The sequence below is a fragment of the Thunnus thynnus genome, chromosome 9 (assembly GCF_963924715.1).
Source record: "Thunnus thynnus chromosome 9, fThuThy2.1, whole genome shotgun sequence".
NCBI classification, from domain to species: domain Eukaryota; kingdom Metazoa; phylum Chordata; class Actinopteri; order Scombriformes; family Scombridae; genus Thunnus; species Thunnus thynnus.
This window is the reverse complement of record NC_089525.1, coordinates 3,910,234-4,054,412: the sequence shown is the minus strand read 5'-3', so window position 1 is coordinate 4,054,412 and position 144,179 is coordinate 3,910,234. Positions and strand designations below refer to the sequence as shown.

The following is a 144,179-nucleotide window of genomic DNA, read 5'->3' as shown; positions in this document are numbered from 1 at the left end:
TAATCTTTCTGCCAAGATTGTGGTATGATTTTAAGTTCATGTCAAGCAGATCTGGGAGCTGTCAATATTTTTTGACTCCATTTTAAAGTTTATTACTACTAATTTGCAACATCAGACAGATTTTGAAAGACATAGAATGTTGTCCGGATTCCATTTTTTATTAACATAATGAGAAATCCTTTTTAACGTATCCTATCCACAAAATCGCAAAGTGTTCATAGAGAATGTATCATAATGTGCAAAATCACTGACAACATATTTAATTGGTCTTCCAACCAAGGCTTTGGTTGCATTGGAGCCAGTTTGAAGCCTGGAGTTGTTGCTTATGGTCAGTGCCATCTTTTCTGTTTGGAGCCAGGACCTTCCAAATAAGAGTGCAGGTGTTGCCTTTCACACTGTGGAAACGCACCCCGTTACCTGGGACCAAAGTGAATGCTAGCTTACTAGCCTACTGGGAACTCTACATCTCTACTGGGAAAATCTTTTTAACGGAGCAATTATTTCCAAAATTATCACCAGCACACTTATTAGAAGGCCCAAGTTTATCCATTTAAGACCATGATGACTCATTGAAAATAATTATTGATTTAGTATTTGAGATTTTTTTAATGGGAGTCAATTGGATTACCTTGCAGCCGTCAGTGGCATTTTACTTTAAGGTACTTGCACATTGGCTTCACTCTCAAGTCATGGTAGTTGCTGCTTGGTTTACCTACCTCTCAAATTCTGAAATAGCATTTATGTAGCGCCCCCCAAGCACTTACTCATTCTCTCACTTTACACATGTGCACTCAGACTGGCTTTGATACCACAGTTTCACAGTCATCTTTGATTTTATTTATATCTATACTGCCCTGATGTAACTTTAAATGTTTTGCACAGTATATCATGTGCAAAATATACTTTTATCAGGGTCACACAAACAAACACACACAAAGAGACAGATGATTATGAATCATGAGCTAACATACTACTACTTATAGACTAATGAGGCAAAATAAAACACCCACACACATATACAAACATATACACACACATAAAGTTTCTATACCTTTAACTACATATACATGAATAATTAAGCTATAAACTGCAATGGGCATAAAGAAACACACACATGCGCACACACACCTTCACATCCAGTAATAAACTCTGAACGAAGTAAATTACTGGTTTGGTACTGATGTTGTTTAACAGGGTAAGTTTCAACTTTGGTCAAAAGCTCATTATCCCTGTCTGTCTAACCTTAGGACGTTTTCAACACTGGATACACACCAAGACACACTTTGTGTCTAAACTGAATCTGGTAAGTTTTTGTCAGATGTTGAGAAAACCTGGTTTATTGAAATGGCAAGTGCTTGGAGGTCCTGAAACATTTCTCTGCACACTAAGGAGACATAAAAGATTTCAGGCTTCTGCAGGATGATGGTATTAATATTTGCTTCCTGAGCATTTTCTGCCTTCGATTTCCCTCCTGTCGGATGTATAGATTGTGTGCTCGGCAGATGCCCAAGGTGGTCTTAATGTCACAAAGTGTGATGGAAAACCCCAATTCAGCTTCTCACTGATAAATCATCACCATCTCAACTGTATTTTGTTTCATTTTGCTCTCTTTTTCTTTCCTGATGAATTTCTCCTGCACTTTTACCCCAATTTCTTTCTCTTTCTGCTGCTACTTTATCGCTTCCGGTTTCTCCAATATTTCTTCCTCTCTTTCACTCCTTCTATCTATCATTTTTATTTCTTTTATTCTCATTTGGATGTTCAGCGATTGGTTTCATCCGCTTCTCGCCTCTGATTTTAAAGGCTGTCTGCGAGGATGGAGATGTTCGTCAAGGAGATTCATATCTGCCCTGTGGTACCTGTTGGACATACGCCAAGACACCGCTCTCTTTCTACCATTCCTTCCTCCAAACCATTAGCCTGTTCTCTCTATGCTTCTCATTTGTGCTTTATTGTTCCAAACTTTAATCTCACGTCCAACACTCTCTGTTTTCTTGTTTTCATCTCACTGATCTCCCCCGTCTCTGTTTCCTTCTTGCAGCTCACTTCTGTTCTTTGTTGTATTCATATTACATCAAATACAGAGACAAACATCATGAAACATTAACTCAGAATGTCAACACAGAAACACAACAAAAATCACATTCTGGGACATGTTTTGACATGTTGTTTCCCATTGTCTCAATTTCTCTCCTGTTATTCACATTCATCACCTTTCTTCTCACATCTGCTCGTGCTATCGCTTTCCTTTCACCTCTATCAAGAACAAATCATCCTCCAACCAGAATTTTACGGAGCTATTTGTGGCCTATTGGTGCACTTTGTCTCCCTCAAGTGGCAATAAGAGAGTACATTATCAGTTTTAGGGAATTTAAAGGACTTTATTACCCAGAAATCCTGTATGCACTTGGCCTCCTTTGGATGGAATGGGTGTTGTTTGCTGTATAGAAAGCAATTTTGATTTGAGGTAAATTGGATGAAATGCAGTGTGTTGAAACAGCTCCAGTTCTTTCATTTTGGCCAACAAAAGGCTGCATTTTTGTGTATAGATGTTTCCTTAAGGTGGTATCAATAGATTTTTTTTTGGCAACTTGGGGGCAGCAAACAAGCTGTAATCACAACATTCACATATTATCAACTAACAAAGTTGCGAACATGTTATCAAACAGTCACCTATTTACTTATTCAGCAGACATGGAGGAACTTAATCATTCATTTGAAAAATGGTTTCTTTTCATTTTAACATATGTAAGTTACTCATTCAATTTTTGTGTCCATCAACTCCTGAGATAATTCTGAGGTACTTGTACTTTACTTGAGTATTTCCATGTGATGCTACCTTATACTTTCTACTCCACTACATTCATTTGACAGCTTTAGTTACTTTTCAGATGAAGATTTGACACAATGGATAATATAACAAGCTCTTAGAATACAACACATTGTTAAAGATGAAACCAGTGGTTTCCAACCTTTTTGTCTTTTGACGTCTTACAAAAAGCAGTGTGTAGTCGGGGTCACATTTCACATGTCTATGAGTTGTTAACAGCTCCACCAAATAGTGATTTTTCCCTCTAAACTTCTCACATGGTTTAATTTCAGTAAATGTTCAAATGATCCAATATTTCACCAAAAATCAAAGATTAGAGAACAAGTCCAAAAACTGAAAACAGATTTGTGTACTTTGTTTTTTCTTCTTTCCTCTCCCATTAATCATCTCACGACCCCTCAGATTTATCTGTAGTTTTACTTTTACTGTAGTAGGATTTTTCATGCAGGACTTTTACTTGTAAGGGAGTATTTTTTACATTGCTGTATAAAACAGCCAGTCACTGACTGTGTCTGTCTGCTGGGAAAAGCAGGACAAACACAATATGGTCAATACTATTAGACCCCTTTAGCAGCTTAAGAGCCAGATATTTTTTCTCTGAAGTTGATGGAAAACAGTTCCACAACGGAGGTAATAGGAGAGTGAATTGTTGACTCGTTGGGTGGCCAGATACACGACTTCAAATGAATGTTAATGTTCCTGTGTTTGCTAGATGTGTTAGACAGCTAATATGTTGGAAAAATAATTCCATGTTTTCTTAGATTGGATGAGATGTTGCCAAGTATAATTTGACTTAAATGCAGAACATATAAAGTACTGCTCTTTACCTTCGTATTTATCTTCTACCTTTGTTCACTCTTATCACTCTTAGAGTATCTTTTCTATCTTGCATTTACTGTTTCCCTGCACTTTTGCAATATGGATTTATCACACAAATTAACAGCCAATTTAGGTTATTTTAATGATTTATTGATAATAAAATGATCAATACAATCAATTACCAATACAATATTAATCTATTACTGTTTGAATAATGGGCCTCTTAATGCTAAACAAATCTGTTATTTTATGTTCTGCCCAGTTTTCATGAGTGGTGGAACAGACAGCAGATTTTATATGCAATACCAGCGGCCATATTGGAGGAGAGACAAACACACATACACTCTGTCCAAGGCCTCTACTGGATCAGACCTCAGCCCAGTGTGTGTCTACCTGGACTGAATCTTCAACAAGCCGGAAAAATACTGATTCAGAGGAGATGCTTCATTTAATTAGATCACAATTAAATTGAACAAGCTTCGGTCTATTTAGGCAAAAGCACCTCAGTCAACTGTGATTCAGATACAAATGCTTAGATTGTAATTATTTCTGGACTGAATGTCATGTGAGAGTCTAGTTTTGGGTTCACACACTCCTAGCCAAAAGAGACATTTATATTTTCATGGCCTTGGGCAAAGGCGCCCTATCAACTTTGGTAGCTACTGCAGGTGAGCTTATTTAGCATGGACAGATGCACAATTTTATGATGATGTGCCCTGAGGCATCACTCCCATTGCCAGGTTTGCTGAGGCATCAAAGTGGCTATAACAGGCAGATTTTCCAGGTCAGGGTGCCCAGAGGAAATGTCCGAGGGAAAACGAACACGCTGCTCTCTGACATTTGTGTGAAATCACCTAAAGGGAAGAAACTGGAAGGCCTCCGATTGCAGACAATTACTGTGACTGGCACAGGTTCAATACAATAATTAGGGAGAAGTTGATTGAGCATCATATTTTTTCCTGTGTCTCCATCTTTATAGTCCAAATGCCCAGCATAGCTGCAGTCTTGCATTTGGACATGTGAACAGCAGCTTCCACTACCAGTTCCCCTGAATTAAATGACTGCATGTGTGACGGAAGGGGGCACAACGAACAAGTGTATCCAAAGAAATTATGATGGACTACAACAGCAGACTGAGCCTGCAGCCAAATGCACTGATTACCTACACACTTCAATCCCCCTTCTGTTGGCTGCTGGGTACTTTGAAAATTTCAAAACATGAATGGATTCCACACTGTCCCAAAGCTTTTATGTCTTTAACTTGCAAAAGCACATTAGGAAGACAAACAGAGTTTCTCTGGCAGTTGTGCAGTATAGTAAAATGAGAATCTTTCTCTCTAAATCACAAGAGGCATCCTGTACCAAACAAAATGAAATAATAAAAAAATAGACACAATACTGTATCTCATTTATGTAAAATAGGGAGGAAGGATGTGCTGAAGGAAATGACAATGTGAAAATGGCTGCTTAGGTACCCCTGCAAATGGTGGGACCTGAGGATGTTCAAGTGGTGGACACAGACTAGTTATAGCAAGGTATTTTCATTCATATTTTAATTTCACTCTGCTGGTTTGGTGCCTTTGGGAGGGAAAACCAGGAACAACTCACCTTGAACCATAGATGTGCTCTTGAGACCAAGGGCCCTATTTTTCTGCAGGTGCAAGGCCTGCAATGGTCCAAACGCAGTCTTAACGCAATTTTCCGACGCAAGTCTACTTTTTGTGCATCTGTGCCTGTTTAGTCACTTCCGGGCATCAAAGGAGCACACTTGCTGAGGCTGTGTTTATGCAGATTAGGTGGCACAGTGCAATTTTGGTGTTCATTTTGGCAGGAAATCGCGTTTGTGATAAAACCTGTTCAGACCACCTCTTATCACAGATGCAGAGCAATTTTCGTGGCTTCCAAAATCACAAAACACCTTTCATTTATGTTAAGTTTTGCCACTTCCAGTTTGCTACATGTTTTTTCATCTACTGCAGATTGACATGAGAATCAAAACACAATTTTATTTTTAAGGAAAATTCTTACCAATGATATCATCCACAAGAGCGTAATCCAGTGATCCACAGTTCAGAAATAAATTCTGTCGGATTCCGTTTCCCACAACAACTTGTACAATGTCATATCTTTTCCATGTTTATTAAACAGCTGTAGTCATCACACAGCAGCAGGAATGATGATTTTCATCTACGGTCTCTGATTTGAGAGAGGGGCTGTGCATCAGTTTACGCACTGATGGCACTCCAGAGGAAATTTCATTATTTTAGTTCTTCCTACGTGGCGACAGGATTGGTCAGAATCTACGGTAATTAATGTTCTGCATTTTCTAAACATCTGATTGGAAAGCTGTTACTCACAGATACCAAGTTTAACAATAAAATAATCTGAAGTAACACAGTTGTCCTCAGAATGCGTCTTGAGCTCCATCAAATCTGTCTAGAACATTTTTATTAAATAAAAGTTTGAATTCAGGTGGGACAATCAAAATATTTTTCTGTCATTTCATGAGGATCATTACAGTGAGTTTTCAGTTATGCCACTTACATTCAAATCCCAAATTATTAGCAGTCATCAGTTCTGCACATGGACGTGTATCCTTAAAATCAGAGTGTAAAATAGCCTCTGACTACCAGAGGTCTTGTGCTGTGTGCGCTCCTTCCTAAACAGAGTAGGCATACATCAACATCCTATATAACGTGAACAAATAAAACATGTTCATGAAAACATTTTAAAACAGGTTTAAACACAGTCCTGCTTACTTTACACACAGCTGGCACAGTGTGGATAACTTCATTCATCATTTAAATATTTTGACCAAACAGTATTTAGGATATTTAAGGATATTGTATGTACTTAAAAGCATAAATGAGGACTTTCAAATATGCAGAGGAGGAATGGAACTACAGAGTTTAAATGCATGAATTATTCTATGTTCATTGTTTGCACAAAATAAGTAGCAGCATCGGGATGCCAGCAGCTGCAGCGCACATGAGAACACATCAGCTTTACTTTCATTCTATCATTGTCAGCATATTTGGACTGATGTAATATTTAGGGTGTCCTGAATGTATATTTTGGAACTTCATGTTCTTCACAGAGGTGAACTCTTTACTCTCTCCATCAGCCTCTCCCCCTGCTTCACCTGTTGCTGCATTTACAGGGAATGAGAGGAGCTCATGTGATTATTGAAGCCCACCTCAACTCCACCTGTGCATAATGCATTCCTCCCACTAATAATGTATTCAGTCTCTCCTCCACGTTGTGCCTGGCTGAGCCCAAAGTGCGCCAGTGCTGATGGTCAGGAAAATTGCAAAAATGTGTTTGTCACATCCACATGCACCACATATCAGATATTAAGCCTTGGATATGTGCCGATGCCCTATTTCAGAAAAATAGAGCCCAGAGTGTCCTAACCACAGTGACCATGGCACAATGAAACAAACACGATGAAATCTAAAGTGTTAACACCACTAAACCTGTTTGCAAACAGCTGATTTTAGTACATACTTACCTTGGTTTCTGATTTCCACCCACCGAGGCAAAAACTCTTCAGCCCAGTGCTACACAAATTACTGTAACCACACAAAAAGCTGCATCTCCTCGAACACAAGTGCATATTTCCTGCTTTTTGATAGAAAGGAATAACATGCACAGTACAGCACCCTTCAAAACCAATGATATTAGCTGTGACAGCATCATCATTCACAAAGTTGGAACCATATCCAATTGTGATAAACAGCATACTTACAAATACAATGTACCAAAAATGACACAAGCACTAAAAGTTACAAAGTTAGATATTTGTTTCCACAAATGGAATAATGGAACTTCCCCATGAAACAAGTGAAGAATATTGGAAGTAAAAGCAGTGTCCATGACATGGTTTATAGTTTCGTTACATTATGTTGTTTAGGTTGAAACTGTAGTGGAAAAGAGACAGTCAGGAGTCTGTTTGAAATTTTCTCTCAAGCTCTCAACTTTAATTTAACAACTACTTCATTTTTGTGTGCGTGTATATGTGAGTACACCACCATGTATGCCTTTGAGTAGAGATTGCCTTTAGTCTGCAGCAGTAGACAAGACTCTAACGCTTGGACAATCTCAGACCTGATGACATTTCCTTAAGACATAGCCTTAAAACTCAGACTCACTTGGACAGGTCAGAGGTCAGGCAAGCAGCTCTCAACTGGTCAACATAATGTGGACCAGCAACGGTTCAATGTAAATGACTGTGTTGTTAAGATAGCAGCAGAAAAAGCAGATAGTTCTATCAATACCTGATCCATTACCCATTTGGATGTGGCTGAAGCTCCGAGCAATCCAGCACGGCAACTTGAAAGAGCCCCCAAGGAGTGCGATCTTATGCTGTTGGCTTAGAGGCACTTGCCAATAAACATTGCAAAGGTCAGTTGGGTTACTGATGGAATGGAAATCAATACAAAATCCTAGAGTTCCAGCCATCTTTGGAACCAGTAAGATTATGTAAGATGTACTGTACTGATCATATTCCCCAGAGATGGCAGGAAATTGTGTTTCCTTCGTCATAGAGTCAGTTGTTTTTTAAATGGAAGTGCACTTTTGAGACCATAGTTGTCTCACTTGGATGCTCTTGAAGTACAGATGAATCACAAAGCTCTTTCCTGTCAGTTTGGTGATCCTTACACAGATTATAAAGTCATGTCTTGCAGTATCACCAGTACCTTGTGGCCAATTACGGGCCACAACAAGTCAAACAGCTGACAGGCTGAGCCAAACTGCTGGTTTTACTAGCTGGCAGTTTTTCTTGATGAGATGTTTCAAAGTTAGAGCCTGATTTCAGCTAAAAGGCTAGATTTCTGTTATAAAATGTACGATATTTAAACAGCAGGCTGTACTATATTAACTATAAAAGCAAGAAACAAGTTTCACATGCATTTCAGCCCCCTTTGAACACTTCATGGCAGTGTTCTAATTCACTCTTCACTTCTTTCTAGCACACTGTTTTTCACTCTTCACCACTTGACTTAAGTGTTTGAATTACAAGAGATTTTATGTACTGTCATGCCCTCAATAATCCCCACAATGGAATGACAAACTTAGCAGAAAGCATGCATACTGCTTTTTGCTAAAAATCCCAAAGCTTCACCTCTGCTCCTGAGATCATAGACACGTAAATAACAGTTCTGCATCTGTTCATGAAAATGATGACAATTAATATATTTCAATTCATTCTCACTAGTTTGCTATTGAGTGTTTATCATGGGGGGAATATTGACTGAGTGAGTGAATGAGTCAGACACTTGCTGACCCCTCAGGCCATAATGTCATATTAGCACACAATCTGCGACTGCAACATTCATTCATGGCAATCTGTTTAATGTAATTGGCAGATTTGTTTTGATCTGTTTGCAACTGATATCAATGCCAGGGAAGATTTTATGGAAAGGCGCACAAACAAGACTACTGTAACCAGCTCAATTTACAGATAAAATGAAAAGAAATCAAATCTGATTATTTAAAAAAGCGCTTTGTTTCTTTTCAGTGAGCAATAAGCAACTGATGAAAGCAAATGAGGTAGGCGAAGACTCTGCATAGTGTAATTTCCTCCGAATCGGTGTTATAGTTCTAAAAGGCAAACAGTCAAAGTAATCATTATTACGCTAGATTCAACAAAACGGCAAAGCTGATACTAAATGAGTCACATTTGTTACCCATCACCGTGACAGCGAGTGGACTTTTAAACTGAAATGAGGAGTGGATGCTGTTTCAATCAGTGTGTCAATATGTGTCACGGCCAGACAGGGGAGAAGGCTAATAATGTTACATTAAGTAAGACACAAAGTTTTGCTTTGACAACTTGTAAATTAACGTTGACTCGTTAATAGCAATCAGCTGTGAAATTGGTGCAGATCAGGTCTGTGTCTCCTGGCTGGGTTCAGGTTCGACATTTTTCAGTTCTGCATTGGTCCAGGACTAGCTTTCAAATATTAGACGGGGTCTGGTTCAATTCCTGGCAGTACATTTCCATTTTTCTAACAGGAATGCTGGATGTGCTTGAGCTCATTTAGAAACAGTGTCCCTTTTACACAGTTTGTCCACTAGAGGGCACTGACAAGACTCCTGTGCAGAGTGTCTCAAGGTCACAGTTTTTTAATAAACAAGGAGGGCTCCTTATTAATAATCATTATTTATGTTCAAAAATGAATATCAGCCCATATGTATAATTAACTGTTTTTTTAAGTCACAAATAACATATTGTTATCAGCCTCAAAAACCCAGTGTGTGTATCATTTTATCGCTGCTCAATAAAAAATGTGAACACAAAAACATTTCCCATGTTCCCTCCCTGTTACCTTCTCTATTAAGATGGCAGCCAGCTGGCTACATGGATGGAGTTGCAACTTGGGGAAACAAGTTAAAAATATTTTTCATTGTGCAGTGAACAGAATATTTTTTTATCCTGATGGTTAGAGGATTCTTTGAGGATTCTGGAAATATCTTCTGAACACCTGTGAACAGTGTTCTTATACAACCCTCTGGATTTATCAAACATCACAGTTTTATCTTCTAAAGAAATGGATGGTTAGCACTGTGAATTGAAATAATACCACACTGTTTAAACCACACTGTAGCCATCAGTCATCCACTGTTTCAAATTAACTGAGTCACCATTCATCATCAAATAAAAACTGGAGTTCAAATAACGGCAGAGTCTCTGCAGGGATGTGTACAGTTATCATTCAGTAATCATTCTGCTTCCACTTTGCCTTCTTTTAAAAATTGTGTTATAAAGTCGCCGTCATTAAAACTGATTTGAAAGATCTGTGCAGAAAACGTCAGGTTTCACCGACAGTAGCTTAACAGTGATCCAAAAAATAGCAAAGTGGAAGTAATAAAGTGAAAGTGGAAGAGTGAAAACAGTATTTCTGTTAGAGAAGTGAAACTCGGAGCAGCAAAGTGATGAGTCTGCTGTGGAAATATACTGAATTTCTCCAGACGCCAGGTAAACATGGAGGAAGTGTTGAGTGTTTGTGCTGATCAGGGAACATGGGAAATTAGACGTAAAGGCCTGCCTCTAATATGAGCCTGTTCCAATAGCCTGGGTCTGTATGACATTGAGGTAAATAAAAAAATCGGTATTTTTAAGTGAGTGATAGTATAGCATGAACCATAATTATTGTTATGGTTACCTGTAATTCAATATTATCTTATCCTTGTCCTATAATAATACCAGCATAGCATTTTGCATTGCCAAATGGCACACATGTTCAGTCTGCAGGGATGAGAATAAAGCAGACACAGCCGGTGGATAAAGAACACCTGCTGAGGTGTGACCTGTGTGTGTGAGAGAAGGATCTCTTTACACTAAGTCATGCATTGTTTCCTACTTTACGACTGAGAAACAGGAACCAATTTTTCTAAGTGGAGCTGCAGTAATGCTGATGGTGGAAGTTTCTCCTCAGCTCTTCATCTCAGTGCTCAATGTTGCCTGTTTATTCCTTTATATCATCCACTGGGACCCCATTAACAATGACTAATACACACACACACACACACACACACACACACACACGCACACACAGTGGATGCAAACAAATGAGTGCACATGCATGCTAACACATACACTGAATCTCAGTCTATATACAGTATAGACACATACACACACACACACACACACACAAAAAGGCCCAATTAAAAATGAATAACACACACACGCAGTAAGTACATGGATACACACACACACATATATAAAAAGAAAACAGAAAAGTATGCATGCATTCTCAAACAAAACACACACACACTGTGCCAAGAAATACATACACACTTGATCAGGAGGTGTATAGATATGCCACACACACACACAGGAGTACCACATACAACACACAGCACAGAACACTAATGAATCCTATCAACCATACACTCATCCAGGTTTACAATCACACTAATAAAAACACATACACACACACACACACTCCCACACACCGAGTAAATCCCCAGCGTATTCGGTTCCACTTCATATAAAGTATGCGAGGATGTCCTTCATAAATTGTAATTGGCTTCCCGTCACAGCTGGGATCATCTGTTTGTCCTGCAAGCTTCCAAGTGTTTATCATTCATCATCTTTTTTTTTATCATCATCATCATAGTTAAAGCTGGATAATGACTTTAATATCACATAATAAAAATACACGAACAGTAATACAACTCTATGAGAGGGTCATTCAGAGAGACACTGACAGCAAGACAACGGAATAGATGCAGGCAGATGTTGGAAATATGAGAGATAAAAGAGGAGAGAACATCGGTTTTATTTTATTTTTTTTGCCATTTTTCAATCAGAGAGGTTTAAGAGAGAAGTACGACTGACTACTAGCTGCAGGCACAGTGGCAATTTCCCATCCAGGGACTGATTGAAAGGGATAGAACACTTTTTGTAAAGGTATTGTCAAACCTGGCATTATGCTCTGCACAAATCCAGCCCTCAGAGAAGCAGTGTAGTGCTGGTGCTGTACAGCAGCACATCGTTCAGTACCTGGATTCACTCACATGTTCACTAAAATACAGTTGCTGCTTTTTGTTTAATTCTCATCTACGGTAGAACGATAGGTCAAACAGGTAAACTTCTGAGTAATTGATATTAATAATAGATATTATTGGCAGCTGGAGGAGACTGTTTTACTAATCAGGAGCTACAAAATAGAAGCATTACAACCTTAAACTGTGTAAAAAACGTCTGTCCTATGTGGCGATGTTTAGTTGCTCTAAGCAGTGCAGGTAGTGACTGACTGACACTTGTTTGTCCCTCAGGCATTACCGTAGCTGTATGCACTCATCTCGCTGCTGTGCTGAGACTGTTCGGTACTAAAAACCTGTAAACTCGACTTGACTCACTGCTTATTGATAGCAGCTATCGTACAGACTCAACACATTCTATACATGCTGATCTGCTGCCTGTATTTACTACTACTTGATACACACACGTCTGTTTTCTTATTTAGTTTGAGTCTCCTTTTTGTCATGAAAAAAACATTGTCAATACATATTTTTCATCATAGTTTTCAGTGATGATATGAACACAATCATAGCCAATCACATTCACTACTTTCATCCCCTGTAAACACATGGCTTTCAAGTGGAGAGCAAATATGAATACAGCTGCTCAGTATACCATCAAGAGAAGATAATGTCTCTTTTAAAGTTAAATTCATTTTTCTGGACATGTTGAAGATTCATCAGTCATCATGTTCCTGTGTGTGATAGTCTGCGGTTTTATTTGGCATCATAATGATCAATACCATAAATACCATCTTAGTGCATTGAATAAAATAAGTGCACTGTGTTCCTTGCTGTGTGTTTGCACCAAAATAGAGCCACACAAAGAAGAAAAGTTTAAAAGTGTCCATCTTTGCATTTATTTTTCCTGCTCAAACAACCAGTGAGAGGAGGTGTAAATGTCTAGTCTGTACTACAAGGCCTTGGACTGGTTTTACTTATGAACTATAGCTCTGTTATGTATGATGTGATGGAAGAAAAGATGCCTTCCAAACAAAAATAACTTTCAACTGATCATCAGTATGGTGTGTGTCAAACTGTGGAAAACCAGATGTGCCATGCTGACCTCAGAGGGAGAACTTTGGATAGGCGTCAAAAAAGGGGTTTAAAAAAAAAGAAAAGGGGTAAAAGTGAATTTTGCACTTTGGCACTGTTGCATTTTATATATGTGTAATTTTTTTAAATAAAGATCTTTAAAAAAAACAAAAGTGCTGCTGTTCTCTTGCTGTCTGAGGTGTGATGTGTGGCTCAGTGCAGTCTCACAGCTGCTGGATGAGAGCTTAATTCTCCTCTTGTGGCTTCCAATTCCTCTATCAGTAAACGTTCTGCCATCTCACAGTAGGCCCGGTCTGAGAGAGGTGTCGGCCTAGCCATCTTACTTAAGCTGTTAATTGTTAATTGATCCAATTTAGTGAGGAAGCGGGGGGCAAGTCCATGTGAAGTGACTTTACTCATCTGTTTCTAAAAATCAGTGTGTTTTGGCATTTCAGGCCAGTATTAAACATTTCTAAACCAGAATTTGACTAGTGAAAGGATGGAGAAGCTTCTGAAACAGTAAGGAGATATAATACTGTTATATATACCATCAATGAATTGAATGCATTACACTTGTGTATATTTAAATGTAGACCTGTGGGGGAGCATTTAATTTATTAACTTTATTAACAGAGCGTTTAAAATGTAAAAACACTTTGATTTTCCCTCCGCTCAGTTTGTAGTTTCTCTGCTTGTCACAGTGAGCTTGTCTACACTGACAGTGGAAGTTCCCTTAGGAACACAGTTTTCATTTCATTACCCGTTCATGTAAATACACTGTCTCTAGTGGGAAAAATGCACAGGTCCCAAAACACTCCTGGCTAATTAATTACAAAAGGTACTTAAAAAACAAGGCCAAAGATCGCTGCTGTAGCTGCATGTTTGTGATGAAAGCACAGCAACATCCCACAGAGGCCGTCACAGCGGGAGCTGAACAAAACACACTGACTAACCCTCATTGTTATAAACCCAAACATCATGTTTTATACTTCTATTAGATCAATTATGACTTGACTCTCCCTAAAGGTTTCTCATGCAGACGTGATATGGGCATCAAAACAAAGAGGTAAATATAACCATCTGAAGGTGATAACATTCAGACCAGCAGTAGAAACCTTTCATAGCTTTGGCTTGATTTTAAAAAAAAAAGTTTTTCATATGTTCACAAAGTTAGGAAACCTCTTCACCATGGTTACAATAAAAAACACTTGATTTAAGGTTTGGGGACAATTATAGTCATGGCTTTTAGAAAATAATGACTTAGGAATGGGAAGAGAATAGCGATCTGATGTCTGATGTTTTGTTGATTCATCCATCCAGCCCGACCTCATGCCTGCTAGGGATGTGCAAAGATCCCAGTATTTGTATTTGTATCTGTATTTGTTGAGGCACCCATAACACAGAGACAGCACACCGTGTAACATGTAGGGAGGAACTTCAAAGGCGATTATTACTTTTGCACTTTTCATTTATTGCCTATTTTTTACAACCTAACTTTGTGGAAAGGAGAAGGGGAACAACAGTTCATGGAGAGGCTTTAAGAGCACTTTGCTTGTGTCAGTAGTTCAGCTTTATCTCTGGGGAACACCCTCAACAAATAATTTTTAAAATATTTGTATGAAACAAATATTCGTATAAAACCAACTATTTGTGCTTTGCCGAATAATGTATTGTATATAATAATGCCTACATAGATGTTGTTGCTTTATAATAACGTCAAATGCATTCCTCTTTTGCTCCTGTCACAATTACTACAGCAACTAGATGGTCATTTGAACGTAAACACATGTTGTTTTGGGGCACTGTCATTTTTCTTGGGAGGACAGTCTATACTGCTGTAAAGCTTCTAATAGAGGAGGTCATAGATGGTTGAGTGCACAGAGCTTGGGATCTTAATACAGCATGTGATGCTGCCATATACTGAAGCTGCTCACTTCCTTTTGAGTGCCAAACACAATATTCAGTGTCTGTCATTATGAATTCGCATGAAAAAAATGTTAAAATGGTAAAGAGATGTTTAATGAATTCGGTGAACAGATTCAGTGTAGGAGGTAGTAATAATTGAATAAATTTAAAACAAGAATGGATGGTGTGGGATTTTAGAAGTGTAGGGTCTCCACAAAGCTGCCACACAGGTTATTCTTTGGCAGTTATTTTGCAGCCCGGCCTGCAAAATAACTGTTATTGTTGTGCTGTTTCTTGTCACCATGGTGTAGCAGCACCGCTGAGCCCTCTGCTCATCCCCTGAATGTGATTCACAAGTAACCAGCACACCTGGTTCACAGACCTGCGCTCCGTTCTTCAGACTGTTGACGATTTGACACGAGTCTGGATTTTTTGGCTCTTTCAAGCTGCTTAAAATTCATCTGGAACTGTTGTCATAGCAACAAGTCCTCAAACCCAAACCTGCTAATGTGCAAGCTTATTGACAGCTGGATGGTGACATGATGTTTTAGGGTGGATCACATATGTATAATCATTTTCAGATACAAATGTCTCAAATGTTTCTCATATTTATAATGATTGAATGTTGATATAATTATGATTTAGATGAGAACATGCAGGTTATTGATAAATCATTATGATCTATTGGTGTAATTATCTCAATTTAATCATTAAGAGTTACCTATACTTATACATGATGAAATATAGGCTACAACTAAATGAAAGTTTGTACATAAAAATGAATCAATTCAATTTTTTTGAGATAGTTTGAGCAAAAAGACAACTAAAAGATTTGGAATGTTAAAAGACCAATGGAGCATATGACATTTAATATGATATTTCAATGGGAACTTGTCATTTGAACACTAAAACTTCTTGATAAATGATTAAATGAGTAACTGCAGAACTCACTTTGCTGAAACATGTTTGTGCACTTAAAGCTGCTTTTAGAGATTTCATGTTTTAAGAGGGTTTCATTTCCATTGCAACATCACTGACCACATTCACTGCTAACATCTAGTTGTTCATCAGTGATGAACGTGGGGAAACAGCAGGAACAATGTTTAGCACAATGAAGAACAGAATAACAGCAGTAACAATGCAGGAACACACAAAAATGAGACTAATGTACATTATTGCTCCAGTGCATGCTGGGAGAATTCCCAACACACCTACATCATTTAACAGCAATCACATGAACAGCACTCAATCAATTATACAAATGCTGATCTTGGCTCTCTACTCATTTTACCTTTGATATTCAAGATGCCTCCAGGATTAACAAATCAATCCTCTAACTGCCTTCAAGGAAGCAAATTAGCTGGATGAGAATTAAGAGAATTATTTTAGTCTGATAACAGCATGTTAGACTGAATTAGTTAAGCCACGTTTGAAGAATAAGGTCCAAAGACGAACATAATATCCTTTAAAGTCTTTATGATTTTAATGAGGCTGAGAAATTCCACCCTGGTTCCAGACTTCAAAATCCCTGTCTGATTCTTGCAGCAATTCAGCACTTTAACATAAACATATGCTGTTTTGGGGCAGTTGCTGAAACAGCTGACAGTGTAACATCACCTACTGTAGGCTATAATATTCTCTCCTCTAATATCTCTGTGACTGTCACATGACTGCCTCTCATATTAGTCATGGAGTGCTTTGCTTGAGAAAAAATGTTTTTCAGCATCTAACTTGACTTCAAAGTATTCCCTCATTATTTCTGTCACAGTACAGCGCTGCTCTGATGAAACGTTGTTGGCAGCTGGATTCAAATTTCTTAATTGTTTTGGGTCCTCTACTACTGACACTGATAAATGTGTTTTCGTCTGCTGATTCCTGACAGCAGGATTTGAGGCTCTGTGGTGTGAAATTCTTATTTTTAATCTTTGGGAACATTTTTTGTGAATGAAACTTGCCCACACACGGAGCGCAACATGTAGCCTGATATGGACATTTTAGGGGGGGTCAATTATGCTAATGATCAAATGTCACAGATGTTCACCTCCTCATGAACAGGTGACATTTATCACACAAACAACAGAATGGGAAAGAAGCCAGAAAAAAGCCCACAAACATGATACTGATCAGCTATACATGTTGCTGTAAGTTGATGAATGAACCTTTTAAATTGGCGTTTTTCTTACTTTTTTACCATGTTGTCAACTTGAATATTGTTTATTTCTGTTTTTCTAGTATTGGAAGAGGTGGGTTAAATATTCATGTCTGATTTATTTCCTCAAAGTTCATTTCTATGTAATTTAGTGTTTTTTATCTCACTGGTTTGGGTCCTATAAATCAAACTGGAATAACAGCGATTGATATTTACTGCGTAGTCAGGCTCACCTTCCACAATACCCTTTGTTTTAAATGAAAAATAACCATTGTAGTGCATTTACTTTTCAGAGCATATTCTCTTAATTTTTCTTGGCTTCAGTGTTTCACACATAAAACAGCCCCATAAACTCATCAAAAAGACATTAGCCCACTGCCCCGAACCCCGCAGTTCTCTGTGCATTGCTATTCATGTTCCATCTTCTCCTCTCTGAAAAGAATTGGTCCTCATTTAAAGCCAACTGTCCGCCTGTGATGCATGACTGCTGGAATCGCTGTAGCACAAGGAACTTCTTCACCACTTAAAGTCATTTGTTACTGTGAGGAGCACATTAGTTTGTATCTGCCCCCCATTCCTTTTAACACTTATAAGGGCACTGATTCAAATTTCAGATTATAACATATCTACCGAGGAAGGCTAACTGTTAAAAAGCAGTAATATCCCTGAATAATGGCTGACCTTGAGCTTTGAAAGGGAAAAAGGAGGGTGAGATTCTGTATAGTAGGTGACAGGTGGAAGGGAGAAATATGGTTCCTAAGTGGGAAAACTGGTGATCTTGCATTTCAAATTGTCACCTTTGAACCACAATGAACTCATAACTTTGAGAAATGTTCAACTTGATTTAAAGAACACATGCTAATGTAAGGTTTTAAGAGCTAAGAAACATAAAATGCATCATCATCACCATTCATATAGAGAGAAACTGGGCAGGTTTTCTTGAAAAACTGACATTTCAGAGAGCTTTTCACCCTTCAGTGGTGACTGAGTTGAAAATAGGATGGAGAGGAAGAATTTGGAGAAGGCATCAGGGAGAGCAAGCAAGGCAGAGGGTGTACTGTTAATGGGAAACAAACTGTACTGAAGCAGAAATATTTTGGAGTAACAAGCGACCTTGAAGTGTGAAACAACAAATTTGACTTTGGGGGAAGGAAGAAGGCAGAGCAAGAGACTTTTTTTAATGTGTGTGTGTGTGTGTGAGAGAGAGAGAGAGAGAGAGAGAGGAGGGAGATGGAAAGAGATGTGATGCAGGGAGAAAAGGACAAGAATGATAAAGCTCCACTGAGAATTTGGTAAGAGGTTCTCTTTCCACTCATGTACTTTAGTGCCGCAGACAAACCTGTTATCCTCATGTGTCGAGTGACTGAGAGGAGGGAGCAGAGGGAGATGGAGAAGTTTTAGGATGAGAGCAAAGACAAAGACAGATGATAAAGTTTAGAGATGGCCAGAGTGAAGGAGGAAGAGTTAAGCAGCAACACCACATGTAAGAAGTGTATGCATGACAGTGTTTGTCATTAAAATACAAAATAATCAGTCGAATGTACAGGACGTTTTTCATTCTGTTAAAAATTCAAATATATGATGCTAGGATCATTTGAAACATGTTGTATGAGAAGTTGTGATTGAAAGAAAATCCCTGTCCCCTAAAAATGATTTTCATGTACAATTTATTCATACTGGCAAATATGTTTTGCAACGCCGCCTGGACTGTGCTTCTATTATGAACATTACAAGGACACCTTTGAATACATCTGAGAAAAGTTCACTTTCAAACATTTTTCATTTTGTGTTCTTACAATAGACACTTCTGGACATTAAAGCACAATTCATGTTTTTATGGTTTTTATTTCAAGGCAACTCAAAGCTCTTAAAATGTATTTTATAAAGTACAAATTTTCAAACTTTTTGTGAAGTGGACTACACATGAGGCTCATAATGCCATAAGAACAGATTAAATCTCCAACTTTAGAGAGACATTCACACACAAAATTCACTTTGTCAATACAAGAAGTCCAAGTCACACAAAAGTCAGTTTATAGAGTTAAACAAGGTCATTGTCACCCAGCTGTAGGTGTGCCTACAAAAGTGGAAGCTATTGCAATGTCATATAAACATATTTGTTGTAGTAATCCTGGATATTAACATTAACATGTCATGGTAGCATTTACAAGACCTACACAGTATATAAGCTGTACTAGCAGCTCTGTGAGGCTGAATGTTCAAAAAGCATTTAATAATGAGCACTGAACACAAAGCACAGCTGAGGCTGATGGGAATGACATGCATTCTGCAGATATTTGGACAGAAACCAAAATTTGATCAGATGATGGCACTAGATCAAAAGTCGGGGGATCAAAATGATTACAATCCATCATCTTTCAACCATGAATGTGTGAACCATCCAACAGTTGTGTAGATATTCCAATAAAGAACTACAAAGTCAACTTCATGGTGGTGCCAGAGGAAAAGTGAGAGGATCACCAGAGTCATTAGAATACATCCTCGGGGGACCCTGTATATATGTTGTAAATTTCATAGCAATCCATCCGATAATTGTTGATATATTTCACTCTGAAGCAAAGTGGTGAACTGACGGACAGACATTGCCATCCCTAGAGCCATGCCACTAGCTTGGTTTGAAATAACCTCTGTTACATGCTAATAGAGCACATATCCACCACCATGAAGCATATTGGTAAAAATGGACAAATGTGTCACCTCTATGCTTTTTTTTTTTTTTTTTTTACTTAACTGACAAATTCCAGGTGCTTATTTCTGTAAGAAGGGTTGATAACAAAGCATGTGGTTGAAAGGGAAAACATGACTTTTTAGGACCCATTGAGAACAGGTATTTAAAGAAACTGTAGAGGAAAATCAGCAGCGGGTGGCGTGCCAGTATGCAAGAAGGTAAGTAAGCTCAGAGGCAATTTGATTAAATCTCACTGCATTATTCATCAACAGGCCCTGAGCTCAAAATGCATCATGTCATGACCACTGTCATCAAGATGGTAAACTGCATCTGTGTAAAAGCATTTCATCAGCGACATCTCTGCAAAGTCTTGTTGAACCTGGGACTACAAAATGGAGATGTGTTTTATCACAATCATGCTGGTGGCTCAGCCATTACTGTGCTCCTTTTTTTCTCCCTGAGAGCAGAGATAGAGTGGTTCCTGTCAGTAAAGGGACAGCCACAGGGAGAGCTGGCTGACCCTGCCTGGCTGGCAGTCATTTGACCAAATTACTCTGCAGTTAAATGAAGTCAACACAAGTCTTCAGGGGAAAGAGGAAAAGGTATCACTGTACTTGTGCACCAAAGCTTCCATTAAATAACTGATCAACAAGCACCTGACACAAAGTGAAGGAACCAACATTCAAGGTTGATGTGCACTTTCAGGATTTGACTGCTTTTGAGAAAGACTTTTTTTTTTTTTTTTTGATGGACACCTGAACACCTGGAGCTCACACAGATGCAGTGTGATGAGGCCTCTATAGCTCTCTCTGCCTGACAACATCTGGAAAAAGGGAGATTCCACCACACAACAGAATGCTGAGCTAGCACAATCACAGGTGAGCAGTATTTCCCAAAATGAACAGGAATAAATGCTGATTAAAGCCCTATTCACACTGGATTTATGTCTCTGGAGGACGTGGGGTGAATTTAACATTACCTGCCGTGGTCAGTAATTTTAACCCAGTCCAGAGTGTTTATGTGGGCAATTTTTCACCCCCACCCATAATAATTACAGCTGCAATAACCTTATGTTTCAAGGCTAACTCACTGGTCCTCTTGTAATTTAAACCCCATTCAGAGCAAGGTCCTTGTATTTTAAAGTGGATTTCTAAGAGCTCCTTCTACTTCTTAAGCTCAGTGTGAAATTTGACTTTTGTCTGAAAATTGAATCTTCTGACAGACAGAAATATGTTAACATCTATGTATAGGAGTATTTAACCCCCATAGGCCATAGATTGTAATGTCAATGACAGGTAGGGCTGCTATTCTCTTTTTAACCGATATTTGTTTACATTTTGGCAAATTAAAGGAATGCTGAATTAGCTATTAGCAGTTCCTGCTTGCAATGCACCCACAGATGTAAGAGAGTAACTTTACTTGTATAACATCTGTACAGACAAGTGTCTCTGGGTTACTTTGATACTGAAGAAAACTTGAAAATGTGATGATTCTCAGGCAAGTTGATCAATATGTGTTTCATGTCTGTGTGTTAAGATTTGGCTGAGTTATCACTCTGAGAAGGAGGATGACCTTTGACTCTTCTTCACCTCATGCAGTATCTGTGCCTCACCTTCAACCTCCATCCTGGGGAGGCTTTAGGCTTTGTCCTGCTGAATGTTCATGTCTGTTACAGACCAGATCCTGTCATTTCCTGATGGTTAATTAGAATGACCCCGAATGATGAGTTAAATTACACAGTGAATAGGAGCACAGTGAATATATTACTCCCCACCTCCCCCTGTAATGTTAATTTTGTCAGAATGGGACTTAAAAGTGAACTTGTATCAGCTCCCAAAATTCATTTATCCTGTAAATTTGTATGAAATTTATCAATAAACAATCAAGCTCCATTAATTGATATCTTATTGGTTTGGTCTCACTGTTTCCAGCAGCAACTAGCAGCTGCTGGTTTGTTAACATGTTAGTCACAACAGTTGTCATACAGTTGCCATATATCAGGGCTGTGTGCCTCTATGATAAGATCAATTGTTATTTATTGATCACCTTTTGTTGTGGGTGTGAAAGAGGGGAAATGTCATTATTCAGAGTCCCAACTTTCTCAAAACGCACCAGACAACTTCTCACATCAGTCTGCGCAACATACTGAGATACCAACACTTCAAACAACAAAAAAACACACATAAAATCTCAGTATGTGGCCTTAGTTTTGGCAAACAAGCCATCATACAGATCACTATAAGAGTGGTATAATCCTCCTCCTTCTACAGAGGATAAGCAGTCCTCACCAGGCGTGTGGGAGAAGCACTAACTTCTGTTACCACGATTAAAAATCATATACAATAGACGGTTTTCATCAAAATAACACAAACATTGCACCATGACATCAAACTCCAGTCTGAAAGAACTACATGTAATTGAATAAATAATTTAGTGTATGTATGGCAGCCTGGGGAAAACCCTTATAGAAATGATAAAATAGATTTGAATGAAAAATGATCATCTAATCTCAAAGGTCTCACTGTATTCATACGGTCAAATCAAACCCATTACTCTCTGGGTCAAAAGTTCTGGTAAGTTGCTACCTCTTGGGGACTCGGACTTCCTGATTTCTTTTTATTTTAAAAGCCTACTTATAAAGGGAAGAATGGAAGACTTATGGAGGAAGTGTTGAGTTTCATCGTTTAACATCATTCATAGCACCGTTTTTGGTCGCAGCAGGTAGCTGTTTTCAGAAAAAGAGCTCTAAAAACCCACTGTACACTACCTGCTCAGAACCAAAAGACAAACAGACACAAATAGAGACCAGCTGGTGAACACAGTGGAGCATTTAGCAGAGACTGAATATTGCTCTTACATTCACCATGTTCACAGTATCAAGCAATCAGGAAAGTGACAAGAAAACTTTCTTTTGATAACTCATTACTGTGCTTACTCAACTTTAGTGTCACTGACAGCAGCAACTTTTAGTTACTATTTTTGTTCATTCTGTGAACTTGTGTAAAAACTTCCATTTAAAAAGGCCATCCTGGTGCTTTGTATTACCACCTTTTAACAGTTTATTACAGCATCATCTTCAAGTGGTTCTACTTTGATCCTTTGTGATGTTGTAAAGAAACATTTATAATGTATGAAATATTCCACACCAGCACTTCCCCTTTTACAAGCAGCCACCAGCTGTGTTCTAATTTGTGTTTTTTTTTTTTTTGTCTTCCAAAAATCACTGAATATATTTCGACAAAAGTACCTTATTTGGTAAATCCAGCTTTTTCTTAGTGTGCGTGTGTGTACTTGCATCTGTCCTTTGAGTGTGTGTGAACAGAGTGTACTCATATCTGTGCGCTTGTGTGTGCCAGTTTATGAATGCCAGCTCCTTTGTCAGCTAAAAACAAAAATCCATTAGTTTGCGTGGAGGCAGGCTGCCATAGCTCTTTGAAGCCTTTGTGTCCGAGCATACGTGAAGGAATGTAATTCCTTTGAGCTCTGAGCACCGTCTATTTCTGTCCACATATGTCTAATTGAAATGTTGCTACAAAAACAATAAAGCGTGGCAGAGGGGGAAATCCAATTTAAAAAGTTGATGAGGATGGGATTTTCTGGCTGGAATGATTCCCAGCACTTCAAGGGTTCAGGTTAAATTTCAGTAGCATTTTGCCGACTTTCTGATGTGTGTGCACACAAACACACGCACATGCAAACAGACTCACATGTGAGCACACAAACAACTGCATATACCAGAACTCGTGTCGTATAATATTATCATGTACTTGGAGACATATGAAAACACACTTTCATGCACATTAAGCAAGATTAATGTGTATCCTGCTCAGGAACAGAGAGACATTGTTTCACTCATTTGACAGTTTGTATTACACTCTCGCTTGCCTATAAAGATAATTCTTATTGAAATCCTGTCTTGTTCATATATACAGGAATGCATGCAAGATATGAGTAAGATTTATCAATACAGGAAGCTGACAAATCCTGCATCCATGCTAGTGGCTCTTTGGCGCACTTGGCGCACTTGAGCTAAATGCTAAGGTCAACATGCTAACTTGCTCAGCTCACAAAAACAATGCTAACACGCTGATGTTTAGCAGGTATGATTGTTTACCATGTCAACCATCTTAGTTTAGCATGTTAACACATGGTAAAATGTGCCAAAACACATACTGAATTTTTCAAGTATTTAGTCATAGCCAAAGCACTGGACAAATTCACATTTGGACCTGATGTTGGTATTAGATGAAACATTCAGGGATCACCAAAGTGATTACAATTCTTCCTGTGGGGGTACAGGAATGTGTGAAACAAATATAATGGCAGTCCACCCAATAGTTGTGACATTTCACTCAAAATCACAAATTTTACGCTTTACTTGTCCTTTTCTATATTTTTTCAATGTGAGGTGAATATTGCCTTAGAGGCTCATCCAGTAATAATAACAATCAATGCACAGAGTTTCTTTTTGGCTAGTGACTCGTTCAATTTTCACGGCATGGCTCTAGGAATCATTGTCTGTCTGTTGTTGGGTCATTTCACCATATTGGTCCAGACTGAAATATCTCAACTACTGAATGAATTGCAATGAAATGTTGTATACACATGTATGGTCCCCAGAGGATGAAGCCTACTGACTTTGGTGACTGACTTCTTATCTAGTGCTACCAGCAGGTCTTTCCCAGTCAAATATCTCAACTTCTACTGGATGAATGACACAAAATCTTCATGGTTCCCAGATAATGTACCCAGCTACCCCCATCAGCCTCAGTTGTACTTTGTGTTTAGTGCTAATTAGCAAATAATAGCATGTTAACTCACTACAATGTCATACCTGCTAAACCTCAGCATGTTAGCATTGTCACTGTGTGTAACTGACCTTCAGGACCCTGAGGCAAGCAGGAAAAAAAACCTCAAGTCACAAGAACAGTTTCTTCCCGTCTGCAGCCAGCCTCATCAACAAGGCCTGGGACCCCCACTGACATGCACTCTATCCTGCCCATGGATGTTACACATTATATTAACATAAAACCCCATAATCTTATGTTTGCACATCTGTGATCTTTGATCTAACATGGTGTGTTACATTAACGCAACTTGTATTATTATTATTATTACTACCACTATTATTAATTGCACACTGCATGTACTGTTTACTCCTGGTCAGTATTTTGTGCATTTTATCTCATTCTCTTAAATTTTAAATTTAAACCTGTAGCAGCTCTTCTCACTTAGAATATATTTGACATATTTTTATTGAAAAATTCTTTCTTTCTTTTTTATAGTATTTATGATTAATTGTGTGTATATTTTGACTTGTATGCACCACAACACCAAGGCAAATTCCTTGTATGTGCAAACCAATTTGGCAATAAACCTGGTTCTGATTCTGAATCTGATCAGAGTACTCAAATGTGATTTCTGTACTCTGTTCTTTTGGCACTAAGGCTCAGAACGTCCCTGGATTGAACACAAAAAAAATCAAAACTTCTATTTACACTTGTAGGGTTTTTTTTCCCAGAAAAAGAATGGCATTTCTGAACAGCTTAACTCAGAAATTAAAAACAAGCAAAAACACCCTGGTATTCAACAACTCCAAAGCCCTCAAACCCCACTCCTCATTTTCTGTATTTAACGTGTAGAAATAGGAGATATACTGTGGTTTAACAAGCAAGCAGACAGCCTAGGTTTTGGTGGTATTTATTGAAAGGCGGTATATATATATACACATGAGACGAAATTGATATCATCCTCTCAACCATTGGAAAGGCAGCACACAATCAAATCCACCAAAATGTGTGCTTGGACTTGTAACTATAATGTAATGCCTGAATTTCAAATTGTAATATCTTACACTACTCATTACACACTACTATATTCAGTCATATGTAACTGCCCAACACTAAACACGGGAAGGAAGAGACAAACTAATTGGGGCTAGCATTCAGTGTCCATTTATTTCAACAAAGCACAGCTGCCTCATCAAACTTAGCCAGTAAATGTTGCCTATTTTTCTTTAACAAACTGTCCTCAAACACCTCAAGAATGGAGCAGTAAGGAGGGAAGGTGGCAGGCTGTATAACATTTGAACAAACGTGTTGTCAGAGAAGCTTCAGCAGGATTGTCATGCGATAAAGAGAGCACTGACACAGCTTTGTAATTTGGAACTTGGTCACTTGGAAAACAGCAGCACAGTGGGCCACCAAGCTAGTGGTCCAAAGCTGGATACAGTTTCCATGTTGGCGATGCTACCATTAAGTAAGCCACTAATTCCCAGTCAGTGCTCTTCAGAGCTGGCATGATTTGGTGTCATAATGGGAGTTCTGGCTGGAGGCTCACTGCAGAGGCAACATGTAAGTGTTTAACTGTTTGGTTTACAGAGGCTATTAAACATCTTGGAGGGGTTTTCTGTTAAATTCAGTTTGCCTGTCCATGTGAGAACATATAACTGAGGGTGTTCAGAGGGACGATCCTTGGTACATTTTCAAACTAGCTGATGGTCATGCAGCATGTTTGTTTACTCCTGAGCAAAGGGCTTTTCTGTGCCACTTACTGACCACTGATGGAAGCAATGGTTCCCACATGCATTACTTTTTGATCAGCTGTGGCTCACTTGAAGTGACAGCTGCAATCAAATGCAGTGAGCCAAAGGATACATGCAGTAACAACTTGTCACATGATTTAGAACATATGTAGCATTGTAAGTGCCCACAACATAGGGTCTTCTTATAGTACAGTATATGGTAGTATTACAGTAACATTACTACTACACAGTAATAATTACTTAGTATTCTATTCTTCACAGCTGCAGATGAGAGGTCTTCACAGGTCCACTCGGTTCTGAGAAACCGACATGGGACCCGAGACCAGACTTGGGACCCGAGTCAGACCAGGTCCATATTCTCCTCTGTCTAATCAGTTTGGGTCTCCTTTTACTGCTGTAAATAGGTTAGAACATTGTCTTTTGTCTGTCTGTCATCCAGTTGGCTACAGAATGTTTTATTGTTGTTACAGGGGTGGAACAGGATTTTCAGTTTTTATATATTATTATATTATATGTTATACATTTGTATTTGAAGCACATAAACAAATTATTTTCATTTCTATGACTTTACTCTGGTTCTTAGGGCATTATTATTATAATACAGCTGCTCTTTCCCACCGCAGGTGTTTGTTAATTGATCGAATTAATTGATAATGCATCAGGCTGCTGCCGGTGTTTGTGTTCTCTCTGTTTGGATATATTTTGGATCAGGTCTGTTAAGTTCGGGTCTATTCGGATCAGGTCTGGCTGTGCTTGGGTTCCCTTTGGGTCGGGTTTCTCTTTTTTTTGAAGATGTAATCATGCACATTGGGTTCGGGTAGGTTTTCCATAGGTCCATTTTGAGATGGATCCTATTTGGGTCTGTAAAGACCTGTACTGCAGATGCCCAGGTAACTGTAATATTGTTACATGGCCTTGATACATTAGGAATAAATATTCTGTAATGTTTAACAGATTCTGCACCTCACTTTCATTTTATGTTACCGCTTTTTTCCTCTGTCTGCTCACACTGCTCTTTGGGATTCAACCTTTGCTGAGCGATAAGTGACCCATGACAGAAACAGAATAGCCAATAGCTGACAGAGCAAACTCAGGTAAATACACTGTGCTGCAGAGCTGGATACTGTGTGTGTCTGTCTGTGTGGGTGTGTGTGTGTGTGTGTGTGTGTGTGTGTGTTGGTGACCCCAGTAGGCAGCTATTAGAGAACAGACACAGTCATGGAGTGACTTCAGTTAAGAACGTAGAGACTTTCTCTTGCTTTCTCTCTCTGCTTCTCTGCCTCACACACACACTCACACATATGCAGGAACAAAGAGACACTAAAACACACTGATGTGTTTACGGCTCCTTCTAAATGGTCAAAGTTACAAGACTCTAGAGAGACGCACATAAAGAGACCGAAATGATAAACAGGAAGCAAGAGAGAAAAAAAGGTGCATTTGGTGCGTCATCAAACTAATGACTCAAAGACTCAAAGTCTGAGTATGCTGAGCACAGTTGATCTGTAAATGTAATATGTACAGTTCAATTGTTTGAATCAAATATGAAGTATTATGTTTCAGAAATAGCTCCAAATGGAGTACGATTATTTTAAACTGCATTAAATTAACTATGAAATTATACAGTAAATCATCAGTAGAGCTAAAATAAATGGATGCAATCTGTGATACAATTGCCAATGTGTTTCAAATGCATTTTATACCTCAACAGAACATGTTTTATTAGTGTTTAAGTTGCTATTTCCCATCAAACTTAAAGATCCCCACCAAACATATTTTAAGATATATAAAAACACTTTGAATAATACAATGTGTCATATGGTTTTCACATCAAATAATTAAAATCCAGAATCTATGAATATGTAATTATTGTTCATTGCAAAAATTAAACTGCTGGACACAAGATGCCTCCTACTTAAAGTCTATGACTATTTTGCAAGTCTTGCTTTAGCTGGCAGGAAGAGGCGGGGCTAGATGAACTTTCAACTTAGTGTTTACTATTTATTTTCTTATGAATGTGGTCACGCTGTACAGATTGTATTTACACCTGGCTGAAATCCAATGACAATGTGAGCAGCTCTGCAGTTCCCTTCTGTGCTACAGAGCGTTTTAGTGTCTTTGAGCTCATTGTTTTGGTTTTTCAGCTCACAACTTTACTGTTTTGGTTCAGTTTACTGCTCTGATCAACCTCATTTCCAGCAGCAGCAGGCAGCTATTTTCAGCACCAAACAGCAGACAGAGTTAGCAGCTAGCTGGTGAACATATTGGAGCATTTAGCAGAAAGAGCCTGATATTTTTTCTCAGTAGTTGGTCAGAGACTGAAATAGAGCTAAAAGGAGAGTGAATATTAGACTTACATTCACCAGGTGGACTGAAACACAACTCCAAATAAATGCTTATGTTGCTCTGTTTCTGCTGGATGTGTGAATAGTCAACTGTTTGCCAAAATATTCACCATAATAACAACTATATACTCTATATACTACCATGTCAGTGTTGCTAACTGTTCTGCAGCCCCCAAGTGGACAAAAATGTAATTAATGCTACATTAAACTATCTTAATATATATTCCTGCCAGACTTTGGTTGCTGTGATGATACTTTGTCCATAGACTTTTCTAAAAGCTTCCTTCACGCAAGCCTACATGAATGCTTATAGCAACCAATATAGTCTTTATGAAATGAAGATACTGCAGCCAGTGGGGTTTTTCCATTGGCATTTCTGGCCGCCTCGAGTCAAACCATGCTGCGTTTCCATTACCAGTTGTACCGCGCCGAGTTGCATCCAAGATGGACCTTTTCCAACAAAAGCGCACCCGATCTCCCTCCAACGGGGTTGTGGTGACGTCTCGCCGACCGCAGCCAACCCATGACAACCCCCCTTCTCCTGCTTCTCCCACTCTTGTTGTGAGACTCAACTATGTCTGTGTTAGAGACCTGAGAGGAAGCTGTTTTTAAAAGTCTCTCTGTGTTCAGCTCTCAGTGCTTTTGTAGATTCTAACTGAATCTCTGTGGTTTCAAGTTTAGTTTCACCTGCATCCCTGTTTGTACTTTCAGATATCTGCTTTATTTTACTGTTTCCTCGCTTTCAGACTGCAGATGAAAATATTTCCTGCTGCTTCATAGTAAAAGCTGTTAAATAACAGGGGACTTTTATTGTGAAGAATAAACAGGAAATGAAATGTGTTTATCCACTACTTTACAGCCACGATTTTGACCACTAGTCACAGCCATGATGTATACAGCCCACTGCTTTTCGACTCAAGACAAGCGAATCATCAGTTAAAGACACACGTTCAAGCATGTAGCCCTGTTATAATGAAGATGCAAATCCCTGCCGCACTGTGCTGACATGCTGAGTCAAACCGCGTCAAGCCAAGCAGGCACATGTGTATGGAAAAGGCCTACAGGTGTCCTGCCTGATGTTCATTTGTAGGCATTCAGCATGCCTGCTAGACTCTATGCATACAGAAGATTAAATAAATTCAAATGAAATGTGACATGCCTGACAACAGTAGTGCCAGTGCCAGTTAATTATAATATGTTCACTTTATATAAAAGACACTGCAGCTGCATATAGAATCTCAGATAATCATTTGAATCTAATAACTAATAAGAGGTACTGGCACATGGAGACACTATAAGACTTTCTTTACTTTGCAGATGTTTCAACCAAAGCTGGTCTTACTATCAGCAGATGAATCCTGGCAAAATATCATGTTAGGTTCTTCAGCCAGCAGTAATCACATCTCAGTGAACCTTCACAGACCATGATATTGCCTTTGCAAAGCCACAAGGCAGCTTCTTGGCTGTTGTGGGAGTGTCAGTGAGAGATTCATAACTCTCCAGCAAGGATGGAGCTGAGAGAGACAGTTCTGCCCCCCATTAAATCTTTACAGATTTAGCAAGGAGGGAAATACTGGAAGCTGCTGACAGCAAATGAATGCTTTCTAACACTTTTTTAATGTATTTTTTATTTTCCAAAACTCATCAAATGGAATGAAATTTGACATAAAACTCCCTTGATGTCTTTAAGATTGTCAATAAACATGCATTGAGAAAAAGGTGAGGAAACACCCTGGAGAGGCTGCAAGTTCATTACAGAGTGAACACAGACAAATACATGTAGGTCATTTGGAGTAGTCATGCTGAGCCATGTCAGAATGTCTTGCCAGTGTTTTTCCACTGGCAAGATAAAAGAAGTTGTTTACTTGTTGGAGGTGTGCTGGTTTGAAGAAAATGCAGTAAGAGTCTGTTGTCTGCAGCTCTTTATCTAACATCTAACTGTGGCTGTTTCTGCTTGCACTATTCCTCCCTGCAGTATTCTGCTGACCAAATAGCTCCAAATATCTCCATATGTTGTTGTGTCGACCTGTTTTTTATTGAAGGATAGCATCACTAATAAAGCTCTGCTAATTCAGTGATAAACACATTTCATTTCCTCTAAGTACTTCACAATAAAAGCGTCTTGTTAATTTGTCAATGGGAAGCTTTTAATATGAAGCAGCAGCAGTAGGAAATGTTGGGTTTTCATCAGCAGGCTCTGAAAGGCCTGAAACAATAGTGAAACAGTAAAATAAGGCAGATATCTGAAACTCCAAACAGGAACGCAGGAGATAAACTAAACGTCAAACCACAGAGATTCACTTAGAAGCAACAAAAGTACTGAGAGCTGAACACAGAGAGACTTAAAAACATAGCTTTCTGTCTGGTCTCCATCACTGATATGACTTGAGTCTCACACCACACCGCTTGTTTGGTAAGCAGCCAAGATGAGGCGCAGCAAGCACATTTGATCACAGGTCGACATGTTTAAGCAGACTGACTCGGGCAAATGGAAAGTTATGCATTTTCTAATGCAGCTGTTGATTTTTTGAAATTATGATTTAAAAGTGAGAGTTTCATGTTGATCTAAGCTGTAAAAGTGCTCAAACTGTGAGTCACGTATAGAGCTGCCGCAGTATTGATTTTTTCCTTACCACACAAATTAGCTAAGCCATTCAAACCATTGTGGTAACCGCCATTAAAAAAAACCCTCAGACATTTTAACATAATTGGTTCCTATATATTATACTATGTAAATGCTTTGATATGTGGTTTTTTCTGCTGAACTATGTCTGTCATGTGACTTCACCTGTCTACATTAATCATGTGACTACTACCTGTCCATACTGATCATGTGATTACTTGCCAACATATATAAGAAGCAGCCTAAAGGCAACTATCTTGTACTTGCCCTGATGAAGGCCTTAATGGCTGAAACGCATAGGCATGTTTTAACAATGACTAAGTAGCCATGAAATATTAAAAGCTTTTTAAATTTATGACCTTCTCTTGGGGCTGCCTCAGATCTTTTCAATATCTCTAACCCATGAGGTTGTTTAGGTGTAGGAGTTGGTTTTTACAGCAGTACTTTACATACAGCAGTCTTACATTTGGACTTACATGGTAAACTTTTTGAATCATTTATTCCTGTAGTCTATTCTTTATAAGCTCCATGGTCTAAATGTCTCTCTAGTGTTGTCATTAAGAGGCCGACTGCAGCAGGAATATTGGCGGGATTCAGCAGGCACATCATTCTTTACGTCAAGCTTGAGAGCATAACTAATGTCCCATCATTTGAGTCACTCACTCAGCGGTGATCGGCTTGACTCTGCGGTGGGCATGACATGATTGCGATACCACGGTAACCGCAGCAGCTCTGGTCATGTGATGTTGTCTATGGGAAAAATGGATTATTCACTTCCAGAAGCAAGGGCGGCCGAAATAGCTCCTAACACTTTGCAACTCTGTTATTTCTGGCTGTGACTCTGGGTTGCAGTTAGAATCTATTGTAACTAATATGAATCCAGTGCTGCCCTTCTCTACCACAGAGAGATCCTGCTCGACATTCCTGCATTCTGTGTGTGTGTGTGTGTGTGTGTATGTGTGATATTTACTCCGTCACCTCTCATTACACACTGAAGCAAGCATGGATTACTGTCACATACTTGAATGGGAAATGAAAATACTGCACACTTTTTCATGGTCGATGAAATCAAAACATCAAAATCAAAAAAGAGGCAGACAGAGAGAAGAGGAGAGAGAGAGAGAGAGAGAGAGAGAGAGAGAGAGAGATAGAATGAAAGCACACACACAAACGTGACCTGAAATTCTAAAAAGCCAAATTACATATTTCAGTTGAGCAGGGGATTTTGTCGCCTCATCCAACTGCTGTCCTATGTTTGTATTTATTCTATTTCTCCAACTAATGAGTCTGTCCTCTTCATTCATCTGTCTCTCCTAATTTTGTCAATTTAGTGACCTCCATCGTAAACATAATGATTGTCATTGATGGAATATTGTTTATAACAGACACTACCTCAAATCAGCTGCTTTGTGGTCCTCTGTGAATGAATAGATGAACCGCTGGTCTCCTTTACATTGTTTATTCATGCCAACAGATGGCATAATGATGAGCCACAGGCTTAGTTTTGAATTTAAATGCCTATCACTAAAAATTCATTTGATAAATGTTCCACCTTCACATTGTGAGGGTCTGCTAAAGATAAACTGTTGGCTACAGGGAGCTGCTTCAGTCAGAAGAGGAGAGCAGTAAGTACAGTAACTCTACTGTATTTGTACTCTTTACCCTGCTGTCATTGTGACAAAAGATTAAAAAATCCTGCCTCTGGCTATTATAAACAGTCGTGCAGTGTTTTGACATCTGATAAGCCTTCAAATTCACAAATCTGTTGCTCAAACTGGACTTCTTGGATTGTATTTCATGTCTCACAGGTACCTGAAGCAACACGTCTCCACCGGTGCAGCTCCCTTTATTGTTTATTTTATTTGGTCCACTTAGGAATCACCCTCCTGACCATATACTGAACGTTTCTGTTACTAAGCTGTTTGGTTAGTAAGAAACTGCCAAGAGGAAGGTGGATTTTTAAAGACAAAGGATTACAGTAAAATATAAGTTAATTATTAAAAAGTTGTTCAAGAAATGACACCAATACCAAAGAAATGCCCTGTTCTATCCAGTTTGTTTCCTCAACAGAACCACTTTTACAATATGTGGAGTGTTGTAGTCAGTCCCTTCAGATGTAGACCTCCCTCTAGCAAGAAATATAGATAATCAGCATCCCAAGGCCTTTATCAGTGAAGCTATACAATCACATTGGATGACCACCAAGGTAGTAGCTGGAGGCTGGAGGCCAAATTCTGAAATAGCGCTCATGCATTCTTTCACATCATGTTGAATTGTGCATCACTTTACATCTGCTAGTGTGTTTGGACTGTTCTCCCTACCGCAGTTTCATCTGCAAATTATAGGTTTGCTTGCTTTGTTCCCTGCTTGAATCCTCATACCCTCATATCAGCACCATTGTATCCTGTTAACACAGAGCGACCGTCCACTCACCAACCAGTCGAGCAACGCGGGAGTTACAACACACAGGCTGTAAACACTGCAGGAGCCACTTTCACAGAGCAAACGACTGAGCCAGAGGTCAGAGGAGACATATGACATTATGTGAAACATGCTGCATCACAGTCTATCAAACAAAAGACTGTGGAGTGAGTGGCTGTTTAGGTGCCCTTTTTAACGTCCAGTTTAGCAGCTTGTTGTTGCTTTTATGTCGCTTGTTAGTTCAATACATTACACATTATTATGCTAATTGCTGTAATTAACATGATGCAAAGAAATTTTTGAAAGTGAGACTTTACATTGGCAGAGAATGAAGGAGTGAGAAGAGAGGAGACATAACTGAAGGAGGAACTCACAAATGCAAAAATTGAAGACAGAAACATGAACGAGTGTACAGACGGTGCGACTGATTCAAGATTTAAAGGATGAAAAGAGACAAAGACCAATTCAGAACCAGCCCAGTGATCAGCTGATAGAGAGACATGTTTAAATGCTCAAATTGTAATGGTCTAATTTATAGTTTTTCATGACATAACTTACATTCAACAAACATCTACAAAAAGTCTTAATTTGCTATAAAATGATGAGATATTTCCATACAAGGGTCAATACTGTGGGATGTGTGCACAGCAGTAAATTGGTCAGATAGTTTCAGTTATGATTTACATATATGAAACACACAAAATGCTGACTTCTCATTCAGTAAAGCTCTTCATTTATGAATGTGATGCAGCTTTGAGCTCAAATTAATCCCCTGTCAGTTTTATGTTGTATTCCAAACATTGATATACATTAATACACATAGAAAACAAATCTTGACTAAGGGATAATAATTCGCTGACACAGAGGGAATACTGTGAGTGCAGCATTTTCTGTCTCATCATATACCACACCACCACACACCCAGACCTCCTCACACTCCCACTCCCCCCATTGCTTTCACCCTTCCCCTCTCAATCCCCCCTGCTGAGCTCCTTGGACCCAAACCCTCACCTTTGAAGTGCCTTTCCTCTGCTGAGATGACAAGCACCCTCCCCTGTGACTGTGTCTACTGGCCAGGTTGGGAGACAGCTGGAGAGACTCGAAGGCAAGGCTGCAGGCCCTGACGGTATCAGCCCCAGGGTTCTGAGGACCTGTGCCAACCAGCTATCTGCTATTCTGCAACACCTCTTCAACCTGAGCCTGAAGCAGGAGAAGATACTGGTGCTGTGGAAGACAGCCTGCCTGGTTCCTGTTCCCTGTTCCCAAGAAGACGACTCCATTTGGCCGCAACGGCTATCAACCAGTTGCCATCATCTCATGTGATGAAGGTGCTGGAAAGGCTGCTCTTGGCCCACCTTAGACCGCAGCTGAAATCATCACTGGATCTTCTGCAGTTTGCCTACCAACCTCATCTGGGAGTGGACGATGCAATATTCTACCTGCTGCAGCCAGTTCACTTGCATCTGGATGAAAGAGGTTGCACTGAGAGAAGCACATTCTTTTGATTTCTCCAGTGCATTCAACCCCATCCAGCCTCTGCTACAGAGAGAGAAGTTGCAAGCAATGAGGGTAGATATTTCCACCATTTCCTGGATTACCGTCTGATAGAGAGACCGCAGCTTGTTTGAAATCTTTTACCAGTCTGTTGTGGCCAGTGCACTCTACTTCGCTGTAGTCTGCTGGGGGAGCAGCATTGGAGCCGATGACACCACCAGACTTAATAAACTGATAAGAAGGCTGGCTCTGTAACCGGCTGCAAAAAAGACACCTTTGAAGTTATGGAAAATCCTGACCACCCTCTCCACCACCTACCGGACAGACAGCGGAGCACTCTCTCTACCAGACTGGTTCAGCTTTACTATCACAAGGACCAACACAGGAAATATTTCCTGTCCAAAGCTTTGCACTTTGTATACTCATCTAATGTATATAATATGTTATCCTATGGTTCTATTTTATATTTTATTATATGTTTAATGTATTCTAGTATATTATTTATATTGTGTTTATGTTGTATATTTGTTGTGTTTATTTCTCTATAAATATACATTTATTTATTTTCCCTTGATGATATGTATATTCACTCAATCTATCTATCTATCTATCTATCTATCTATCTATCTATCTATCTATCTATCTATTTATCTATCTATCTAAATGGCTGTCTGGTTTTTCCTCTAGTGTTGATTCCACCTTCATGACTTGTCCTCCTCACCCTGCTCCATGCTACCTTTCAATCTGACTTACAACACTAGCAAAGCATGGAGTTAAACTTTATAAAGCTTAACTCCAACATGTTGATGCAGTGGATAGGGCTGACTTGACTGACCACTATGACCAATATGTTTTTGTTTTTCACTAAGCCCTCCCCTGCTTCAGACAATACTGCCATTTCACACTGCCACAAAAAATCCTCCCATGTATCATCAGCTTTATGAGGGATAGGAGACAAGCCATCTTGCCATTGAGACGTGCACAAAGCTGCTGCGATGCTCATATCTTGTATGAGTAGGTGGATATTCGTACAGAAAATATCTTGTGGGAAAAGACTGAGAGAGGAAGGGAGTGTGTGTGTGAGGGGGACTGAGTGTGAATCAGAGATAATGTTGGAGTGGAGATGTGGAAGGTAGATTACAGAACAACAGGTAGAAGGAGTGCAGGGTTTAGCTTCCCTGTTCACTTCAGTGAGAGAGAGGTGGCAGAGGGAGGGGAGGCAGATTAAGATTTAGACAGCTATTGCAAACAGGGGAGCGAGAGCAAGAGAGAATGATTGGCAGACCTTCAAAGGGATTATGGTTAGGAGGCATGTGGGGGATTGTGGGATAGATAGATTGAGTGGTAAACTGAAACAAAATGAAATAAAAAGCTTAAGTGGACTCCCTCCTCTGTGAGTCTTTTTTTTCAGCAAATAATCCCTTTGATCTGCAAAAAAAGGAAGAGTTGCTAACTTCTGAGCTCAGTGTACAGTATGTTTTGCACCATTGTACAACCATGCACGTAGACACAGAAAAAACTTCTAATGGTAAAAAGGAGAAGAATCCACAGTCCACCCAAATTAATTTTTTTTGTGGTGTTTTTTTTTTTTCTTTAGTTTTCCTGTGGCTAAGAATATTGGGGGTAGGGGGTGATTTACACCTCAGAAGATTGCAATGCAGTATTTTTCATTTTGAGCAAATGTTGCATTTAAAAGCCCATACATCTGTTATGTAGCAACAAGTTCACAAACCTGCTCCTAGCATTCTGGGAACCCCTCAAGAAGTCAACACATTTTGTTTGGTGACAAACTGGATGAAACATAATACAAAGTGTTCATTAGGTTTGTACATGACTGAAATTCTATGTTGCATCTCGTCTGTAGTGACCTCATGTCTGTGTCTTCAAAACCCGTTACACATTACACATTAATAGCCTATGCTTTATGTTTTGACAACGCAATTCCCTGGTTAGGTTTATGCACAAAAACCACTTGGTTAGCTTTAGGAAAAGATCATAGTTTAGGTTAATGTAAGTACTTTGTTAAGGTTTAGGGAAACATGGTATTTTGAGGAAAGCAATGTTGCACTTTGAGTGTAAGATTGGGGCTATTTTGAACTCAAAAAGGTCTCAGTAAACAACAGTTGTTTGTTCATTTTTGGCCAGCACTTCCCTTTAAGAGCTTAGTGAGCAACAATTTACACTCAATAGTCATATTTAGCCAGAGTGCAATGAAAACATTCATGATCTCCTCTGCACAATGTGTGATGGCTTATCAAGTTGTATATAATTGTAAGTAAGCAAACATTCTTTATTATTAAAACCTATGATAACTTTCCTTTTGGCCACTTTGGGGCAACAAAAACAAGCTGCAAACACAACATGACATCACCTTTAAGTGATTAAGCTGATAAGGTGAATGTTTTATCAAACAGTTGCTTATTTAGCAATCATTTGGAGTTGTGTTTCTGGCCACCTGATGAATATAAGTTCAGTGTTCAGCCTCCATTAGCTCTGCTTTTGGTCTCAAAACTTCTGAGGGAAATATCTGGCTGTGTAGCTGCTAAATGTTCCTTTATGTTCACAGCTAGTCATCAACTGTGTCTGTCTGTTGTGATTATTCTTTTGTTACTCCAAGTGACAGTGGTGTCATGCAGTCCATTTCTTGTGGGGGAAGTTTCACATTGCATGTGTTAATCTTCACACCATACCAAGTAGCCTAGCAGTCTCCTTATTATCTGCTTTGGCTTCTATGTTTATGATCAAACTGTCCTCTTATCAGTAGCTATCTACAACTATTGTTTTAAGTAATTTAGTAACACTATATTGCATTTAACAGCAATATTGAACAAGAAAATATGTCCATCCCCTGTTCATAGGACACATTTCAGTGCTGCAAATTTGTTTTGACAAATACAATAATTTAGCTACAGATAATAGTAAAAGACTTGTGGGTTATAGTTAAAACTGCTGATAAAAGTCACTTTTAAGAGTCACTAAGTCACTTTTATAAGAGTGACTTAGAGTGACTTAGACTTAGAGTTAGAGTTTTTTTTTTTTGTTCTACACAACTTCAACAGCTGCCACTGAGCTCTACAAGCTCCACTGATACTACGTAGAGCTTTCTAGCTGGAAAGAACAAAGTAGCCTAAATGGAGAGAAGGGGTCTGTGTGTAGCAGGCAGAGTTAAATACAAATAAAAACATGCAGAAAAGCAACTTTTCCTTATATATAGATTTCTCTATGGTGGGAGATTTTCTGAACTATATTTTTTTCAGCATCTCTACAAATGTGTCTTGGCAAAATAAGTTAAGAATCTGAGAATAAGAATCTGATTTCAATATGACATACGATGCACTGGAACTGAGCTAATGATTAGATACAGGCTGAATAAATGCAGACAGTGTACCATCACACATTGTTGCTTGTAATTTTTTATTTTATTGAAAGCATATAATTACAGAAACACATGCACAGTATATACATCCACAGACATACATTGTTCATTTTCATGTGTTGATGCTAACTTCTACAGACAAACAAACATACCATGAAGAATGACGTTATATTATGCCAGCTTGGTAATACTGTTTCTGTTGTTCCAACACTCGCACTCTTCAATCAGCATATAATGAGCTCATTCTTTTCACAGTTGGTGACATTTTAAACACGCATGCATATGTATTAGATGAATAATAGTGGACAGACTGGACTGATGGGAACAGAGGAGGAGATGATGTAAAATGATCTTGGTCAGACTTTGGATGCTGCAACTACATGGCAGTATATAACAGATGAAACATCAAAGTCCTACTCACTTGTCATCTGTTGCCACACACACATGCATAAAGAAAGAGTTCGTAGCAAGGTCAGAGACTTTGTTTGAATGAAGGCACTGTCACGCTATGGGGATTTTTAAAGCTGTTGTTCTTTGTGTGTATGCGTGAGATGTATATTTCTGTTCTCTGTAGTTCATGATGGTGAAGAACTCTGGGTCTATGGATAAAACAGTGCAGTCAAACCTGGGTCAGTTAAAGGTCCATGTTGTATAAAAAATGTTTTTTTCTGTCCTATTCTCTTAAACCAGAGAAATCCTGCTAATTAATAATAATCAGTTCCACCTTAAAGGTTTTCATTATAGCATTTTGAAACATCAATATATTATCAGTGTATAACAAAGGTGCTAAAAGAAAAAGTGCACAAACAGAAACAGTTTTAGTAAAGAAACCATCATTAGTCCTGTAGACACAATATCAGGCTATAACAAGCCTTCACTTACCAACAACCAGTCAATCATTCAATGGGAGTGAAAATACCAGGAGACTTCCTGGTATGGTAATACCTTATCTCTTCACTCACATTGGAACATTGCTTTTTGCTGGAGTACCAGTCAAGACGGGCTAGTTTAAAGGCTTGGTTGTCACACCAGACATTTGTGCTAGTTAGTGAACTATTGTAACCAGCAAGCTAACTCACCGTGCTAGCCAGCAGAGAAAATGTCAGTCACAATTGCTCTCCAAGCTAGCTAGCTCAGTTGTTAACAGGACAATACAGTAAGTTCCCATAGTTAACTGTGTTATCAGTTATATTTTTATCCACCGGTCCCCAGAACAACACAGTTTAATTGAATAAACATTTTTTGAGACACTTTACTTAATACTGATGTTAGCTCATTTACAATATATTGCATGTTACTTGTGTTTGGATTAAATCCAGATGCAATTTAATACACTTTCGGTTACACCTAGCCACATATACAGTACGTGTCTCTCTTGGTCAGATCACAAATCAGATTGCATTCCATCTTGGTTTTCCCGACTACATACAATACGGGTCAGGCCTGCTCCAGTCCAGAGGGCGGAGGTAATGCACCTGAAGCTGTTGTTAACTGCCATACACAAGGGAAGAAGAATACCCTTTGCTCTTTTTTTGGCAAAGTTACAATAAATGGTTAGCAATAACAGCTAGCTAGCTAACAACTATCCATAAACTAATACAAACACATTGATCAGTCGTATTTATGAAGGCAAGACTTTTATTGTCTTCACAGGTTTTCACTCACAGTGCTTCCTCATCCATACAGAACATTCAATAGACAAACGGATCAGGGCTCAGATAACAACAGCTCAGTGAGACTTCTGTATGTACTGAAATCAATGGAGGCATTTTTTCCTTTTGGCTAATTTTATTGTAACTTTTGTGTAACTAGCTCTTGAGTGCTTCTTGGATGCATTTACACTTAGCTTTTTTAAGATCGGATAGCTATCTGATCTGCCCAAAACACATGAAGACAGTAGACATGTAAATGGGGTCATAATCTTGTGGAAAGCCCTCCCAGAAGAGTGGAGGCTGTTATAGCAGCAGGTTAACAATCACATATGGCTGTAATGTGCGGGTGTCCACATACTTTTGGCCATGTGTGATATGTAAACTTCACTGAGTAGTATATATTTTGTTGCTGCTTTAGACTTGGGCAGACTGCCTGTCTCTTGCTCTGTCTGGTCAATAGATTTGGTGCATATAACATAAAACTGGTTCATTTTCTTGCATACTCCTTGTGAACTGTTTTGTTTGCTTTGTATTTTCATCTGCTCCTCCAGACTGTTTATATTCTTAAAACTCCTCTGACTCAGTTATACCACCACACACTGTAGAGAAGATTCCCCAAAACACCAGACACTGATGATCATCGTATCTGCTTGATTACTCATAATCAGAGCATTCTCCAGAACCTTTTGACTTGACAACGTGCTGGAGGATGAAAGAAACAGGGTTCAAAATCAGAGTAGTTCTTGTATCCAGCAGACAGTGAATCTCCATAATCGCCACACATTTCCAATAAAACTGAGACACAAGTGATTGTAAATCCACTACTGATTGTACCACATTATTTCATGTGTTTTTTTAACCACTAAATGTCAGTGTTTTTCATCCTGATGCTGCTTCTTCATAATAGCTTACTTTTGACTCCTTCAATTAGCTGTAATTGTTGGCTGACATGAGGGACAGAGTTTGTCTGCTAGCGATGGATGAGTTACAAAGATATTTATTAAAACTGGACATTGGGGTAGTAATTTTAATTTTCTCACTGGAAGATTCTTAAATCGAATTGTTTTCACACCTTCTACTGGTGTAAGATACATAACCATTAAGAAATCTCATGATACCTTCTGTTTTCCATTAAGTTCCCATGGATCAGTTGTCTTATGGTTCACCCCAGTTTGCTTTTGACAAGGGGTGTAATGGTACACAAAATTCAGGGTTCGGTATGATTTCAGTGCAGCAGAGAAAAAAAGAAAGATAGAAAATAAAATTTTGGTCTTTTATTTTAAAAAAGGTAAACATCCAACAATGGCTCATTGGCGAAAATTATTACTGAAACAGTTGCTGCAATGGAAAAGGAAAACAACCTTTCTGTTTATATATCAATCAGAGGGACCAAACCACTACTTTTACTGCAATACTTTTTAACTACGTCTTTCTCTCTCAGAACTGGTTCTTACAACATATTTTCTGACCACATCAGAAATCAAATGTCTTTATAGTTTACAGCTTCATTCAAAGGCGGAGTGAAAAGCCAACTGTCACAGGGAAGGGAGGGGGACAAGGAGATGCGGTACTGTTTCACTACGGAGCTAATGGAGGATATCTTAATAACAGTGTTGTACTTGGTCAGTGTTATAGGTCTCTTGTTTGTCATTCTGATGGCAGCAACACTGCACAGTAACCAGGGTAACCAGGCTACCTTACACCCATGAGCTAGCATACACTTATGAGCATGCTACAGCTAAGTGGTGCACTGCCAAAATGTTCCAGGTGAAACTTGCACGCTAGAATTATTGTTCAGCACATCAGAGTAAGTGAATTATTAAACTATTTTGACAGTAATAGTTTAGGTCACGGAACATACCGAACTGAAGAAAGTCATGTACCGAACCAGACATCCTGTACTGAATGGTTTGGGATGAATACACCTACCGTTACACCCCTACTTTTGACAGCAACAGAGAAACTGAACAATTAAGAGCAGATGTTCTGGAGAGCATGCATCTCTCAGTGAATGTGCACATCTGTATCAGCATTAAGATCATGTTTGGAGCACAGATTCTGGCTTTGTGGAACACTGTGTACTGCAGTAGACTTAGAATTTGTTTGGCTTGTTTGGATAGTTAGTTGGCATTGGAGAAGGAAGGCCAGGATCAATTAGGCCTTTTTTTTCTGAGGACAGGACCTCTGGGGTGACCCTCTGGCAGACTAGCCCATTTTACTCTTCCACTAGTTCTTTTTTCTTTGACACAAAGTTATGAATGCATTTAAATGTGTTAGGGGAAAAGATGCTGTGAAATTGAACAACCAACCAACAAGCACACGTGTTAAAGTAACAAGACTGCAGCAACTAGAGCACCAGTGCAAAGGTTTGTGAAACTGAAGTTTTGATTCCAGTCTCCAAAAACTGAGTTACACACTACAGGAATATGATTAAAAATAACAATAATAAATATTTTAAACAAGGAGCTGGAAAAGGTGCGTGATTGAGTATGTAAAAATAACCTTATACAAACCCACACCTATTGTTTTTGGATCTGGAGCCAAACTAGTTTGCAGTTTGCAATTATGCCATTATCATTGTTTTATGTCCAATTAACTGGTTAGAGAAGCCAGGTTAACAGCCAAAATGAAGGTTAAAAAAAATTGCAGTTAGTTTATAACAGACCTGCTAACTAACCCTGTACTGTCCATATCACACTGTCATTGCTATTATGCTTTCCAAATGATTCTGGCTACCTGTAAAACCACATTTCATGTTAGTATCCTGTTTTTATTGATCAGGAGAACTATCTTCTCAAGTAAATCTGAATTCACTTGTCAGACACTAGCCAGAAACAAGAGCATCTTACTAGGAAGGCTAAGAAGGGTAAATTATGTCTTTCCAATACAATTATTGTTAAGTCACAATTCTATACCTGTCACATCTTGAATGGACTTTTTGTGTTCTTCAGAGTTTCCTGTGTTTCACTTCTGTTGTCAGTCCTTCTGGTCATATGGTTTTGCTTATGATTTGGGTGGTGGGTTTAGAGGACTGCATTATTAGTTAGTTTATGGTGTTGTGTGCTTAAGTTTATGTAATTCTGGGATGGTTTGATTTATGCTGGGTTGTGATTTAGAGTATTGTATTTTCTGGGTTTTGGTTTTCTGTTGCTCTGTGTTTCCCTTGTGTGTTCATGTACTCCTCCACACTTGCCCTGCATTTGGGCTCATTAGCCCTGCCCTGCCCTGTTTTCCCTACACCTGCCCTGTGTTAGCCTCATCAGCAGCTCCCTGTCTGTTCCCTCCCCTCTCCTGAGTTCTCCACTCATCTCCCCACCTGCACCTCATCTCCGCGTTAGTTCAGTTACTTTTTAAGCCCTGATTTTCTGTTTAGTCTTTGTTGGATCATTTGTTTTGGTCTACTATTTCTGTTCAGTTCTGTTTGCCTTCTTCTGTTATTGACCATTTCAAGATGAAGAGATTTTTCTCAACTCTGCATTCCAGCCTCTGCATTTGGGTCCATTCCCGCTACCCCAACTTGACAATACCCCCTTAACATCCACCCTTTTTTTGGAATTTTCGCCTATTTGGCATACCCAAATTGAAATGAGTATGATGGAAGAACTGTAAGTCCAAAATGCATGTATGAGGCTTCATTTGAAAGGTAACATCTTCTAGTTTCTGAAGAAACAGTTTTAGCCAAGCATGGGCTTAAATACAACCTCAACTGCATCAGTTCAAACATGGCTCAAAAAAGTTTTTTGGTCCTTGTCTTTAATAAGTCATTTTTGAATAACAATAATTAGGACATGTTTTATGCCAGAACTATGCAAATCACCACATTACTTCCACATTTTGTCAACCACACCTGTATAAAATTATAGACCTATAGGCTTGAGTTCTGACTTTTCATACTGTGAACATCACATTATTAACTAACATTTAGAAAATCAATTTTTGACATTTGTGAATCGATGCAGAATCTTCCACGTCCGCAGTGGGATGCATCTTAGAATCGATTTTTTTTTTTCCTCCACCCCTAATGCCACCACTGTTTTGCTGCGTGGGGAGCATGAGGAGAGCCTGATGTGCTGGGTGTCCTGCCTCTACCACGAACACCTCTGGCAGCACGGGACCCTTACAGACTAAAGGAATATTAATAATTGAGGGATGGACACATTCAGACTTTATGACCACTCCAAAGGTAGGGCACTGTGCAAAATACCCCAGAATCCAGAGATGGTTTTGTTCGGATATTTCGAACTATAACCCATGTATGATGAAATCTGTGTTAGATACTCTCCGACCACAGCATTGTAAGATCATATCTGGAGCATAACTTATCTGGCGAAAGTGTTATACGTGCGGGATCCATGGCAGGAAACATTGAGATATGAGATTCCCACTGGCTCCTGAGTGTGTCAGTGAAGAACATCTGGTTTTTACAACATCAAAGTCCACAAATGAGATAGAGGATGAATGGGAAGTTACCTCTCTCTCTCTCTCTCAACAACTCCCCATCACCACATCTTTTTTTCCTCGGATCTACTCTGATTTCATAAATGGTCTCTATGGGTTCTGACAGAAATCTATCGTAACGACGGAGAACTTTAATCCCTACCTTCTGTCGGATAATTATAGATATGATTCAAATCTGATCAAAGTGACTGTGGATATTCACCATTTATGACTTATTTCTGGATCATATTGGGATTGGGACCACTTTGATGCTATCAGAATATGGAGTTAAGATATTTTTCTGATACGACTGGTGCTGTATTTTGAATGCCACACACATCACATTTCTGGCATGAGCATATCACATGATACTACCAAAATGTCTCACCCCATATATGTTAATATCTGGAAAGCATTATACGTGTGGTATCCATGGCAGGAAACTTTGAGATATGACTAATAGCTGTGTTTTGGATATTCCAGGATATGATTCAAATCTGATCAAAATTACTATATTCCCTGGTTTTAACTGACGTTTGGATTATATCTCCGGGCTAGAAGCACTTTGATACTGTTAAAATGTGGAGTTAATGTACTGTTTGAATGGCTTGCAGTCCTATTATGAGCCACACATAGCATTTCTTTTGTAAATATACTTCATATTAGGTCAGTCTTAATGTTCATAACCAGAAAGTATCATACAGAAGGAAACTTTATGACTAACAGATATATGTAGGATTCTCAAAAATATAATTACAACCTGATGAAAATTACTGAGGTTGCTCACTGTGTATGACTCATATCCTAATCAATAGCTATTTGAAGCACACAAAAAACGAATTTCTTGTAAATTACTTACATATCTTGATTCATATATGTAAATGTCTATTGAGAAGAGGATGCTTTCATATATGACTAATAACCTTGTAGTGAATATTCCATGATATGATTAAATGCTTTCATTCCCTGCTATCAGTCTGGATTGAGACCACTTTTAGAATCTAAAGCCTATTTACTCCTGAACTGTATGATAGTAACAGTAAGATTTACATTTTGTGTCAGTTACAAGGAGACTTGACAGATTATGATCATGTGTCTGATATAAAATGTTCAATTATTAAAATCCTTTAAATTACACCTATTCATTCTCCCTCATTGAAAAATACATAATCTATGAATATGCAATTTTTTTCAATTTCAAAAGTTTAAAAAATACTTAGAATAATGGCAGAACAGTAGAAGAACAATAATAAGTAAAAAACTGAGAATAAAAGCAGAACAATAACAATAATAACAAGCTGTAAAACTTCAGCTGCAACCATCCTGTCTTCCTCGCTCTCTGGAACACAGTATTCGTCCTTATTCCTGCATGGATGCAGAAGCTATTCTTTTAGAATACCGTCCTGGCGTAACATGGTGACGGATGGAGCGGAGATTCAGTCCTTCCCATCCAGCACCTTCTGGCAGGACATTACAATCCTTATCAGCCATGGTGCCCACCATTTCGGTGAACATTCGTACAGAGCTTTGTCCCCATCACTCTCATCACTCATGAGACTGGCATCTGCTCCCTTCATGTCGTCACATCCAAGAAGCTTTTCCCCCACCTATTCAAAGACAGAAAGAAAAAAAGAGTTGTGAGCTGGTAGCAGTGGTCAAATGATTATTTCATACTGGCTTTGAAATGTTAACTCCCCAGCATTAGCCAAAAGACAATATGGGGGACATGATCCACAGTTCTTGTCCCATGCACAACTTAGTTCAGCCATACCTAATGTGATGGAGTTGCAAGTGCAAAAAGTGAATTTATAGGAAAAATATTCAACTTTGAAAAAATTGCTAATTTAATTTTCAAACTGTATTGAATGTGCTGATGCACCACATAATCTTTTTTGGCTGAACTGAGTGACCCAAACACTCAGGCTTGTAAGGAGTTTTGGCCTCTGAATGACCTCCTTATTGCCCTCAGAGTCTATCCTTGACTGGTTCTTGATATTCTCATATGCCCTGTTGCAGGCTTCTGGAAATAGATAATAAAACAAATGGAACAAATTATCAGTAATAGTAGAGTGTTTTCATCAAATCAGTGAGAATTGAACTCCTAAGGCTTGGTACCAACGAAATAACAGTGAGAACAGTCCTGTCAGCCTGGGCAGAAAGAGAGAGAGTGAGAGAGGGGAACAGAGTGAGAGAGCAAGAGAGGGAGAAAAAAGAGTGAGAGGGAGATCAGAGAGAAGACAGCACAGAGAGAGAGAGAGAGGAAGCAAAGGGAGAGAGATTCCCTCAACAACTTAAAATTGGCTCTGTTCACACAATATAAATTTATTAGTGATCTTGCCAGTACAAGATCTGCATTTCTTTCTCTCTCTGTGGACAGCAGATTGTAGGGTTATAATAATAATAATAATAATTATAACTTTATTTATATAGCAAACAGAACACTCGCTAATTAGCTGAAAGCCATAAAAAATAAGCACATTATAAAAACACAAATAAAGTAAAATGATGCTATAAAATATAATAAGATCATTGACAAGCAACTTTAAACAAGTGGGTTTTTAACAGTGATTTAAAAGTTGAGACAGAGTTGGCAGCCCTGATCTCCTCAGGCAGGTCATTCCAAAGTTTAGGAGCCCTGACTGCAAAGGCTCTGTCCCCTTTGTGTATCAATCTGGACCTTGGAACAAGAAGCGATGCCTCCGATGATCTCAGGGAGCGGGAAGGGACATAAGGCAATAAGAGATCTGATAGATAGCTTTGGGTGAGGCCTCTCAGGGCTTTGTAAGTAATCAATAAAACCTTTTAAAATCTATTCCAAAAAGCAACAGATAGCCAGTGAAGGGAAGCCAGGATTGGTGAAATGATCGAGTTAAAATTCTGGCAGCAGAGTTTTGGATGAGCTGGAAGCAAGAGAGAGATTTTTTTGCTGATGCCAGAGAGCAGGGAATTACAGTAGTCCAATTGAGTGGTTATAAAAGCGTGAATGACAGTTTCCAGATCTTTGGCAGAAAGAAATGGTCTAATCCTCGAATTCTTTCTGATAAAAGAAGGATTGAACCATTGAATTAACATGTTTATCTAGGGTGAGGTTTTGATCAAAAATGACACCGAGGTTTCTGCAATGCTGAGTTATTGAATGGGATAGTGAACCAAGACTGTTACAAAGTTGGTTGTTTGCACTATATGATTAATATCTCTGTCTTATCAGCGTTTAACTGCAGAAAGTTTTGAGACATCCACACATGGATGTCATTCAGACAATTAAGCAGGTTGGCATTCGTCTGATAGTTGTTTTCAGGGTCACAATTTAGATAGATCTGAGTATTGTCTGCATAAAAATGAAAACTGATATTATGTCTGTATATGAGGTATCCTAGAGGGAGCATATAAATGGATTGGACCTAGCACTGAGTCTTGGGGCACCCCTCAGTGAAAACCTGTTGTAGCTGACCTAGAATCAGCGATACCAATGCAGAAGTGTCTGTCCTTTAGGTAGGACCTGAACCATTTCAGAGGAGTGCCACTGGTAACAACCCAGTTTTGAAGACAGTCCAAGAGAATATCATGGTCAGTGGTATTGAATGCTGCACTTAGGTCCAGGAGAATAAGAATGGGTTTATGGCCAGCAACAGCTAACAGCAATAAGTCATTAACGACTTTGAGAAGAGTGGTTTCAGCACCATGTTTTTTTCTAAAACCAGATTGGTATTTCTCAAAACTACTATTTTAAAGAAGAAGAAAAAGAATAAAAGAATAAAAGCAAGCAGTTGATCTGTTATAATCTTTTCTAAAACCTTAGCTAAAAATGAGAACTTAGAAATAGGCCTCAAACTGTTAAGATCAGAAGGACAAAATGTTTCCCCAAGGCCCCACACCCCCGCTCATAACGCTTACTTCTCATGAGCTGCATACCATTGCCCTGATGACAGTTTTCCTTACTTCCTCATTATGCAGTGTCCAGAACCTGGAAGCATAAGCATTTGTAATATTGGTAATAAATCAGATCACTCCATTAATATAACTGAAAATCATTTAATCAAATATATTAATTTTTATACCACAATGCAAAGGTTTTATCAAAAATATTGCTTATGTGCTGACAGGAAATCACAGTGACATACTGTGGGATAAAATAGACTATCAAATAGAAAGTTGAAAATTTAACTAAAAGAAACACAGTGTGTGCCATAACAAATGTATGTGATAATCTATTATAGATTATGTGGATTTTCCACTGAAGCTGTTCCCCCAGGCTTCTGTGAATTTGACAGACCAGAGTCTGCAAAGGGCATTCATTCAGTGAAACATTTAACATTTAATAATAAAAGAGAATTTAGTTTGGAACTCCTAAACTAAAATATTATTATTATCATTATTAATAGTAAGTATAAATGATATCAAAATTTGCAAAATTAACTACACATTCTTAATTCCTTGTCACATCTATTCCACAATTTAACCCCTTTGATAGATATACACCTATTGTTTTATATTTGTCCTTACCCTTGTTTCCAGTAATAATGGCAGTGGTTGTAACAAGAGGAAGATGATACAGAAAAACAACACACATAAAACAATGAGGTTAAAAATCAACAACAAAAATGGATGGTGTAAATATGTAGTGAAATGTGCATTACTAAAACATGGCTGTACAATTACTGAAAGAGAGGAAGTAAACCAAAACAGTCAAAAATAGCGCCAACTACTGCCCCAAAAACATTTTAAAAATTGAGTGTGATTTGAGATTCAGCTGGTGAAAAAAGTGGAACATTTACAAAGAGGCTAATAGGATACCAAACCAGATAACAAAAGAGTTAATTTTGGACATTATCTTCACCATGTGGTCACAAAAGCCACTCCAAATCAGTGATAATGATAATGAATTAATTAGGAGTAATCCAGAACTAAACTGACATTTAGGCAATATGTTTAGTTATTCACTTCCTTATTTTTAAGATGACTGATGTGTGTTTTACTTCAGATTTCTGTATAAGAACCAGCTAGACTTATTACAGTGAGGATATTACACTTGCCTTGTGAGGGACAAGCTTTCAGTGTCTTATGGCAACAAAACTTCAGACACAAATATGATTATCAGTTGATCATACAGACTCATACTGGCCAAACTTACCAACAGCTCAAAGGGAATCTTTGTGATGCCTGTGCTGCTGCTTCCACCACATGCATCAACCTTCTCAATTACCTCTTCGACCTTTTTGTTGATTGATTTCATTGATGATTGATTGATTCAATTGATCCACTTTCTGAGTAAGAAGATGGATTTCCCTAAAAGGGGGAGCAGTACACAAGTTACTTGTCCGAGTTACATTTTACAAAATAGTTAAATAAAAATATATTTACAATCAGAAAACTACAGTTACTACAGGTACATATGTAGACAGATAAATCATGTCATGGGCATAAAAATGGTATTAATAGGAACTTTATAACCTCCCAAAAGTTCCCATCTTGAAGAATGTATTACTATAGTGTTGGAATGCAGCCATTATGTCTCAAACAACTTTATTAATTCATTTTCAGTCCATTATGTTTACTGCCACCGTAAAGAAACACATTTTTTATTCAAGTACAACCTCTTTTCTCCAATGTCATTTATCAGACTTGTTAAAGCTGCTACCAGCTATGTGTGATAGGCAAAAACTGAGACTACAGTAATTCAGTTTTCTGGTATTTCAGTTGGCTAAGCAGCTGACAGAAAGAATAGGCTTTTAGGGAGGAGCCAGAGAATTCAGCTGAACCAAACTGTCAAATCCAAGCAGATTTAAATTAGCTTTAGCTAGATTATAGCAAAGGGCAGTTTCTATATTTCTATTGTTGGAAAAATAACCTGTATCAACATTATATGCCAATATAAACCTATGTGATTATTTTGTACTGCACAAAAAAGTGGAGTTACTCTTTTACATTTTTATAGATGTTAAATAGGAAAAAATAGCATATGGGATTGGTATATTATTTTACTCAATGATATGTATGGTATAATGTATCAGAAATGCAACTGAACTGCCTATCACTTCTGCTAAACTACAGCAAGCACTTTATTTAAATAAAGCCAAACCAAAATGCTCAATCCTAACCAATCATGAACTCCAATGACAGCAAACATAAGGAGAATTTAGGTTTATGTTGTCTTGAATAGCAAGACCAGTTTTGCACCAAGACAATAAAATCATCATCCTCATACACTACATGATGTTAACATTATCATGAGAGAGGACAAACACAACACCTTGCTTTGCTTGGTCTGACACACGCACACACACACACATACGATCCCACTATCTTTCCCTCTCTCAGAGTTCATTCCTCCAATCTCCTGTCTTTATCCATTTAGTAAAGCAACCTAAGCCTTAGAAGCTCTAGACACATTTCTGCTAATTTTATATTTGTTTTAACAGAGCTAAAAACAGCTAAGTTTGCCAAAATTAACATTGAGCATCTGTGAGGTTACACACAAGCTGGAGACTGCTAACGTTAGCATAAAATGACCTGCTCTTGCTAACGTTAGCTTAAAGTTTGTAAACCTTGGCCTAACCCAGTTGCTATTTATTTCAACATCGCAAACTTTTAAGTTATAGCTACAAACTCCTTAGAAGCAGCAGCAGGCAAGCAAAAACTCTAACATATGAATTTTATGTCTTCTAACAATAACTTACAAGTTAAAAAGTTATTGTAACATAGACCAACCATGTTCCTTACACAACAACGTTCCGTACGGATGACCTTTTACCACTGATCGCTGAATAAATACTTCCAGGTCCTGCATAAAATATCTATCTGTGTCATCTTCATTTCTCCCTCTTTCATCCCCAACCAAGACAGAGACCCCCTTGCCATTTGTTCCCGTATGATTTCTGTAAGTTTGCGAGGTGCGCTCACTATGTTTAAAAATGGGAACTGGGCAAGCTCCAGTCCAGACAGCAGCATGGGTGGGGAAATAACTAGAGCAGCGAAAACATACAATATGATTTATTTTACGTCTCTCACAGTACTACAGTCTGTATGAAACTAATATTATGTTATTAACAAATTGTTAAGTATATTAAGTTTTGTTAAATAAATGCTTTGAAATGGGTAGTTTTTAATGTCACTTCTGGGCGATGACCGCTTGGCACCACTCTCTGACTGACAATGAGACAAGCAGCAGTGAAGCAGCAAGTCTGTCAACACAGATGCTGTCTGCATGTCATCCTGCACACAGTGATGATGTTAACATCACAGCACAGCAGTGTTATTTATCAAGGGTCAATTAATGTTAACTTAAGTTAACTGAATATTTTAACATTTTAAATTTTCATTCTTTAACAGATGAAACATTAATTAATTATTGTAACTTAAATAACTTGTGTGGATTGATTGTGATGTTATTTCAAAGACAAATTTGCACAAAAAGTATTTAAATTTTAAACATACATAACAAACTGTAAACTGTTAAACACAATGTTAAGATATGACTTTAAGTTACACAGATTTAATAAGATTTAATTTATCAAATGATTTTTTTATGATATATTTGTATTCACAGTTTTAAGTTAATAAATTTCATATAAAATGTTTATAAATTAATGATTTTAGTGAAGTACATGAAGCTGACAAACATTTTTATATAACTTAAGTAACTTAACATTACATGATAAATATATATTAAAAATGATTTACATAACTGATTAAACAGCACCATGATTACTAATATTAATTTATTTCTAAGGAAAGTGAGGAGTACACTAAGGAGATGCTAGAGAAAGCAGTTGAAGAAGTTACGGCAGGAGCAAGTTTGAGGGCAACATCCAAAAAAAATATTCCTCACAACACACTGCGGAACTACAAAAAAAAAAAAAAAAAAACGCACACAATCCTCATCCCTTTTCGGCCCTTACACCTGTGGAGGAAGATGCCCTCATCTCCATCATATTCTGGATGGAAGACCATGGTTTACCAGTGACTAGATCCCTTGTCAAAGTGCTGGTCACTGGGATCATCAAGGAGAATGGAAGAACTGAGAGGACAATCTGGAGAAGGGGCCAAGTGATGTCTGGTGGTCCAGGTTTAAAGCCCGCCATCCAGAACTTACCTCTCAAACTGCAGACTCCCTGGACAGAGCCAGAGGCCACTGAAGGCTTCTTTAAGATGTATGAGGCCCTCTATGTGAAGCACCATTTGGAGGACAAGCCCCATCTCATCTTTAACTGTGACGAGACTGGATTTGGGGGACAAGTCTCAGTCCAGAGAGAAAGTCCTGTGCCAGACTGGGAGAAAGCATGTGTACCAGCAGCAGCATACAACCAAAGAGCACATCAAGGTGTACTGCTGTGTGAGAGCAGCCGGGGAAAGCATTCCACCTTTCATCATTTACCCCAACTGCCTCCCAAGCAACACCTATAGGCTGGATGGGCCCCCCAATGTCCAGGAGAAGGAGTACATGGACACGGAGCTCTTCCTCAAATGGTTATGCCACTTTCTGAATCATGCTCCTGAGGAGAGACCAGTCATGCACTGCAGAGAAAATAAAATTGAAATACTGTGCTTGCCGGCACATACAACACACATTCTTCAGCCCCTGGACACCGCTGTCTTCAACCCACTGAAAACTGCTTTCTCCACTGTGGCTTTCAAGATGGGTCTGGTGCGAAGGGATCTTGTGGTGGGGAAGAGGCATTTTTCACCACTTCTGAAACATGTATACCCCACTGCTTTCACTGCCCAAAATATCAAGGCTGGGTTCTGGAAGGATGGAAGTGATGCCACGCCATCCAGTGCTCTTGCCACTCTTACTCAACACATACAGCACTCCACCTACTGAAATAAACACCTCGGCCACTCCAACACCTTGCCACATCTGTAAGAACAACTAACAACTGTAAGTTAGTTGTGAGTTAGCCAGCATGCCTCATCAGCTATCAAGATGACCTGGTGATCAGAGCTCACGGTACCCTGCCGAGAACAGCCTTATCTCAGCAAGTCCTTCTGAAATTTGCTACTGGCTCTGATGTCAATGTAGTGGTTAAATATGATATATAACTCTTTTTGGGTATGTCTGACAGGGAATCTTTGGTCTCAGAGTCTGAATCTGTTCTTTTTCCAAAGCAAAACGGTTTGGCTGAAGGCAAAGTTAAGGTTTAGAACTTTAACGTATATTTTTATTTAATTGTAACATTGTACTATACACAAGCACTTTAGCACCTAAACTCTTAGTTTCTTTTTAAGCCATCTTGTTCTCAATGTCAAATGTACAATTAAATGTCTCTTATGTTTTTCTGATGTTTTTTTGTGAACCAGTGGACTGTAGCACTGTGTGCCCAAGACAAATTTCTCTTTAGGGACAGTGATGTTTACTCTACTCTATTCTACTTTACTATACTAGAGTGCTTCCCTTGTACTTTTGACCAAATTGTTTGCATTAGTCCCTATTGTACAAACTTGTTATAATTGTTATTATTGTGCATCAAAACTAGTATTTAAACAATATTTTAATCAAGGGACATTTGAGGAAACCCGGGCCTTCATTGAGTGGCGGGCAGCCAATGAGAAACTTTTCACTGGCTGGCAAAATTCATCAAAATCTGGATGGGAGTGAGGATTGATTTTGAGTGCTTGTATCATTGCCTGTAAGTCTGGGGAAGGGTTGGAGCCAGATTTTGGCAGTCTCCATCCATAATGATTAATATCTTATTGAAGTGGCAGTGTGTCACTCTTTGTTGATGTTTTTGTTTTTCCCAGGGACTTTGTTACCACTTCTGGCCTGGCAATAACTGCCAAACAGGTCAAAAAGAAGTGGAACAATTTAAAAGAGAAATATAAGGTAATCTGTTTCTCTGCTTTGTATTGTATATAGAGAGAGCCTTCCTCAGATTCTTTAGACTTAGACTTTAGTTTGCCAGGCTATATATGAAACCTAACACAGACAACAACAAAGATGTGGTGGCTCTTGAAATTAAGTGTACTTTGGGATTGTGAATACAATCAAATATTCAGGTTCACAGTACTAATTTCAGGAGCTTAGGGACCCACAAACAGGCAAAGGGGTGGAGACCGGTAATGTGACTGCTGCCACCTGGCAGTGGTACAAACTTATGGATGCTGCACTCCAGGGGCAGCGCTCGATTAGTCCGCCCCGATTGTTGCAGCAAACCTGACTGCCACTACAGGTGGCATAGTCTGCACACCAGCCTCTGCCCCTTCTGCAGAAGAAGCCAGTGTCAGCTAGCCACGCAGGAAGAGGCCCATGGAGAGTCCGGCTCTTCTCCTCATCCTTGCGGTTGCCTGGGCCTGGGCCTTCCTCCTCCTCCTCTAAGATATCACCTGCTGCCACACAAATGTTGTGGAGGATGCAGTAGGCAGCAATCACCTTCAGGTTGAACTGAGGCCAGATGTCCAGGGCCCTCAAGAAGATGGAGCGCTAGCGCATTTTCAAGACCCCAAAGCTGTGCTCAATAATATTACTTGCCCTTGCATGATGTCTGTTGTACCAGGCTTCAATTTGGCCTGTTAATCAAAATTAATGTAGAAAATATATGGTGTATTTCAAAATGACCAAAGTAACAATTTGCTGTGTGTGTATGTGTTAAAGTGTTCTTACTTGCTACAGGCTGGCAGTATGGTGTCATAATAACAACAGGACACTGCAGGCACAGGTATCCTCCATCTCCCTGTAGAAAGTACCCAGCTGCTGGATACAGGGCCTGTTGGTACATGGGGGATCTGTGTAGGACACATGCATCATGTACAGATCCTGGATTTCCAATGTACACATCCATTAATGCACCCATGGCATCATAGATTCCCTGCAGCATCACTGAGGGGAAAAGTTTTCTGTTTAAGTAACCATCTACTGTGGCTCTGCAGGAGGAAGAATCCTGATGTGGCACCCATTGATCATACAGGCAGCACAGTGAAATGCCTCATGGCCAGCAAGGCAAACCCAGCTGGCCCCCACCTCCTCCATCTCCTCTGGTTTGGGGAAATAAATAGCTCTGTGGAGGATAGTCAACATTTCCTCCACGACGTTGTAGCGCAAACTGTGGTTAATGGTATGGCAAAGATGTCTGCAGTTACCCTGTAGGAGGCTCCACGGGCAAGCCAGTAGACTTGCTTATGATTGAGAAGGTTTCTGTTTCTTTCATTACTTGATAGGTAGTGTAAGGGCACACCTGTCTTCCCAGGTTCTAAGTCAAAAAGTTACTGTAGCCTACATGATTACTGTATCACACACATGAAATGTCCTGTTTGTGTTGAAGTCTATCCTGGTTAATGACTAATGATGTACATGACACAGATGAGGTACAGGTACTTCTTGCATTGATATATAGCAATGTTTGTGCACCAAACTGTTCAAGGCCAGTCAGACTGAGTATTAACTTCTTGATGTTTGAGTACCAATAAGACAAACAGCAGGTATGTATGTGGAATGTAGACTAATCCATTTCAATATTAAACTATTAAAAGTATCAAACCTCCCCTGTACTTGCTAGTTTATAAGGTAGGCCCCAATAAAGCTGATGTAGTCTAATAAAACAGCCCTGCAATAAATGTTAACCTCAGCAAGGTTAATAAGTTTTTTATGTCATCTGTTTTTGAGAGGTGTTTGTCCATCCCATTTATATGAATGAGGATAGACTAAATATTAAAAACACCTCAGTATAACCCTGTACAGTTCCAACAGCACCACAAACTACAGCTGACACAAAAAAATAAACCAACACCTATCTAATAAAGACTTTAGACTATATTAAACTACATTAGTTTTATCTAAGTGTACCGAGTGAACTGTCAAGTCTACACATAAATGGGTAGACTGGTTAACAAAAAAGCACAATGATTAGACAAACGTACAAAGTTATAGAGACATGCTAAAATGGCACGTCTCCTCTCCATCCTCCGCCACATCCTGGCTCTCCTTTGACAGATTCCTCTCCTCAGTAGGGCAGCCTCCTCTTTAGCTTCTTTATAAAGTGTTTAGATTTTCCAATGTCTGATGTCTACTTTTGTTTCTCTCTGTTCATTCATTCACCAACAGCAATCTTCCACAAACTTTTTCCCACCACTGGCTTTTTACATGTAGACTACAGATCTTGTAACACAAAATATATACATACATATATACATATTCATATTTTTTAAAATGAAAATGTAAAGAGGCAGGGTTGTGTTTTATATTGTATTTCTTTTATTGTAAATATACATTACAGTGAAGATAACCAGAGTAGAAATGTATGCCTATTGCCAAGGCAAGCTGTGATGGTGACGTCATGTCCTCAAGTACGTTGCTGTTTCAACTGCAGAATGACCATACTGCGTCCTCCCGTCCTCGGGAGTTTGTACTCCTGAGTCGAACTTGCCGAGTCTGAACTCCCAAGTGTGCAAGTCCGAACTTGGCGTACTTGGTATTGAGAAACGGCCTTGGAGAGGAAGGAGAGCATGAGGCATTGTATTCTGCCAGCCCGTGTTATCACCAGCGACAAATATTTAAACCTGCTGGTTGAGAAAGAAGCTGAGGAGAAAGAGAAGGAAGAAAAGAAGAGAAAGTGAAAGAAAGAGATGGCAAAGAAAAAGGAGGGAAAAAAGAAAAGTGCAAAAGGCCAAAAGGCAAAAGAAACAGCCATCTCCTCCTGCTGAGGAAGATGGGGAACACTGTGCCATCTGCAGTAGAGTGGTCCCACCTGGCACAGGAGGTGACGCCATTGATGAATGGGTCCAGTGTGATCTCTGCCATCTTTGGTTCCATGTGGAGTATGCAGAGGTTGAGGAAATGCCAGACACTGAGTGGCTCTGTCATAAATGTTGTCTGTCTGCCTAAAAACACATAATGTTACACACACACAATGTATTTTTTTTAATCTTTAATCAATTTACTGTTAAATGTAAGTTGTAGTTGTAAACCCTACACAGACACACACACACAGAAATAACAGTCCTACTGCTCATGAATTGATTTCTATTTTGTCTGTTTACTATTAAGTTAAATATAAATAGTTGTAGATAGTACACACACACACATCCTGTTCATTTGCGTTTTTTAAGGTTGTTTCAATTGTTTATAATTTCAATAATTAAATTTTCTCAATTAATGCAAATTGTTTGTCCTTCTTCTTGTTCTACAGAAAGATAAGAGATGGTAACGTTATTCACTAACGTTACACAAGGTTCATACTTAACTCACATGCCATAATTAACATGGCAACATGATCATACCTAACGTGCCTAACTCACATGGTGCTCTAGCTAATTAACATAGCTATTAATTGAAGTCTTAACCAAATAAGGTACTCACCTTTATACTTTGTACTCATCTTCTTGATATAAGTATTCATTTAAATGATGTTTTCTTCAGTTAAAATAAATAAACAGCCCACAACTGATACGTTTGAACGTTCATTTTTGCTGTTGAAATCGAGTAATGCACTCTGTATGGAACATCATTGGCCACCTGTACGGACTACAGTTAACCCCTATGATCTTCCATGCACAGACGGAGGAGGTTCTTTTCCCCATTTTTCTCAAATACTATTGGTCCAAAAGACATCAATCAAGGTGTAGACTGTACAATGGATATTCCCCGGGAGAATGAGCACACAAATTGCTTGCCTGGCTCATAACAACAGAGGAGTAGTCGCCGGCATGCGGTTAGGGGCGAAGAGTGTACGGCACATGGTTAGTCTACGTTACTAAGTTCATCTTACCTCCAGATATCACTCCTTATCACTTGGCCAATCCTTCTCAGTGATAGTCCCTGCCTTCGGAGTGATCTGGGTGTGCTGGTAGATGGAGAAGAGGTTTGTTTAACATTTCTTTTTCTGTAAAATGAATTTTCCTCGTAAAATGTCGGTGAAGTGGTGCATGGCATGTCTGCAGCGTTCAGTATCCTTCTAAGAGAGGCTGTCCCACTTACAAGCAGTCTATATGGATGTCAGAAGATAACCAATCAGAATAGATGTAATTTAAAGCAAAAATCCACAAATCAAGAACCTTAGAAGTGGAACACATTTACAAGCTTAAAATGTTTTGGTTTTTTTTAGAATTTAAACATCAACACGAAAACCTCAACAAGAAACACAGTAATATGGCCATGTAACATTAAAAAATGAAAGAACTGAATAAAAAACTGAATCCAAGAATGATCTAGTGGGTGTGTGATTATGATAAATTAACATACAAGACAAAGATGTTCATATATCAAGACATAAGCTTACACATTTTTAATAGTGAGTTTAAAGTGAGTTTACAGCAATCTTTTCCAGGCTCAACAAAGTGCTTTGAGTTGCCTAAACATTACCATAAAAATGTTAATTATGCTCTAGTTGCCACCAGAGCAACTACCCAGTTTCTCATTTGGTCTATAAAATGTCAAAATGGTGAAAATGCCCATCACCTAAAACCCGTGCTGACTTCTACAAATTGCTTTCTTTGTCCGACCAGCGGTAAAAAACAGCAAAAATCAGTTTACAAAATCAAAATTTAAAGAAATGCAGCAAAGCCTCAAAATTCAGAAGCTGGAATAAGGGCATGTTTGACATTTTTTTGTTTGAAAAATGACTTTAATGCTTAGTTATGCTTGCTATTAAGTTTTCTATCAATTGATTAGTCGAGTAATTGTTTCAGCTGAAGCTGTCATGAGCAAATATGTGGATATATATAAACATGTTGCAACTTCTTAGATACTGTATGTTTTTTAAAAATATATTATTAAACTGATTAAAAAAGTACTATGGGTGAAATTACATTTCTTATTATCTTATTATTTTTCTTAGTAGTACATCAACAGTATTAGGGAGACCCGGTTGTACAGCATATATTGTGAGATATATAGTAGGCCTTAATTTGATAGTTGACCGTCTGTTGCGGTAGAGTACACTAAAGACAAGTGGCCACATGTGCAGCAGTACAAAGAAGAAGTGTTCATCTCCAAGGTGATTCCACTATTGGGAATAATAAAGCAGTAAGAGCAGGTGGACATTTGTACAGTGACAACATGGATAGAAATTCAACTGGGAGAAAACCTGATCACATTAATAAGCAAGCAGCTGTCCAGTGAGGAATCAATGAATATCATGTCAAGCACAACAATGTGTGACCCATGATTTAAACCCTGGGATTCTTCCACAAAGCTGCTGAGGCAGTAAAATGGAAGGCAGCTAAGTGTGCTTCCATAATCAAAGTGTCAAACCACTCCACCACCATCATCATCATTCATCATCATCGTGTCCATCTCCATCACCTACCTCAAAAGCTGCAGCATCTGCAACTTCCTCATGTGCTCTCATAAGTTTTTTTTAACTATTATTGTCATTAAGTGGGAAGTTACCTCTTGTCTGTACTTGTGTTCTTATGGACATGTGAAATGTCATCAGTCACACCCTAGTACTGTCCCAACTCAAAGTCTGCTTTTAGTGAAGTATGGTTCAAATGTGCGGAAGTGTTTTTGTTCACACCATTTTCATGCTTTGGGAGCTGACTTCTGTGAACTTTTTTTTTGTAGGTGAGAAATTAAACGTTGACTTTTCCAATATGTGGTCTATTTATCAAAACAATGGCTACTTAAAAATGTGCTCCAATTTTTAGAGTTGTGAGGACTAGATAGCGAGGGAAATATACAGTGAGGAAGGTGTATGTGTTGATGACATCTCAATGTCAATGTGGTTGAAAGCTTTGACAAGTATTAATCAGATCTTGGATGAGTTACTGACATCAGCAAGAATGCTGTACTCCTGATCATTTCCCCCCATTCTCAGAAGTCTGGACTCCCAAGGTCAACTTCCCAAGCATACAAGTTCAAACCTAGTGTACTCTGTATTTGAGAAAGCCCTACAAGGCCAGCACATTTTCATTTGCAATTCACTTGCAAATTAACCAACAGTTAAACATGCCTGTATTTCCTAAAATATCATTGTCAGTACCCAATGGAGAGCTACATGAATTATGGTGCATCTCAGTTGTCTAATATTTGCAGAAAGCTAAAAGTTAATTTACATGATGATTTGAACTGAGTCTGGAATATCTTCTGCTTAAGTCTGTTGTCCTTCGTCCTTGCAGACTTCACAGTGAACCCGCATTTCCTCCTCAGTTGCTATGTCCACTTCATTAAAATTAATGTGTGCCCATACATTTATTACTTTTTGTACTGTTGTAGAGAGTTAATGCTCTTTTACTGCTCCATTCACTTCAAAATGTGAGAGAGAGATATTATATTGTTAAGTGGAACCTGGGAGTCATATAAAACAGCATGTTTATCACTACTCTGAGATTACATGTTCCCGCTTCAAATTAAACGCTGAAGTATCTCTTTATTATGTCTGAACTCTTGCATCTTGTCCCTGCTTACAGAAATGAGACAAGAAACATTAAAGGTACCATTAGCCAAACTATTCAGAGCCACAGAGATATCACCTCTTGCATTTGAAATTGTTTATCATATTGTTGGCAGTTAGACCATATTTTTACCACATTATATAGTTGTTCCTTTAAAAATGTACCAAGCTGTATGAGCAGTTTGGACTGACAACATTATCGCTGTAATAAATTCTGCCAAGATTATTGCAGACAAAGAGATGGTTGCATTTGAAATTACAAGCACCTTCTTTGCTCTCCTCACACAACTGCCTTCATTAATTTACATCCATTGTCTCCAGCATCTGCCTGCCATCATCACATTTAAGCCTCTCATGCATGAATTATGAGTCACGATTTTTTTCCTAAGTGTTTTTATTTCTCTTTAGGCAAGAAAAAAAGAATTGAACTTTTTTTAAACACACATTTTCAAGGAGTTTTTCACATGTCCACTCATACGGACAGCATGCATTTGAGCTTTCAACTGAGGAATTATGTATTTAACAAACCAATGAATAAAATGATCTATTATGTGAAAACTATAAAATTATGTATATATATATATATATATATATATATATATATATATATATATATATATATATAGATAGATAGATAGATAGATAGATATAAATATAGATATATATTTTTAATGCAGTTAAACTAATGTGTTCACATATTTTAACATATTCTAATACTCTTCAATACAATGCAAAAACGTTGAACTTGCCTCCTGACTCCTCAGCCTCTCCCTTCTCTCTCACTACTCCTCGCTCCTATCTCCTCCCCGCCTCATTCAGCTCCTCGCTCTTGACTCCTCAGCCTCTCCCTACCTCCCCCTGTTGAACTGTATATTTTTTCAATGGACATTTTCTACAAAAAGTAACAAAAATATTGTCCATGGCTCTCCAAACACACTCTTTCAGATGTAATTCAGCAGTATAGTCTCTTCACTTTTACTTGACTTCAGTTTTGACTTGACTTGGTACATCAGTTCACCAAGTCTGTCTTTTATGAAAATTGGCAAAGCACCCAGGGCACAAAGCCACAAGACAATTGAAATATTATTATGAGTGTTACAGCCTACATGTTTGACTGCACACACACAAACACACACCAAAAAAATGTTAGGCAGTAAAACAGCCCTGTGATCACACACACAAACATCACACTGTTTACATTTTTTTAAATAAAAGAAATTAAAAAATCAATAAAACAGAAAATTATGTTGAATATGAAAACTCATTCATAGTTCATGCATTTTACTTCATACTTCTTAATACTGCATGTGTTGTGTTCATTGATATACTGAAGTTTATTCATTCAAGTTTATAAAAACTTTTTTTTTTTTTTAAACAATAAATATAGCAAATATAGCAACCCATATCAATTTCAGGCTTAAAATACCGCTGTCTGGTTAGACCCTGCTCACTCTGAGTACAGATACGGATACAGATGGTTTAGTTGTTGAACGGATACAGATACAGATAACAGTGTACTTGATCAACTAGGGAGGAGATGTGGCATGTGCTGATTCACATACCACACTGTAGAAACCATCTAGCATAAACAAGCATTATACTGGTTGGTTTTTTGGATAAGACTTTTGGATTCTTTGCCTTTATTGTTTATGAGTTCCATGAGGTTTGGTAGCATACATTTCAAACTAGTGTGTTTGTGCTTCTCAAATATTAAGATTTCCCAGACATTTCATTTCTGGTGGTGTTGCAAAGAGCCTGCATCAAGAACAACAGCCAAAGTAATAAAGAATGCTGTTTTATTTTTTTATACTTAAGAGACTTTGATACCTAAGAAACTTAATTGACTAGACTGTAGTAGGTTCTGGGATTATATTACCCAAACAACTGTCAGTTTGGTTTCAGCCTATCTAAGATTAAATCACCGCTTGACTTCATTTTCAGCACTGTGTTCCCAACTTGTCCTTCAGTTTGTTGCAACCTTTTAGTAAAAGCAGATGAGCTTCCTATCATTCCTCTCTTGGGGAAGCTGCTTGTGTGTTGGGGCATATCGATTTTGCCAACACAACGTGTGCTGTGAAAGTAATCACAAGGCAGATTAGAGGGATATTGGAGGTTTGTGAAGGCTGCTGTCACAGGCAGGTATGAGCAGATGTGGTTTTTAAAGTTGAGATGAAATGAAAATGCCTTTTTAATCCTTTTAGAACACATCCGTGGTCATGTTGTGCACCTATTTAACAACATATGCAAAAAAAATTCTTTGTATTCTTATATCAAAATCCAATCATGTTTTCTTACTGTAAAACAAAATATGACGTGCTTGTGTAGGCTTGAACCAACACGTTTCAATCAATAATATGATGACATCCACCCATCAATCAATCTTCAACTTTTAGCCACATGGAGCTAAGATTCATTATGACACTTTTCAAAGTTCAAATCCAAATTTTTCCAACATTATGTCCCATCTGTCTATCCTTTTTCTCTCAGAAATACGTCATGATGCGCAAGTTAGATACTCTCGAAATGCCTTTTCATCTGGACTTTAAAGGTAATAGGATGCAGGATTTCTTAATCAATATCAATTTTAGGGACTGAAGCTGCCAAAATTTGACATTTTCTGTTACAGTTCTGATGTCATAAAATTTGTGAATTTGAAGTTTGTATTGATGGTTAAAAAAAAAGGCAAATTTAGCCTACTGTGCTGCTACTGGAATAGTTTCTTTTTAGTGTGTGTGTGTTTGTGTGTGTGTGTGTGTGTGAGAGAGAGAGAGAGAGAGAGAGAGAGAGAGAGAGAGAGAGTGTGTGTGTGTGAAAGTGGGTGAAATAATTAATGTTAAGACACACAAAACACTAGAAAACCAACAGCAGATGAAATAGTATGTCCACAGTAAACAACAATACTTGAAGGCTTTATGTGTCCTCTTTTTTGTGCCATGAAGCATTTAATGCTAATGAGGTTGTAAAAAGCATCAGCTAACCCAAAGTATGCTTTGACAAGTCTTAGCCAACAGATCTCATAAACAAAGTATTTCAATCAGGCCAAAAGACACTGCGTCCCTTAATCAACAGTCCAACCATGTCGACTGCAAAGTCTTTTTCATTGCCAGCTGCTTTCATGTCATACAGTGCTGCAAGTCACTTCTCAGTTAGAGTTTTATAGGAACAAAGAGAATTCTGAGCGGGATAGTGGAAGACAAAAATAAGAGAGACAGCAGGAAATGGGCAGGAGCTGTGTTTCTATCCTGCCAGAAAAGTTGATTGAACTGTGTATGTATAATGCGCCCCAAATCCCAAGTCACTGTTTTTCCAATTCAATTATAAGACAAAATGTTTCTTGCTCAGAAATAAATAGACTTAACATCAGTGAAAACATAATTGTCAAAATATAATAAAACAGAGTTGCTTTGATTCCGCTTACTACATATTTTATTGCAAAACCATTCCAGATGGCTTTAGGCTTTCTGGAGACTCTCCTCCAAAGAAAAAGGAAACAATGGGTTTTAATGTCAGTCAGCCAAAACAAAACATATAGTTACATTTGGATGACAGATGCCATCTAGTGGCTGTGGAAATTATGACATGGAGCAGTAGCGCTGTTAAGATGACATGTAAGTTGAAATTTTTTCTCATTTGAAGGTGGTGGGTACACAACAGTTGACAGTAGACTTTGCCACAGAAGGCCGCTGTTTGTTTCGTGTTTCCAACTGCAAGTATCACATTTCCAACCATGATGCGCAAGTTTTTTAAAAAGCGTAACTACTATCCTCCCCTAACCTTAACCCTGTGGTTATTACTGTAGCCATGACGACGAAGGTGGCCTAACTTTAAGGAAGTAGTAACTTTAATCAACATCATATTTTTCTCTAATCTTAACAAAGTGATCATTTTAAATCAAACCATTATATTTCCCTAAACCTAAGCAAGTGGTTTTTGTGTCTAAACCTACCTAGACCTTAATCACAGCATTATGACACCATAAAACATTGTTTTTTAACAGTGATTTGTAAGGCAAGGTATATACTAGCTTTTTAACCATGCATTCGCGTAGACAGCTGTGTCATGAACGTAATTGTTCACATACTTGACTATGTTCCGTATTGGCCCCGTACATAAGACAACCTCTTCAGACGTATTTCCAGGAAACTTCGGACCAATACAGTACTTTGTGTGTTATTGTAGGATTCCACTAGAGGGCACACCAGAGAACTAAAGATATAAATAGAACTTTTGGTGATGTAAAATCTGCCAGAAAAGCATAATGTAAAAAATACATGATGACACTCAATGAGGTTACTACTGAGTTAATTCATGCATATTTGCCCCTACCGTTCATGTGTGTATTGCAGCATGGTGTTAATTTCTGAGGACGTGCACAACCAACGCTCCAAATGGATGCAGGATACACAGGGCAGCAATCATACACACACAAACGTGTAGTTAAAAGCAAGTATATTTCCAGCCAAACGGTTTTGGAAAGTACAGACAAATGATGTTGTCCTGCCGATTACTGCCAATGGTGCCAGATTAGAAAATGCTCCTGTGTGTCTTTCTGGAGTGCACAAGGTCAAACTCTGTATTTGGCTGTTAATTTTGAGGATTTGTTGACTTTCTGACATGACAAGTGGCCCCTCATAGTGAGAAGGGTGCGACTGCAGACCTGCAAAACTTCTTTAGCATATGAGCCCACTTATCAACTTTCACTGGAATTAATAGCATGCCATGTTGGAACAAGGTATCCTGTTTTTAATAAATCAAAGCAACCCAAGTATGAGGTCACTTCCTTTAGGGTTCACAAAATTGAGGTGCATCACTTCCTTTGGTGGCAGAAAACTTTAACTTTTACAGTTAATTTAATCCCTAACCCTTTTCACTCAGGAGAAGAAGGACACAGTACTAAGATCTTTGTAAACAAAGACTGCTACCATGCCCACAATGAACATGTTGATGTTTAGGAGGTATAATATTTACCATGTTCACTATCTTACATGCATAGAATTTTAGCATGCTGACATTTGCCAATTAGCACTAAAGAGAAAGTACAGTTGATGCTGATGGGAATGTCAGGAGTTTTGCTCAAGTATTTGGTCATAAAACAAATATTGGACAAACTAAAAGCTATTATAGTTCCTCCTGTGGTTAGCCATGTATTTGTTCAGCCATTTTAGCATAGTATTTCTTTGAAGACAGAATATTTAGCTCATTTTTGTTAATGAACAAACAACATTAAGGTAACACTTCTTAAAGTCCTGAGCAGATAAACTCTAAACATTTCCAAATCTGGTTAAAAGGAGAAGAAAACAAAAAAGGCAGCTAATGGAGGAGATATACTGCAATTCTGGGACCCCAAAGGAAGTAACACATGTCACACCAGGGGACTCTACTCTTCCCATCAGCTAGAAATCAGGTATGAGGTCTGCAGTTGGACCCTCTTGCTTGTGGTTGCTCATGCATTAGCTCAGCGTCTGGCCTTTGTCTTCATAAGAAAGTGAATCACTGTATTCTGACATAGCTGATCTTATGCCTTTCATTTTTCCAATGGATGACACAGCTCTACAAGCTTGTTTTGTTGCCTCCACACCGACAGCTAACAGCTGCACATTAATTTGTTCTTTATTTTCCATTTCAAAAGTTTGCTCAAAAATTCATTTGACAGCTGGATGGCAACATTGCTAAGAGCACAGACATGCAGAGAAGAGAGGAAAGGGGACTTAATGTGAAAATCCAAGCACAAGAATGACATAAGGAAGAGGGGAATAGACCAAAGATAAAAGAGAAACACCAATGAGGGTCATGGAGAAAAAAGGAAGAAGACAGTGATAGATAGACAGGAGTGAGACAGAACACGAGAGAGAGTGAGAGAAACTGAAAAGAAAAGGAGAAAAAATAAGGGAGGCAGCTTTGCAGATGCATTGCAGTGTGGAAGAAAAGTATATAATCGCGCAGGAGGGGATTCCATCCCTGAGCTGCCTAATAAGGCCCCCTGTTAAAAGACATGTCACTCTGTGAAGAGAGGGCGGCATAAGGATGACTGGCACACTGAATAATACAAGAGCAGCCACAGAGGGCCGCTGCTAGCAGGGAGGCTATAAGGACATGGAGGAAACAGCTGAGAGAGAGGTTTTAACTCTGACTGCACTAAGAGAATTTACTGGTTTATTTGGCTTCAATAAGATGCCACTCTGTTATTTAAAGGATCAATGATGACAGAATACACTTGAGGCAACTAGTGAGATTGAAACTCCACCTTTAAGTGAAATATGAATTTAAGTGCTATAGCAGTGGTCTTCATAAGCTCTATTTACCCACACACGTTATTTTGTCTGATCTCTGCAGTTGAAGATATTTGAATTTGAATTTATTAATAGGATAGCCCCTTGAGATGTAGCATCTCATTTTCAAGGGGGTCCTGAAGAAAGGAGAAGCTGAGAGTTTTTAACATCACCAACAATGAAATCCAACTGAGATTAATTGCATGTTTTTTTCTACTCCACAGCATACTGAGGACATGTTAAGTGTTCTGCACTTAACATGCCCTGTGCTCTCTAGAGAGGAAAACACGTTTTATATGTTTTTGGTTTCATGACTGTACATATACTGCAGCAGTCAGGATGTTGTTGTTTGTCTTCATAGGTATTTACATAGCCAATCAAATGATTTAAATTTAAAGTGTATTGCATAAAGCAGTAACGTCACTGTTCATTGGCTGACAGTGATACTAACAGCCAGACTATCCCCTTCAACCAGTGGTGAAAAGTAACTCATTCACTCTACTTGCAGTAAGTACAATTTTCAATCAGTCAATCAAACTTTATTTGTATAGTACCTTTCATACAGGTCAATGCTTCACAGATGACTAACAAGCTGATGAGACAGAACAAATGTAAACTGTGAAATAACAATTTGAAACAATTCAAAACTAATGCACACAAGAAATAAAAATTATGAAAATGTAATAATAAACCAATAAAATAGATTTAAAAATAAAGCAGATAAAATATACAGAAGACATTGATAAATAAAATTGATAAGAGGAAATAGAACTGGTTAAAACATGAATGCAATAAAATAAAGGATACAGTAAAATACCTGTAAGGCCATAAAGCCTTCTGATCAAAAGCCAGGCTAAAGATGTGGGCTTTAACACTTTCAGCTGCTCTCAGTTCCTCATCAGACTGTTCCAGTGGCTCAGAGCATAAAAACTAAAAGCTGCCTCAGCAAAACTTTGTGTCCTGCACTTTGGAACAACTAAGAGACTCCATCCTGGTTCATACATAAACAGCATGTCAGACAAGTAGGCTGGTGCAAGATGTCACGAACCGGGCCGCATGGTCATGACAAAGAAGGGAGACGCACACAACAAAGCCAATTAATAACCAATTTATTTAAATAAAAGAAAGTAACCTAAGAGAAAAACCCGACCTAACAATGGCATGTCTAGTCAGTGAGATCAGTAGTGTAGGTGAGTGCATGAGTGGAACAGTGTGTGAATGTAGTGTTGTATGGTGCAAAAAAGCAAGTCAAATATCAACCCAAAAGCCAAAAGGTGTCTCAGGGAGGAGAGCACCCCAGCAACTGCACTACAAAGGGTTTTTAAAGAGGCACTGGCACCCAGAGCCCCAGGTGTTGCCAGTGTTCCTGATGATGCTGCCACACCCACCTCCAGCACCTGCAGAAACAACAGAGCAGCCACACAAATTGAAGCCACAGGCAGACTGGGCAGAGAGGGTCGTAACAAAGACCATGAATGAAGTGCTTTAAAGACAAGTAACAGAACACTGACAGGCAATCAATGTAAGACCTTTAAAACAGTCGTAATGTGTTCTGATCCTTCCTTCTGGTCACAGTCCTAATTTTGAGGCACTTATTTGAATATTTCCCTTTTCTGCTGCTTTCTGCTTTCTACTTCTATTCCGCTACGTTTCAGAGACAAATATACTTTTTACTCAACCACATTATACTTGTTACTTTGTGGAGAAAGGTTTTACATACAAAACATATGATGAGGTTATGAGATATTATACAGTATTATTTATTAAAGTACATTATATGATATAAAGTAGTTAAAAAAATAGGTCTGCATCAATGTAGGTAGTTACATACATTAGCTTTCTAGTCAATGTCTCCTTCACTCAGACAGATCATGACTTTCTGAACGAGCGATGAAACTCAGTAAGTTAACAGGCTAGATAGCTAATTAGCAAGTCAACTGTTGTAGCACATTGAATAACTTAAAATTTCACCTGCAAATGCTTCCTTTGTCTTTCTACTTTTCAGAGTTTACCCTTTGCTAACTAATATATCTAAGGATCAAAACCATGTTTGTGTGGAGTTTAGTGAAAGAAAAGGGTTTATCTGGCTGCCAAAACACTCTTTTTCTCTTTATTTCCATCTTGCTGTCTGTCTTGTCTTGTGTACTCTCCATTGCAGCCAGTCACAAGTGTTATTTGATGTTATTTGCCTACTTGAGAGCATTAACCTAAAGGTGTTACCTGCTACCTTGATTGCTATTGTGAATGACAGCACAAAGACAGTGACATGTCACATATCACAGAGATTAGGTCTGACAATAGGGTGGTGTTACTGATAGTAATCAATGGCTTTGGAATTGTTCTATAAATAATATAGTGTAGCTGAGATGTGAGACAGAGGTCACTGTGTAATGAGGCGGTTCAAGGTTGATTATCTGTCAGTGTGAATTATTAACGTCAACACCAAAGAGAAATCAGAGATTTCCCAAAGTAAAATATAAAATATTATTCAAGAGAGGCCAAATAAAACAAAGTTTGTTCACTTTTGTAGATAATTCTAGTTTCTGAAATTCTTAAATCACAAAAAACTGTGCAAGACTCAGTCAAAATAATTCACTTTAAGCTGCACTTAGAAATACTTAAATACTTTATAAATGTTGATTTAAGCGTCAAATCAAAAGAGAGAGAGAATTTTCACCCAAGTCTGCAGTTCCCCTCAGCTCTATTGAACATTCCAGAATCTTTTATCTCAATGTTTTGGTATTACTGCCCAAAACTTTCTTGGTTCAGTCTCACTGCTCTCATCAGTGATATTCCAGCAGCAGCAGCAGGTAATTGTTCATAGCAAAAAAAAACCCACCATGTTTAACCCACCATACACTTCCTGCTCAGCACCAAACAGCAGACAAAGTTAGCAGCTAGTGGAGATGTTCTTCTCAGGAGTCCATGGAGACAAAAACAGAACTATAAAGAGAGTGAATATTAGACTTATGTTCATCAGGTGGGCAGAGATAAAAATGTTAATGCTGCTCCATGTCTGCTGGATATGTAAATAGGCAACTGTTTGCTCAAATTTTCATCTTTATAAGGTGATGTCAGTGTGTTTACAGCTTGTTATGCTGGCCCTAAAGAGGTGCTGTGTTAATTTAAAAAAAAAATGCAGGATTCATTATAAAAAAGGTTTTTCCCCCTTTTTAACTGTTTTTTTTCTTACAAGACTAGGCAGGGTTTGTGTTTGTGATAACTACTATGCTTCATTTCTTCAACAGCTGTTGATTTACCCACTGTTAGCTCTCCTTTTACACTAATATTTCTAAGAACTCTGAGACTTTTGAGAGCTTAGTCCTGTGTTTATTCAGGAAAATATTTAATTGCAATCAATAAATGTGTAATTTTGGGTTCTGACACTCATGTATTAGTAGAGTAAAATATCTCTCATATCTGCTGTGTGGGTGTCTTTCTGTCAGTGTTTTGCTTTAGGAGAAATTAAAGCTGGCCTGAAAGGGCAGAGAGATGCTTTTTGAAAGCCACAGGAGCAACACAACACATACGCATTGATAGAAGCACATGGCACACACACACACACACCTGCACACACTCACACACCCCCACATAGTATTAAGCACATACTGTATTCTGGATTATTCTGGATTAATCACACACTTGAGGCCCACTCAATATGCAACCTACTTCTGCTTTAACAACCAGCTCTTTCTGTACGTTTGTGTTTCCTCAGAACAGTGTGAAACTGGATTACACTGTCAGCATCAATCAGAAAATAACCCTTCATCCTGCCTGCATATACGCCGCGCCATTCATCCACATGGGTTCAGAGGTATGGCTGTGAAGTGTGTGTGTCCATCTCCGTTCCTGTGTGTGCTTGTTTTTGGATACGTGTGTACGTGTGAGTGTGTGTTCCTCATGTCAGTGGTGAATGCCAGTAATAGCCCATGGCCTGCTGTCTGCTCATTGACATTTGACAAAGTTGAAGCAAAGGAGTGATGATTGACAGGAGGCAGAAGACGGAAACATTTGTCAGTTTTTCCCTGAAAGGAAACAGCACACTTCATAAAAACTGAATGACAAAAAATGGAGGTTTCTCCCATTCATATGATCACTCTTTGTGTATTAGCTATATTAGGTGTGATATCAATATTGTATTATGGTTGTTGATTGGTTAGGGAGGACATACACCATTGGAGCCTCATTTTATGTGTTTTGGCTAATAACAGATAAGTATGAAAAAATTAAGTACCACCACTTCACACACACACACACACACACACTGCCCTTTCTCCTCCTGCCCTGCAGGTGTCGCTGTTGAAGCATTTTAATCAGAATTTCAATAATGGATTTTTCCCAAAGAAGAGAGAAAAATTATTTCATAAATGATACTGAGATTTGGTAATGGTTTATTTTAACCAAAATTGAAGTGAATTGAATTGTACGTCCTTGTTTGGCCTTTATAATTTACCTCTAACTATAGAGCACACAGTCTGTTCTGGTATTCTCTCCCACAGATGTTCCTCTACCTTTCTCTATTTCAGCACAAATGTGTGAATACTTAAAGCTGAAAGCCTCTTTCCCTTTTTGAGCTATATTTCAACTCAGTAATTTGAAAAAAAAAATAGGATTCAAAATTATTTTTGTGAGAAAGACAGAAGTTACGGGACAGGATTGGGATTCATTTGACATTGTGCTGGTACAAAAGCAATCGACTGTGTTGTGACTGGTGAAGGTAAAGTGAAAAGAACAAATAATCTGCCAAGATTTGATTCCTCACTTCTGCCCAAATCACTCCATCACTCCATATGCGTTCTTTTCATTAAGAATTGACATAATTGCGAGTGCATTATCCAATATTATTATTATTACTCAATCCTATTTCATGCTATGACTAATGACAAATGAAGCCATGATTAGAAAAAAGTAATAAGTGAATCTTTGAGTTGTGATCATTTTATTATTGTGTTGTCAGTCTTACAGACATCACTGGTATGGGACTGACAATGTTGTTTCAAATCACAGTGGATATACTGACGTAGGGAATGCTTAGTGTCTTTTTTCTACAGTAGCATTGAGCTGTTTTCCTCTTCATTTTCTGTCTTATATGTCTTTTTCTGGGTGTAAGACCCATAAATGAAGGCAGCTTTACCAGATTTTTAAAATACATTCATAAAATATTTGTCATTTATGATCTGGAAGTAAAAAAAAAAAAAAATTAAAAAGTAATGAGTAATTGCCCAGAAGTTTCAACCATAATGTCCTCTGGGCAAATTGCAGGTTTAACAGATGTCTTGTGACTGTCTTTGAACGTGAAATTAACTTTGAACTACAGCAGGCATCACCTTTGACCAGCTGTGCCATTAAATTTATGGTCTGAGGTATAAAAATGAAGTTTTAATCATCTGTATTTAAGTAAGTGTCATGTCTTTAATGACTGCAGCTCAGTCTTTCTCTCTATCCCTTTTTGTCCTTTAAATATTCAGGCACAAAGCAAGCAAATGTCAGCCTAGTTATACTTACTATTTAATACTCTGTCTTTGCTTATAAAGGACAGAATCCATTAACTCCAGCCATCTGTACTGCAAACTTTGTATACAGTTAAATAGGCTGGAATGTAATTCTTCTTCCTCAGCATGATGTATCATTAACATGGTCAGAGAGCAACACAATGGGGTTCTTTTCTCTGCATGGTCTCCAAAACACTGCAGCATTAAGCACATTTACTCAAAAGAGCACACATAATTGATATTTCCTGCAATTTTGTCACATATAATGAGCTGATTCTGCCAATACTTACACTGTAACCATACAGGGACTTTCTGTTTTTTAAAAAAATCTTCTCACACAAAGAAAAATAATCTAACAGCTCTGACATATGCTAAATACTAAGAATAGAGTAAAAATGTTTCTATACATACAGTGAAAATGCTGAAAAAACATTCAATCAAAAGAATGTAACGTAATTGAAAATATATAGATAAACTGTGTGGAAAGTACTTTTGGAAGAACATAGCACATGTTTAACCTTTGGAGTGGAATGAGCTATATTTTTTATGCATGGAATAAAATGTCATATATTGTGAATGTTTTTGGAATCTCTTAAAATCCAATGAAATGTGATTTGGGGCAACTAGCTAACCTTGCTAATCATGTTAACCACTCTTGACCATTAGCTTGTGGGTTGTAGTAGCTAGAAGAGCAATATCAGGGGTCAGAGGTGTCTGTGTAGATCTTAGTCAGCAAAAACTTTATACATTTCCAAAAGAGTGTGGTTGTGCTATAACTTGCATATTCATTTCTGTGCCATCCTCCTCCACTAGAGCTAACAACAAGGGTGAGGGAGGTGTAGGTGGAGGCTAACAAACCTCTACAGCTCTATTTCTCTAAAAACTCCAGGGGCCAGATGCATAAAACTCTGTGTAGATTCAGGACTAAAACTGTGTGTTCGCACAAAGGCAGAAATATACATACACATTCTTTTCATCAGATTTATAAAGCTGTGAGTACGCATGGTTCTGTTTTATAAATCTCAGTCGTTGTAGAGCTTGAAGCACATGCACAAGCCTCATTTTCACTCCCACAATTAGTCATCAATAGATGAAGACCCACCCTGAAGCAGCCGTTTTCATATCAGTTCACCGCCTGCTCCACCAGTCTGCACAGCTGTCAATGAAACAAAACGGCAAGGAAGACATGCAGTTTCACCAATTATGTTGCACTGGCAAAGTTCTCCAACAGCCAGAACAGCTGTCATTACACTTAACTGTTACGCACGGCCATGTGGCTCTTTATTCAATCCATATAATTAATTTATCACATGGACCCGTAAACCATTGTCATCTGTGATATCTCAGAAATGTAATCAGTGATTGATAATCAATTGTTTGTAGCGCTCATATATAAACTGACTTTAGGTGTGTAACAGCTAAGGATAAAATAAGAAGAATATTAAAAGCAAAATAAAATGTTGATTCCTATGTAAATTTAAAAAATGATCAAATTAATCACACAAAAGTAATTAATCAATGTTATGTTTATAAATGTGCCTTTGATTGGAATTTTACAAACCTCTGTGTAAATGCAAAAAAAAAAAAAATCTGGTTTCAAGTGGCACTGCAATCCATGCCCCCTTTTGAGTGATCCAATCTGTAGTGAACAGTTTTCAGTCTTTATGCTAAGCTACGCATTGCTAGCTGTATAGCTTCATATTTACTGTTAAGACATGAGAGTGGTATGAATCTTCTCATCTAACACAAATGAAAATTTTCCCAAAATGTCAATCATTTTCTATTTATAAAGGATACTCCTTTTTCTGAGAGGCAGACTACATGTATAAGCAGTTAAACCAAACCAGAGCAAAGATCACCATGGTGGAACCTGGCTGCTGGTTCTAGTTTTCAGTTTTAGGCATTAGAACCATTCACCAGGATGGTTACTGTTGTTGAGGTGATGCTGTCTACTAGAGGTCTTCACAGTTATAAAATGTTGGACCTGATCCTCCTCCTCCTTGAACCTGTCATCCACAAATTCATTTTTTAAAAGTAAAACCCAATGCAATGAAATAGACCCCAAGAATATTTAAATCTGTCCCAACAGTCAACAGAGAGACCACCAACACAGGTGGCAGCATGATGCTCCACCAATTACCAAGTAGCTGTGGTCAAAAAGTAACAATATGTGTCTGTTTTCCTGTTCTTCTATGATAAACTTTGTGATCGGAACTGATAGCAAATTTGCTTGAATTACTTGGGTATTAGACAGATTGACACACAGACCTGAGACCTGCTACAATAGAACATGACCCTACCCAGACCCAAGTAGACTTAATATAATTTAGACTGTTCTCACAACAAGGTCATAATGTTTCGCCAACGAAATGACCTTCCCCGAATCATTGGGGATTTTAAGAGGATCCCCTTATGCAGTTATTTGCTGTATTTCATCCATGACTGACCGCTAGCTCGCCAGGCTAATTGACATTGAATATCTATTTGCAAAACATGATATAGTAATGCAGATGATTGGCAGAGTCAGAGAGAGAACAAGAGAGACAATTTTATTATTCAGTTATATTCCAAAATAATCCACCCTGAGTTGCACCTGATCCCAAAGCTTTAGAAAAAAAAACAAAAAAAACATCACGAGTCTGCGCCATTGTCAGGACCCCGTCGAGTCCGGGTCAGGTTGCTGAACTGTATGCAGAGCCAATTTGACTTAGTATAATTTGGACTGGCTCCTGGATCCTTAGTCGACCAATCAAATGTTTGAAGAATCAAATAAATGCAGTGAAATCAAACCCAGGGATAAATAAAATTAACAATAACAAACACAGCAGCCCAAGGATGAGTAAAGTTCACAACTTCTCACATGATTATAAATAATTCAACCATGTGCACCTCAGACACTATCACACTGTGTTTATCTTTGCTTCCAAAGTTTGGTGGAAAAATTGGAAAATGCAGGTTTCTTGCTATTATAAACCAGGAGAGCATCTCTTCATATTCAAAACACACCATTCAGCATAATTGAGCACAATTGGCCACCAAAAAAGCTGTAAGAATGGGAGAATAGTTCGCAGTGGGCTGCATCATTAGCATGTCTGGGAAAAGAACACAGTTGACTTCTCACTCTGCACAACGCCAAAACACAACAGCATGAGGCCGACTCTGGCAGAAAAACCCAAGGAAACCTATCGATATTTTAGACACGCTGAACTTTTGAACTCTGCCATAATGTGACAATAATGTATGTTTATTGCATTATTCCAAAAATGAATACCAATAACACGGGATGAAGACCAGGAAGAACAACAGAGCTGAAATGCTGGGGGGGGAGTTTGCAAGAAGAAACAAATAAGGCGTGAGAGACAAGAGAATTAGAAGGAAGGCAGAGCGAACAGAAACAAATAAAAGTTGTTGGTTGTTATGTTGCTGCTGCTGAGAGAGCTAATGCTAATTTATGGTTCATTTTCATTTTCAGAGTGTGCCGTGTTCGCTTGCTAACGAACAGGCTTCACAGTGACAGGTACCGTCTGTGAACATGAGCTACAAGCCAATTTACCTGCTCTCTGCACAGCAACACACACACACACACACAAAGACTCACTCACCTGCAGGCACACACACACATACTGTACATGAAAACACTCACATACATGCACAGATCCCAGGCAGACGCTCTCCTCAGAGACAGACATCAAAGCGCAGAGCAAGCCGCGGGAATAAACAGGAAGTAGTCCACGTCATAAGTCAATGGGTTTCAAAATTTTCACTTTGAAGGCAACTTGCAGATTTTTACGTTCCTTCTTTTTGTCGTTTCTTCCATTCTCAATGTCATTTCTTAAATCATTTCACGGTGCTTTCTTTCTTTGATTCATTCCTGTTCATGTCTTGTTCTGCCATACCTGCCTCTGCCTCACACTGACTATGTTTTCATGCACATAAGGTTACTGGGAGATGTCAGGTTAACGCAAAAAATCTATAATTTCCCAGTTAGTGTAAAACCTGGTTTTCTAAACTGCTCGGTAGGGCACATTTTAAAATCTTTGTGAAAAATTATTGGTACTTGACCTGAACAAAGTAGTTTTCAAAACCTTTTCAAAGGGTTGTCCTTTCAAAGAAAGTTAGTGTCATAAAAATGACATCATGTTTTTTTTTTTTTGTTTTTTTTTTTGTTTTCATTTTTTTCTGCTCTAGTTTTGTCTAGTTTCAGAGGGTTTACTGAACAGAATGATGTAACTGCATACTCAGTCAGATAACCATGTAATCCTTTATTAAGAAAAAAACACAATCAACAAGTTAGAATGGTAATATCTGTGACCATTTTTAACCAAAACTGAATATTGCCTTTGCAAGGCATCAGATAATACTTTGATAAGATTATCAACATGACATCTAAGTATATCACACGTTCAAGTCTTTTAGGGCCACAGATGCAGGGCAGACAAAAAACTACCAACACCTCTGTGTGCTGCATCACAAGAGTAACACAAATCAGAAATCGTGGATTCAGATTTAGATTGGTTGTTGTTTCATGTTCAGTTTGATGGTGGCCAAAGTGCTGGGTTAAGTGCCTAAACATTCAACAGTCTGGCCGGATGGATTCATGTCAGTAATTTTGGTTGCCTACCTGCAGTTTAAGCATGGTCTGATTTCCAGCATGGCTGCTGTCAAAAAATCTCTTATAAACTGCAGTGAGTTTGTTTTAATGTTATTGGAGTTGTTAAGGAAAGAAACCTCAGGAGACACTTGTCTGGGTTGGCAATACTATGGAATGACTCCAGTCAAACAGTCAGAACAGATTTTTATACTGGATGTCACAATGGGATACACTGCCATTCTGTAAGGGTGTGCGTGGTCTGAGAATAATAGAAAATTAACAATATACATACAGCAGGAATCACTGAAGCATCGTAATAAGCTCACTCACAGGTTAACAACTAAACTGGCAAAAATGCATCTCCAAATAATACCAGCAAAATAATTATTAGTAGACTGACTTATAAAAAAATGAAATACAGTTTCAAATAAAAGTCTCCCATGCTGTGAATTACCTGTAATACTTGTAATAGTTACTGAAACAGTCCATCTGCTTAGACAACATTAACAGAAGCCCCAGAGAAAGCAATGTGCAGCAAGGTAATTATGCTAGAGCATGGTCATAAATAGTGGCTGGCCAAACAACCTTTAACAAATGCCAAAATATGGAGATTAACAGGTGAATTTTTCAAATAATAGGTATAAAGGTTAATGATTACTTACAGTTATGTCATTTATGCACACAATGAGACAGGAGAGCAAGAGTAAACATCTGCACACACAATTCAGCTGAAACAACTGACCACAATGTGTAGCAGTCACTGATTGGCTCGAGCTTAATTACCAATTAAAATGGGCTGCAGCACAGGTTTTTCTACAGGAGCTGCTTTTTACATGTTGCAGCTAACTGTAGTGCTGACTGTAAATATGTTGTAATATAAATAAAACCTGAACTTCCTGCAGAACAGACAAGCCTGTTCTTTTTTTCTTCTTCTTGCTTTCCATTCAAAGTGCAGTTGCACAAAATTAAGGGTTTTTTTTTGTTTTTTTGCCAACATTTGTGAGGACAAGGCCATCTTGTTTGAATAAGACTTTATTGGAAGTAGACAAAACAGAAGTTATACTAACACGCACAATATTATCAACCAAACTGCAGCAGTGAGTCTTGCCAAACTCGGCAGGCAGCCTGGAGGATTATCTACAAACTGATGAGCAGTGAATCTAATGTCTGACAGAAAGCCCTGACAACTCCAAGCCATATCTTTGGTAATTTTTTTGGCATACTGGTCGTAGTTGGGCATGTTTTTGTCAGTGTCTGACTTAAAGTTTATCTACACAGGAGGCATTTCAATCGTGTTTTTCAGTTGTCAGTCTCATGCATGTCTAATGGAAAGATACTCTTCTTTTTTAATCACTGCAGCTGTCCACACAGGCCACGGAACAGTTCACGCTAGAAACACATAACCACAACTCAAACCTTATTTTTATGCCTCAAGTTTATTCTTAGTTAATTTATACAGTAGTGCATAGTTTATATTTAGTACAGTGATTGTGTTTTGGGCTGGGAGCACTGTCAAACACAGGTGACCTACACTCAATACTGTGCCTGAACACATCCGGTATTCACACAGATGGAGGATGGACGTTGCTGTTTTTGCTGTGCAGGCTGTGACTTACTGTCAGAGTGCAGGCCTAGACGCAGTACTTACCAGTGCAGAGCCAGTATGTACTCTTTAGAATTTGTTTGTTCATTTTTGTCAGCACCATCACAGAAATCTTCTCTTAATGTAATTTAATGCCGCATTAGCAGCAAATTTGCCTTGGCCTTTCATCTGGAAGAGGCCACCTGCTGCCTTGTAAATGGTAACAAAATAAAGTATGCAAAGCATGAGCATCATCTGACCATAACTGCATCCCATTTTTAACTAAAACTAATTCCAGTCTGCTTTGGATGCACTTTGGAAGAACACACTTGATCTGTTTAACTTTGTCCATTCAGGTAACTACAGTTTCAAGTGAGGATATTCGTGGGAGCAGAGGCTGCTGTCAATATCCAGACACTGGACTTCATTCAATCAGCAGGCTAATTGAATCTAAAGTCCTCAGTGTATCTGAATCTGACACTTCCATTTACAACTTTAACTGTAACACAAGCAAACAACCAGGCCATGATGGGCAGCAGGTCCTGGCAGGAGAGCCATTACTAATATACTAAGTTCTGGTATTCCTTCTTTCTCTCTCTCCTGCTTGATTTCTTGATGCCGTCTTTGTGACCTTTCTCAGACTTTCCGCCCTCCATTTATCTGTTAGAGTCTGCATGTGTGTTTGTGTTTGTGTATGTCTGTGAGAACAGCTGTTGCCGGAGGAGGAGCCCTCTGTCATCATCATAATCATCATCATCATTACTAACACTTTAAATAGGCCTCCATAGCCTATTTAAACCCCCACACTCACACACACACACGCACAAGCACACACATACACACACAGAGACACACACACACACACACACACACAAGCAGACAAGCATTTGAAGGAAATGACACCCAGACAGTGAATAACCAATTTCAGAATGACTCAACACGACTGAATCACTGAACCAGAAAGTGACAGACAGACAGACAGACAGACAGACAGACAGACAGACTGACAGACAGACAGACAGACTGACAGTCAACAGAGCAAACACCATCAGAGCAAAAGCTGAAAATATACTGCACTGAAAAATGATGTTGCCTCCACACCAGTCTGGTAACTTTCTAGGCCAACCCTCAGTCACTGATGCAAGATTATTATGTGCTTGCATTTGCAGGGCATTTGGGCTGTCAGGCGAGTTTCATAAGGATCATTTCTTTAGCAGGAAACTTTAGACTTGGAGCTGTGAATTATCCATTCACCTCCACTGTACTGGGTGCTGACTGAGAGTTGCTGCTGTTTAAATGTTTTTAATGCTTTTTCAATACTGCAAGCAGCACAAATGTAATTCCAATCATGAGCTCCTCATCATCTGTGACAGTGGTAATTATTAGCTGCTTGACAGATGATTCAGTCCTCGCTGTGTTTCTACAGTAAAGACTTCGACTTGTTTTCACTTGTCATGTATTTGTTTCCTCCGCGGCAAAAAAAAAAAACATGTTACAAGAGCTGTCAGAAACTTCTGCAGGTTAAACTGAGCTAACAGAATACTTAACACTGACTCAAACAAATTCACTATAAACAGACTTGAAGACTCTCAGTACCCTAGCAACATTCAGGCTACAAACAACCCATACTGCAACACAGCTATCTTTCCATTCAAAAAGAATATCCGAATATCTGTTGTTACCTCATAATTGTCCAGTCCTCAAAGATAAGATGACCTCCACACAATTACCTGTTGTCGTACTTTGTGTTGTTTACTTTTAAGATTAGTAGTTGTGGAAAAGCTTCCATGCACAAAGTGATGTCAATACTGCAAACACTGTGAGATATTATTTAAACAGCAAAACTGTCAACTCCCTGTAATAATGAACAGGACAGGAGAGGAAAAAGGGATTTTATTCTCAAGAGAAAGCAGAGCTCAGGTCTCCCTCTGAGGATGGCTGCTTTATTCAAAATGATTTGACTGGATAAACTTGGAGTCAGTCTGACTTGTCAAATGTCTGACCTGTCAAATGTGTAGAAAATCACAGAATATCATTACAGTTTAGATCTTGACTGATCCTGACACGGTGTCGGGAGATTTGATGCCACCTGCATAAAAATCTGCACGGTGCTTCTCTGAATGGAGAGACACACGCATCGTTCCTGCTGCTGTTTGATGGCTACAGGTTTTCACAAACTCAGAGGAGAGAATAGTACAAACAAACACAACATCAGTATGAACCTTTCTTCATTTTTGATGAAGTGGCTTTGTGACTCACTCTTATTTTAGATTTGTTTGGGCAGCAGGAGAGCATGAGGCAGAGCCTGAAAGCGGGTCGCAACCCTGATTTATGCAAGAGGGTTGATTTTAGTTGACTGATAAAGGACTGGCAGGAGAAAACTGAGTTTAGATTAATGAGTAGTAACATCAAACACACACACAAGTGTCCCAGTACATATGTGTTAGTTATTTTGCGACCAACAAACATCTTGATTTTGCTCTTTTATTGTTTCTAATGTGTGAATTCTTACACTTTTTTGTCATATAACTGTTACCCATAAATGTTTTCTGCAATTTACTTTTACCATGTTTTCTTTATTTTATCATTAGCTTATTATTAGTTTGTTGAACCTTAGCCAATGTGTGGAGGCAAATCTACCTCAAATAATATATTAGCATTTGTGCTTTCCTGAAACATGTTAAATCACCAGAGTTTGCTTCATATCAGTCACTGAAACAGAACAAACAACCAGTGATACTCACTCCTGAGATCTCTGCTCTCATCTTTCCTTTCAGAGGCCTTGGCTCACTCACAGCCCCTCAAACTGTGTACCTTGGCTTGACGTTTGGCAATTAGCCAAAAAAACAAACCTAACTATATAGCTGATGCTAGAAGGAGTCCATCTGAACTCCCTACCTGCCTCATTATGCACTACCTGGCTTTCTACTTCACAAACAAATACCTTAAACTCCAGTAAGTAATAACAGCAGTGGTCATCTTGCTTACCTCAGCACTTGCAATTGTCGGCTGGGATGCAACAGTGGAGCCAGCCCTACACACAGGAAGGGCTGTCTGTCACTGACTCACTGACACACTGAGTGATAAAGTTACACCATTGGTTGTTCTATCTACGCTGTCTCCTCTCCGCACCATCCCCACAGTAATGAAAAAGATTTTATTCCATAATGTCCAGGAGTTCTATGGAAACATGACACCAACAGATAACAGAAACAAAGGCGATGGAAAAAAGCAAATGGATGGTAATCACTTGTTGGCCAACTTCCACAATGTGACACTGCAACATCAGTTCAAACAGAAACATCCTTGTCATAAATGAATAGAGCACAAGAAGAAATACTCATTGGCTTTATACCAATTTTTTTGGCCATGTAGGGTGCCACTAGTCAGGAGCATACAGTCCTTTGCATACACTCGTAAATGATTGTCAGAATACACCACCCTGCTGCATGTGCGTATTGTATGTGTGAGCTCAATATTGTACTGTATGTGTACTGTGAATCTCTGCATGTTGTCTGATTGATCCACTGTCTCTAAACAGCCATGTGGGAATGTGAGAGGTCTGTTGAAGATGTAAATCTTTAGAGGGCAATGGAAGCGGAAAACCTGAGAGAGAGTAGAATGACAGAGCTATGAGCAGATGAAATAAAGAAAGTAAATATGAACAGACAGATATGAACAGATGATTTGGTGTTCTAGTGTGTATTTCATGAAGCAGGACAGTGTGTGTGGGATTGAGTCAAAATAAACTACAGTGTGTGTGTTCATGGTAATGAACCTAGTGCAATAGTGTGGCTCATTGATGTGTTTTTGAACAACAATGAAGCTCTCTTACACAGAGGAATATGATATATCAGGCTTTAGATACATACAATAGTTATAGCAAAATCCTTTAATTATTGGTTTTGTTGTGTACTCATGAGATTTCCTGAAAATAAGAAAAATATAGAATATCACCAAACTTAAATTCTATAATTTGAATAAGATTAGTTAAGTAATTCCTTCAAAGTTTCAATATTAATTTTTTTTTCAAGTTGAACTACACGTCAATTTTTCAGTATTGCCCAATGATCTATTGAGGATACAAATCATACATGTACAAATACAGATTGATGATAATATTCTCTTGTGATGAACGACAGGCTTCTGTGCTCTAAAAGTACAACTCAGCTTTATCTTTTACTGAGAGTATAAGACCTCAGATGATGTCTGTTATTGGCTTTCTCTTTGCCTTTTCAGCCATTATGGTTATAGCTGCCCTTGCTAACTCCAGTTCTTCTTCTGTTTATTCCAAATAAACATAAATAAAATATTAGAACACATAAAACACATCTCCTCTTGTTTGTCATGAGAATTTGTTCCAGTAAGATCCAATTATATGTGGTCACTTTAGTAGTGTTGTGACATTAGAATCCAGGATTCCCTGGTAGCATCTTACAGATGAAGGCTGACTTTGAGGACATTTTCAAGCAGGAGTGTTTTAGCTACCCGTTCTCCCATGTGACATGAATGCAGCATTAGCCTGAATTACTCTTTCCACTAAGTGGGCAGAAAACACAAAGGCAACAGAGGCTTTAATGTTAGAGAAGTGTGCTTATGACTGAAATGTCAGCCACTTTGAAAATATTTACTAAAAATCTGAGCAGCATGAATTCAAGTGCTGTGCTCTTCTCTTGCTCCACAGTTAACATCAAGGCACTTAATCTCTCCACTGCTCTACTGGAAATATTCAGTGGCAGAGGACAGAGGGAAATTGCTTACACTTACTTTTATTTAGATTCCCATTAGCATGGCGGAGACAGCTGTTCCCCTGGTATCTACATAAAAAGTACCAACAATCACACTTTATCTGCCTTGTCCCCAAAGAACCAAATGTAAGAAATAAAGCCATACACTCATAGTCACATAGGAAACTCCTTATTTTACAGCTGGATATTCATGGGAAAGTGTCTCCCTGGGCATCAGAGCTTTTAGTTCATTAAGAAACTTATTTTCAAAGTTATGACCACAGTTTTCAAAGTAATGACCACCATCTGTATCTGAAGAATGACATATGATATGTGTAAGTAAACCACACATGATATGTGGTTTACTTACAATGCATCTGAGTGCTTGTTTTCTTTAACCTGTTTTCATTCTTTCAAGTAATATTGCCATGTCCCACAATGTCAATGAGGAAGTTGCTGAAACAAGTTATTTTTAAACAGAAGGTAAACCCACTATGTGCAATTTTTATGGCAACCTTCAAATTATCCTGATGACCAGTATTATTTATAGAAATTATTCAATCCAGATCATAAAAGCATATCTGGGTTCTTCTCAGGGAAGAAGCTCATACTAATCCCTTTATAGGCATGGGTGGGGACTGAACTCATGTTTTTTGGTTTGTAAGACCAACACCTTACCACCATGCTCTGATTTTTCAGGCAGAACATGAGTGTTCATTCTCCAAGATTGAATATAGGTGGATCCATTTGGTCAAAGGCAGTGCAAAAACATAGCGCACTGGACTGCTTCTCCATTAGGACATATCCACGAAGGGTGGTGCACTCAAGTCTCTTTACAAAGTGGAGCTTTTTTCTCCAAATGTTGTTAACATTTGGTGAACCTTCCCCTAATGCTTTTCCTTTTAAAGGCATGGAAGTCTGTGTGTTTCTCTTACCCAAATAATCTGGTGTTTGAACGAAATGGATATTTAACAGGCAGCATGTTTCTAATAAAATAATGCAATCAAGTTGCATTATTGGAAATGTAGGATCCAGATTTTTGTGGTTGCTTGATCCATACTAGGGACTGACCATTCTTCCCTTTAATATGTCTCTGGCAAGCCCCCTAACTTCATGGAAGTGTAATGTTATGTTTCTGGACAATATTTAATTAGTATGGAGTCCATTCAGTTGTCTCCACTAAAAGAGTGCCACATGAAATGTTCATTTACATACAGAATTGCTTTATGAAGCAAAATGCTTAGCTACAGATTGAACCAATTTTTTTTTGGTTGTACCATGTTTTCAAACAAGGAGTTACCTGTACACCTCATTTGGCCACAAATGCTTAAGTCAGTTCATCTTATGGTAGCAGGGAAAGATCCATAGTAAGGAATTAATGCTAATCCTTTTAAAGGCATGGATGGGAATTGAACCCATGATCTTTGGTTTACAAGACCAACGCCTTGCCACTTGGCCACCATGCCTTGGTTAGACCCTGATTGTTCGTTCTCCAATATTAAGTGCACAGTGGGACACAAGACTGCTTTTCTATTGGGACATATTCACCAAGGCTGATGCAGTTAAGTCTCTTGACAAAGTGGGCTTTCTCCAAATGTAACAAATTTTACAATGTGGCCTTCCGGAAAGTTGACTCTTGTTCTCATCTGTAACACAAGGTAGTATTTACATCTCCATCAAGCTGCTAGAAAATAGGATTGATACTTTTTGTGAATTTTCTTATTTCTTATTTAATTCAAATTCCAATATGTGTGTCTTATGATATTGTAATAGCTTGCAAATTATTTTAATAGTTGTTTTTATTGAGACAATCCCACTTTGAAGTTGGTGAAGTCTGTGTGTTCCTCTTAGCCAAATGTATAAGTGCTTAACTCAATGATTTCAGTCACTTCATCTCATGGAAGCAGGGAAAGATCCATGGAATGGAATCAATCTGTACTTCTTTAAAGGCATGGATGGGAATTGAACCCATGATCTTTGGTTTACAAGACCAATGCCTTGCCACTTGGCCACCATGCCTTCATCTTTGTAGTTAGACCATGACTGTTCACTCTCCAAAAATTTAGTTTACATGGATCCCTTTTACCAAAAGCAGTGCATAAACAAAGTACACTAGGCTGCTTTTATATTAGGACATATCCACCAAGCCTGACGCAATAAAGTCTCTTTACAAAGAGGAGCTTTCTCCAAATGTAACAAGTTTTACAATGTAGCCTTCTGGAGAGTTGACACTTGTTCTCATCTGTAAGACAAGGTAGTATTTATATCACCATCAAACTGCTAGTAACTAAAGGTGAATATTTTCTGTCCAATATTCAATTACAATAAAGCCACTATGTGTTGATTTTATGTTAATGTATCATCAAGCAGGTTATTTTGATGGCATATATTTTGTTATTATTGAGACAATCCCACTGGAAATTGATGAAGTCTGTGTGTCTCTCTTAGCCAAATAATCTGTTGCTTGAACAAAATGGTTGTTCAATAGGCAGGCAGTTTCTAACAAAATAAAGCAATACACTAGAGCACCACATGAAATGTTCATTTACATACAGACTTGCTTTATGAAGCCAAATACTTAGCTACAGAAAGAACCAATGTTTTATGGCCATGTTTTTGAATAGATGGTCCCTTGTACACCTCCTTCAGCCACAAATGTTTAAGTCAAATTCAATGTGCAGGATTCATAACATGGACCAACATCCCACAATTTCAGTCAGTTCATCTCATGGTAGCAGAGAAAGATCCATGTGAAGGAATCAATGCTTATCTGTTTAAAGGCATGGATGGGAATTGAACCCATGATCTTTGGTTTACAAGACCAACGCCTTGCCACTTGGCCACCACGCCTTGGTCACTTTAGGTAGACCATGACTGTTTGTTCTCCAAAATTAAGTGTATGTGGATCTGTTTTACTAAAAGCAGTGCATTAAGCAAGCACACTAGGCTGCTTTTCTATTGGGACATATCCACCAAGGCTGATGCAGTAAAGTCTCTTTACAAGGTGGAGCTTTCTCCAAATGTAACAAATTTTACGATGTGGCCTTCTGGAGAGTTGACTCTTGTTCTCATCTGTAAGACAAGGTAGTATTTACATCACCATCAAGCTGATAGTAAATAGAGTTGAATACTTTCTGTCACTTTTCTTAAATTCAAATTCCAATAAAGCCAATATGTGTGTCTTATGATACTGTAACAACTTGCAAATAATTTTGATGGTTGTTTTTATTGACTCAGTCCCACTGGAAATTGGTGAGGTCTGTGTGTTCCTCTTAGCCAAATGTTTAACTCAATGATTTCAGTCACTTCCTCTCATGGTAGCAGAGAAAGATCCATGGGAAAGAATCAATGTTTATCCCTTAAAAGGCATGGATGCATAATGGATGCTTGCATGCATAATAGTCTCCTCAGCCAGCCAAAAAAATATGTGCATATATTGGTATCAGCATCAGCAATCGGCCACAATTAGTTGGAAATATCAGCATATCGGATATCGGCAAAAAATCCAATATCGTGCCTCCCTAATACAGAATGTTTGGTTGCTTGTATCATACTAGGGATTGACCACTCTTCTTTCCGATATGTCTCTGGCATGCTCCCGAACTTTATGGAAGTGCAATGCTATGTCACTGGACAACCTTTAATTACTATTGCGTCGATTCAGTTGTCTCCAGTAAGAGAGTGCCACATGAACTCTAATTTACATACAGAATTGCTTTATGAAGCGAAATGCTTAGCTACAGACTGAACCAGTCTTTTATGGTTGTACCATGTGTTTGAACAAAAGGTCATCTGAACATCTCCTTTAACCACAAAGCACTAAGTCAAACTCAATGGATAGGATTCATAGCATGCGCCAAACTTGTACAATTCCAACCAAGTCATTTCATAGTAGTAGGGAAAGATCCATGGAAAGCAAGCAGAGCATATTCCTTTACAGGCATGGATGGGAATTGAACCCATGATCTTTGGTTTACGAGACCAACGCCTTGCCACTTGGCCACCACGCCTTGATTATCTTAGGTAGATCATGACTGTTCACTCTCCAAAAATTTAGTGTACATGGATCTCTTTTACCAAAGCAGTGCATATACAAAGCACACTAGGCTGCTTTTCTATTGGGTCATGTCCACCAAGCCTGACGCAGTAAAGTCTCTTTACAAAGAGGAGCTTTCTCCAAATGTAACAAATTCTACAATGTAGCTTTCTGGAGAGTTGACTCATTTTCTCATCTGTAAGACAAGGTGGCATTTATGTCACCATCAAGTCGCTAGTAACTAAAGGTGAATGTTTTCTGTCTTATTTTGATGACATACATTTTTGTTTTCATTGATGCAATCCTACTGGAATTTGTGACATCTGTGTTTCTCTTAGCCAAACAATCCTGCACTTTAATGAAATGGGTATTTAACAGGCAGGCAGTTTGTAACAAAATAATGCGGTCAAGTTGCATTATTTGAAATGTTGGATCCAGAATTTTTGGTTGCTTGTACCATACTAGGAATTGACCATTCTTCTTTCCAATATGTCTCTGGCAAGCTCCCAAACTTTATGGAAGTGCAATGCTATGTCACTGGACAACCTTTAATTACTACTGTGTCCATTCAGTTGTCTCCAGTAAGAGAGTGCCACATGAACTCTAATTTACATACAGAATTGCTTTATGAAGCGAAATGCTTAGCTACAGACTGAACCAGTCTTTTATGGTTGTACCATGTGTTTGAACAAAGGTTCACCTGAACATCTCCTTGGACCACAAAGCATTAAGTCAAACTCAATGCATAGGATTCATAGCATGCACCAAACTTGTACAATTCCAACCAAGTCATCTCATGGTAGTAGGGAAAGATCCATGGAAAGCAAGCAGAGCATATTCCTTTACAGGCATGGATGGGAATTGAACCCATGATCTTTGGTTTACGAGACCAACGCCTTGCCACTTGGCCACCACGCCTTGATTACCTTAGGTAGACCATGACTGTTCACTCTCCAAAAGTTGAGTATATGTGAATCCCTTTTACCAAAGCAGTGCATATACAAAGCACACTAGGCTGCTTTTCTATTGGGTCATGTCCACCAAGCCTGACGCAGTAAAGTCTCTTTACAAAGAGGAGCTTTCTCCAAATGTAACAAATTCTACAATGTGGCTTTCTGGAGAGTTGACTCATTTTCTCATCTGTAAGACAAGGTAGCATTTATGTCACCATCAAGTCGCTAGTAACTAAAGGTGAATGTTTTCTGTCTTATTTTGATGGCATACATTTTTGTTTTCATTGATGCAATCCTACTGGAATTGGTGACATCTGTGTTTCTCTTAGCCAAATAATCCTGCACTTTAATAAAATGGGTATTTAACAGGCAGGCAGTTTGTAACAAAATAATGCGGTCAAGTTGCATTATTGGAAATGTTGGATCCAGAATTTTTGGTTGCTTGTATCATACTAGGGATTGACCACTCTTCTTTCCAATATGTCTCTGGCAAGCTCCCAAACTTTATGGAAGTGCAATGCTATGTCACTGGACAACCTTTAATTACTATTGCGTCGATTCAGTTGTCTCCAGTAAAAGAGTGCCACATGAACTCTAATTTACATACAGAGTTGCTTTATGAAGCGAAATGCTTAGCTACAGACTGAACCAGTCTTTTATGGTTGTACCATGTGTTTGAACAAAGGTTCACCTGAACATCTCCTTTGACCACAAAGCATTAAGTCAAACTCAATGGATAGGATTCATAGCATGCACCAAACTTGTACAATTCCAACCAAGTCATCTCACGGTAGTAGGGAACAATCCATGGGAAGCAAGCAAAGCTTATTCCTTTAAAGGCATGGATGGGAATTGAACCCATGATCTTTGGTTTACGAGACCAACGCCTTGCCACTTGGCCACCGCGCCTTGATTGTCTTAGGTAGACCATGACTGTTCACTCTCCAAAAATGTAGTGTACATGGATCTCTTTTACCAAAGCAGTGCATAAACAAAGCACACTAGGCTGCTTTTCTATTGGGACATGTCCACCAAGCCCGACGCAGTAAAGTCTCTTTACAAAGTGGAGCTTTCTCCAAATGTAACAAATTCTACAATGTGGCTTTCTGGAGAGTTGACCCTTGTTCTCATCTGTAAGACAAGGTAACATTTATGTCACCATTAAGTTGCTAGTAACTAAAGGTGAATGTTTTCTGTCTTATTTTGATGGCATACATTTTTGTTTTCATTGATGCAATCCTACTGGAATTGGTGACATCTGTGTTTCTCTTAGCCAAATAATCCTGCACTTTAATGAAATGGGTATTTAACAGGCAGGCAGTTTGTAACAAAATAATGCAGTCAAGTTGCACTATTGGAAATGTTGGATCCAGAATTTTTGGTTGCTTGTACCATACTAGGGATTGACCATTCTTCTTTCCAATATGTCCCTGGCAAGCCCCCTAACTTCATGGAAGTGCAATACTATGTCGCTGGACAACCTTAAATTACTATTGAGTCCATTAATTTGTCTTCAATAAAAGAGCACCACATGAAATGTTCATTTACATACAGAATTGCTTTATGAAGCCAACAGAACGAACAAATGTTTTATGGTTGTATGATGTTTTTGAACAAAGGGTCACCTGAACACCTCCTTCAGCCACAAGGATTCATAACATGCACCAAAGTCCTATGTTTTCAGTCAGTTCATCTCATGGTAGCAGAGAAAGATCCATGGGAAAGAATCAATGCTTATTTCTTTAAAGGCATGGATGGGAATTGAACCCATGATCTTTGGTTTACAAGACCAATGCCTTGCCACTTGGCCACCATGCCTTGCTTGCTCTAAGTAGATCATGACTGTTCACTCTCCAAAAGTTGAGTATATGTGAATCCCTTTTACCAAAAGCAGTGCATAAACAAAGCACACTAGGCTGCTTTTATATCAGGACATATCCACCAAGCCTGACAAAGTAAAGTCTCTTCACAAAGTGGAGCTTTGTCCGAATGTAACAAATTCTACAGTGTGGCCTTCTGGAGAGTTGACTCTTGTTCTAATCTGTAAGAAAAGGTAGTATTTATGTCACCATCAAGTTGCTAGTAACTACAGGTGAATATTTTTTCTTAAGCTCCAATTCCAATAGAGCCATATTTGTTGATCTTATGTTATTGTAACATCTTGCCAATTATTTCGATGGTTGTTTTCATTGAGACAGAAAATAATGCAATCAAGTTACATTACTGGAAATATAGGAACCAGAATTTTTGGTTGTATGGTCCATACTAGGGACTGACCATTCTTGTTTCCAATATGTCCCTGGCAAGCCCTCTAACTTCATGGAAGTGCAATACTATGTCGCTGGACAAACTTTAATTACTATTGTGTCAATTCAGTTGTCTCCAATAAAAGAGTGCCACATAAAATTTTCATTTACCTACAGAATTGCCTAATGATAAAAATAGTTAACTCAAAGTTCAGGATGTTCATAGCATGTGCCAAATTCTTTTTTTTCATCCAATTCATCTCAGGGTAGCAGGGAAAAATCCATGGGAAGGAGTCCATACAAATCCCTGTAAAAGCATGGCGGGAGATTGAATTCATGATCTTCAGTACACGTGACCAACGCCATACCACTAGGCCACCGTGCCTTAGTTATTATGGCTAGGACAGAACATTCTTGATCCTTTTTGAAATAAAATTTATAAATGTATAAAATGTAAAATCTGTATTTTTTTCCCATTTGTCTCCAATAAAAGAGCACCAGGTGAAATGTTCATTTACAAATAGAAGTGCAGTTTATACAGTAAACTGCATATTCTATAGATCAAAATCATTCACAGATGTACCATCCTTTGAACAAAAGGTGGTGTTGTCTTTGCTGAACGCCGCATACAGACACAAGTACCTAACTCTAGCAACTGAACCAACTACAAACAAAGAAATTGCTTGTGTTATGCCCTTAGACTAAAAAGTGTTACAAAGTGCCTTCACACCCACCTGTTTCTACGCACAATTTGGGCATAAAAAAGACCTGTGTGGAAACACCTGAATTTCGAAAACATTCTAAATATTGTATTTATGGTTGGCTGAGTTGGAAAAGTTGATGTATTACTAAAAAGAAAATACGACAAATTACAGTGTAAATAGACTTAGTGAATAAATCATGACATACATAAAGCATGTGACTTAAATGTCACCCAAGCTTCCACTGAAGAGCCAAAAACATCAGATCTGTGCCGAGCAATGAGGAGACTGTAACGTTCTTTAAATTAATACATAAAGAAAAATAATTCCATATTTCCACCACATTTTCCACATGGTGAATTATGTCATATTGTGTGTGGTGTTGTCTTCTTCTACAATAGTCTAATTGCACTTTTTTCTTTCCCCAAATTTCAGGAAATGTGGTTGATATTTGAGCTACATTTCGATGGAAACGTGCCTACAGCCAGTGTTGCCGACTTAGCGACTTTGTCACTAGATTTAGTGACTTTTCAGACCCCTTTAGCGACAAAAAAAATGGCTAGCAACATATCTAGCAACTTTTTGGATGGACCTTAACTCCTTTCCTTGAAGGGAGTCACCAGTATTTCTCCATGAATGAGAGCTAATGTGGCTCTCTGGATTGACTATTCAGTGGGTGGGACAGAGCAGCAGCATGTTCAGTGGACCAATCATCAGACAGAGTCATGAATGATCCGTGAATGTGTATACATAATGACCAATCATTGATCCCCACTGCTCTTATTCTAAATAATTTAACTTTACTATCTAAGTTTGATTTTGTTTTGTCAAAACAGAGTAAACAATAGTGAATTTATTCCGACTCTCTCTATTCATGATACTTCAGTTTTGAGTTGATACAACAGCCTGCATAAAACATTTTTTTAATATTAGAGGTAGTTTTAGATGCACATTGAGGAGCTGCTTGAAAAGAAAAATAACTAATGAAATACCTAGTTACAGTCAGTTAAGTTTAATTTAACTTAATTTTCTTTAAATATTTTCAAATCCTTTATGTATGTAATGATGTCATAATGTCATAGATATGCAAATTAGCACATGATGTCATCTACTTCCCACTGAAAATAGTTGGCAACACTGGCTACAGCCTTCCTGGCTGAACTTCAAAGTAGCAACTTAAAACAACACTGAAAGTCAAGTAAGGCAGATTAATGTCCACCATGAAAAATTGTATCATTCAAATGATTAACTGTGTGAACTGACCTGTTACAAGTGCTTCAGACTTAGTGTAAGGAAACAACCTGTTAGGGAGTAGCAGAAGTCAAGCTTCTAAGAACAGAGGAGACAGACAGCAGCTCAATGTGGGAGATTATTTTTCCAGCAAATAGTGAGCAACACCGTTTCAGAATGCATAAAAGCTTCAGATCATCCAAGGTCTCTTTAAAAGACTTGTGCTGATTCCAGATTGACCAAGCTTATACACTAAGATAACTGCATACACCTACACAAGCTGTACGTTAACACAGGTTGATGTGTTTTGAAATTGTGAGTAACATTACATGACAACATAGTCAGTACTTGATGTTCTTTAGAAAAAAGGTTACAGCTTTTGTCCGAGAGACAACTAAACGCGAGTACTATGACTAGTGATGTGATGAGTACTGTGACTCAATCACCCAACAAGGCTTGTGACTGTATGAAACACTTTTGAGGAGATCCATTAACTGATTCATTCAGCTCTCACAAAACTGATTCATTTGTCTCTGCCAGGCAAGTTGCTGATGGGTACTGAATAAGCATACAGGAAGATGCTGCCAAAATGATGAAAGTGTGCTGAGTCAATGAAAATGGAAAAAATAATGAATAACAACAGAAGGAGAGTAAAAGACTGAGAGTGCTGATATGAAAAGTCCAGATCCTCTCCAGTCCAATGACCTTAAAGTGGAATTCTCAGAAGAAAGACCAAAAGGTTAAACCACTGATTTTACGTGGAGTTTGTGGAGAGAATGAGAGATATCCATATAAAGGGGTTAGGTACAGTGCCAGACAGAGGGATATTCACAGTAGAAAAATAATTGAACAACCTGAGGTGCCCTTGATTTCTCTTCCCCAACATTTAAGACTATATTTGAAGGAAAATTACATCATTTACAAGCTAAATGTATGGGTCACTGTTAATCAGCAGATAATTGTGGCTGGAAGAGCTTTAGGGGAGCTTAATTAGTAATAGCAGATGCTAAAAAATCTGAAAAAAGCATGATATGATATAATAAAATCAGTGTATTTAGACCAGTTATACTGATGTAACAGCAGCACTGCAGTATTCCTTTTGGAAGACAAATTTTGCTCTCAGAGTTTAAATCTAATATTTGTTGCTGCCTCACATATATTTTGTCTGAAGGTAAAGTTAAGCTTCATGTTTTTCTTGGATAGATCAACAGTGCTACCTCTGTGGACTTTGACTTTGACACCTGAGCTGATGATGCCAGCAAAAATGTTGCTGTTCCAATTGCAAATGATCGTATTGTCTCCTCCTGTCTACAAGGAATTTTACACTAAAATGCTGCCTACAGGGTAGTCCCATACGTGGCCTAAGCATTCTGTGACTTGGTCACACAGGCTTCTCAGGACTCGATTTTAAGTTGTCAAGTTCAAACTCCTAAGTACGCAAGTCCAAACTTGGTGTACTCTATATTTAGAGAAGCTTCATGTTTGTGAAATAAGCAACTCTAACTTACACATAAGCAGTGTTTGTGGTGTTTAACAAATGGGTCCAGATGGCAAAAAATATGCTCATGCCCAAATTCACCACTTCAGCAGAGCGAGGTCATTGTACTTGATGTGGGCTGACAATAAAATAGACTCTCCTTGGGACATGTTCAAATGTTTATTCTAATTTAAATGTGCGTCTAAATTTCAGTGCCAGCCATCAGTGGTGAAAAGTAACTAAGTACATTACAGCCTAATTTTCTGCGAAACCATTACTTTTACTTTAATACTTTAAGTACATTTTGCTGCTAATACTTAAGTAAAAATAAATACTTCTTCCACCACTGCCAGCCATTGTCAGGTTTAGAGGCTCTGTCAGGTTTAAGGTCCTCAGATTACTTTCAAAATCAAATGTAACATTAGTAATGACTTGAGTAGAGGAGGATGATGGATGTCTTAGTGACAAAATCACATTTTCCATTTGGAAGATGGCCTAAATTGGCTTGAATTAAAGTCCATGTCTAATGTCTTTTGACTTTTCTGCCAGTTATTGTGCATTAGTGTTTATATCTGTCACAATTATGATTACTATTACAAACTTAAAATGCATGAGAGAACAATGAAAGCTTATCAACGCTAAAATGATAATGTCTCCCAATTTGCAGAGCAGTTGAATAATGAAAACCAATTTTATGGAAATAGATTTTATTTCCCCTTTAAACAAAAATAATGACATCTGCACTGTAATTTTAACTACTATCATGAATTCTTTAGGAATGCCTCTGCATCATATAGCACATAGAGTGGATATGAATCTGTATAATGTCTTAAAAGCTGAGCGCTGTGAGCAGTTTTGTTGCTGGCTGTTGTCCATGTTGTGCCTGGAGAGGAAGCTCACAAAGCTTGCCCTTGGTTTGGCTTGAGCTGGTGACAGACAGCTTTGTTAGGATTTAGGGTGTGATGAGTCATGTAAAATCTCAGCATATTTGTTCATCACAACACAAACCGAACTGAAATCCCTGTCTCAAGAGTTCTGAACTTTCATTCCCCTGCTGTTGTTCTTGTGTCTCGGCAACTTATTTCCAGAGAGTTACATAAATTGTTTTTAGTGTCCTGTAGTAAAGCTGGCGAAAGATTACCATTATGAGGCAGAGGAGGCTGAGTATTGACTTTAATAAGCACACTTTAGTTTATCCAAAGAGCTTGCTCCTTCAAACAGTGAGCCACAGTAGTTACAACTGTGACCTCCAAGTGTTAAAGCCCCAGTTTGTCAAGATTTAAAGGATTATGAAGGTTGTCAGTCACTACCAGAAATACCAGGATTTCATCAATGTAAACCCGGGGTGAAACTGACATTTAAATTCAGTATTTCCACAAATTGTTCCCAGCTTTTCAGAAACAGAACTACAAACATGGCCCCACTGTTATCTTCTTTGCTGTACGAGCTTTACGCTACATGCTCTGTGGCAGTCATGAAGTGTACAGAGTGCCAAGGTCAAATATGGGGCTACCTGGGGTCAGTTTAATTTGCACTTACAAAAACATGTGTATAGTCACGTCCTTGTAAATAAAACAACACATTTTCAGTAACCAAGAAGAGGTGGGGCCAGTTAGAAGTAGCATTAGCTGCTAATACTAGCAATAATTGCTTTGTGTTGACTGCTCATTAACTGTCAGAACAGAGTCTTCTTATATAAGTAGCGAGGTTTGAGGTGCCACTGGAACATTTGATGATACCGCTGGCCATTTTGAAGACTGCAAATGCAATGTAAATGTCAGTAGGCGTTGTACAAGAGTGGTCTCACATGTGGGATTGTTGTGGAAGGAGGTATGTGATTGGGGAACGAGGCAAGCTGGAGGCACAGGCATACAGAAAGAGAGAAGTTTACTTTAAAAAACTGTTTTTGACAGCTGTATAGATTTGTTACCCAATTTGGGTTGGAAATGTTATTTTGGGATGTCATAAATTCTTCTTAGGTTAGGTGTTCTTTATTTCATAGGAGACAGAGCATGTCAGCTATACATGGGAAAAACCATAGATTTTTTTAGATAACCACAATCTTTTCATAACCTTAACCATACAATTGTGGCCATATGCAGATATTGTAGAAGAAGCAAGAATTTTAAAAACATTGCCAATGGATGGAAAAAAAACCCAAAGTTGTCATTGAACATAATCCAGAGTTATGCAGAATTGCTCAATATCTATGTTCTTGTTGGTGGGTGTCCTAGTAAGGCTCCAGGCCATTCACCCATTCTGCCCTTTCATCCAATCACTGGTGACCTAGAAGATGTTTGGAAGTCACTTTGTTTTTACATTCTCCCTCTCTTTCTCTGTTTATCTCTTTTCAAACACTCATATTTCTCTGTCTAGAGGTCTTTCATTGTGCAACAAGTGTCTGACTAATGCTTGAGATGGCATCTAGAGGACTGTTGTGTTAAGAAGATCTAATTTGCAGCTAAATTGCCCAGAGAGTCTTGAGGCTCATAACAAAGCACCACTGCAATGAGAAGCTATTTGAGTTTGGATTAGTCTAATGCTTCACCATCCATTGATGCCGTATTACCAGTAGTACAACTGTGTTATAGTATTTTAATACAATAAATATTGACTGAAAGTTAAAATCTTGAATGCAACTGAACTCTGTGCTGCAAAGAGATGTCAAATGTTGATCTCAGCATCCACTTATATCCACTACTCATGTTATTCATCCTATTCATATTTTACTTAAGGGACTTGCCAAAATCGCATCATTTGCGTATTCGCACAAAATGAAAATATTCAACTTCTGTGAAAACTGCATATCACGGGGCTGGACTGGGGGATTCAGCCGCGGCCAGCCAACAGATAGCTGTTGAGAGCCAGCCAGCTCTGCAGCAGAGAGCTGGGAGTATGTTGGTGCTGTTGCTGATGATTTCTTGAGGAATAAACACACACTGGACCATCACACCGGTCACACCAGACTCTGCTCTAATCTGCAGCTGTTTACTGGTGGTAGGAGTTTATTTTTCACACTTTTGGGATAAAAAATTGATTTATCTTAACTTTCACTTCTCAACCTAACTTAGCCAGAGCTAACAGCAGAGTCACACACTCAGCTACTGTCATCAATAATAAACATCTTAAATGCCGGTGAGTATATAATTAAATTACACAGTATGTAGATCTATGTGTATAGACAATAACGTCACTGTCATGTTTATGCCTTTAGCGACTTCATTTTGAGTGTGGATGGAGCAGCTACTGTTTGCAAGGTATAGCTCTGATCGATTTGAACTCCATTGAGAAAACAAACATTTTGAAAGTTGTTTGCTTTTCATCTTACATACACACCTGACAAAGCATGAATTCAGACTTTTCAGCATTATAATGTAGGTATATATATATATTGTTTATTGCAATTAAATCACAGCAATATCTAAGTTTATTTTGGGTTCATATCACTTTAAAGTCTGTAGTTGTTGTCTTGGAAGTGCAGTAAGATTGCAGAAGTTAGATTTCATGTGAGAATGCATTAATATTCTAATGGCATGAATATTTACATATGGGTGTTACAAATGGTATTGTTTAGTTTCATCAGAGAGGTTCAGAGGTCTGTGATTGGCAAGGACAACGACAGATTTGAACACATTAAATACACACTGCAATTTCACAAATGACGACACACAGCACACACAGATGTGCATCACATACAGTGACACAAACACTACAGTGCAATCTCACAGCATATCAGCATACACAGGAGACACATATTTACACATAAACATACAGTTACTCTGTGCAGCCACACACACACACTGTCATTACTTTCAGGAGCCTGTCTGCTTTGCTCTGAGCTGTTTTCACTCATTCCACTGCACCTGGATATGTGTTCATCAAAGTGTCTCATTATTTTTGTATGAGGTCTGTAATGCAATCTATCTAATTATTTGTTTATAATATACACATTATACTATGTCCACAGACACTACTCACTTCTTATTCTTGAGACCAAACGCAACAAACAGTATGCAGGGATAGATAGCTTTACTTTGAGAAGTAACTGAAAGTTAGTTTCAGAGAATTTTTTTGTCTTTTAGTTTTTAACTTTACTTCTTTATTGTACCAGTTAACATACAAACATGTTGAGCATCAGAACATTCATATTTCAGCTCCTTCTTCACAACATACTGGGAGGGCTGAGCAATAAAAACAATCGGTATCTCTTAAAAGAACATATTTGCTGTGGAAATGATCCTAAAACCCTTCATGAGTGATTCATCAAACTGTCTCATATCTCTAAAATGAGCCACAGGAAACCATGTGAGGACAAATCATCATCTAAATACTGGTTTGGTGCAGTAAAAATGTTATGCTGTATAAGAAATACTGTCTGTATGAGGTGGACAGTTTTCAGCTGTGCTGGAAACCAACAGTATTGAATGTTACAATTCAAAACCTAAATATGGCACTCTTTAACACAATAACTGATGTGCAATTCCAATCATTTTCCATGTAGTGAGGATGCACATTTTGAAACTCATTTGACAGTAGTGGGTTAAACTTTCAAAAAGTACTGTGTTCAATTCCCAGCAGTGGTCTTTCTAGTTTGGCCCTGTCAAAAACAACTGGCAGTGTTGGTGGGAAGCCAGTGACAGCAGACACATATTAGATGGATTGCCATGAAATTTTGTACAGACAATAATGGTCCCCAGAAGATGAATCTTACTGACTTTGGTGATCACCTGACTTTTCCTCTAGTGCCACCATGAGGTTGACATTTTTAATTTTGGGTGAAATGTCATAACAAATACTGAATGGATTCATATTCATTGTCCCCCAGACAAAAAAATCCAGATTGCTTCGGTGATCCCCTGATATTTTCTTTAGCGTCACCATGATGTTGACTAGGTTGATTTTTGTCTTTTAGTGAAATATCTCAGCAACTATTTTATTGATTGCCATGAAACTGGTACAGCCATTCATGTTCCCTACAGGATGAGTAGTAATTACTGTGCTCTGAGCTCTTCCTCTAGTGCCATCATCAGAAAATCTGAACTTTCCTTTATTACTTTTGGTTTAAAACCAAATACCTGCGAAATTCATGACATTGCCCTCAACTGTACATTTTATATAGTGCTAATTGGCGAATGTTAGCATGCTAACATGCTATACTGAGATGGTAATATGGTAATTATTACCTGCTACATATCAACATGTCAGAATTGTTAGAATGCTGACATTATCATTTAGCTCAACTAAAGCACTCTTTCGTACTAGTAGTGTAGAATTACTAAGTACAGGCTCGTTGAGCTATAGCTGACTATAGTATTTTTAATGTTTACATCAAAATCCCACAAATTCAACTTCCAGGAAAACCACATATTTTAGTGGGTACTTGATTCCATTCCAGTAGATCACCATCACAAAAATAATAGCCCTCCTGCCCCCCACTCTGGCCCATACATCATATATAACCTGCAGCTCAGGACCTTTCAAAGTGACAGAGTGGTAACAGGGGATGGCAGTGAAAGCTCTACTCCCCTCTGCACCTGGCTGATTTATTCATTTATTTATTTATTTGACAAATCCATAATTTTAGCAGTCAGTCCTTGCGTTATGTGCCACCCCAGTTTCCAGTTAGAAGCAGAAATAATGTAAAGTTACTTCACAAACACCACTAGAAAGCTGTTACCATGTATATGTTTAAAGACGGACCTGTTCACTGAGCACCATTAAAAGAAGTGACTTATTGAAATTAGGTTTTAGATGAAAATTTACAAAGGAGCTTTGAAATTTGATTTTGAAATTAAAGATAACAACTGCTGCAATTAGACCAATTATGGACACATGTTATTACATTTTTTCCAGGTTAACCTCACTTTATGGGTGATGGGTTGAAATAAGTGAGAATTTTAACTCACAAATTACAATTCTCTTGGTGACAGGGGGTGGCTTTTAAAGTTTAGTGGATTTCAGAGGAAATTTAAATGGCTGGATGATGAACCAATATGACTCTTTAACTTTTAAGTAGCTTCTAAGTGGAGTTGAGAGGTTTGGAGTATAAGCAGCATCAAAGTTCTTATTGCTTAACAGCACTCTTGGGCTGCAAATTATCTCTGTCAACTGCGCCTCTTTGTTTGTTCTCAGTAAAAATGGAACTCCAACACCAGGGATGTGTCCAATTTATATATTTGTTGAACATATTTATTTTATTTTTCATAAAGAAAATCTCTGTGTCTGTTGGAACACTTTGAACTTAACATCATTTGATAAAATAGGAAAACTTGTGTGTACACATCTGTGAAGTAGACAATTATGCATATACAGCAGTATTTCGATAAAACAGTTAACAGTTAAAACAAAAGCCTTGACCAAAAGGGATGCAGGAGTATGATTATGTCTCCACAAATCCCTGTGGTGTTTAGTGGCAACAATGCAATCTATTGCAGCAATACGGTACCTCCTTTGTGAGGCTCATGGTGTTCAGTTATTGTGAGACTGAATCTGGGAGGAGTTTGTAGTGTTTTTGTACTGTATTTACCATATCTATCATGAGTAACGGATCCCACCGGACACGTGCATCACATTCTGGCTCCGACACAGCCACCGGATCTGATCACATGTAATATCTCTCCCATTTATGCTTATCTGTGTGCGTAATTTCTTTTTCTGTCTCACCAGTCACACCGGCAAACAGTGACAAAGAAGAGATTTTCTGTTTAAGATAAGGAGATGCAATTTTCTAACAGAAATCTCATTTTCTGTTATTTGTATAATGGTTACACCTCAAAGAATAAACTTTAGCTTTGCTTCTAATATTCTTGTAATTAACTTATAATCACAACACACGTCAAGTAAATCTTTCTGAAAAATAAAAGAAACAATCCTAATTATCTTGTTTTGTTTAAGCTAATTTGCAGAGTAAAATAAAACCAGCATTTGCTATTGCAGCTGATGTGTTATTCATGAGGGGATCATTGTTAACTGTGTGATTAATTGTATGCCTTCACTATTGCACCACATGTATATTGGTGTAGTGGTTTTTCCTTTTCTCTGAAGTCAGATGAAAGGAATGGAAAAGAAAGACAAAACAAGTGATCCAACCCCCATTCAACGTGGCTTTGTTCACATCACAGCTCAATTCTGATTTCTGAGTCAGATCTGAATTTTTTGTGTGGTTGGTTCACATTCAGTTTGTAAGTGACACGTAGCCAGCTCCGGTGTGAACACATAACAACAATAGCGCCATATTGAGTGGAAACACTAGAAAATGTAACTTTTGTTTTCATGCAAACAAAAGTTCCAGTTCATTAGGTTTTGAAAACCACATTAAAGAATCTACTCAATGTGGGGTTACTTTCCAGTTACTGTATTACAGTTGAAATATCACAGAATTTTCTTTCAAATTCTTTACACTTACCAGCTGTTTGACGTTCAGTATTGACTTGTGGCTGTAAATAGGAAACAAACAGCTGTTTCCTGTGTTAGAAGTCCAATGTTTTAAGTGGCTGTGTTAAGTTGACTAATCAAGCACATAGTTTGCATAGACAACCTGAATATTCTTTGAAACCTGTGGTTCTGATGAGGCTGATAAGAGTCCAATGCACAACAATCAATCTATAACTTAAGACGCCCACAGCACTGCAAGTTTTCTCACTTATTCTGTGTTTTCCAAGATATTTCCAGCTGTCATAACACTGTGAACACATTACAGACTCAAAACCTGCATTACAAGTTACATAGAACAGCTAATTTTCCCAAATGCAACACTGAAGTTGCTTCTGATCAGTTTAAAGGCATGGATGGGGATCTAACCCATGATCATTGATTTACTAGACCAACACCTTACCACTTGGCCACCATGCCTGTCTATTGGTGTTGTTATTTGTTTGTTTGTTTTTTAGCCACAATTAGGGAGGGGGCTGAGGTGTACAGCATTTGTAGATTACTCTCTGGCCTCTGACATTTGTTGCATGTTGTATTTTTTTACACTCCTTATTGTACAAGCGGCTCTCAAAGGGGGGTCCAGGGGTCCTCAGCAGAAAGGGGAATCATTTATTTTCACTATAATTCCATCCATTAGTAACACAATGACAGAATGTATGATTATTTTGGTCATGGGTTTCATACACTTTCTGTAAAACATCTAAAAGCAAAAATCTTATCAAATGTCCATCCATCCACTGTGCCCTTCAAGATAACATTCCAATAATAGTTTGCACAACCAATAGTGGTCAGCCAACAGTAAACAATGCTAACAGATTAGCTTGCTAACAGTAGTGCTAGCTCAGCTACTCCCATTTGACGTGACCCTTGCCTCACAGGTTTTAGCGGTCCATAGAGACTCTCTCTAGTTCACCTACAGCACGAGCTATTCTGAGAGACTGTGTGGATTAACTTCACATTCTGATGTGACAACAGGCCTTTAAGTGGCAAGCAGTAATGAAATACCACAATGTATCCAAATTACCGGTGCTCGATTAATTATGTAATCTTGTCACATACATAAAGGAAGTAGATGGAAACACAAACTGATTCACATTTTATTTTGCCAAAACTAAACCTGTGCAATATTTAAGCGGAAACTTAGTGTCTAAATGGAGCAGGAAAGCATGGAGAGCAGAATGAGAGTATTTAATAACGATTTAGCTTTGTGACAGTCTCACTGCCTCTTTCGCATTTGACAATGTAATGAGAAACCATAATTTAGATACCTGTCTGTATTATCTCAGGCTGTGATCTTTTGCAACATCAGATTGTAGGGAAATGAGTCTGATGTTAATGACAGCTGGAGCTTTTAAAGAGAAAAAAGACAGACAGACAAAAGGAAACTAAAAGAAGAAAGGACACAAGTGAGGGAAGTGCCTGTTTAAAGAAAGTCTCAAACAAAATGGTACAAAATGGCAGTCTTATTAAAATGATGCCTTACATGACGGGGTTTTTATACTATTCCCTGCTTGTATCACTCCTTATAATTTCACAGCTCCCTCGGCCCACACACACTGCATTTTAGCTATGTGACTTGGGACACATAAAACACAATTAAAGCTGTTTCTATGACACTGTGCTACATCTCAGTGATTTAATATACATTTTTATATCATTATTGGGACTCAAACAACTTCATTCTGCTTCCTGAAAATATGCAACTCAATTAAAAAGTCATGTTCTGGTATAACTGTTTGTGAGAAAATTGTACGGACTTGTCCTTGACATTATTCTTAAGGGATTTTAATTGTTTTATGTTGAAGAAAACATCAAATAGTTCAAAACCGTTTGGCCCTCTTGAAAGCATGCTGCTAAACCTCAAGCTGCAACAAGAGGCAGATCCAGTGTAGTTACAGACAAAGGTGGGATTGTGGCCTTGGTTCGTTGTAAACAGGCTTTAACGAAATAGACTTTTTTTGTTGTTATTCTATTGATCTACTAACCTGTTAACAAAACATAACCTTCCAAATGACTCATATGAGCATCTGTGTGCCCAACCCTCCGCCCAATCTATTAGGGAGAAGGTTGGCTGAGGTGTATGTCATTTGTGGGTTTGACTTTGGCCTCCAACCTTTGTAGCATGTTTTCTTGACTCTTCTCAGTGTAGACTGCAATGTTTACCCAAATGTCAAGTGTAGTCAGTCAAACATCCACAAAGGATTTATGTCAAAACTCACAATAAGTCACATAAACCCTTAATCTAAGAAGTTAGCAAAATGAACACTCAAATCACTCACTCGAAAAAAAAAATGCTGAAAAGGAAATATATGTTGTGTGCCAATACTGGGTTTTTATTTTTTGGTGAAATTATGTGGCCATTTGTACTCCAGGCCAGTAGGGAGCAACAACATGGATATAGTGGTGGCCCTCATTACTAGTTGATATAAGGCAACTTTGCACCTGGTGTTTTTGTGTTTGAATGGTGGGAGGCAAGACAGTTTCTAAAAGTGAACACTACAGAAAGAGAAGATATCCATAAACAGAAAGCCTGTTCTTCAAGAAAACATCATCACACCTATGGCCAACTCAACACCGCCATGAACAGTCATCTACTTCAGGTCAATGTCAACATAAATTCATTCACCACTGTGCTACTTGGTTAGCGTAGCAGCTGAACAATAAGAGTGTTGTCGCCAATTCAGCAATATGTGTAGTAAAATAAACTGCTCAAATAGATTCACAAAGTTCAGACAGCAGCCTTCTAGAAGTGACGTTCATATATGGCTAAATTGCAACAGCAAATACATTTCACTAGAAACGCAATGCTGGCTGAATGTTTTCATGTTTTATGTGTCTCAACATATGAGAATATTTTGTTAATTAATGTATTTGGCAAGTTGCAAAAATGTTGATACTGAATGTATGAGTAAAATGTTCACAACATATTTCTTTTTTCCCCCACCAAAATATTTGATCTTGCAGTACAATATCTGCCAGAAGAAACTACAGCAATATTAAACTTTGTATGGTTATGTTTAGGCACTGGCAGCACTTGGTTAAGGTTGGGGAAAGATTGTGGTCTTGGTTTAATACAGAACAAAAAAGTTTCTGTGACTTGAAGCCCAACATGGTTATTAATATTTAACCATAACCATGATCCTTCACTTACCTTAACCAAAGTTCTTTTGTTGCCTAAACCTGACCACACATGGGACTCAGGATGTGAACCCCGGGCTCTAGAGCCAGACACCTGCATCTTGTATGCCCTCCATCCACCCTGACCCCCTCCCACCGACTTAAGTGCATTATAGTATAAATGTATTGCCTAATTTGTTGGAAAAAAACATTGCCTGTGAACATAATCCAAGCATTGATTACATTTGCAATTGGTAATACAAGTAATCTGTGCTTAAAACAATCCAAAAATGCAAAAATGAATGATCAATGTGAATAGTGGAATCTCTGAAAAATCTCTAAAACAGGATGTCTATAATGGGGACACATAGCATGTATAAAAGGAAAAAGATTAAGAACTATGTGACCCTGTAAGACCAAATCATTTTTATTTTTCAAAAGAGCTGGAAAAATGATGTAGAAAAAATGTCAAGAAATCCAAATATAGAAAGGGCAAATAGCATGTAAAGTTTAATTTGATTCAGAGCTATATGCCCCTGTTAAATAGTTTGAACCCTTTCAAAAGTATATAAAAAATTTAGAAAAAAATATAAAGACAAAACACATTTACAAAATCTAGTCAGGATAAGTAGCATGTTAAAAGGAAACTAATCTGACCCTGTCAACTAGCTTAAATACTTTCGAGAGAGCACAATAAAATATGACAGACACAATTTCAAGAATACATGACAAGAATAAATACACCTACACTAATCTAAATATGGAATCCTAATAAAGTAAGGACCTCAATAGATTATAAGAAGCAACCCAACAGCAGTTCTTCGTTTTAACTCTTTGGGCTTTCAGTTTGTAATGTGTGAATCCATGCTTCTCTCTGTAACAGAAATCTGTCCCTATTACCACCTCTTTTAAAAGGATGGACCATTTCTATCCCTTGAAATTTAAGAGAACATACATCATGGCCAGCTGAATAGAAGTGTCTAGCCACTGGGGATTTTTCATCTTTATTCCTTGTGCTACTTTTATGTTCAGAAATCCTAGTTTTTAACTCCTGTTTAGATTTACCTATATATGCTAACCCACAAGGGCATTTCAAGAGATAGACAACATATTTGGTTCTGCATGAGATCTTGCTCTTAATTTGAACTTTTTACTAGTATGGGGATGTAAAAGAACATCACCTCAATCATAGCACTACACTGGGCACAGGTCAAACATGAGAAATGACCACCTGGTAGGTTAGACAAAAAATGTTGAGGAGATACATAGCAATCAGCCTTGACCAAGGTTGGAACCCTTGAATTCCTAGCACGCTTATTGGCAAAGACTGGAAAATCTTTGAAAGAATGACCTACCAAAGGGTCACTGGATAAAATGTGCCAGTGTTTGATAACACACCCCTAAATGTATTTGCTTAACAGAGAAAACGTAGTAGCCAACACCTCTTAGAGGGAGGTTTGGCTATAAACTGTTTCTAATAAACTGTTTCTGTCTACACCTTTGTCAAAACTGTTCCTAATCACATGATTATTATAGCCTCTATCTCTGAAATGATCACACATATCTATAGCCTGTTCTTCAAATACACTTTCTATGCTCTTGAAACCTGGAGGATGGTAGCTACTGAAGTGTAAAAGTGTATTGCTATCAGTCTGTTTTCTATAGACACTAGTATTGAGATGTTTAGTTTTCTTTACAAGCACATCAAGGAATGACAGATTCTCTACTGTACTCTAATGAAAATTTTAAAGTTGACACGCTAGACTTTAGGTGTGTACTGAAAGCCTCCAATTTGTCAACAGTACTAAAGAATCATCAATATATTGAAACCAACATTTTAACAGAGAGAAAGAAGGGTTATTGTGGTAAACATATTCCTCTTCAAACTTTTCCATAAATAAGTTGGCATAATTAGGTGAGCATGAACTGCCCATACTGACTCCTTGATACTACAGGTAAAAATAATCTTCAAATTTGAAGTAATTTTTGTTAAGAAGCTGAGTAAGTTCTACCAAAAAATCCGTAGGGGGGGTCTGATTCTCTCTAAAATGTAAAAAAATGAGTAAGTTCTTCTGAGCCTTCTTTGTGAGGAACATTTGTGTAGTGGTTTACAATGTCCATAGTACATAATATGTCTGTTCCCTGAAGATCCTAAATAGAAGAAATTTTATTAAGACAGTGGTGTCTTTGAGGTAAGAAGGAAGCTGTTATACCAATTGTTTGATATGTAGATCTGTAAATTGCGATATGGTTTCCATAAGAGACTGGTTACCTGCAACTATAGGGCGCCCAGGGCCAGGTCAATGCATGATTTGTGAAATTTAGGGAGGGTATAGAAAATAGGAGGTACAGGGTGTTGCTGCAACATAACCTCAAACTAGTTTTTTGATATCAGCTGATCATCTCTAACTTCACTAAGGAAACTTTTAATATCTTGGGCAAATTGAAGAGTGGGGTCAAACATAGGGGTCTATAGAGGTCACTATTTCCAAGTTGGCACGAAATTTCAATTCTATAAGCTTCCTTATTTTGAACCACCACTGCACTTCCTTTATCAGCACTCCTTATAACAATACAATTATCATTGGACAAAGTTCTTGATGCTCTTTTAAGGATACATTGGAGAAACCTTCATTCTTATCAGTTTTGAACAATGATGAGATCTCTTGGTCTACTATCCTGCAGAAAGTGGCTACAGAGGGATTGCTGACTGGGGGAATATGGGTACTTTTAGATTTCAAATTAGACAGAATACCTGTAGGTTCTACAGGAGGAGGAGGGGCATGCTGCATATGAGGAGATGGTGAAAGTCTTTTGTCAAAAAACACTCTTAGTTTAACAGATCTAAAGAACTTGAACAATTCTACTCTGGTTTGAAAAGAGTTGGCAGTCTTAAAAAGAACAAAAGATAAACCCTTTGACTATACCAGCAGGTCATCTGGAGTCAGGAGCCTGTTGGAGAGATTGACGACGTTCAAGTCCTCCCCAGGGCATTCAGTTTTATATATTCATTACCCTTCAGCTTGTGACACCAGTCATTGTTTTCACTGATTACTGAGGTCACACCTCCTTCATTAGAAGAGGCTATATCAGGGCGGTTCATTCACAGGTAGATTGTATTATGCAATTACGTATTCTTTTTACTGATTAGTGTTTGAACCTCACCTGTCCATATAAATAGCCATTTCTTCTGTTTTTTCATATTACACTGATGATGGCTTCTGGCTGAACTGTGTTTGTTTTTGTCCACAATAAATTATAAGATGATAGATCTGTGAGTGTTGGTGTTTTGTTTGTTTGATCCTGGTCACAACTGTGCACCCGATTTGTTCAAGACTCAGAGCTGTGTGTTGCCACTTTTCACTATATTTTATTTTGTGTTTTTCAAGATCTTTCTAGCTGTTGCAACACTTTGTTGCACTTAACAGACTCAAAAACCACATTAGAGGTTATATAGAACTGGACATGGACAACTTCTTTCTCATACAAGACAGCTCATTTAAGTTGCCTCTGATTCAATCAAAGGCATGGATGGGGATTGAACCCATGATCTTTGGTTTACGAGACCAACGCCTTCCCACTTGGCCACCACGCCTTCCTCATGATGTTGTTTTTTTTGTTTGTTTGTTTTTAACCAGAATTAGGGAGGAAGTTGCAGTGCACAGCTGAGGTGTACGACATTTGTAGATTCCACTCTGACATTGTTGCATGTTGTATTTTTTATACTACTCACTGTAGACAGTAGCAGTTTAACTAAATATCCAGTCAAGCTTAGTGACTCAAACCTATGCAAGAATGGTGTGTTTTCACTCCAATCATAGAAATAAAATGTTCAGGTCCAAAAAGTCTAAACAACAAACTGTTCAATATAAAAACATAGAGTGTAGTGTGCCTGATTGTGCGTGTGTAGCAAATCTGAATGGGGGTCACTGAATGTCAGCCTCCTGGAAATGAAGAAGACTTTGTGAAGTCAAGTTATGTAAAATTAGCAGGTTAAAATGCCTCATGAAGTGGTTTACATTCAGGACTGTAGTTAAGCAGTCAGCCCCACTGTGGACTTGTAATATTATGTAACACAGGGACAGAGATGCTCAGCTGAACAGTTTGTTCACTACATCTCTTAACTATCTGTATCTGTTAATGTTGGCTTTGATTCACACACACAACACTCATGATTAGGCTTATAAAGATAAAGATCAAGTTGTATAGCCCAATATCACAAATCACAAATTTGCCTCAGAGGGCTTTACAGTCTGTACAGCAATACAACATCCTCTGTCTTTAGACCTTTGATTCATATAAAGAAAAACTCTCGGAAATATGACCTAATGTCTATATTCCTCTCAGCTTTGTCCAGTCTAACATTAATTCTCCAGGTGTCCAGCTACACATATGTACAGATAGACGACATGTATTTGCCAGGAAACATTGTCCATGGATTGGCTGTGCATTACATTGTGCAGATACTTATCAAAGAACAAGGAGACTCCAGCTCATGCATTTAACCTTTTCACAGCACAGCCTCCTCTGTCTGTCTTGTAAAATTTTCCATGTTTATTTATTATCTTCCAGCATGATTGTTTCAAAGCCCTACACTAGGTGATGTAGTTCCTACTTAGTTAACTATAGCTGGCTAATGCACTACTCAGCTGGTTTGTTGAAATGACTCTCCAAGTTACTTGGCTTGCTATTTAGCAAGCCAGGTAGCTCAGTTGCTAGCCAACCTACACAATGTTTATAATTTGACCCATTGCTCATACAGACAATCAAAGTTGCTGCTGATTACTTTAAAGGCATGAATGGGGATTGAACCCATGATCTTTGGTTTACGAGACCAACGCCTTACCACTTGGCCACCATGCCTTTCCTTCCCTTGTTGTATGTGATTTCAGTTGAAAAGGCATCTCCTTTAACCATCAAAGTTTGTATAACTTTGAATGAGAGGTCCAGATTCAATGACTACAATGATTTTGCTCTACTAGTTGCCGACTTTGTCTGCTGTTTGTTGCTGGGCAGGTATTGTACAGTAGGTCTGAGGGAAACTGCACGGTTGGGAGATAAATGTGGGTTTATCACTACCCTTCACATTACTTACAGTCATTTGATCCATTGTTATAACACGAAAATAGCTTTTTATTTTTACAACCAAAAAAATGTGTTTTGTGATTTTGTATACAATTAACGGTAGCTAGTTGCACAGCATATGCAACATGTTGATTTGTTGGTCCACTTTCATCTTTCCTTTGTATATGAATGCAGTCATGCTGACTCTAAAAGTGACTTTCAGTCTGAACAATTCTGTTGAATTCTGTTATGTTATGATACACACACACACACACACACACACACACACACACACACACACACACACACACACACACACAAACACCCTGTTAGCAAGTCTTTTTCTCTTTTTTTCAGGCTTTTGCCATCTGGTCACCTTGCATTATTTTCAGGGTCTTGGTAGAGGTTAATTGTAAAAGAAAAGAAGAAATGCACACACTCACTGAATTCCAGTTACACTGAGTGAACCTTGTTAACACAAACACCACTAGAAGGCAGACAAAAACTCTCATCTCTACACACACCTTACCTTAAACACAATGCTTTTTTCTCTAACTTATTGTCTCTTTCTCTGTATCTCAAACACACACACACACACACACACACACACACACACACACACACACACATATATGTTCCCTTAACATCCCTGGATTGTGTAACTGTTATCGGGCCACAGTGACCTCTTGCCTCCCTCGTTGTCAGGGTCTCAGCAGGGGTTAATTGTCTAATAACTGAACATGTCCAGACATCACCCCATTTCTGCTGAGACACACTGGATTTCTGTAACACCTGAGAAAAAAAGAGATTTCCCCAGGCAGAGCCATAGACTCTGTGAGTCTATATAAAAGAGGCTTATTGGACACATGCATATCCCCTTCAGCCACACACACACACACAGTACATACACACAATATTTTGCTGATTCTGCCCAGGTTTTGAAGGACCAGGAGTGTTAATCCACGTAAAGATGCCTCATGCCACATTGGCCTCACGTCCTCTACAACATCATTTACATTCTCTCTGTTTGTCTCTCCTTCTTCTCTTTTTCCTGAAAAATTCCTTATACTGGATTTCTTCAAAATAAATGTGGAGTTGAAACAAGTTTTCCTACACAAATATTTATTACTTTTATAAACATGACTTTGTAAAATGATGTTGCATTCACACATTCTGATTACTCATTCAAACTTATAGGTATGCATGGTAATTGAACACATGAACGTTGGTTTATAAGACCACTGCAGTTACCACAACATATGCAACAAAGGAAATCCTTCAGATTCCTTCAGATAAGCTTGTAGGCATGTATGGTGTTGGAACCCATGACATTTGGTTTACAAGACCAACGCCATACTACTTGGCCAACATGGATGCCATTTTTTGTTGGTTGTTGTTTTGTTATGTGACATAATGTCTCCTCCTCCTTCCAGCGAGATTTCTAATTTACTAGGAACCCCTGCTTATCTTATTTTCTGCCGACCCTCCCTGTTTTTGTCTCTATACATACATTGAGTCTTAAATTCTGTTAAGACATTTCCAACTGCAGGGGACAAAACTGAATCAGCTAACATTAAATGAAAAAAATGTCTTTTTCGTACATGCTTTTTACATAGCACAGCTCGTTCCAAATGGAATCTAAATTTTCCAAAACGGAACATGCAATCTCTTATCAGTTCAAATAAAGGTATGGATGGGGTTTACACCCATGATCTTTGGTTTACAAGAAAAATGCCTTACCACTTGACCACCATGCCTCTTTAAATTAATTTTAAGTGAAAAGCTTCCTCCTTTTACAATCACAATGGAAATTAGAGTTTGCATCTCCAGATCCAGTGGTAAGTCCAATACCTCACCACTTGGCAACCATGCCTTTTTTTTGTTGTTGTTGAGGTGTGATTCCACCATCAACTCACCATCAAGAAAGTTGGTGCACATCATAAACTTCTTCTGGGGTGCATTCCAGAAAGTGGGTTTAGTGAAAACTCTTTTTTGTTTGTTAACCCTGAGCTGAGGGAAACTCCAAGTTTTCAGTTCCAGAAAGAGAGATAGCTTAAACTCTGGGTCAGTTGCCACAGTAACTTATTCTGTGAACCTAACCTGCTTGCTGGCAGGTTTACTTCAACAAACCCTGAGTCTCTTGCTGTCTCCTCCCTCCTGCATAGTCTTAAGCAGCTGTCAGACACAATGTTTCATTTCCTCATTGTTACAGTCCATATGAACGTGTATTGAAGTGCATTAGCAGAGGTTTACTGTATGTTGGAATCAAAATTCCAGTTCAATATTAGTTTGTTCCTCAAGGACTATCTTTAACAAAATTCCCACTTGTCTAGTCAGTCGTTTCTTTGAACATTGGTTTTTCCCCTCACATTCAAATATTACACCATATGAATTCACCCTGAGCTCAGAATAAAACCTCTGCATGTCCTTCTTTCAAACTCCACATCCAAGTTTGTAATACAAATTTTATGTGAAAAATAAATTTTAAGTGTCCAAGCCCATATCAAGATGACCCTAATAACATCAACAGTTATTTTTTCAGATTTGTCACAGCTCATCCAGAGCCACAGAATACATTACAGTATGTTACTGTTTTCAGAGTCTGTGTAGTACATTTACACTTTTTTCATTTACATTAATCCATTTGGCAGATACTTTTGTCCAAAGCAACTTACAAATTAGGTACAATCAAAGCTACAGCAGATCAAGGAGAAGCCTCCTTGTTTCACCTGAAACAAATGCCACAAGTCTTGCAGGTGCTTGAAGTAGCATATAAGTACCAAGCATTTTTTAATGAGAGAGATACTGAGAAGAATCAAGAGATGCAGAAAGACTTGTTTATTTGCAGATTGTGGGGAATGAGATGGTGCATAAACCTGAATGAGGGAGTCCAGGTAGGTGGGTGCTGTGTTGGTGGCTACTCTGTAGACTAGTGTCAGTGACTTGAACTTAATGTGAGCAGCAATAGAGAGCTGGTGCATAGTAGCGAAAAGTGGAGTGAAATACATAGATTTGGCTAGTTCAAGACTAGAAGTGCTGCTTTTGGACCATTTGCAGAGGTTTTATTGTGCATGCTAGCAGACCTGTCAGAGAAGCATTACAGTAGTCAAGATGAGAGATGACCACTGCCTGTTGAGTTGAGTGTCATACCATGTCAGATAGCCTGATCTTTCTGATATTATATAGTGCGAAGTGACATGTCCGAGTGACCGATGCAAAATGCTCAGTGAGTTAGTTCATTATCAATCAAAACACCCAGATTTCTGGCAGACTTTGTTGGAGAGTGAGGAGGAACTAAAGAGGATACTAATGTTGTGCTGAACAGAAGGACTGGCTGAGATCATCCATATAGAGATATTCCTCAGGCAGGCTGAGATCTGCACTGAGACAGTCAGCTTAAAACAAAAGATAAATCTGGGTATCATCAGCATAGCAGTGGTAAGAAAAAACATTTGAGCAGATAATCAGACCAATGGAAATGGTGTATACTGAGAAGGGAAGGGGACCAAGAACAGATCCTTGTGATATCCCAGTGGAAAGAAAGTGATGTTTGGACTCCTCTCCTTGCAATACCACTTTGAATGACCGCCCTGTGAGGTAGGACTAAAACCAAAGTAGCGTTGTACCAGAGACACCTAGTTTGGATAGGGTGGACAGGAGGAATCAGTTGTTCACTGTGCCAAAGGCTGCCGACAGCTCCAGCAAGATGAGAACTGATGACTGGGCATTTCTCGATGACCTCAGGGTTTCTATCACTGAAAGCAGTGCAGTTTTGGTGGAATGGCTGCTCTTGAAACCAGACTGGTTAGGATCAAGTAAATTATTTTGAAAGAGGACGCCTGAGACCTTGATGAAGGCTGCATAGTCTTGTAGCTTGGATAGGAGGGGAAGTAGTAAGATTTGCCTGTAGTTTTCAACTTGAGATGGATTCAGGGTTGACTTTTTCCACAAGGGGATCACTTGGGCTTGCTTAAACCTTGTGGGGAATGTACCGAAAGCCAGAGAGGTATTTTCATGTGCATGATTGCAGGCATGACTGTGGGTGAGACTGCTTGAAAGAGCTTGGTGGGAATAGGATCCAAAGGACAAATGGTGGAACAACTCGAGAGCAGAGGTCTGTAGGATCTCTAGATTTATGCCATTTTCTTTCAGCAGCTCTGAGACTGGCTCGCAGCTTGTGTAAAGCATCGGATAGCCATAGCTGGGATGGAATAGCTCAAGCAGGTCTAATGGGCAGAGGCCAGATATTGTCCAGACAAGAACTTAGTGTGGAATCTTGTATCTGTACCATAATTTACAATTACTAAGGAGAATGTGCCAGGAGGTGGTAGGGTGGAGGTGACTAATGTGGAAAAGTGAGCAGCCTCATGTTTGCAGAGATTGCATCATACAGAGACCAATGCCATGTGGCCGTCAGAAAGTTCACAAGAAATCCACCACAAACAGCACTGCACAAACAAAAAGCTGCATTCATGATCATGTTGCTCACTGAGCAAAAGTTGCATGCTTTACTATTAGTCAGTGAGTGAGTCTTTTGATCATTTGAGTCATTTGATCCTCCCCGCCTGATTAATCCACATCTTTCAAAGTCCACATCCTGAGTGTGAACACAATCTTTCTCTAAAAAAGACACATGAAGTCTCCAAGCCCAAGTCAGGGTTATGTCAGACTTTACAAAGCTCCTCCAGGGCCACAGAAGATATTATAAACTGTTTTCACAATCTCTCTTGTACCTTTTTGTGACAAGTTAACTGAATTTATGAATTCATGTATAAAATCACAGTCTGTCTAATTTTGACTCATTTCATTCCCCTGAAAAACAGTAATTAATCACCAAAAAAATTCAAAATAACCAATGCAGAAGTATAGAATATGATGTGGTTGGTACTGGATATGAATTCATTTTTTCAGATGCCACTGATTTTAAACTTCAAGATAATTTTAACTGTGCAAATACCACAAGACACTGAAAAATGCAACTTAAATTAAAGCACCATAAAATTAATTTTCATTGATAATTATGAGGATCCTATTTGTGGTGACTTTACCACAATATAGTCTAAAGTGGCCTTTATACTGCTTGTATATACAGAAATGCTTGTTGGACTCTCAAATAGCTTTGTAAACCCCCTACCCCCATATCTTTCCATTGCCGGGTTGGGGCAGGCTGTGTACAGCCATTTCTGTAAATGAACAAAACCGACAATTTGACATTCACAACATGATTAACCAGGCATGCTGAGGTGAGAAACCCACTATCCCTGTTTTTAAATGATATCCCATCTCGCCCCTCTCTCTGATGTCCAATTTTTCACCCTGGATTTCCGAACAGCTATAAACATATCACACTTCTGATCAAGCTTAAACCAACTATTATTGTTCATGAATGGATGGATATCTGAAAAAGAGGCAAGGATGGGGATTGAACCCATGATCTTTGGTTTACGAGACCAACGCCTTACCACTTGGCCACCCTGCCTTTGAGATTTTAGCCAAACCAGCCTTCAACTTTGTGTGGAAAAAGCTCTCGACCTGGAATGGTCAGTGTTTATGGAGAAGAGCTGGTTTCAAGAACATGAAAGGAGAGTCACTGTGTGTTCTGAACATGTGCATATAAGTGTGCTATCATGTCATTGTACATTCTATGGTGACCTGAACTGTATCAAACATGTAATGATAATACCAATGACTGCACCTCAGGAGACCCCTCTGCTAAACCCCTAAAATTTCAAACAGTCATTGGCCTCATCCAAGACGGTGATGTGTCTGTGTACAGACGGGAGGTTGAACAGCTGGCCCTCTGGTGCGGTCAGAACAACCTGGTGCTGAATCTTGTTCAACCTCCCTGCACAAGCTCAGGAAGTTCACCTTGCCTCAGGAGCTGCTGATTCAGTTCTACACTGCAGTCATCTAGTCTGTTCTCTGCACATCCATCACTGTGTGGTTTGGGTCAGCCACAAAACAGGTCAGGAACAGACTACAACGGACAGTCAGGACTGCAGAAAAGATCACTGATGCCAACCTGCCCACCTTCCATGACTTGTACATCGCTAGACTCAGGAAGTGGGCAGGGAAAATCACTGCAGACCCCTCACACCCTGGAATAACTTGTTCCAACTTCTCTCCTCTGGTAGGTGCCACAGGACACTGAGCACAAAAACAACCAGACACAGAAACAGCTTCTTTTCACAAGCCGTCACTCTGATGAATAATTAAATCAGTTGCTGTGCAATAACCCTGTAACACCAAAACATCCACCATACCTACAAATAAAAATTTAAACTAGTTTGAAATACAAAATTTGCAATAACATGTAAACATATCATCCTTCACTGTTAAATATATATTTGAGCAGTCTATACTACACATAACCACCTACTGCTTGTATATAAAGTAACATATTGCATAACCCATACAATATTTTTTCAGCATTCCTTGAACTCTTAGACACCTTTAGACTACTTGTATCCTGTTTATGATTTACAAAAATGGTTTTACCTGTATATAGACATTGTATGTTGTTGTCCATTGGTTGTTTCTATATGTATGTATCTATTTTTTGATCTACTCACTTGTACATAATAGTAATATGTCCATGTGTCATTATCTTTGTTTTTCTAGTTTTGACTGCATGCCCAAATCTTGTTGTGTTGTTATGTGTAAGTAAGTACAATTTATTTACATAGTGCTTTTCAAAAAAGCAGTTACAAAGTGCTTCACAGTTTTTAATAAAAATGCATAATAATTCACAGCATGAAAACAGCAAGTAAAAATTCAGTTTATAAAATAGAAACAGACACTCAACCATAAAAGCAATATAAACAAACAAAGACGAATTGCAGTAGGAATTGCAAAGCAACAAACCTATAAAAATGCCTGCCTATACAAGTGGGTTTTTAAAAAGTTTTTTAAAATGAGGTACAGATTCAGCTGACCTAACAGTGAGGCAGAGGTGATTCAATAATGTTGGAGCTAAAATGGTAAAAACACGGTCCCTCTTTGTTTTAAGCCTGGACCATGGGACACTTGAGAGCAGTTGGTCAGACGATCTGAGTAATCTTGGTAATCAGGAGGATCTTGAACTGAATTCTAAAGTGTACAGGAAGCCAATGTTAGTGGGCCAGAATGGGGGTAATATGTTCTCTTTGTTTAGTGTTTGTCAAAAGCCTGGCTCTCACATTCTAAACCAGTTGAAGTTGAGCAATTGCAGACTTGCATGAACAAGAAAACGTGGAGTTACAGTAATCCAGGCATGAAGAGATAAAAGCATGGATGACTTGCTCTACGATGTTCTTAGGCAGTGCTGAACTGATATTTCTGGGTGGTAAAAAACAAGACTGAAGCAATTTCTTAATGTAATGGTTAAAATTCAGATTTTGATCAAACATAACACCAAAATTTCTAGCAGATGGTTTTGTATTCCCTGCTAAATGCCTGAGGTATGGACTAACACTCTTTGAAGCTTTGTCTGGGCCAATGAACAAGATTACTGTTTTGTTTATATTTAGCTGTAAAAAATTCAGTGACATCCAATCTTTGATAGCAGTAAGGGAACAGTGTAGAGTATCCAGATCTTTAAGCTTGACAGATTTAAGTGATACAGCAGTCTTAACTGATGAATAATATAACCAAGGGGGAGCATATACAAGCTGTACAAGATGTGACCAATGATTTAAACTTGTGGGACACCACATGACACATGAGCCGACGATATGACAAAATCATCAATAGTCACCCTGAAAGATCTACCTGTAAAATATGAGGAAAACCATCTGAGGGTAGTTCCATCCATCCCAGCTCTTAAGTTTATCCAGCAAGATGGTATGATCAACAGTGTGGCTTAGGGTTTCAGCAGAGCAGTTTCAGTATTATACAGCTGGCAAAAACCAGATTGAAATGGCTCGAGAATGTTATTAGCTTCCACTATTCCCAGTAGTTGTTTAGCAACAGCTTTTTCAGTGATTTTTGAGACAAAGGGTAATTTAGGTATTGGTCTATAATTATGGGTGAGTGTTGGATCAAGACCAGGTTTCTTTAAAAGGGGCTGAATACAGGTTTGTCTGAAATAGTCTGGGAACAGACTGGAGGACAGAGACTAATTTACAAGAGAGAGAAGACAAGGGGCAATGACTTCTAATACCTCTTTGAAAAATCTGGGGGGTGAGTCAAGGCCACAGGAGGATAAGTGCATCTGTGACACAATATCAAGTAGATTATTTAGGGAAATGGAGGTAAATCCACTCAATAATGTGGGGTAGGCATCTGGAGAAGTTATACATGAGGTAAGGGGCATTATAGAGGCTTAAACCTTCTCTCTTTTTTTTTTTTCAAATCATCATCAGTGTGGCCTCTCCATCTGACCCTGGCTGAAGTCCTCTTTTATATTTGTCATATTACTGAGATTTAGTAGGAAGGGAAAGAAAACATTTGTAGAAAGGTTGCCCTCTAGTGGCAAAAAGATCACACACGAATATGAGGTTGATGTCAGTTTTAGAAAATGCAGCTGATTTTTAGAAAATCAGAAAAATATGGAAATTTAGTTTGTATAAAACAGAAACAGTCTTGTTCATTCTTGTTTGCTGAACCATAGTTTTTTTCCTTTAAATTATTTTTGTTTGTTTATAGTGCGCTACAAGTAAAAAACATGAAAACCAACAAAAACAAGAAATAGACTCAAACAACCCAAAACAAAAGAGAGAAAAAAAAGGCAAAACAGAAGCAACAATAACAAGAATGACAATGACATGTGTTTAGGTAGGTGTGTGTGTGTGTGTGTGTGTGTGTGTGTGTGTGTGTGTGTTAATGTGTTTATGTGGATGGGTGGGTGGGTTTTCTGAGTGAAAGATATAGAAGGGAGAAAGAGCATAAGGGGAAGATAGTATTAACCACAGGAAGAAAGCCCTGGTTGGGCTCTAAGGACAAAGAGGTGCTGTGATGGATCCAGGGCAGGTCAGGTCAGGACATTTGGGACAGGGCATAATTTTGTGAATTTATTTATTTTTATTTCTCTTCCTTTTTCTCCTTTCTTTTTATTTTTGTTGGTTTGCTTGTTTGATCCTTTCTTAATTTTTCTTTTATAGCTCTTTTCCCCTTCTCCTCTTGCTTGCTTTCTTTGCTCTCGACCGCTTTAGGCTGCCACCAGACCCATAGGAGGTGGTTGGCCTGTTGAAGGTCAGATCCCCTTTAGAACAGCCCCCATCTCTACAAGAGGGGTCTGTTCAACTGGGTCTGAGGAGCAGCTTTCTATTTGGAGAGGGGCTTAAAGGGGAACAGGTCTTTTGACTTCAGGCTGCCCCAAATTAGTCCAGTCCCCCCAAACCCGCCAACCCCTCCCAGTCACCAGAGCCCAGTCTGAGGTGGTCCCAACAATCAGATATGATTGGGATGAAGGGATGAATAGCACATCAAAAATAAACCATAAAAGATAGATAAATGAGTATGCAAAAAAGTTAATAAAATTAAGTTAATAAATGAATAATGAAAAAAAAGAGAGAGAGACCCTTAACTTTCTCAACAAAGTAAAAAAAACTTATCACAATCTTCAACAGAGGAGGCCAAAATAGTTGAGGAAGCAGGATTTACAAGTTGATCGATGTGCTAAACAGAACTCTAGTGTTATGCTTTTTAGCAGCTACAAGGTTTGTAAAAAACGTAAGTCTCTCTTTTTTGATTAATAAATTATAAGCAGACAATAACTCTCATATGAAGGAGATGGACTTGTAGGCTAGCTCTCTTCCACCTTCATTCTGCTCTTCTACATTCTCTTTTTAGTTGGCGAATATCATCACTTACCCAAAGTGGTGGATTTGACTGGCGCGTTCACCTTGCTCTAATGGGGGCAATGTAATCTAAAACTGATGGACATAAAACATTAAACTGATCAACCAGGTCATTTACATCATGAAACTTAGTTAAGCTGCTACACTGGGCAGAGAAAACAGGACAAATTATAAGCAGATCTCTCATTAAGGATGCAAGAGTGAACTGTATGTTTTGGGGAAGGAGCAGCTACTTGAAGGGCAATATAGAACAAGACAGTTTTGTGATCAGAGACAAAATCTTCCAAGGTGAGGGAGTTAACAGATAAACTCATAAAAAAAACTAAATCAAGAGTGTGGCCTCATTCATGTGTGGGATGTGATACATGCTGTTTCAGGTTAAAAGATCACAAATACTTAAAACTTCTGAAGCAAAGTGGGGTCATCCACATGAATATTAAAATCTGCAACCAATAAGATTTTGCCATAGCTAAGAACAAGAGAGGAAATAAAATCAGATAAATCCGATGAGAAGCTACTAAGATGATGATAAGTAACGATGATAATGATGAATTGACTTTGAACATCAGCACATCAAAGCTAGGAGGTTTCTCCACCAAGATGAAGCTACAGTCAAAATTATTTTTAAGAGCCATAGCAAGTCCACCCCCACATCCAGTGAGTCTGGGGGGATTTAAATACACATAACTCGGGGAACAAAGCTCAGCAGAAGAACTGATGTCACCGGACTTAAGCCACATCTCTGTTAAAAATAGAAATGGAAAATCTTGCATTTATGAGGGCTAAATTAACAGGCACAGTGAGACTCATAGGTTGAGAAGCAGCTGTGATTGGCTGGAGATAACAGGACTGATCTTTCCGATTAACCATTTGGTTAGTTATTGACAGAGGGTCCCATACTTGTGTGAACCAGTATAGTAAGTGGTATAGCTGGGGTTTGAAAAGGGTGGGATGGTGGGATAGGATATATATATATATATATAAATATATATATATATATATATATATATTTATATAAACCCTTCTCCTCTTTCGTTTTACTGCCGAAGCCCAAGAGAAGGTATCCCTGTGGGCCGAGCAAAGCAGCTAGCTGCTCTTGGAGTTTAACTGTCACTGGAGGTCATTGATGAGGCTTCAATGGATGAAATTTCAGACTTAATGCCGGAGATCTCTGCAGCCGACTCCATCTTTGTTCACCCGCTCGCTCAAGTGGTCACACCACGACCGGGTGGGTTCCTCAAGCCCTCAGCAAGGAGAGCTAATGTTTTTAGCCTGGAGACGGCTAACAAGCTAACAGTTGACAGCTAGTAGTACCTCCAGTGAATAAATGACAATCCGGAGCGAATAAAATGCAGATCATGTTAAGGGAGAAAGATCCAGGAAAATCCAACAAATGGTAAATAAAATCCACTTAAAAAACTAGTAAAATTGTAATGGTGGTCTCGCTAAAACAATTAAATAAGGAGAGATGACAGCAGAGTATCAGGTGCACGTATGCATAGAGGAAGTCAGAACTGTTGGGCTGACTGTGAAACTGCCTACTGCCCAGAGACCAGCTTCCATCTGGGTAAGTACATTGAGAGTTGATAGAAATTCAAATTCCTTGTATGTTTAAACATACATACGAAAGAAAGCTGATAGTAGGAAAGCTTTGAGGCATGGATGGGGGTTGAACCCATGATTTTTGGTTTACGAGACCAATGCCTTACCACTTGGCCACCATGCCTTGCATCCTTTTAGTTCTAGTGTTAGTTTTTGTCACATTGAAACTTTCCTGCCAAAAAATGAGACAATACACATCATTGGGCTGGAAAATTAATTGCAATATCAACACAATCTGTGTGTGAGTTATGCAAGGCCAGCTGGACATCTCAGGCTGATTTCCCAACTTACCAGAAACTTCAGTTTCTCTTTTCTTTCTCTTTCTGCTCCTTGTCTCTGTACAACAATTGAGTTCTGTGACTCTTTTTAACTCCTTGTTTAGCTCACTAAGGCTAATCTGAGTCAGTTATGTTGAAATATAAGAATTACTGTACAAAGAGTTTTTGTTTTATTTATATTGTTCACACTGCTGTCTGTATATGATTATGAAATACAGACAGACTCGTCATTTTAATGCAATTGATGGCACTTCACTCAAAGGTACTTCTGCACTGGCTTCAGCCTCAAGCTGTGATAGTTGCCACTTGGGATGGAAACACATTTTCTTATGCAGATTTGATCAAAATTCAGTTAATTTGCGCTACATTTGGACTTTTGAATACTGTCCAAGAGAAACCAACAGTGTTAGTCACCAGTCAATTCTACAAATTTAAACAACAATCACATTTCTCTGTGACAGAAAGTTTTTCACAAGTTTTTCTTGAGGACATCTGAAATTTCATATAGCTTCAAAGGCATGGATGGGGATTGAACCCATGATCTTTGGTTTACAAGACCAACGCCTTTCCACTTGGCCACCATGCCTTCTATTTTTTTGCCATTCTTCCCCAGCCTTTACCTTTCTACTTTCTGATTGAATAAGGACTGTTCCTACAGTTGGTTAAAGGAGAGTAATTGAGTATGCATCATAGTAAGTGAAAGCAGGCTCTCTAAGGAATGGATGGAGATTGAACCCATGATTTTTGGTTCACAAGATCAACACCTTAGCATTTGGCCACCATGCCAACACAATATTCTTTCTGTGTTTTGTGTGTGTTTTCTTTGTGTCCTGTTGCTGTTGTGTATGAGTGTTCAGAGTGGTAGAAAGACGATTATCAGTTCTGTCTCCCATAACTCCACTTCTACATTGAAATCAAAGTCTTAATGTTGAGTTTGTACCTGAATCTTCCACATTCCTGACACAAGCACAATGGTTGAGAGTTTAAGTCTGCATAAATGTTGTTATTGTTATTTATGGAGCCCAGCAAGTAGTATTGTTTATAATATGCCCCCACACACTCAAACACACACACACACACACACACACACACACATATCCAATCATTAATTATGACAGCACATGTCATTAATTAGGATTTGCTACATAAAATGGTATGAAGTGGTGCCCAACCGACTCCACAATGGCTTATTTGCTACTTCTTGACCAAGTTTTGAGAGAAGAGCATGTATCTAAAGATCAAGCAGATGTGTTTGCTTCCAGTGATGAGTGGCTCTAAAGCCGTCTTTGATTACCAAGGCAGATTCTTCAAAACCTGTGTGCCATTTTGGAGCCTCAAGACAAAATTATACAATCCCCCTCCACCTCATCTGCATGTACTCATCACTATCGGTTTCCTGGCTACTGAGACCTTCCGGAGAGAGATTGGTGACAGGTCTGGCATATCTCTGTCCACTGTTAGTGGTGCACTCCCCAAAGTTCTCCAGGGAATCATCCACTTAACTCCACAGTACATTCATTTTCCATATACCGCTGCTGAGCAGACCCAGATAAAAAGGGATTTTTATGCCATTGCTGGACTGCCCAATACTATTGGAGCAATCAGCTGTGCTCATGTACGTGTTGAGGCACCATCTCCAAATCCTTTCCCCTTCCTCAATAGAAAACAGTTCCATTAAATCAACTTCCAAATAATATATGATGCACAGAATAACATCTTGAATGTGGTGGCCCGCTGGCCAGGGGTAGCGCACAACTCTTTCACACTGCATAACAGTTAGGTGGTTATGCGGTTTGATCGAGGTGCTGCTGGAGATGGGTGGCTTATTGGTAAGTATTATAATATGTTAGAATTGTCATAAGTCTGCATTATTACCATTCAACATAAATCCAACTTAATTAATTTAGGTGATCGGGGCTATCTGCTACTACCATGGTTTATGACATCACATACTAACCAAGCAGGAGGTGGCCTATAACCAGAAACTGAAGTGCACTCACCCAGTGGTGGAGCGCACTATTGGTATACTAAAAGGCTGGTGGCTATGCCTAGACACAGCAGGTGGCAAGCTTTTATACACACCTGAAAAAGTGTGCAAAATAACCATGGCCTGCTGTCTTCTGCACAATATGGTGTGCCCCCACCCCACCTGCCACCACCTGAAGACATGGAGGTAGGACCTGACCAGAGACATGTGACTTATTTCACTTTTTTAACATTTGATAAATGGTTTTTATTTCTTGTTTTTTAAAAGTTTCATTTTCTAATCTGTGAAAAAACGGAAGAGATATGCTGAAGAGTCTCTAATATCTTCTCTTGATTTTGTAGGACCGACTCCGAGATGATCTCTGCTCAGGTGGATCGTCTTGATGGTCCAGGTGCACTCTGGGAGGTGGTTGGCGCACCAGTGCCAGATGCATCTGAATAATAAAATAAAGACTGTTAATACATATGTTTTTTGTTTTATTTATTCATATAGCAATGATTTAAAATGGGAATGTAGCTTAAAACAGAAATTGGCATGGTAGGCTATAGATGAGGTAAATTCAAGTGTGCTTAAAAAATACATTTAATGTGGAATCAAGTGAGGGAATCAACTTAACTAAATTCCCTTTGAGAATTAAAAATTTGGATTGATGCTTACTATTGTCTGCAGATGGTGCTAGTTGATCCTGGGGTTTGCTGTCGGGATGTTTCCTTGCTGTGGTAGGTCACTGTCCAGTGGAATATCAGACTGCACCCCCAACAGAGAAACCTCTCCAATGATGGCTCCGAAGCATTCATCCACGTCCGTTGTCTTGACAGTTTCCTGGCCCCCTCCCGTGGCTTTAATATTATGCCTGGCAGCAGACAGTTGTTTTTTTTGGCATCTGTTTTCAGATCAAGCCTTTTTTTTAAAATTCTCTAAGAGTTCTCTCTTCTGCACATATAGCATTCATTGCAATGGTGCATGCTTTGCGCTTTTCTGGACTGGTGACCCCACTGCTCACACTTGAAAATAAGTTTTTTTTCCTTAACGAAATTTAATTAAGTAGACTTTCTATCTTTGCAGATGAAAAGTTTTTTTTTCTTCTTGCTGCCCTTAGGTGGCATTTTCCTTTCCTTTTTTTCTTTCTTCTTTTGTCTGAGTTTAATGTTACCCATCAAATTGCTGTGGCTTGATGGTTTGGTGGTTTGCAAACGGCACCTAGGTCTGCTGCCACATCCAATTTAAGATCAAACACAATTCATCAACATACGCAGGTGAGTAATAACAGACTTGGCTGTCAGTGCACATTTCATGAATCCCACATAGGTTTTTCTTATTTTCATCTTATTGCTTTATACTATATATAAATATAATAGAAAAATAAGAAAACATTCATACATGAGGCCCAATGATGTCAATATTGTTGAAATCATTGTTTCTTGGATATACTTACTATATTTTGTGCCTGAATTCAGTTTTAGGTTGGCGATCATTAAGACTTGGATCATTACTTGAGATATAGCTTAATACAAAGACATACACAGAGTCACACAAACATCAGGAATTTCTTTTCTGAGAAGAGAAAAAAAGGAACATATGAGAAATATCCAAATACAAACATGAGAGTTTATGAAGCTCTAAAATACTGTGATGCTTCTCCCTTCAGGTGTATTAGCTGGGAGCTTTTTTCCAAACATCATGTTGCCTAAACATTATCATGACTGACAGGACACACATGCGAGCATTGAAGCATGGATGTGTATTCACAGAGAAAACACATGCTGAGACTCCAAATGTCACAAACAAGAGGAAATATACATGTCAGCAGCAACACACACAGATATACACACTCAATTGTGTTTGCGATCACTATTATTAGTCTTGAGTCAGTCTACTGTGGCGTCCATTTGCTTACATTGTAATTCAAGTGACAATGGAAAATTACAAAGAATCTCAGAGCAGAAGCACAGAACATTGTGGTTTTGTGACAACTGATCACTCACCTAAATTACTAACCTAGGATAGCTGTTATATTGTCCAAATTTAGGCCTACATTTGAACACTTCATTTTTTGAACAAATGCGAATGTCTGACAAAACTAACAAAGAAACATTTGCAATTGGGAAGACTATCTGTTAGTTTATTTAACACGCACAACACAGATAAGACTTGTTACAAATGAAGAACAACAGATGTCATGTATATAGGTTATCTAGCTGTAGGTAAATGTTACATCCACAAAACTTCCATTTACCTGTAATGGCTTAATAAGGGATTATCATGTCCACGCAGTGAAATTCATGCCATTGACCCTTGGACTGGCGTTCATACTGGATGATTCTGCAGTGCACAATATGCAGTATATCTCGTGCCAAAGCAGGAAGTCCCCCTAGCTCACATAAGAAGTAATGGTTTAGAGGTTGGCATGGTGGATAGGCATGTGGAGCGACGACTTTCACTTTAGAGACCAAAGTTTGTCTGATCTGTGATCTGTGTCAAACCAACACTTAATGTTAAATTTTTTAGCCAGTACTTGATTTCTTCTCATCTTCCTGTGCCTCTCCTTAAAGGATAAGGCTGGCGATTGAACTATATTCATCTTATTGTAAACAAATCTCATGTGAAGAGCCAAACCAACAATGAACTGATCCTTACAAGCAGTGTTGGGCAAATTACTGGAAAATTGTAATTTAATTACTGATTACACATTACGTATTGTAAAAGTAATTAAATTATTTTACTTATCACTCAGCAGCAAAAGAAATATGTTACATTATTCGTTACTTTACTTTTGTTACTCAGCTGTCAGCTCCGTCAGCACCTTTAAAAAACTCAAAATCCTACAAAGCCAAACGTTGCATCTTTTGTATTTAACACATGTCGAAAGAAAACAAGATATTTGTGGTTTAACAAGCAGGCAGGAAAAAGTTTGGAAGGATTTACTGACAACAACAGCTCGTTGACGTAGCCTAAGTGACTGCACACGGCACTCCAGAAGTCCTGCCCTCAGCTGCACGATTCACACACCCTCCAACTCTGAACTAAACCAGTGTCAGGTGATTCCTGAATGTAGGCGTACCCATGGATAATGTTAGCAAGCCGGCTAAGAACACACAACATGTTAATAAGACAACTTTGGAATTACCACAAGTCGCATTTCTCCTCTTCTGGAGCCGTCTGTCAGCTGAACGCAGAGACCACACTGATATCAACCCTCCATTAAGAAAGCAAGACAGCGATGACACCAACTCCTATGTGTAAAAGTAACAGAGTGTTACTGGGATTAGTAACTGTAATATAATTACTGAATTTCAAATTGTAATCCCTTACATTACCCATTACTGAAAAAAGGAATAATATTGCTGTAACAAGTAACAAAGTAATGAGTCATTGCCCAACACTGCTTACAAGTATTGTGTGTGTATGCAAAGTCTGATATATCTTATTCCTCTGAGCTGCAGACCTCCATTGTTGTCCAAAAGCTATTAAAAACACATAAGTGGGCATGCCCCATTGCCCTCCATCTGTCATTTCCTGTCATCTCTCCACTGTTGCTATAATAAAGGCATAATGCCATAAAATAAAAAAAATAAATAAATATACATAATGGCTGCACTGGGAGTGAGCTCCTCATTACATCTCAAACTTGGAAAAAGTGGAACATTTTGCAAAATAACCTTCAATAATCTTCAGAAAGGAAGAAATAGCATTGAGTCGCAAGAACAGAAAAGAAAAAAAGACATATACACACACACACACATATATATATATATATATATATATATATATATATATATATATATATATATATATAGGACAGGAGCGCAGTTCTGTTTACATGAACATGATTGCTGTTAGTAGTCTTTGACGCCATTTCTAAATAAATTACCAAGACTGTAATCTTCGTGGCAAATGCCATTTCACCCATAGGTGGCACTACAGCACAAATACACCTTAAAATTGGTTAGCAATGCTCTATCAGCACAGAATTGCATGAGTATGTAAAATCTGAGATTCTAAAATACTGTCTAAGTTGAGATGAATTGTGTTGCTGTAAAGCTCTCAGAGGTAAAGGGTACAAGCAGCCACAGCAGCTGGCAGTAATAGTTAAACCGTTAATTTTATCATTTATCACATGCGCAGGTGTCACATGTAGAGATGTCTTCTGTGAAAAAGGCCTGTTCAACTGATCATACAGGTGGTGTGTGGCATGTCTTAGAATACATTTAATTGTCAAATTAAACACTGATGTTGTGTTATGTTTACTGATAGTTTGGACAGATCTCAGCCTGAGACCAGGAGAAAGATGTCGTACCTTGTCATTTTGGATATGGCAAAATCCCTTGCAGTGCATATTTTCTCTTCATCATTCTGTCACTGCAGAACAAAACAGTTTTGACAAATAAAACAACACAGTTTGGTCACAGAATCCTTTTTGTTATGTTTTCCACACTAAAGCACTTGAATGTGTGACAAGTTGTGTTTACTGTCAGAATAGTAGGATGCTCTTCAGGTACTTAATCATGGGTAAACAATTCAGAGTAAGACAGCATTGCTTTCAACAGACCCGCTAAGATTGGATTGTCCAAAAAGAATTTGGATGACACTTGGTGTTTGTCAGTGGAGGTTCACAATTCTAAACCACAGATTCTGTTGCTGATGCATTATTCCGTCATATTGCATGCAACACCTCCATCACAGTTTATATTCTACATATGCATTAACAGCACATTAAGAAACTACCACCGGTGTTGTTTTGCTCTGTTGAAGTCTGAAAATAATGAAGAAAATGAAATGAAAAATGATTCGATGGGACTTTGTTTGGCAGTATATTACATTAAGGTTTTTCATTAGAAAATGGGTTGATAATTGCAGAACATTTAGGCATTGCACATAACATAATAACCTCTGGCCAAGCTAACAATAATCGTTTATTAAAACACAAACAAATTGTGACTTATTAAACTGTCAAGCAGGTGACATTTAAGTTGAGAGTAGAAGTGAATTCTTGAACTTTGGAAAAAATAAGTTGAATGAAAAATCATTTAAAGATGTTTTCTGGTGTCAGATGTGAATGTCCTCTTTTTTGACCTCTTCCCAGTGGATGCTGTTTTGTTCTGGTGTTCACAGAGAGCTAATATTGTCTGTTTCTGTGTTTCTTTAAGACTCCTTGGAGTCATTGTCATGTAACTGATGTAGTGTTCCCCACAACTGTAACATATGATGTCATACACCACTCCAACTTTCCTTTTCAGGCGTGGGAAGGGGTCGAAAGCCAATATCAGAGGCCATCTTTGAACAGACACAGGGATTACCTTCTCTCCTTATGAGACCACTTGTTATCATGTGACCAAAGTTCAATACTTCGGTCACATAATGTCAAAAAGCCACCTCTTGGAATTGATTTAAGCCTCCTGGAATAACTAAAAATGCTCTTGCTTGATCTTGGCTCTAACAAGTATTTTTGCACATTTAAGGAAAAGTGGTGTGAAGATCAGGAGTTCAGAACTTAGCTTCACAAAGTGAAAAATTTGAGGGCAGACATGTACTTGTATGTCATTCTGCTAGCCAGAAGCACAAGGGTTTGGATAAGCAACTAAGACAAACACCCCAGATCACCTCACAAAGTCTCTCTCACTGTCACTCGCCCTGATCTCACACTCCTTAGTGGTTTAATTACATCACATATTTTGACATATTTAAAATTTGCTGCACTTGTGCATATGTAGTTATGTGGTTGGTGTTGTTTGTGAGGCAGTATTGTTGGCACTATTTGCTTTTTGGTCGTTGTTGTCCATAACTCTGTCAAACCAGAGTACACACATCAATCACACATTGTAAAAATCTATGGAATTTACCCTTTGCAAAGATGTACACTGATCTGAGATATGTTAAGAGCTGAATCCAAATGTCGGAAACTCTGCATGTACGGACTTCACCGCACATGCAGAGTTTTGGTCTTTGTGGGCACGTTCCCAGAAAGTCTGTGATTGCCAAAGTCTGTCCAAATCCACAATTTATCAAGTCCACAAGGGGCCTAAAACGGATTTTCTGCAGACTTCCAGAGACTCCGCTTGGATCTCCACTTAATCATCATCATAATGGTATCTACCATATTCACTTTTGATGACATTAGCTTTTTTCAGTTTTGTTGCATAAGTTTATTGATGTAGTGAAGTTTGATAATGCACACGGAATATTCATAGGTCTACAGGCTTAATAATGTGGATTTGTTTGTTTATGTAAATTATAATCTACTAAATTAGCAGTTCACGGAAAGGGAAAATATCACCAAGCATTCTGACCAGATTTGTTGTAGCTGCTGTTTAAATCAGCAGACCCGCACATATCAATACCATTAAAAACTGTTCAGAAAAATTTGAGTTACAGGGTCTGGAATTTCAATTCATCTCCATGAGAACACTTGAGGTCTGGGCTCAGCCAAGGATTCAGCCAAGGATAAGCATCAGTAAATCTACTTCTAAATCATAGAAAAAAGTCTCCTTTCACAGATCTTTGTTCATATTCAACAGATGTATGACTTTTTCACCAGTAAAAGTAACCCAGTAGATCTTTTAACAGCTACATCCATACCTGTGTGTAAACTTGAAGAAAAAGTCACCTGAAGCATGTATTGTACTACTCACATGCAAAATGATCACATTTCTGAATCACTTAACTTTCTGAAAAAAACAATATATAGCATGCCTGGGTGACACATATAGCAACTATGTCATGGGTCTATAAATTAAAAAAATTATAAACAAGCAAAACAAAAAATCCCTAGCATTCAAAGCATTAATCATGTCGAACCTTTTGAATTGACACAATCAATGTACTCTTGACTTGACTTTATTGTATAAAGAACTGAATAAAAGCATACAGGGGTTTGTATAAAAACAATGAAAAAGGAAATATTTAAGTTATATACTGGATATCTCCAAGTGCTCCAAATGCTCTACAGTTGTAGAATTGCTGTCCAATCACAATACTTTGCCAGTGCTGTCGCTGATGACATCACAGACTCATCCTCCTTTCTGGTTCCTTCTTATATACCATTTTTTTCATATTATTTTTCCTTCTTTTTTATTCTTTCTTCATACTTTCTTTCCTTTTCATCAAATTTTCTTCCTTCACTCATTGCCTCCTTCCTTTTTTATCATTCCACTGTGAATTAAGATGAGTAGTCCACATCAGCAGCCTCTCTTCACACTGTGTTGTTAACTACAATAAGGAGGCTCATAAACCATAGGTATATAATGACAGTACGTTTTCCAGTCAATTTTCTTTTCTTTGTTCTCTCTCTCCACCTCCTACATCTCTTTCTCAACAACAAAGAAAAAAGCACCTCAGCGTCATCAGACGAGCCGTGTTTTTCTTGCTGCAATTTAATCTCTGTCTTTAAATTCTATTCGCTGACTTTATTGCTTGCATTACAATATTGCCAAAGCAGTAAACAAAATGCAAAGTGCATGCATTAGTTTGTTTATTTAGGTTTGTCGGAACAGAGGAATGATGGGGAGGAGGCTGTGGGGGAAGAAGATTAAGCTGTGCACATAAAGTCACTTTACTAGAGAGAATGACTTGTGAGAGAGAAAAAAACGATATGTGATACATGGGTTCATTGCTTCACATGTATTGGTCTTACCCAACACTGAAATCTGTGTTTGACACTCGAAATGAAAGAACATGTGGCATACTTGACACAGTATTTGTGTTATACACATTGTTAGATAGGTTACCTGAACAGATTTATCAATTACTCATTACAGATAAGCCACTGAAAAATTAATTACATTGCTTTACTAAGTACGCAACAGCAAAAGTATAGCCATTTTTGTTTCTCGGTCCAGTTCTGTGACAGATGCGTTTAAACAACTCCAAATCTTCTTAACCCACAAGTCACATCTTCTGTACTTAATGAGTAGGAATACAAAATAAGGCTTTTCAGTTTAACAAGCAGCCCTACAATATAGAGATATCCTCTGACCATCAGTAGCTAGCTCAACATTTATCCATGGTGACTGCATGTAACAGCAATCTAGCAGCAACTATTTTCAGTGGAAAGTAGCTAAAGCCTGCAGGAAAAGTCATTAGATGTCGCTAGATGATGCCACATGCTAATTTGCATATCTGTGACATCATGATGTAATAACATACATACAATATTTTTAAAAATCTAAAGAAAATCCAGTTAAATTAAACTAAACTGATTGTAACTAACTATATTATTATCCATTTCTTCAAGCAGCTCCTCAATGTGCATCTCAATCTAAAAAACTGTTTGATGCAAGCTGTTGTATCAACTATCAACTGAAGTATCATGAATAGAGAGATGATCTTGCACTGGAATAAATTCACTATTGTTTACTCTGTCTGTTTTGACAGAACAAAATCAAACTTAGATAGTAAAGTTAAATGATTTAGAATAAAAACACTGAGGATCAATGATTGGTCATTAGGTATACACATTCACAGATCATTCATGACTCTGTCTGGCTGATGATTGCTCCACTGAAGGTGCTGCTTCTCTGTCCCACACACTGACAGTCAGTCCAGAGAGCCACATTAGCTCTCATTCATGGAGAAATGCTGGTGACTCCCTTCAAGGAAAGGAGTTAAGATCCTTCTAAAAAGTCACTAGATATGTCAATAGCTGTTTTTTTGAGAAAAAAGTCACTAAAGGGGTCTGAAAAGTCACTAAATCTAGCGACTAAGTTGGCAACACTGCACTCTAGTCCTCACAGCCGTGGGGCTCACACATCCTCCAACTCTGAACCCAACCAGGTAATTTTCTACTTTTGGCTGATAGAAACAACTGTATCACTGTGAGCTGCAATTCTCCTTTTTCGGAGTGGCTAACCGCTCACCTCCAGCTCCTGCACCAAGCTAACCAGGCAGATCTCTCAGCTGAACGCAGAGACCACATTGATGTCACACTGAGTAACAGAGTTACTGAATTTACACTACTGAAAAAGTAAAGTAGCCTAATCACATTACTGAGTGTGTTATTCAGTAATGTGTCGATAGTACTTGGGAAGCTTTCGCAGGCCCATGTCTCCTATATTTTGAGGAAGCAGCAGGATTTTCATACATGCTTACGAATATTAATCAGACTGAGTGCGTTTGTGCTCTTAACTTTTGTGACACTGAAACAGCAGGAATTTCATGCTAACGTTACTTGTGTGAGGTGTGCTTCTGTGCTTTTAACTTGTGCAATTTGATTTGCTTAGTTCAGACATTTTTTTCTATGCAGAGGATTCTGAAATAGAAGGGAAAAAAGTTAAAATAACTATTTTGTGGCGACTTTAATGCCTGTGAGTCAAGTTTGTGCTAGGCTATGTGTGGGAAAATGACAACTATCATGACTCTTGTGTGTATTTTGCACAGACAGCTAGTTGAAACCAGGACATATTGATATATTTATGAGATTCCTAAGGACACTTGGATGCTCCATTTAAAACCAGGACTGTAAATCAGGACATGTGGTCACCCCAATTTAAATGATCTTGTTTTCATTGTCCTGAGGCTTGAAGTTTGTCTTCTTTCACTGTAAACTGGAGTAAAACTGAGATTAAGACAAAAGACAGCGCTCTTCTTACCGTGTGGTAAAAATAGGAAACTACAGATTCATTACAGGCTGTGGATTTATTTGTAGAGGTCTATGATTGGGTTTCACACAAGAAATTCAATTCAAACTTTTAAAGCTGACTATATACAAAATGGGCACAAAATTAGTCTTGCAAAATGAATGCATGAATGGATGACAGCCGTGACATCAAGTGAAAGTAAAAAATGTTTTGCCAGCCAAGCCACAATTACATAAATGCCAGGCTGATGGATATATACAATTCATTTCCATATAAATGTTTTTTCTCCTGCTGAGAAATCAGGGGTCACACGCAACATGTAAACCAAACTGCAAGTTCAATCATTCCATACACTGCAATTTCAAATTCTTAAATCATACAGACAACAAAAAGATAAAGTCTAAAAAAAAAAAGCAGGGCTGGCCTGTGTGCATAAACATGCATATATATTCAGTATATAAAGCAATGGGCTCTTTTTTTCTTTTGTCTCTTCTTTCATCTCACACACACACACACACACACACACACATACACACACACTTGGCAACTGACTTAAAAGTCAAGAGCATCTTAAACTGAGGTTCAAAGGACAATTCTCGCTTAAAAAGGATGGTTCTCTCACAGTCATATCTTCTGTATATCATCAAAAAAGGCTGCATCTTTAAAATGTGAAATGGTTATAACAGAGTCACCACATCAGTGTGTGGGGTAGTGTTTGTGTATTAATAAATTCACATACATTCTGGAAAAGTAGAACGCTATTGAAGAAGTTATTATTTATTCATGTATGCATATACTACATTCTTGAAAAACAGACCCTGAAGATGGAACGTTGCTTTATTCTGTGTCTTCAGCTCTTTCACCCAAAAGTTTCAACATTTAAAAACTGGGTTTTCCCACTAGGCTGCATGCATCATGCCTTACAATGATTGGAAAAAGTTCAGTTTAAAAGAGGGTGTGTAAATAACTAAGTCATGTTTTTTGAAAGACCTCTAAACGTCTCTCTGGATTGTCATGAAAAACGGGATTATTACAGAAAATTGTCAATTGATGCAGTCATGTAAACAAATTAAAGGTACACTATGGAGTTCTGCTGGAGGTAAACAATGTTTTGTCTACATTCAGTCACCAAAACGCATTGTATCCTTGAGGCCTAGAAAATGTGTTGAATGCATTTCCTTCTACATAATGCATTTATAAAAGAGTATTTTAAAAATGATTTAAAACCTGCATTGTTTACATCAGTGTTTGCTCACTAGCAGTCATCTTTTCCTTTGCCGTTGGTGTGTTTTTACGTTTCTTGTCACCAACTGTGTCACTGGAATAGCATAAAATAATCTCTGGGAGTGTGTATCACTGTATGTAAGCTGCCACTCAGTCACCATCCAGGATCATCTGTATTGTTTTCCCATTTAGTCTGTTCTCTCAGTTGTATGACACGCTCACTTTCATTAACACAAGTGTTTAAAGTAAGTAAGGTATACAACTAATGTGACTGGCTGGGAGGATACAGGATATATCACCACAAACTCTTTCCTCTCTGGTTTACAGTTGTGGGCTGCACTGCCCATAGACTGTAGATGAGGTTGCAGCAGAATACTTGAATCCTGCTGACAGGATTTTACTATATACCCCCTTTGACCGCAGTGTGGTCAGCGATGGCAGAGTGGCGCTGTTGACTCTGCAGGAAGTGGATCCGTGGAACCAGATGTATGTATGATGTATTACTCTTGATGAGAGACTTTTCATTTCGGCTGATATTTAACTTAAACAGTTGTGTTTTATATTTATCTTGTGGTGCCTCTGTGACATTTTGCACCCTAGTTGAGCTTATTTCTTTGCCATGTGCATAGAAGGCAGAAGCCCCGCTCAGGCTCGCTGGCCAGGCAGCCTGAGCAGAGCACCAACTCAGTGTTCAGGGGAGAATGTTAGTTCTTTTGCAGGAGGCTTCCCTCTTGTCTTCCCCTCTTACGTTTTAATGCCATAATTTGCGCAAAATATGGATGAGTAAAGTTGGGCACAGCTGTAATTTAGACTCTATTAAAATTATAAATTAAATTAGAAACAACATTTAATCTGTTTGACATTTAATTGAAAGAAAAGGTACACAACACCCCCACCTACATGCACCCACATACCTCTCAGACACATCATTTATTTGCAAGAATTAGACTTCTACTGTAGTCCTGCAATCTTTTCAGTGACTGAATTATTGAATGTGTTTATTGCTCTATAAACATTTTTTCTGTGAAGCACCTTCTTGACTTTACTTTCATATACTACAGTATACAGTATAGTCACTATCAAGATAATCTTGATAATAAATGATATATACTGTAACCAAACACACAGCAAACACATTAAGGCTACATCCATCCTCATATGATTTTGTTTTAAAATGCATAACTTTTGCTACATTTACGCCTTGCTACTGTTTGACATCACAAACAGTAGCAAGCGTGTCTGGAGATTTAAATAAGTTATGCGGTTGTGCCTCCCACGTAAATGTGCACAGCGTCTCTTCCTCAATGCGGAAACATAGCTGCGGGGGATTGCTGTATATAACTTTATACTTTTTATATACATTTGCTCGAAGCTGGCACTACAGCAAATCAATAGGATTGGGCATTTGATTTTCACGAGGGGACATGCAATGCATTGTATATTTGTTTATCCTGTTATCAAACAAGTGGAACACAGCTCAACAGGTTTGGATACTCAAAGTACCCTCAAATACTAATGATGTGTTTGAGAATCTAAGAAAGGAATGTGAGAAATAAGTCAAATTAAGTCAGATTGTTTTTTTATCTTACTTTCCTGTTTGTAATGTTTTGTATGACCAAATCACAAAAAATAAGTGAAAGAGGGCATTTTATTCAGCCAAGTAACATAACAGAAGGGGACCAGTGACAAAGGGAATCCTAGATACGTCATAGTTTCATCACCCAACTTTTACACCCACAGGAAACCCCCACAGAGGTGTGTAATGTCTTATTCTTACTCAAACTACCATAACCTGTAAGAGGTTTGATCCTTTGTCTCCCTTGGAGAAAATCATCAGATAGTTCTGTGAGTAGTTGAGTTAGGGTCTATTTGTAAATTCGGCAAAAGTAGCCTAGGCTACTTTATGTCTACAGTAGATTGATGTTAACAGCAGATAAAGTCACTGTCACACACAGTTATTTCTTCACTGTATATCAGCCTGGAACCAGTGGAAGTGCTGTCCCTCTCCCTCAAACTAAACAAACTAAACAGAACTACTGTATGTTTACTGTATACTGTAATGTTTTTATGGTTACAGCATTCCATCAAATGGAAATGTTATCGATGTCTTGAGCATCATTTTAGAAACACTCCAAAAATTCAGCCTGAAACTGCAGTAGTTTCACCCCACCCCTGGATTCCAAATGACCCTGTTCAGTGGGTTTGTGTTTGCATATTTGTGGACCGGTCAAATGATATACACACAGTCACCTCTTTACTTCATATTCAAATACCCAGTTAACCCTCCTATTGTGTTGGCACGCAGCAAATGATCCCAAGCACACACACACACACACACACACACACACACACACACACACACTTGTTGTGTGATTGAAATGAAGAAAGTTGTTGGTGGTTCTTTTTTTGTTCAGACCTACAATTGACACAGAAATAATTAATAACATATACAATTTGGGAATGATGCACTCAAGTTTAATCTGTAATCTGTCTCCACCTCGTCACATGTGTCACATTCACCCATTCACACACATTCATACGCTAAATGGGTACAGGGGCTACCATGCAAGGTCCCAACCTGCCCATCAGAGGGAACTAACCATCCACACACATCCATACACTGATAGCACAGCCATCAGGAGAAATTTGGGGTTCAGTATCTTGCCCAAGAACACATCAACATGCGGAGTGGGGGAGCCAGGAATTGAACCGTCGATCTTCCAATTAGTGGATGACCTACTACCTTCTACCTCCTGAGCCACTTATCATTATTATTATTGTAGTTGTTATTATTATTATTAATAACAATAATAATAATATAATAAGCTGAGCAATAGTTCTTATGTCAAGTTTTTATCTTTGTTTTAATATTTGCCTTTTTTAAACTCAATTGCAATTAAAATGTCAGTACTTAAAGGTTACACTGCCACTTTACTTACCTGTTGTATTTGAACTACATTTGTACTGTGGACTTAACACATATTTACTTCAGCATTGCGCTAATCAATATTATGTTACACAAATAAAGAGATTCAGTATTGGATAATTAAACACATGGTATGCAACATATGAACAATGCTGTTAATGCAGTCTACATCACAAGGGGGTTTGTGTCAAAAGTAAAGAGTTTAAGTAGATGGTTTCCAGTAGCTCAATACGATAAATATACACAATAAAAATCATTGCACTCCATCAGCATTCGTTTCCCACGCTGGTCATGACAACAGTTAATACAGCAAGCGTTCACCATTCCACCATGTTTTCAAGTTGGATAAGATAAACACCACCACATCTACCTCCTCTACTAACTAACTAACTACTCAGTCTTTACCATAGTGTACATGTCCTAATGTCCTACAATGTCTTGCTATGCTTTCTTGCGCTGATGTCACAATCCTATTCTTTCTCCATTGGTCACGTGTGCCACCTGGTGGTTGTTGGTGCACACTGCAGCTACTCCTGGATAAATAATTTTACCCCCCTTCACTGTTGCCAGCATTGCGGTTATCACGTCAATTGAAACGAGTAACCTGTAATTTTCAAGTCTGTTGCACCTTGAGTGTGGTCAGAAGCGTGCGCTGCTGCACTTGTAACCACACATAACAGTGATGTCACAGTATACTGACCACACCCTGGAATGCACTTTTACATCACTACAAAAAGATGAAAAGTAAAACTACCGGAGGTCAGCAAAAACAAGACATTCAGCTGCTGTTAAGTTGCTCTTTGAGAAAACATGACCTCAGGCATTTGTCTTTGTACGTGTATGGTAAAAAAATAAAAAAGCCAAAAATTGTAGTCCATAGACTGTAATTAGACTGCTGACTTGAGACGTCATACACCGAAAAGTTTTATATGAATACATGTATTCTCCTAATCTGTATTATACCCCTGAGAGACTTCAGGAACAAACATAAAATCTTCAAAGTTCCACTATGTTTATAAGATGGTTGCTGACTGACTTGGACCTTGAAACCATACAAGCTTATAAAAACACAGTGTCTTATGCAAGAGTTATGAAGTAAAGAGACATCGCATTTATATTGTTACACATTGAACATTGGTGAAAATGTCCTATAGAAGGACTGAAAGAATAAACAGGTTGCCAGTCAAGAGTCCCACTTTGGTTTCTTTGTAGCCACTTCAAACAATGCAGCATCACAAGAATTCCCCCGGGACAAAAGAACATTTCTGACGGTCCTTCTTGGCGGATCCTTGAAAGCTGTTGTGATGGAGGAAAACACTGGAAGTCGTTTTCAGATGACAAGCTGCCATAAAACACTTGCCTCAGGCTCCCAAGTCATACAGCCTCACCAGCCTCGCTGTCCTGTTTCAAGAAGTTTCTTTTTTTCCATTTGTTTGTGTCTTGACCTCAACACATAGAAGGTATTAGAGAATCATTACATGGGAATCAGGCTACTTTGGGTTAGACCGGGGTTGAAAAATTAAATACTGTAATGCAACTGAAAGCATCTCTCTATATAAAGCAAGGAATCTCTGTCATCTGTATGCACGCATGTATGTGTGTATGTATGTGGGTTTGTCCTTCGCATATCTCAAGAACTGTTCATCCGATCTACTTCCTTGGTCCGTTTCAAACAGGTTTTGAACGGGCATTGCACTAGTTTTAAGAATTATTAGGTTTTCTCTCACCATTTCATGAGAATTGAGTAATGCACAGGATATGATATTTGAACATCTGAGTTTTTCAAGAACTTTTGGGGGTGTAACATCTAAAAATGTGATAGGCTACACAACAATTTTGCTAGAATTCAGCTAGAAATCTTCAACTGCAGTCAACAGCCTAAACACACACTTAACTCAAGAACATATTCATGTTTCCAATGCATTTGTGAATGCAGCCTCTGAATTAAATGTTTCTTAGTTGTCTTTGTAATTTACAGTTAAAAGATAATTCTAGTTTTTTACAACTTGGATTTTATTTTAGCAGTTTTGGCCATTGTTTTGATTATGATATTTAACAAAGTAATTACTGTTATCTGGGAACACGGTGACAGCACTAAAAAGAAACCAGACAGGGAAAGAAACATGAGTGGTCAGACGATCAGACAGGTTGTAAACAAGCCAACAGTTTAACCAAATTTTCTGAGTGAGCGCACCTGATATGTTGTTGATAATCCCTCATTGCCAGCTATTATTACAATGTTATCTTAGTTGTGGGTTTGACAATGTTGTTTTCTGGCTCTATGTTCAAAATGTTACATGGACGCATTGTAGTACCAAGTGATATTGAAAATTATTTGTGGTCTTTTACTACTGACAACATTCAGCTGTTGCCCTTTGACTATCTGATATTTCTCCAGTCAAACATCCTGAACAGAGTTGGTGGAAGCTGCCGGGTGACAGACCCACACATTAAATCTGAGGCAAGGCAAGTTTATTTACATAGCTTCTACATGCTTTACAAGAAATATTTAAAGCATCGAGAATAAGTGCAAAAGAAACACACAATAAAAGAACACTTAAGTACAAACAGTCATTAAAAAGCTGAGAGTAGAAAACAAGAAGCTAAAATAGAATAGGACAGGCATAAAATACACAAATAAAAGTTACAGTGCAATGTAAGAAATTAATAATTATTTGATTTAATAAAAGGCAGCAGCAAACAGAAAAGTCTTGTTCCAGATATGTGGTGCATAAAAACTGAATGCTACTTCTCCATGTTTAGTTTTGACTCTGGGAACAGAAAGTAGACCTGAATCAGCTGCAGCTGTCTGATCGATTTTTTTAGGGAAACCTGTAAAGACATAGTTACAGTAGTCGAGTCTACTGAAGATAAATGCATGGACAAGTTTTTCCAAATCCTGCTGAGACATAAGTCCTTTAATTCTTGATATATTCTTCAGGTGATAGGCTCTTTGTAATTGTCTTAATGTGGCTGTTGAAATTCAGGTCTGAGACCATGACTACACCAAGATTTCTGGCTTGGTTTGTGTATTTGAGCTTTGTGGTGACTTAATCATTCTTCCTCAGCTCCAAATACAATTACTTAAGTTTTGTCTTTGTTTAATTGAAGAAAATTCTGGCACATCCAACCATTGATATGTTCGATGCACTTACTCAGCACTTGTATTGGTGCTGAGTAAGTGCCCTGGTGACATGGTTATGTAAATTTGTGTGTTGTCTGCATACTTATGGTAACATATTTTGTTGTTTTCCATAATCTGACCTAGTGGGAGCATGTAGATGTTGAACAGAATGGGCCCCAGAATAGAGCCTTGGGGAACTCCACAGGCCATCTTTGTCCGCTCAGATGTATAATTACCTATAGACACAAAGTAGTCCCTGTCCTTTAAGTAGGATTCAAACCAGTTCAGTACTGTGCCAGAAAATCCTACCCAGTTTTTCAGAAGGTCGAGTGATATGTTGTGGTTGACTGTGTCGAATGCAGCACTGAGAACCAATAATACTAAGACTGCAATTCTGTCACTGTCTATGTTTAAGCGGATGTCATTCAAGACCTTAACAAGAGAAGTCTCACTGCTGTGGTGTGGTCGAAAATCTGACTGGAGAACATCAAAACAGTTGTTTAGTGCCAAGAAGTTGTTTGTTTTCAATTATTTTACCTAAAAGCAGGAGGTTTGATATGGGCCTATAATTGTTCATTAGTGAGATGTCTAGATTGTTCTTTTTTTAAGAGTGGCTTGATGATGGCAGTTTTCAGGGCCTGTGAGACCTGAGAGAAGAGACATTTTGATAATTTGTAGAAGATCTGAGGCCATGCAATTTTGGAACATTTTTGAATGTTGTATAATGTCCTCCAGGTTTTTATGGTTGATTAGATAAAACAATGCATACCCTGTACCTGATATTCTCTGGATTTTGTCAGTGAAGAAGGAGGCAAATTCATTCCAGGCCCTGGTAGATAGAAGTTCAGAGGCTACTTACACAGGAGAGTTTGTTAGCCTGCAACAGTAGCAAATAACTAGTAGCTGTGACCAGTAAGTAACTCTAATAGTGTATTAAGTTCACTGAATTTGTTGCCTACTCATGCATGACAGAGACATGTAAATCTTGAATTGCACTTTCTCTCTCTTACTCCCTCAGTGTAAATATGTGGTATATGTGGTCTCTCTCTCTCTCTCTCTGTCTTTCTCTGATTGGTATTAATGTCTGATGTATATGGTTTTTCTCTCTCTCACACACACACACATATTTCAGACAGTTTTGCTCTGTTTTGTTTTGATGTGCTTTTACCATTTAGCTTTATTGACACTTCACTAAAATTAAATTAAAAAGGCTATATATATAATCATACAAACTGATTAAGAATGTCAGTATGAACCAAAACAAAAACTCTGCTGTTTCATAACAGAAACTCAAGACAATACAGAAGAACGAATGATGGGATGTGTCGAAGCAACCTGATCTCACAAAATACGTGAAATGACCATGACCTCTTAACACCGCATTCCATGGTGGTGGCAAGTAATGGGTTAAAATTATGTGCTGGTACCACAGAAAGAATGGCAATGTAAAGTCAATTAGGATCCTTTGTTGTGGTAGACACAAAAATTCCCTGGTTCAACAACTTTACGCAATGGGCGGTAGTTAATGTTGTTTTCTAGTTTAGAAAAACATTGAATTGTGTATGATATAACTGTCATTTTAATGTAATGAGGTAGTTAGATTATAGTTATAGGAAGATAAATTGTTCCCCTTACGTTATTAAAACGGCAAACGAATTCCTCTTTTGTAATTTCCCCCTCAATAATAACAATAACATGATGATGATGATAATGACGAATTGGAATGACGAATTTGTTAAATATATTATTACAATGCTCATCCGTGGTTAATGTGACTTTTTGCTTTACTGTGAATTTGCATATAATTCTGTTTAATATGATTTGAAATCTTGTGAGTACTAGAGCTCCAACATCATCTGTATAAAATAAATATTTGCGGTTGCATGTACATCGTTGCAAGGCTGATATATATCTTTCAAATGTATTTTCTTTCATAGTAAGAGTAATAACATTATTATTAATAATGGCTAGTAATGAAGCTCCAGTCATTACCACGGCAACGCTACATCATGCACACTTCTTACTCATCATCACTGCGTTTTCATTCATTTCTCTCACTGCCACGGACTACAGTAAGTATCTCAACCCAAGAGGTGTTCATTTGTTCAAAACATAGAATAACATTGCTGTTATTTCTTCCGTTGGACCCCAGTCTCTATAGCGTTTCATCCCTGGAGATTAGATTGAGTGTGTTTATGTGTTGCATTAACATTCAAAGTGCAAGGCAAATATCAGACGTGTAATTGTTACGGAGATTACCACTATCAGGGATGTACTAGAGTAAAACGTGGCCCTGGAATTTTTCCAGAGGATTGGACTGACCACTCACTTCGCTGGTCAGACCTAAAACAAAAAATGTATAATCAAATAGAGTGTCCCGCAGACACTATGGTGCCATACTTTAAGTTATTGTCTTTTTAGAAGACGCTGAACTCATCATGATGTAAGATGATAACGATGATTGTTAGTTAAATTATTTGTGACATTGAGAAAAGATAGCAATGGATGAGTTTAAATCTCACACACATTTTGACATATGTAAAAAAGAAACAACAAAAAACCTGCATAAACTATCATAATAAACAAAGCAAAACTTTCTTACACTTCTCATGTTGCCCCTGACAAGGTCAACGAATGCTTCAACTTCCTCATCCTTGGCCAGGAACAAGCCCTCATATATGGGCGACTCCTCAGTCCTGTCCATGATAAGTTAACATTAAAGTCAATAATAAAAATCACAAAGTATAACATTTATTATTATTTGTGAAAACGCCTGTTATGACTACTCAAAGACAACCCTAAGGACTACTATTTGTATTAGCTGTGTTTTTTTAGACAATCCTAAAATCAATGTCTGTATATTACCTATATTTACTCTTTTTATTTGCAAAAATGGTAGTGCTTTCTATGTCCATCTGAGCAGACAGCCAACATGTTGGACCTGGCACATATCCTCTTCTTTGTATTGACAGAAGGAAAATTCAAAGAAGCTGCGTTGAAATGTATCAGCACAGATACTGCCTGTCTGTATATTAAAAAAGGTTTGATCAGCCTTTTTTTTCAAAGCAATGCCCACTATTAAATATTAGGTATACATTAATATGATTTTCTTTATTGTATGGTTCAGTGTGATTCAGGCAGATTTACCCTTCCAGCTTGAACAGATCTGTGCTCCAACATTTTCAGGAAGGCCTGTCTGGACATGGCTGGTGCTGTCACCTTCATCTGTTCAAATGACGTGAATACATCAAATTTGTATAGCGTCTGGCAGCTGGTGCTAGCTGGCCAGTACCAATACATGAGCAGGTCTTTCCACTCAGGAGTCCATTCTGTCCATTTTGTATAGAGATGTGCATATATGATATATTAGCTATTTGACATGGCATTTGGAAGTTGCTTGAATATGACCAGGCGATAAAAAGTTTTGTGTTGTACGCACTAGTTAAGTTCTATCATACCATACTGCTTGCACAAAAAGGAGGGCTTTCAGAACAACATACCATTGGTGGTGACCACAGAAATATGCTTTCCTGGAGTGACTATGAGGTCATGACAGCATTCACAGATTGAGCTTGGTGTAGGAACAGGCAGTTAACAT

At 38.3% G+C, this 144,179-nt stretch overlaps 3 long non-coding RNA genes and 13 other non-coding genes across 16 annotated transcripts; all 16 read right to left on the bottom strand.

Annotated features, from left to right (window-relative positions):
* Window positions 1–45,978: 45,978 nt before the first annotated feature.
* Window positions 45,979–52,189, bottom strand: LOC137188725 (uncharacterized). The gene is made up of 3 exons (XR_010929489.1): window positions 49,983–52,189; window positions 48,746–48,815; window positions 45,979–46,458 (listed from the first exon to the last, which is right to left on the bottom strand). It is a non-coding gene; the product is annotated as an uncharacterized lncRNA (long non-coding RNA).
* A 33,039-nt stretch (window positions 52,190–85,228) lies between these two features.
* Window positions 85,229–85,300, bottom strand: trnat-ugu (transfer RNA threonine (anticodon UGU)). The gene has a single exon. It is a non-coding gene; the product is annotated as a tRNA-Thr (tRNA).
* Window positions 85,301–85,781: 481 nt separating this feature from the next.
* trnat-ugu (transfer RNA threonine (anticodon UGU)) lies at window positions 85,782–85,853 on the bottom strand. The gene has a single exon. It is a non-coding gene; the product is annotated as a tRNA-Thr (tRNA).
* A 759-nt stretch (window positions 85,854–86,612) lies between these two features.
* Window positions 86,613–86,684, bottom strand: trnat-ugu (transfer RNA threonine (anticodon UGU)). Its single transcript has one exon. It is a non-coding gene; the product is annotated as a tRNA-Thr (tRNA).
* A 1,088-nt stretch (window positions 86,685–87,772) lies between these two features.
* On the bottom strand, window positions 87,773–87,844 carry trnat-cgu (transfer RNA threonine (anticodon CGU)). The gene has a single exon. It is a non-coding gene; the product is annotated as a tRNA-Thr (tRNA).
* An 872-nt stretch (window positions 87,845–88,716) lies between these two features.
* On the bottom strand, window positions 88,717–88,788 carry trnat-cgu (transfer RNA threonine (anticodon CGU)). Its single transcript has one exon. It is a non-coding gene; the product is annotated as a tRNA-Thr (tRNA).
* An 872-nt stretch (window positions 88,789–89,660) lies between these two features.
* Window positions 89,661–89,732, bottom strand: trnat-cgu (transfer RNA threonine (anticodon CGU)). The gene has a single exon. It is a non-coding gene; the product is annotated as a tRNA-Thr (tRNA).
* An 837-nt stretch (window positions 89,733–90,569) lies between these two features.
* On the bottom strand, window positions 90,570–90,641 carry trnat-ugu (transfer RNA threonine (anticodon UGU)). Its single transcript has one exon. It is a non-coding gene; the product is annotated as a tRNA-Thr (tRNA).
* An 11,615-nt stretch (window positions 90,642–102,256) lies between these two features.
* Window positions 102,257–102,328, bottom strand: trnat-agu (transfer RNA threonine (anticodon AGU)). Its single transcript has one exon. It is a non-coding gene; the product is annotated as a tRNA-Thr (tRNA).
* Window positions 102,329–108,548: 6,220 nt separating this feature from the next.
* trnat-cgu (transfer RNA threonine (anticodon CGU)) lies at window positions 108,549–108,620 on the bottom strand. Its single transcript has one exon. It is a non-coding gene; the product is annotated as a tRNA-Thr (tRNA).
* Window positions 108,621–109,816: 1,196 nt separating this feature from the next.
* trnat-cgu (transfer RNA threonine (anticodon CGU)) lies at window positions 109,817–109,888 on the bottom strand. Its single transcript has one exon. It is a non-coding gene; the product is annotated as a tRNA-Thr (tRNA).
* A 5,608-nt stretch (window positions 109,889–115,496) lies between these two features.
* Window positions 115,497–115,568, bottom strand: trnat-cgu (transfer RNA threonine (anticodon CGU)). The gene has a single exon. It is a non-coding gene; the product is annotated as a tRNA-Thr (tRNA).
* Window positions 115,569–121,522: 5,954 nt separating this feature from the next.
* Window positions 121,523–121,594, bottom strand: trnat-cgu (transfer RNA threonine (anticodon CGU)). The gene has a single exon. It is a non-coding gene; the product is annotated as a tRNA-Thr (tRNA).
* Window positions 121,595–122,262: 668 nt separating this feature from the next.
* On the bottom strand, window positions 122,263–122,334 carry trnat-ugu (transfer RNA threonine (anticodon UGU)). Its single transcript has one exon. It is a non-coding gene; the product is annotated as a tRNA-Thr (tRNA).
* A 1,632-nt stretch (window positions 122,335–123,966) lies between these two features.
* LOC137188724 (uncharacterized) lies at window positions 123,967–125,829 on the bottom strand. Its single transcript, XR_010929488.1, has 2 exons — window positions 124,393–125,829; window positions 123,967–124,168 (listed from the first exon to the last, which is right to left on the bottom strand). It is a non-coding gene; the product is annotated as an uncharacterized lncRNA (long non-coding RNA).
* Window positions 125,830–126,862: 1,033 nt separating this feature from the next.
* On the bottom strand, window positions 126,863–129,608 carry LOC137188723 (uncharacterized). The gene is made up of 2 exons (XR_010929487.1): window positions 128,033–129,608; window positions 126,863–126,968 (listed from the first exon to the last, which is right to left on the bottom strand). It is a non-coding gene; the product is annotated as an uncharacterized lncRNA (long non-coding RNA).
* Between the last annotated feature and the right edge of the window lie 14,571 nt (window positions 129,609–144,179).